At 37.9% G+C, this 144,179-nt stretch overlaps 2 protein-coding genes across 2 annotated transcripts; one reads left to right on the top strand and one right to left on the bottom strand.

Moving 5' to 3' along the window:
- The first annotated feature begins 37,848 nt into the window (after positions 1 to 37,848).
- On the top strand, positions 37,849 to 115,786 carry LOC140233948 (uncharacterized). Its single transcript, XM_072314035.1, has 7 exons — positions 37,849 to 38,062; positions 68,736 to 68,885; positions 92,098 to 92,354; positions 100,990 to 101,071; positions 110,639 to 110,806; positions 111,390 to 111,486; positions 114,554 to 115,786. Exons 1-7 carry the CDS (start codon positions 37,849 to 37,851, stop codon positions 115,401 to 115,403), a joined length of 1,818 nt encoding a protein of 605 aa, XP_072170136.1. The 3' UTR covers positions 115,404 to 115,786.
- A 12,704-nt stretch (positions 115,787 to 128,490) lies between these two features.
- LOC140233949 (cytochrome P450 2U1-like) lies at positions 128,491 to 133,733 on the bottom strand. The gene is made up of 3 exons (XM_072314036.1): positions 133,361 to 133,733; positions 129,677 to 130,642; positions 128,491 to 128,696 (listed from the first exon to the last, which is right to left on the bottom strand). Exons 1-3 carry the CDS (start codon positions 133,731 to 133,733, stop codon positions 128,491 to 128,493), a joined length of 1,545 nt encoding a protein of 514 aa, XP_072170137.1.
- Positions 133,734 to 144,179: the final 10,446 nt, after the last annotated feature.

Genomic DNA, 144,179 nt, shown 5'->3' on the forward strand with positions numbered 1-144,179 from the left:
TTATTTTGGCTTTTGCTTAAGTCTAATTTGGTTGGTTTAAACTGCAGAGTCTGGAACGTAAAGCACAACTTCAATTCTATTTTAAAGCGATTGTAAGCTTTACTGCAACTATAGAGCTATACCTGACTACCCCCTCACACAGGGGGACCTTGATTCCCCCATGTCTGGAGAAATACGGGATCCTGTCATTTTGAGAGCGCAGAGAGGTTAAGCCGCAGTTGTTCTTTTTTGACCATTCGATTCAAATCCTATTTCCTTCCTCCGCTGGGGTGTATGCCAAACGTCGTGTCACGAAGTTATTCTTAGCTCGGCCTTCGCTAGCCATCGAGCGGGACAACTTCAACTGTCGCACCATCACTTCCCATCGCTACTTGGAGAGTATAAGAGAGAGAAGAGAGAGGGAGAGTTGTCCTCTATTTTACCCAGGAGCCTTCACAAGATTTCCCCTTTCTGCGAGACAAATCAAATAGATTTAAGTGGAGCAAAAAAGATGACACGCATATAGCACGAACTAATAATTGAGGTATTGGATTTAAAGAGTACAGCGAAACATTCATTCAAAGGAATGCATCTTGTAGCTAGAGTTGTATACGTAAATGCGTACACCCACAAACATGTATAGGCCTACATTGGATTATATTGGTAATATTTTTAACTCTTTGATAAAGTAGGGCCTTTTGTGTTAACAAGGATGAATGACTGTGACTATGTATACTGATTGTGTTTACACATCGGCTATGGATTGATGCACAGACTCACTCTATACACAACCCATGGTTATCAATCTCAGCGATTTATATACGTTTAACTTTTTTGAATAACTGATACTCGATCTTGCTCGATCATATTATGATCGAGCAAGATCGAGTATCAGTTATTCAAAAAAGTTTATATTATAGAAACACTAACGTCGTATTCCATTTCCGCTATCTCTGAGTGGCCCTTAAAATGTACATCAGTACACCCCCACCTCCTTTGCAATATCCTGTACTGGGGATCTGTCGCCTACTGTACAAGGGTCCTTCGCGCCACCCACTCGTTTGAAATAAGGATGGCATCCAAGTTGTTACGTCATCAAAAGTGACGCATGGAGCGCATAGAATTGAGGTGACATCTAGATGACAAAATGTGAACCGAGTCATTCCCCTTCTCTTCCTTGCTACAGCAACATGAAAGAGTTGACCAGAGCAAACAACCATACAATTCTTATCATACAGACTCACACAAAACAACCCAATGATAATCGCAACAGCCCCATATCTTGGAAAATCTGTTCCAAAGTCAAGGTTTTTATGAATTCCCTAAAAAAACCCTGATTAACAAAGTTTCAAAATTTGGATGGTCTTCCGTGATGACCTAGCAATGAGCTTTACGATCTCAAATTATTAGTCTCATATTCTCAGAATGCACCGTGCATTATATGCATACATTTGCTATATCGGGTAAACCTCGGATATAATTATACTTTCTGATGGCCAGTAATGACTTTTGCTGTAAATTTACCGCATCACATTGTTGAAATAATAATGGATACACGGGTCTAGGTTAAAGGTCCTGTTTACCTTTTGGGAGCAGTGACTTTAAAAATGTTCAAGATATCACATTTGATACATAGTGTAGGTCTGCTGTATCACAAAACATCTTACCATATAAGATTTTTACAATAAAGCCTACAATATGAGGAGATATCAGTTTTTTCTCAATAAACCATAACTGTAGACAGTTTAGTCTGGAAACATTTTTATTATAATTATTGTTCGCATTTTGTATATTTAACAATACTTAGCATCGATTACATGGATTTAATTTTTGACAGCGGTTGTTTCTATCCCTAACTCGCATTTTAGAACTATTTTCAAGCACTAATGCTGGGTTTTTGTTTCATCTGCAAATGGTAAATTATGCCTGCCTTTAACACACATTATTTTTTTCACTGACACTTCTGCACAGCACGCCTTCAAATCTTTAAATCTTCAAATCCTCTTTTGTCCCCTATTATCTTATGTTTGTATGTATGTTTGTTTGTTTTAGCTGGGGGCCACAAATATGATCTCAAAACCATTCTACATCCATCATTTTTCAACCTTGGCTTCAATCTACACCGTTTATGCACACCAAGAAAAGAGCTTTACGAAGAGATAGCCGTCTTAGATGGGTTATTTTTGTTTGTTTGTCTGCGTGTTTGTTTATTTGTTTGTTGAGGGGAGATTTAATGACGAATGGAAGATCAATGAAAATGACACAAAATGCCGTCTTTCACAATCAATGATGAAAAATCTTCCTTTTTTTTGTCAGCTTTTGACAGAAAATTTGAGTGGCAATTTTGGGGGTCACCTTGTCAGAAGCTGAAGGCCCAGATCTGTGTACGTGTGTGGATGGACAAATGAGTATAAGAAAGAAGAAGAAGAAAATAAAAAATGAGAACGAGAAAGAGAGAGGGAGGTTCAGAACAATTGACAATACAAAAAATTCGAAACAATCACCTGTCATATGATTCACCAACTGTCATATCCCTGCCTCTTGAAACAATCCCCCTTTGGACGTTTTTGGCCTCCTTCTGATTTTACCGCACTCTCATATTTAGGCCAATCTTATGACAGCGATTTGAAATAAGTGGGACATCGCACAGGGACGTTTTATCAGTCTAGAAACAGATTTTCGACGAAATGGCGTCGGAGCGTTTCTATTCTGCACTAACACATCTCCCGCATAATTTCCAGAGTAAATATTTGCCGCAGACGATGGGTATAATAATCGGAATCAATTGTCCTTCAGGTCATTTTAAATGGCTCGGGTCGTATAGTTAAATGGGATTGACTGCATGAAGTGCAGGTGCAGGCAGGAGGCTCAGGGTTTATAACAGGTGGCTACGCCCTGGATTTTAACGGTGCCCAGTATTAAGCCTGGATTGACATTATTAGTTTAGCCGTTGTAATCGAGCGAGATCACGTGACACTATTAAGTCACACTGTAAAAAAAACCACACAAAAACACAAAACAACAACAACAACAACATTGGTGTTTAATTTAACAACATGGGTCAAGTGTCAATAGAGGACCACACCCACAGGTGTAGAAAGTATGTTGTGTTTGTGTTGGAAAGTGTTCACCTGACACTTCGTGGTGTTAATTTGACACTGTAGCTGGTGATATTTTTGACACTGCGCTGGTGTTACTTCAACAATGACAGCGCATGGTGTTGTTTTGATATTGCTTTCGTTAATGTCAAAGGCATAACACCCGCCCAGTGTCAATAGAAGACCACATCAACAAGTGTTACTGTGGTGTAAATGTGTCTACTTCTTTTTCAAAAATTAAGTACTTTATCGAAAAGTTTTTGATCGTCTTGTTGAAGTTCAAAATCAACAGTAACTAGGTAACTATTCTAAAACACTTTTGTATTTTGAAGTTACATCCTGAGGTGTTAATCTAACACCACACATGAGCACCAGAAATTTAACACCAGCTCTGTGTTTCATATTTAACACCGGACTTTTCGCAGTGCAGGCATGTTGTTATGTAGCAGCTGTGAAACATAATGACTCAAGATAGAGCATATTACATTACGTCAGGTAATGATTCTGAATGTTAATCAGAGCTCGAAAATATAAAGCTTACGAACTGTCATTTTAGAATCTAAGTGAAAAAGTAAAATTCTTTGAGGATGTACGTGTGCAAGAGTATGAGGAGTAACATTTAGCGTACACATCCAATCAATGATTTCTTGTGCACGCAAGCTAGCATTGAATGTAAATCCATTAAAATGCACCGTGCGTTCATATTCGATTCATTTCAAACAAACGCGATTCCCTTTTCATGAATATTGAAAAGGTTTATAGACGCGCGTTCAGCCAAACCTTCTGCTAGTTTTCATTTTGCACTATTTCAAAATGGATATTCTCTTTCCCTCCAGATTTCATTACCTTTCTGTGATTCCGTGAGTGGGTATTTGTTGCTGAATAGATTCATTGTTTTCCATGGTAACATATTTGCATAAAAATATGTTTGTAACTCTCATGGATAGCACATACGCGACTGAAATCATCAAAATGTTGAAGCATATTATAATCATTATCGGATTTGAGCCAGGAGAATAGTCTTCGAAGCCATCAGAAGACAGACAGCGAGAGAGAGAGAGAGAGAGAGAGGGGGGGGGGGTGATAGAGGGGGCTGGGGAAAACAGTTATTACAATAATTCACTGCGAAGGGTACATTTGATTCCTTTCGATTCCATCAATTGGGAAAGGGAAACAAAATTATACGGAAAAGTAAATGGGTGAAATTGAAAAACAACAACAACAACAACAACAACAACTTGCCAAACTTGTTTCAATGTAAGTTTAACATTGGTAAATCGTTATCCGTTATGTCTAGTCGATTTTGCCTATTTATTACAGTCAATTTAAGCACGAAGTGGACTTTCTCAATGAAGGCGAATAAAAATGACCTTGTACCTTGCGTGAAAGGAAACACCAGATTACAATCACAATCTTAACACTTTCACCGGGATTAAATTTGGCTGCTCCTAGCGACAGGAAGGGCCGACCGTAAACTAAACCATGCGGATTACACTACGATGATCACAGGGGTGCCAGCGAACAATCACAGGACCCTACAATCATTTTGCGAGAATGTTGTTATTAATGATCACGATTCTGTGCAATAAACAAGTGGACGTATTAAATTAGTAACGGGGTCTCAACGATATAGAGCAAAAGTTCGGCGCGAAGGAAATGGATTCCTATAGCGTACGTAGATATGCACATTTATAGCGCCGGGTCTCAATAGGCAGGAAATCTTCGTAAGATGTTAAACCGAATGACATTTGGCAAAACGGAAGTCTTGACAAGTGGATGCTTATGTCATTTAATGTTTTCTGGAAGGATGGTGGCATAATCGAATTATTCCCCATTACCGGTCGACAGGGCGGAATTGTTATCTTGTTCGACAATACAGCGAGGATTGGTTACCATCCTCTTAAAGTACGCCTGCTTAATCTTGGACTTCCACTGTAAGAGCTGGGTTATTTCTCAGACAAAACTTATTTGAAAAAAGCATTTTGTCTTTAAAAGCCCTTCATACCTTCCATGAACGCGATTAGGTAACAAATAAATACAAAAACAAACCATTACTCATTCGATTCCATAATATTGTTCAGTTATTTTTCCCCTGTCGATTGATGTGCTTATTCATTATCATTTCTATCACTGACATGTTATCAGGCAGACATGATTAATATTCGCCTTACCGAAAATCGGTTTGTAGACTTTGAATATGATACAGACCTTTGGATTTTAGAGAAGTTGCCGCTACCGCTTGAAAAAAGAAAAAAGAAAAAAAGAAACGTGTCACGACCCCTCCCCCCTCCAAAAAAAAAAAAAATGTATATATATATATATATATATATATATATATATATATATATATAAAATATAAAAAAAAAGACATGAGAAATAAACTGTTCTTATGTATTAAAATTATTCTTTTATATTGTCTATATGGCGGAACGCGAATGTCTAATTGAAATATTATGATAGAAAGCATGGTATTATACGAATGAATAGTTGATATTGAATGTTCTATAGAAAGCACTGTTGAAGTGTTCTAGTGTAAAATGGGCCACAACGGAGACGGTCTTATCAGTCATTATACCTGTTCGTAGATTTTGATAGCATTACAATAATTTCAAACTGTTTTCAAAGAGTTCCTTTACTCTTTTAACATTAAAGGATCAGTATATACGCATAGCTCAACCAACAAACTTCGAACACGTCTGCAGAGCCGCTGTACAATGTTAAACCCCTAGCTGTCACAGAAAGAGATAACAGTGTGTTCCTGTGAGCGGTAAAATGTTTTGTAAAATAGCGTCTGTATGGGTGCAGGTGCGAAAATTCATCTATAATACTAAAAATAGTATTCCAAGACCACCAAAGACGACAGGAAAATGCGAGCTAATGTGAATTTGTTGACGCAAAGCAACCACCAACACTCTCTGCTTTCTTGGCTTTATACACATGTAACCGTTCGAATGTGAGCAGAGTTGAGTTGCTTTGATTTGTTATGACGCCAATCATATCAATACTAAGGATTAAAGAAGGTCCATTAGTTAACCGTTACAACCTTCAAAACCTAGCAGAGTCGAAATACTATATTCTGAACATGGAAGAACCATACATTTGAGAGAATTCTGATATACATCTTGCATTTGCAGGGAGAGCATTCTTTCTTGAGAGGTGAATTAGAAGAGGTTGAATGCTAAGATTCAAAGATAGATTACGTCTATTATTAACAATTCCCTCGTTCGGAAAGTGGCAAAGTGACCCGTTTTACCGGGTCATAATTGGAAAACCTCCTCCGTATATAATAAGTGAAGGATTAAAGGATGGGGGTGCTAGTTGTTGTTCTTGCCCTGGTTTGTTTTAAGAAGAGAATGGTACAGTATGCATCTTGTTCACTGCAGAGAGGGGGAAGGTGGAATGAATCACGTAGGCAGGAACAAGACGGGAGCGGGTACGGGTTGATCTAGGGAGAACGGGAAACGAGCGCGGGAAACGCAATTATAGTATAGAGCGAGGGAAGGGGAGAAACTACACAGCTCAAAGAAGCAAAAAAGAAAGAAAGAAATAAAATAAAATAAAAGGGAATAAAACAAAAACAAAACAAAAACAAAACAAACCGAGATGGAAATGTTTGAGAGCTTTAAATAGACATTCAAGACTTAAAAAAACAAGACAGTACAGAAATCAATAGTTTCATGTATATATTTTCGGAAATTATTGTGGTCTTACAACAGATAAACCCATAATCTGAAAAAAACCATATAGGATTTATTTACACCGAGCAAAGGTGATGCCATAGGAGGATTACATATTTCAGCATAATGAGTAATGTAGCAGTGTATATTCATTCAAATACCCCTTGCTGTACAATTTCATCCGTGTAGAATTTATGCTTTCTTTCTTCTTCTTTTCTTCTGCTTCCTTGAGCACACAACCACGCATTCTTATGCGAATGTTATGTCATCAACCTTGTTCATTGTGATTAGAAATAAAGTTTGAAAACATTCTCATTTTTCATCTCAATCACTATAAACTCTGGAACTCTGTATCAAGTATAACCAATTTATAGATGTTCAAATGCTAAAGTTTGAAAATCATTCAGAAGTCTCCTTTAACCCCATCCATACGACATGTAGGTGCTGATGCACACGATGTCAACGGCGTCCATAAGGAGCCGTCTTGCAGAGGGTTATAATAGTGAGGTACAGCGAGCAAGAGACTTCCACTTGTCAAAAATGTGTGAAATTACTAGAGGAGAGAATCGACGAGGGAGAAAGGTGAAAATGGAGAGAAAGAAAAAGAGACAGAATAGGTTTGTGTGTGTATGTTTGTGTGTGTCTGTGTGTTAACCTTTCTCTCATCCCTCTGTGTGTGGGCTTGTGTGTCTCTCCCTCTCCCTTTGTATGTATTTCTGTCTGTCTCATGTGTATGTGTAGAGGTGCGTTTGTCTCTCCATGTCTGTCCTGTTTCTCTTCCTGTGTGTGCGTGTGCGTGGGTGCGTTTGTGCGTGTGTGTGACAAAAGGGGATAAGAGCGAACGGATTGAGATGGTTGACCTTGCCCTTTGTACACACAAATATGCCACAGTAAAAATGGACATAGTTCAACAAACCCGATTCACCAAACACCATCTACTTAAGATGGCCTTTCTAATGACAGAATTTTCGCCCCGGTACAGTATTCCTTTTTTTTCTTTTTCTTTTTTTTTTTCATATCTGGGGAGTATACTCGAAGGTAGTGCTTCGAGATATGTTACTTACCGAGCTCCTTTGAGAAGTTAAAACAAAACCCATGAAATTTCAACTAACGAATTGATTACTCTGTAAAAAAAGAAAAAAAGTATAAAACCACATTCAAGAATGTAAAAATTCAATTTGAGTTGCTGGGAAAACAACGCATGCTAAATTACGTAAAACCGCAAAACACGCGAACTTGTGACCAAGAATTTTAAAGCACAAATCGATAACCAATGCACATTACGTGTAGATGAAAGATAATGAATGGATTAATAACTCAAATCTTATGATCTTGAGACAAATCTTCCAAAGTATTTAAAATCTTCAGCACACTTGAATAATCCAGTCGGTTCTATAATTCAAAACTTATTGCCTTTGATATTAACGCCTCTTTCATGTTTTTGGCGTTAAAAGCAGGGGTGTCATTGCATTAAGAAAATCGATAAGGAAAACCGCGCCTTTTAATGATAATTCTATTGTGGTTTGCATATTAAGGACGTACTCTTATTCTGTGGTTGTTATGAATTACTTTGACTATGCGCGTATTAGACATAATCGAGACCCAATGATAGAAGGACGTGCAGAAAATGCGTGAAAGAAAGATACGATGCACTGAAGATACGAGACTTGGCTTCTCCGTTACCCTGAATAGCTGTCAGGAAGGACTGCAATCCAAAGCAATATACCCCCCCCCCCCCTTCCCCCTTGCCCCTCTCCCTCTCTGACTCGCGTTCCCTCTTCTTTACCGCAGTCTTGCCCTAGAGAGGGTACGAGTATCTAACACCGAAGCGACGAGCCGCGGCCCAGCTCAGCAGCCGCTAGGAGATTCCTGGAACGTGGGTGTCGGTACGTCACTCCGCCGGGTCGAACACCGTAGGCTGGGGATTGACAGATCGGAAGGTTGGTGTTTGCAGCACGTTGCAGCCAGCCGTCAGCCTTGCACAAGACCTCACGGTCGCTGAAGCAAGGAAATCACTTACGGCTATACGCGGGAGCGGGGAGCCCCCCACCAGATATTGTATTGTTTCGAGCTGACAACACAGTCATCATTCTGTATAACGCGTGTGTGTATAGAGAAACTATACTATCATACTTGTATGGCTAGGTGCTCTATTGAGAGAGGCCCTCCATTTTTATCATCTTTGTTTTTAAAAATATTCCTTTCTACAGCATCATGACGAAGATCTTGCGACAAAATTCCTAGAGATTCCAAACGCTCATCATCAATCAAACATCTTAATAAAGATCTGTTTGCTTCTGCGTTGTTTGATGTAAAAACGGCTGTATTTATACAGGCACGTCCAACGGACTGACATTCCTAAGATGTACTGAAAACACTCTTCTCTACGCCTAATCAGGACGAAAGCTGGCGATAACCACTCGTTATCGCTTCACGTCGTACGCGGATGTTCGCTACAGCCACTGCACATTGGTGTAGGATCCCAGCGTTTCTTCTGATCTCATACGACTACTGCAATCTTGTCCAGGGGCTTCCTTGTGCACACCATTTGGCGCTTGTCGCTCCCCGCGAAACGTGTTGCGGTACCCCCCGGTCCTCCTTCTAAGACCATTTTGGATCCATGGTGCTGTCTTCTTCGGCAATTCTTCGCTGACCCTGTCTGAACACGGTAAACTTGTTCGAAAGTTGAGCTGCCGATCGCTGCTGTTGGTTGGCACTGTGGAAGCAGCCATGAAGGGGTCCCTGCGGCGGCTTATCATGTGGATAATACCCTGGATTTTACCTTTCATAAAGGCAACTATACAGGATAAACGTAAGTCTGTTTGATTGTATAGCTATTCTCATTTCTTAATAGATTACTATTTGGTACGTGATTTTTTTTTCTTTCATGGTGTGTAGAGCATTTTGCCTCTTAAGAGTACACATGTGACTATTATTTTAAGGTTCATCTTTGTGACATTTTTGTAAAAGATGAAGAGCCATCAGGGAGAATTATATTGTTTTATGAAAGGATATCACAATTCACCGGGTAAATATTGCATTTCAGTCATATTCAAACTGTTCAGTATTACTAGCATACTGGTAGAGCTACACGTTACGTTAATGGAACAACATAAAAAAAAAATAGGTGACATCAATGAAACGAATGTTTATAGACTCTAGTTGTTGTCTTGGGTAGGGGGCTGTAAACTTGATGAAATAACCTGGCTCGATCAAAAGCCTCCACTATACAATATTATACATATGATATGAAATGATTCTATTGACTCTGTCACGTAGACAGCTGTTTCAGTGATGGCATTTGGACAGTGGATATAACACCAACAATATGTCGGTACTGAGAATATTAATCAATTGATTACAGCCAGAGACAGTGTTGATTGAATTTGTCTGGTGATAATATCCATTTTGCCTTCAGACAGAGCAGTGTGCCGAAAATAGAACATGAGAATTAAGTCGCGTCTGCGGGTAATATCTAGCTTTGTCAACGGCTAATCTTGTATGTATTATTTTATTACTCATATATGGCACAGAATAAATGATTCTAACTCCAAGGAGAGATACCATCGAAAAACAAAGAGGTGGCAAAACAACCATTAATCGCCTTGAAAAAGTTAGAAAATCTAATCAAGTACATGTAAAATCGGCCATATCTGTGCCCTTCTGAACTGGTCAGTCCAGGGCAATTCTGATTAATGACGCACTCAGTATACGTGTTCTTTTTTTTTATTTGTTTGTGTTGAGGTTTGTTTTAGAAAGAGGAGACACCGAAAGACTGAGATAGAGATGGAGATAGTGACATGAGAGGGAAAAGGAATATAAACGCTAAGTCATATATGAGTTGCCAAAATTGCCAGCAAAGACATGCCAATCTTTCCATAAATATGCTAATTCACGATCCCTTAAAGCAGTCATATTCTCAAGTAAAATCAGATTAGGGCATTTGCGATTTCTCGCAAACCCTGCACTTGGACCTCCTCCTTTTCATTTTCCAAAATCCTTTAATAAGAATATGTTTTTAGTGGGTTTTCTCACAAGCAAATGGCTGTCATCTTATCAAGCATCATTACGTATGTTTATTATGTCGGTCATTGCAACGTGGAACATGTCATTGAAGAGAAAACGCAACAATCTATTTTACATCTGAATGATTTATTGAATGTGGTAGGAAAATACAGTGTCCCCCAGAAAATCCTATTTAACCATTCTCCTTAAGTTATTGCTGTATTTTCAATTGTGCATTGTATTCTTGGAGAAAGTACAAACATAATTCATCGAAAATGACATAAAAATGAGATGGAAAATGTCTACATTAATTTGTTCTTGTAGAAAGAGCAACATCAGTTAAGACAATAGCTGCAACAAAGTAGATAGATCCTTCTGGAGTAGTTCATTAAGATACCACTGCAGTTCTCAGAACCCCATTCGTCGGCGTATTTCTGTCCGGAACTTTGGGGGTGTCTTCCGCCGAATCCACAGTGCAGTTGAAACACGGAGGCGTTGAAATCGATAAGCCGCGAAGCTCTGACAGCGTTACTACAGTGCAAGTCGTACACGCTGCATAACACCGTTATGATGCTGCCAATAATGTTTGGAAAATGCTGAGTTTTCTTATCTTTTCCCTGTAATTTTTGTGGGCAGGACGTGAGCCCGAATTTCGGCAAAGAAATCACTTCGTGTGGTCGGGACCACGAGAAAGAAGAACTTAGTCAGAATGCATCTAAGCGTTGGTGACAAAATCTCGTGGGTTTACGGAAATTGGATTTAGCCGATTTATAGGGGCGAGCTATTAAAAATGATTGATTCATACACTAACTGACATGTATCTAGAGTTGCTTAGGCAGCCTACGGAGAAACAACACTTCTGGAAAGGTTGAAGACCTCTCCCGATAGGTCCGCAGAATTTTCGTCACCTATGCGAGCCTGATGACATTTTCGTATCGAAATGGCATGAGTCAAATTTCAGGTACGAACCATTTCAACCCATTTCATAACGTTGCAAAAGCATGCATTGCCTTCCGTTTCATTTCTTTCATCTTCTTACTTGAGGCAGTTTTTACTACATCAGACATAAGTATGGCACATTTACTGTATGGTATCATTTTTCTCTTTAATTGCCTGCTTTTTTCCCTACCTGTTCGTATATTTCTTTTTTTTTTTCTTCTTCTTCTGGCTACAACAATTTATGCTGAGAAAAATATGCCTGTTGTTTGGGATAGTTTTCCTCATTTTTTTACACAATATGTCTCAACTACAGTGTAGATAGATGTACCAATTCCTGCTTTGTTTTATCATCTATAGCGATGTTCTTGTTGTGGTGGTGGTGGTTGTTGTTATTGTTGTTGTCTTGTCTTTTTTTTTTTGGGGGGGGGTGGAGTGGAAAGAATGTAATATGTATCCTCGTTGTCAGTTTTCTTTGTCATCCAAAAGGAGCCATCACCTTGTATTTGACACCTTGGTGGTAAAGATCACGCCTTGACATTATCCACGAATGTTTGGCTATTTTTGTAGTTTCTTTTCTTGTTGTTGGTTTTTGTTTTCTGAAAGCGGGTAAGACTGATTTTGATTGTAGCCGACTGCGGTCAGATGGCCTGGACGGCCGCTGAACACACGTCTAGTTTAGAGCACCACGAATGTAGGGCACGGTTATCCAGTAGAACCGGGTGCACGTCACGAGACCGACACCCACGAGTCATACAGCCCACAAGTTATACAGCTCACAAGTCATACAGCCCACGAGTCATACAGCCCACAAGTCATACAGTCCATCAGTTATACAGCCCACGAGTTCGACACTGAGTAAATAAAGCCCACGAGTTCGACATCAAGTGAAATAAGCCCAGGAGTTATACGGCTCACGAGACCGACACTACGCACAAAAGGCTCATGAGACCGACACTAGGCAAACAAAGCCCACGAGACCGACACTACACTTTAAAGGCCCACGAGACCGACGCTACGCATACAAGGCTCACGAGACCGACATTACGCAAAAGAGGTTCACGAGACCGACACTAAGCAAAGAAGGCCCACGAGACCGACAGGATGAACAGCGCCACCTATAGACCAATAAATTGTATAGGGTGTCCTGATAATAGCATAGGAAGAGAGATGGGAAAGAAGAGTTGTCATCTCCGGCAGGGTGTTACCCCATCAGTTGCCCCCCCCCCCCCCCGAAATAATCAGGATCTTTAATTGTATTTGAATGGGTGTGTGTTTGTGGAAAAAAATGAACAAAGTACAGTAAAAGTGTGTAACAGATCTTTCTATATTAAACCTGCGAGGGTGTTGATTTAGTATCAATTAAAAATCAAAAAATAACGTAATCGTCCATTAAGGTAGCGTTAGAGATTCGGAAAAAAACCAGATGCATCCATGAAAACAGCTGTTGTATTTCACGATAAAATGTACTGTTCGGAGGAGAATAACACAAGCCACAAAACTGAGGTGAATCCCTGCGACATAAAACGTTTTAATCAGTAGAATTACATCATAGTTACAGAGAAAATTTCAAGTAGATCTTACTGCAAAACGTCAAAGCAGGAGGGTAGAATATCTAAAATAGAATAAGTAACTAGTGAATCGGGAAAGAGAAGAGGCAAAATTTATGTCTTTTCCATTTTCTACCTAAAAACTGGGAAAGCCTATTAAGAATAGCACGATGGCATTATCAATGCCCTAAAATCAATTCATACATCGTTATAGTCCTCTGTTAAATTCATTCGTGTTTTTGTCTCTTTTTGGGGGGGATGAAGAATACTAATTCTTCTATTTTTTTTTTTGGGGGGGGGGAGCGGGGGCATGAAGAATACAATTCAAATACATATTTGATGACGTTCATAATTATGTAGATGGTCACCATCTTTCAATTGATAGCGTTACGAAATTACACCCGCCAGTATGTTATTTTTCCGTTCATGGAACACCCTGTACAGGTGATTGACATGTAGATGGCGCTGTTTATCCTGTCGGTCTCGTGGGCCTTCGTTGCCTACTGTCGGTCTCGTGGGCTTTCTTTGCTTAGTGTCGGTCTCGTGAGCCTTTTTAGCTTATTGTCGGTCTCGTGGGCCTTTTTTGCCTACTGTCGGTCTCGTGGGCTTTCTTTGCTTAGTGTCGGTCTCATGAGCCTTTATTGCTTAGTGTCGGTCTCGTGGGCTATGTTTGCTTAGTGTCGGTCTCATGAGCCTTTTGTGCGTAGTGTCGAACTCATGGGCTGTATGACTCCTGAGCCGTATAACTCGTGGGCTGTATGACTCATGGACCTATTATTGATGTCGGTCTCGTGGACCGTATGACTCGTGGGTGTCGGTCTCGTGGGATGCCCCCGTAGAACCAACCCCCCCCCCCCTCCCTGTAAACGGGATTCATGTTAAGCACATTATTGCTTCATATTTCCTACTTCCATTGTTGTTATATTGTGTGAAATGACATAGAACACTCATCATGTGGTCTCTGACCCCAGCGCCGTAATACAATAACTCTGCAATGTGTATCAGTATGGTGTTCTCTTATAAAATGGGAAGAAATGCAACCATGGATGCAAAGATCTACATTTCGTAAATGCCTTGCAGATTTCCTACTCTAATAGATATTATACTGTATCAAGTATTATTAGTTTTCTATGTTAGAAAATGAATGATGTATAAATGTTCACAGACATTTCAACTAACCATGTAATAATTTTTCTTTGTATTTAGCTTTTAGTATGACGATCAAGGTGACCAATCTCGACTAGCACTTGTGCTAACTTTTGATTTCCTTGTTAACAACAGCAACTTTGTAAATTATGCTACATGTATCATAATGTAACTCTCAAATATCATTTAATCATGTTATTGTAAAGGAGTGACAGATAAGTATTTTTTTTCACATATGTATGTAGATACAATTGTGTTATGATTCTTATATATACATGTTCAAAATGTTGTTGCTAATAAACTTCAAACTTGATTTTTCAAAGATAATATATTATCATCATTTTTTTTTTCAAAAAGGAAGACCAAAAAACAGGTATCCTGTGGTAATAGGTCTACCTTTTATTGTAGCACTTACGAAGATACCAGTATTTGTTTGTTCAGTATTCCATGGATTCAGTAGCTTCAAATAAAAAAATAAACAGTTTACTTTATTGTGGGGTATCGTTTCGAAATGAAAAAAAAAAGTACAGTACAGGTAAAAGTAGAACTAACGATGAGCGTAATAATGGTAAAAGTGAATTAAAGTAAAAAAACAAAACAAAACAAAACAAAACAAAACAAAACAAAGAAGAAAAAAAAAACACACACAACTATTCTCACTAAACCGATTTTCATAATGCCGACAAGCGTCAACGTTGTTTCCGGTGCACTGTACGTAGAACACGGTTTTGAAAAAAAAAAAGAAAGAGGAAAAGAAAAAGAAAAAGAAAAAGAAAAAGAAGAAGAAGAAGAAGAAGAAGAAGAAGAAGAAGAAGAAGAAGAAGAAGAAGAAGAAGAAGAAGAAAAGAACTTTAAAAAATCCATGGCCGGTCACTGTTCAACACCGTGGCTGGCGATGAAAAATACAGCTTTGTGAAAACGAACTTTCCTGCAACTATAACGGAGAGCTAGACACATAATAATTATTCATGCTGGTAAACCAGTAAACTACATGATTCTCGGGAAAAGGGAAGACTCCTTTTCTGGGTTTTTTTTTTTTTCTTTCGGTGTCATTTCTTAAAAACTTATTCGCCTTCTTAATTTTTCTTTTCACCATCGTCTTCATTTTCAATAATCTGGAAATAGAGCCTAATTCTATTCACTGAAAGCCGCGACACGTTGAAGGGATGGTATAGTGTTGGTGGAGATGAGGATTGGGCGTTTAACTTTTTGCGAGATACCAAGAAACCACTTTTGAAATAATACAGAGCCTACCATTCCAAGAGGAATTTAAAGTTTATTAGATAAAAGTCGGATTTTGAATGGCTGAGACTTCCAAAAACAAAGTAAAACAAAGCGATCTTAATAAAAAAGAATGTGGGTCCCTCCTTTTATTAGGATTGCTATATTTTGGATATCTCAGGCACTTCAAAGCCAATTTTCATCAAATAAAAGTTAAATCCCTTTTGGAATGACATGTTCTTTCATATTTCATAGGAGATTTCTCATTGTCTCACAAAAAAAAAAGTTAAAAACCTGAAGTTAGGTCTCAACCAAAACTATACGATCCTTTTAAGCAAGAGCAAACAATAAAAAAAAAAGTGATCGTAAAAGCGCAAAAAGCAGCTGATACTGTAAAAACATTACCATCAACAACAACGATAGTTAATGGCAACAACCTATCCTGCCATGTTGCACCTGGGAACCACAAACATACGTGACAGGTACAATAAATACGCGCCGAGGGCTCGATTGATTCACAGCTACCACCTGTTCTCATGTATTCTAATCGATGATGGTGCCAACATGACATGGGAGTGTTTACCCTGGAAAAATACAGCCCGCGCTTGAATCACGACCATTTCTCCTGATACTTTGAAAACCGCTGCCGAACGAAGGGGGGGGGGGGGTTGTTGAAAAAAGTTGATCATTTCGACTGTACATTTAGCATTTTCAAAGCTTTTAGACATTGATTTTAATGTCCATTAAAAAAAAAGCATATGAATGTAATATGCACTGTTCGTCATTCATGTACTCTACAAGTAGTGCTTTAGTGTAATCATGTTTATATTTAATTATATCGCATGTACATTTGTTTGCACCTAAATTTTATGGGATATTGCCTCAAAACTGTGATTATAACATTATGGTGAGCATTGTCTTTGACATGTTGGTGGAGCCAAATTCGGGAGAAATTAGATGAGATTCTGAGCTAATGCTGAAATCAAAAGAAATATTCTTCCACTTTTTTCGGATTTCGTACATGGGTCCTAGTGTTTATTAAACGATAAACTATCATACGTTCGGTCGACAGAGGGCTTCCTCTTTCACAACCCGTACGTCATCATCGGAAGATATCGAACTACTGTAATACGTTTTTGTATAACTGCATTCCTTTCTATTCTTTATACCATGTCCTGCCATCTGATTCTAATTTAGGATAGCATGCCGCAATGCATTTAGATTAATGTGCATCACAGATTCTGAAGTGTTCACGTTGTTCAAAACATCGACTTCAAATTAACGTGGATTTCGGTATCAGGCTTATTTTGACGTTATTTCTGGAAAAAATGAAAATGGTTGATAGGTCCGTGATCTGGATTGACCTCAAACCTACAAAGACGGTCCATGTCTGGTGATAATCCTCGTCTTATTCTGCAGCATTTTAGCAAGTTAGGGACTCGTAATTGGAAGAACTGGGGCAAGCAATTTTAAAATCCAAGAGAATAATTGCCATTGACTTCTAGATGAGCAATGGTCGGTCTAAGTCCCCCAAATCCACAAAATTGACGAGAAAGTAAGTTCGGTAATTTCCCGATGAGCACAGGTCGGCGAGTCATCTAAACCCGATTTACATCGCTAATCCCTCCTTGTTGAATCCTGTCTTGTGCCGAACGAAGAGAAACCAGCTTCCCCGATTATCGTTTGCGGATATTCGGTCAGAGTGGCCGTAATCAAAGTTCTTTCTTATCGCATTCACACCTAATTCACCCAATTAGGCTGATAATATATCAAATCAGTCTTCCTTTTATGTTTGACTTGGTGTCTGTGGCAGACAAATGTCTTATAGCCGTTTGTGAATCATTCATTCTTTTCTTTTCTTTTGAGGAAAAAAAAATCTGTCGGAAGGTTTTCACATTCAATTCAATTCAATTCAATTCAAATGGTTATATTGGTCTTAGCATTCTCTAAAATTTCCCCTTTCCGGCCCTTGAACGATTGTGACATTTGGATGTTTGTCTCAACAATGTTAATGAAAGTTGCAGGCGAAGGATGTCGAAATGGCATACACTTCATGAAGACTTCTGTTAAATTTGATATCTAGCGTTTTAACAGCCTTTTGAATTTCCAGCTGGGCAATAACAAATGTCGATCGATAATGACATAAATGCATTAGAGTATAAGTATGTCTGATTAAGAAATAGGACACCCAACGAAACAAATAAGAACGTTCAAAAAGACACTGTCTTAGGGAATAAATGGGAAATCTATAAGAAATATGATTAAAAACAATACTCTAGAAAAAAAAACAATGAAGATAGCATTTTGATCTTTTCGGAGTATCAGGCAGAGTGCGTTATAATGATAAACTTTTTTATCTGTCTTCAGAGCGTAGGCCATTTGCCATCATAACAGACATGGTTCCACCTTGGAAACGAATAACTCATCATTAGACTTCGTTGATATTTGGACTCCCAAACAAGCAATGCCTGACAGGAATTAACATGCGGGTCATGGGACCACGGTGACGTTTTGGAGTTCCCAAGAAGCGGCAGATCTCTTTAAATGAGCCCAGAACATTAAATAGGTCAAAAACGATAATCCATGTTATGTTGATCCATTACTGTTTCCCCCACGGACATTCACTCTTACGCCCTTCCCAATTTATACACTTTCTGCTTTTGAAATTCCATATATCATCTCCTCCGAGTTTATTACTCTTTGTATAAAAAAAATGATAATGAAAATTACAAATTCATCTTTTAGGATTAGGTATTGACGCATCGTATGCTCTTCATGAAAAAAGTTTTTTGAAGTCTGTTTTTAAACGATGTAATCTTCATCCAGCTGTCATCCGTGCCCATTTCCTGTCTGCATAAAGGACGTGTTTTCAACATTGCTACCATTGTAGTTGAATTTCATTCATTTATATTATTATAACAAAGAATGTCCCGACCTCCAGGTAAGAAAGCATCAGTCTGGGGATTAGCCCTGCCCGACATGGTAACAACTAGGCAGTTTTCTGGATTTCAAGAAGTGTAATATAATAGACAGTATTGACGCTATTTGTTATCTAATGTCATTTAATAAAACGGGTGACAAAATGACATTGCATGTGTTTTCATTAGTAACCTACCCCATTAGCGAAAAGGAGAGAGAGAGAGAGAGAGAGAGAGAGAATCAGGCTCCAAGGAGCTGCAGCTACTCGTCTACGCAATACCCGTATCAGTGGGGGAAAAACGAAAAAAAGAAAAGAAAAAGGGAACGATGCGTCATATTGAATTAAACAATGGCATCCAATTTCAAGTTGTCAACACCTGGCTGTATAGTGAATTCCTTTGCACCTGACTGCCTAGATACGTTCTACATTCCTAAATAAGTAATTTAATCGTGGGGTAGGTCGCGTGAGTCACCTACACGTAGGCGTGATTAAGGAGAAAAAAAATGTAATGTAATCACGATTCCATTCCATGTGTGTGTAATTGATCTGGACTACCTTCACACCTCGCGATTCTAATGGATTTCTGAGCCTGTCAATAATACGCCTGCAGCATACCTGTTGATGTTTTGGCTTGTGTACCAAGTACACCTACCTGTTGATGCTTTGGCTTAAACACATCATACACGCACATAAATTTAGAAGCATGTGTATCCTTAGTCAAGGAGCATCATAAACAAAATACTGTCAGATACCAGAACGAGTGCGGAGAGGATGATCTCATAAAGAAATACAATAAATGATTTAAGTGTCGCAACGAGTATGAAAGCACTGTGCGAGAGTGAGTAAGATTGCATTCTAAAACGATTATTACTGGGTTGCAGTCACTCATAACATGCACAACCCTGTAGTATATTACTATTTGAAACAGGCCACATGCCTGGGCGATATTTGTTGTTCCGTTCCGAGTGTTCGTTGATACGAAAATGAAAATTAAAAAAAAAAAATTGTTTATTAAAATCTGAAATGGAAAGAGAGCTGTATGATAACGAACCTTCGGAATTACGCACTTTAGTTCGTTTTCGGATTAACGCATTGCCGGAACATTAAATCTTATTTCATTTTCGGATTAACGAACCTTCGGGGAAAAAAAAAAAAAAAAAAAAACCTTTTTATAATACACTCAGAAAAAAAAAAGATTTTTTTTTCCAAGTTTATATTTCTAACAGAATCATTGGCTATATTTTAATTGATCATATACCATACGAAAGGTAATTCCATTGTCCAGCAACTTCTTAAGTTAATAAAGAAAGGAAACTTTACGCATGAGTAAACACCTTTTTTTTTCTCTCTTCCAAGGCACAAAAGCAAAAATTGCACGATGAACAGGTTGTCATTCATGCGTAAATGCTATTCCATGTAACAATAAGAACTAAAGACAAATTTGACGAATTCAGTTGCAAAAATACACCCATAATCTCTTTAACATCTTTGAAGCCCGAAATATCAATAAAGACTAAATTAATGGAGGAAAATAAAGAACTTTCTGTCAAATCCTAATTCAAATGATTTTTTAAAGGGTAGGATTTTTAATTGATTTCTCCAATTAGGACAATATTGTAAATTGTATTTGGTTCCTGAAAATGTCTCATGAATTCTTAAATGACTAAATTGAATGAATGAAATAAAGATACTCTGTTCATTTAATCATCTCTGTGCCCTTACTCCCTATCTCATTTGAAGTTTGATTTGACATATTTTTTCCCCCTTAAGTTTCCCACTTTTATCTTGATTGAGATTATAAAAAGATTGCAATTTAATTCATGTCTCTTATTGTGTTAAACTGGTCTTTTGTTCTCATCGTTATCTTAAAGGGCATTTGGAAATAAAAAGAATGTCAATTTTGCAATTTTTACTTTTTTTGCCTTGGAGGACAAAGACAAATGTGTTTACTCATGCGTAAAGTTTCGTTTTATAATGACCTGCTAGGTTGGTAGTCAATGAAATTGATTTTCATCAAAATCTTCCATGAAAATTATGAATTCGAAAAAAGTGTTTACAATATTATGGTATTATTATGATACGTTGATTTTCATCAAAATCTTCTATGAAAATTATGAACTCGAAAAAGTATTGACTTTCTTTTTTCTCTTTTTCTTTTTTTTCATTTTTTGCTGAATGTATATCATATTCGGATTAACGAACCTTTGGAAGAACGAACCCCTTCGGAATAACGGAACTTAGAAATAGTTGTGTCTGTAACTGGTGACATCGCTAGGATAGTAATGTTAGCAGCCCTTATTGTTAGGGTCCTCTGAAAGCAGGCATGGAAACAAAAACACTTTGGTGAAGAAGACCTTATAGTCATTTGACAACAAACAAACAAACAAATGTAACAAAATATACAGATAACAAACCAGATTTCCATTTTGTTGTTTCATCAAAACTGCAACCGTTATGTGAAAGTTCTCGGACAAAGACTTGCGCACTTCACTTGGCAGCACCCCAGCAAGTTCTAAAGAGCAGGTGTCCAGCTTTTGACCTCAAGGTAAAAAAAAAAAAAGAGAGAGAGAGAGAGAGAGAAAATGATCAAACAAATTCGTGAAACGGAAGATTCGTCTGAAAATTGGCCACGAGGGAAATCTTCAACGTATCGGGTCGCGCATGTACCCATCCCCTTTGAGAACACCGGAGTTTCCTGGCTATTTTGACCATTACAGAGACAAGATATTAATAGCCATGCAGGCCCCCAAAACAGTTGGCAGCGTGTTTTACTAATCACTCGGACAAGCCATCGATAGTTACAGAGTAATACAGCGCTATATGGTTATGTTCATAACGCTATTAAATCAAAATCCTCGTTCACTTACTTTCTTATCGATGATAATTCTCCATTGTTTGTATTAATGAAAAAAAATTACTTTAAATTTGTAACAATTTAATTTGTTTTTGTAAAAAAAACAAAAAACAAAACAAAAAACATTATGGTCTTTCTACCCATCTAGGGAATAACAATGTAACAAATATCATGATAATTCATTTTAAAGTTGGGGTATGAACCAAATAGGCAGACAACTCGTACTATATTTGATAACGAAAATTCGACTGAAGCCTGATCGATTATTTTGTTCGTAATCTGTGTCCTTTTTTTTTCTCTCTCTCTTTCTCTCTGTAGCTCAAGAACAATGCAAAAATTTTATCAACTAGATTTATGTAAACCAAGGGCAGCGTAGAAGATGCGACGAGGGATTAAGGGTAGGAGGCCTCTCTGCTGTGAATGGCTCGTGTAGGTCATGGTAACAGGTTTCCATGGAAACCATTGTACTTGTTTGGCTAACCATCACAGGCTGAAGACATACACTGCACAGTGGACGGGGAAAGCGTGACTCATCAGTTATAGACTATGATAAACTGCGCCAAACACGAAAGAAGTATGATGAAAAAAACAACAACAACAAACAAGTAAACCAAACATACTCCGACACTCTCCAATGTGGCGTATCAAAGGGATGTATCTTTTTTTTCTTTTTTTTTTGGGACCCCAACAGGGTACTTATTGCCTCCATAATTCAACATTTTATATCACATTATACAAAAAGTGGAAAAAGAAAATACACTGAGCTTCAAAAGACATTCTTGAGAGTAAAAAAAAAAATCAACAACCACGTACTATTTACACAATATACTTCATTTGCTTTGGTAAATTATAATGTGTTTTCTTACTATTCAAATCTTCCTCTATTCTTTTACAAATTTCTCTTTCAAACAAATGTTGCAAATTAGTTTCACGACATTCTATATACTTATAAATACACCAAAAGGCAATTGTCAAAAACAAATCTAATTCAGTCTCCTTATTCCGGGATTTTAACAGATGCATTCCTGTTATCTCAAAATCAACATTATATATAATTTTGATTATAACTGTTAGATATTAAGAGAAAATCGTATTTAATTTACACTCAATAAACGCATGCAGATTATCTTCATCTACACCGTAATGCTCACATTTTCCATCTCTTTTGATATGCCATCTGTACAATTTTTTTTTTTTTTTACTGGTAGTAAACTATACAAAATCTTAAAATCAAATTCTTTCAATTTGTTTTCTTTACAGTAACACAAGTTTCTTTTGAATATATTCATCAGTCAAATGATGAGTCGAATATCTTTTCCCAGTATATACAACATCTGTTACTACCGGGACAATGTGTACACAACAGTTTGTAAAACTGTTTGGTTGAAACATCTTGAATACTTCTTTTCTGTTTTCTTATTCCTATTCTTATTTTAGGAATTTCTAATGACCTATTATGAAACTTTACACATGATTCCGTACAATTGCTTACCCATGCTTTTGGGATAGCCTGGCGTAATGAGATAATTATAATAAAAAATCAAATTGCTTACTTTTCTGTCGTTTAAGTTGAGACAGAATTTCTGGAATGGATATAACATTACCATTCTTGTAAATGTCTTTAAAAATACAATTCCACTTTGATACCAACCATCATAAAATAAAGTATTTTTTATGAAAAGTTACATTTGTATTATGTCATAAAATTTCATATTGTAATCCATGTACCTTGAGTTGATATTTTATACAAATATTATTCTTTATCATTAACCAAGCTTCTAATATTTCAATATAAAACATTGGGAGTTTATCTTTACTTATCATTTTCATATTCAAACAATCCCAATTCGAATTTAGTAACAATTCTAATCTACCAAAAAAATTATACCAATAAAAACACATTTTACTCCATGTTCCTTTCGTTGCACCTATAGTGCGTCCAAGCCATCTCAAACGGAAGCTGAGCTTTTGCTTGGAAAGTTCGATCATGATAACACCTCCTTTTTCAAAGTCTTTAATCATAATAGTTCGTTTGACTTTATCATTTTTTTGCTTGCCAAATAAAAGTGTATAACAAATTATTCAATCGTTTCAATATTTTTGAACTATTCTGACTTAAAGCTAAGGTTTTTACAATAATCAATCTACCAAAAAGAGTAAGTTTTCTTTTTCTCCAATTGTCCAAAAGTCTTTGCAATTTCGTGAGTTTGTTTTCCCAATTCAGAAAGAAATAAAGAAGAAAACTAGACAGAAAGAGGCTCCTTAATCTTGCGATACCCCAATCTTCGGAATTTCATGTAAATCTGACGTCCAATAGCAGGTGCCATGTTTTATGTCTATAATGCTGCCGACGGATTGAATTATGATACTTTGGAATATTGATGTTATTTATTATTAATTTTTTTTTTTTTACATGTATATGTGTTGGTTTCTTTTCTGTTGCCTAAACATGATGGACTTCCGAGGAGGTACATTAATCTAAACAGTATCAGCCCCTCCCAAAATCAGCATTTACATACAGTACAGGTAGAAGTTATGACACAGCGCGCGTTCGCAGACGACGAATGATATTGAATATACTCACTCAGTCGAAAAGCGCCATATTTCGTGTGACTCTGGACGGCGCCAAACGAGTGAATGCGTGCCGGTTTTCGGCTTTTAGAAACCAGATCAAAATGTCGCCCTATAGGTTACTCATAGGAAGCATTGATGCAGGTTTCGTTATTTTTTGTATAATACCTGCTAGAGAGCAACATGCTAAAAAGTCAGGGAATCACACTGCAGAAAGAAATAGGCCTGTCGCTCTAATTTATGAATTTCAGTTGATTTGTGTGTTATTTACCAACGTCGGAATATGGACCTGATATATCATCAAATGGGTTAAGAATAGCATTACTGTCACTGTACACATCAGTGACGTTGGCATTGTGTTGTATTTTTATTTCACGGGGGCGTTAACGAGCATTCAATAAAAAAGATTGAAAAATAAAAAAATAAAAGCAGTAAAAGATGTGCGATTTGGGCACCAACTTCCAGATCCCTCTGCGTCTTTTTGTCTTGTTAAACTAATGTTCGTTCGCTCGCCATTCTTGTAAAAAAATCCCTTTAAACGTGCAACATTGATGCCCCTCTATCAATTAGGAGAGTGAAGACTTGACTCCACTTATTTCAACGATTGCCCGGCAGCCCCTATGCACGTTGCCAAGTCCTAGCGTTGATCAGCGTTTGTTGCGCACCGGCTGCGTTAAAACACCCACGCAAACGCTCTTTTCGAAAACCTCTTTTCGAGTACTTTGCCAAGCAATAATATCGCTATTGTAGGCGCTTTACATTTTCATTTTGCATAACCAGTGATAACAATCACTTTTGCTGACATTGTGACCTACAGTCATTACTCATTTTGATCAATTCTAGAGGCACAGGTGTTACAGCTCCAAAGCCTATCGTATAGTCATAAAAGAGTTTAAAACACTATAGAAGGGTCACGCACTTTCCACCACCAATTAGTCAATTAGTGAATTGTTGGGCAGCCTATTTGCTAGCATATTGCTGGTTTCATAATGTGCACTTTAATCAAACAGATTATCTCTTGATAATCTTAAGATATGCCTGATGTTTGACTCAGTCAATCTTAAAGGAACGCTAAAAGTCTACATTTGGACGGAGTCTGAGAAACATAAACAGGTCATTGTTTTGTCATTGTTTTTCATCGCAGCTGGCCATGCACATTCAAAGTCAGTCGACCAATTAGTATAACAATAATGTCATTCGAGATTAGTTGGACATCATCTACGAATTCATTATCACCATGCGTTTATCTATTGACGATTTTGATCAAAATACCGAGCACTCTGTTATTATAGTTACCAATGCATGTACCCCGTCCTTATCTTAAAGCTTTATATGTTGTGTGCAATCATTCACAATGGTAAAATACTGAATTTCTGTAGAAGTTCAGTATTCTACCAAAAATAGCAGTTGATACTTGCCTTCGTCAACAATTTCTTGGAATTGGAGTTTTAATCTTGAAAGAGAACGATAAATCCGCGGGGAAAAAAAAAAGTCGTGTGTGACTCACCCGTATGACTAATAGCTCTTGGAATCACGAGGTTCATTTGTCTGCAACATTGACTAATTATTGGCATACGTGTTTAACCTTTGCGTCTTGAAAGAGACTAGCGCTGCTCAACGCTGACAGACTACCCTGAACCTACGATATGGCATTATTAGTGATTTTTAAAGAATTTCTAATCTCTGTCTTGGTGATGTAATGTTCTTCTAAAATGCAATGCATATCGACTGTTCTTTCTCAATACATCACTATCGCTATTGATTTACAAACGAATGCTGTATCTTTTCCCATTTCATCTATTTGTTCAATACAAAAAAAAAAAACAAACAAAAAAACTGTACCTGTCCTACACTGTGGAGTACAGCAATACGCATTGACCGCAATTCAGTAGTAGTCTTCGTGTGTGCACACTTCTATTTTTGGTCAATAATGGAAAAAGAAACGCTGTCACAAGACAAGCAGTGCCTGTAAGTTAAAAGTGTCCGTTCGTTCTATGATGACCTGATAATGGATAAGCTCAATGTTATGCCGTGGTCATCACAGCGATCTTTGATATTTTTTTTTCTCTCTCTTCACTTTCTTTGAACGATCTCTGAAGATGAAAGCGATTAACTTAAAGACATCATCCATGTCATCGGGTTAAACATGCACCCCATGGCATGTTGCCATGGCCAAAACAGCTTCCGGAATGACGCTCATCTGCTAAAAGAGCGAAATGTTACCAGCCATGTCACCGCTTACATTTTTAGCCTTGTCACGTCGATACAACATTGCTTGTTTTCGCAAGGAAATTAGGAAGAACCGTTTTTGGTTAGAGCCTGGGACGGGTGTCGCTCTCAACCGTCCATGTGAGAAATCATCTTGTCCTATAAAGAGGGAGAAGTTGTAGCTCGTCATGCTGCGTACGACATCACTCTGATCATACGGCACACCCGCCGAGCATATAAAAGTGGTATAGGATCCTAAAAAAAAGAGCTTTTGAGTCTTAAGGACAAGTTCACCTTCATATACATGTGGATTGAATGAATGCAGTCATATTAGTAACACACACCTGGGAAAGTATGAGGAAAATCTGACAATCCGTTCAAAACTTATGAATTAATATTTTATTTTTATTTCTGGACAGTCACTGCTGTATTAAAGACAAAACTAATACAGTTGATGATGCCACATGCGTAGAACGACATAAGGAAAGTACAAAGAGAATTTCACTTTTTTTGGGGGGGGGGGGGAAGTACACATTCCCTTGATTTGTCACTTACGAATGTTACGAGTATAACTATTCCCTCCTGTTTTCTGAAAGAGGCAAGTCAAGTGTTCTTTTATCATGTAAGAAAAGTAAAAATATGTTGAATTTCATTCATGTTTTCACTATGTCGTTCTACACATACGACATCACAAGCTGAACTAGTCTTCTCATCCGGCAATGGCAACACTGAAATGTCAAAAATTAATAACATTTTAACGGGTTGTCTGATTTACCTCAATCTTTCACTGATGCGTTCAATAAATATTGGTGTATTCTCTCGCTCCACATGTATATGAAGGTGAACTTGTCCTTTAAGAGCAACCAAAAGTCCTAAAAATATCACTTCCTCTCTATATGCCAGTTGGGAATGAATGCATTAAAAGATTACTGACATAAGCAAGTTTTGTGAACTATATGGGCAGAGTTCACGGGATTACATACGAAAAGTTTGTGTTATATGATATTTCCGTAATCTTTATTATTCCAGTAATTTCATTGTCACTTAATTTAACAGCGTTCCTCCCAACCAGTCGCGGTTAATTCCTGTGACATTAACATTCCGACGATAAGGCTGTTGGTGTCACTTGCCATTTAGTTTGATAGTTGTCCATGTAGAACAGTTCATGCAAGATCTTTATAAGGTAGTGACAATCACGAACGATTTCTTGTTTTGGCCTAGTACAAACATCCACTACTACACGTGTCAAGGTGATGACACTGTACTGCTCCGGTTGTCCAGCTTTTACGTTGTCGATATCAAAGTTTGTGAAAGCCGAGGGTTACTAGTAGGTACGGGGTAATCCAGTTGCTTTAGAAGCGTTATCGTTGTCGTTATTTCGAAATATTTGGAAAACAATTTAATAGCATAAGATAATGAGATATGATAGCAGACCATTTCAATGTTGTCTAAAATAAATGTAGTAAAAAGAAAAAAAAAAGGTAGTAGAATTCTAATCAAAATTGGACATAGAATTATAACAGGTTATGAATTATTATGAAAGTCAGTAATGGAAACTCTTGATGGAATGTCACATTTAACGACACGTTAATATAACTGCTTCAGTGGAATGATAGACAGATTATCATTATGATATCAATTTGTGACTTTATGTTAAGCACGCATTGAAACAACTCGTCCTCAGTTTTTCGTTCTCCTCCTATGCACATGCACCAGTCACACATTGTAATGATGCCCTTGAACCTAAGTTAATGAACATCGAAATGAAACAAAAATAGCTCCTTACTAAAAGTCCGTTCCCTTGGCTTTCATAATCTGTAAGAAAAAAAGAAAAAAAAAAGAGAGAATTAATTTGCCAGGAAGATCGAAACAGGAACACCCAGAGGCGTTAGATTTACAGAGCGACAGAGAGAGAGAGAGAGAGAGAGAGGGAGGGAGAGAATATTATACTTACCATCACACCATGATTTTATTTTAAAAGCTGACTCTTCATTCAAGAGCAAAACTCCAAACATAATTTATGTTGAAAAAGTGCGACTCAGGGAAGTGGTTTTCTGATTTTTTTTTAACGGATTTTTCAATTATCATGTTGAACGACTCTGCTTGATCCAGTTGAAGTTTGGTTGCATAATCAAATGTCAGTATACGATTATGATGATGACAACTGTTGTAATACGATTTATAATAATTATATATTATTATAACAGCTTTAATAGTAAAGGCCAAAAGTTTGTTTTATTAAGATTTATATAACCAGAATATTTTTTTTTTTGATCCTTGGAGAGTTTACAATCGTGCCTGACATTTTTTTTTTTTTTTGACTATAGGCAGCTGATAGGAAATAGTCTCGCCGAATGATATCATATCATTTACTGTTAGGAACTGACCAATTACAAACCATTATTTCTATGCATATGATGAATATAGACAATACAACTACTGACTGAATATACTGCTGCTACTAATAATCACCGATACTACCACTGCTACTATACTACCACCACACAAATAATGATGACATTCGTCGTAGTAACAATTTAGGAACTATCAATCTAACATTGAAATATTTTGCATCAATTAACACACTTTTGCAACATAAACAGTGAGTTCTGCCTTGAGAATATAAAACAAAATCAGTAATAGAAATGGATAGAATTGGTATTCATTGCATTGATAGCCACAAAATCCAGTGTTCTACAATATGATTTTTAAGAGCCCTCGTATATAGAGAACGAAACAACGATATCGAAATCTATGGAAACGGACGAGTATTTTTTTTTTGAAAGATTTATTTTGTTTGATGTGCGCTCCTTATTTTTTGTTCTTTTTCATTACATTGATTGACTATATGCACAATCCTTCTCTCATATCCATTTTTGCCGGGACTTTGGTTATCAAAATTCAACAATATTTTTGCAAAGAAATGAATAAACGTCATACACAGGTATCATGTAGAAGTAGAACGTAACGTGTATGGCAGTGATACTATGGTGGATATGTTTGGAAAGTGCTTATAATTTGATTAGCAATTTCAATAATAGGATGTAAGAGTAACTTCAAACATCGCGTTACACCATGAAGCATACTTTATGTATTTTCTATTTTCATAATTATCCCACAGACTTCATATAGAGGGTGTTTGCGTGCCACAAGCTGTGTTGTCAGGATATAAACAGGGGTGATAATTAAAGAGGGGAATTAGCACATTATGGGCCCTGCGCTACCTGTTGCTAGCGCTGATAACTTGATTCCTCCGAAACAATATCATTGTTTGTTCGGCTGAATTATGGAGATAATCATAATCCAATCGCTACGTAGGGTTTCTAAATTGATTTGGTAAACAACCAGATAGCGTATGCCGCCATGGTGTAACTTGCCTTACCTCCGCCTATTTGTACCTCGTGTACTCAGTCTCACTTTCTTACACCATCGTCGTCCATAAAAAACAAAACAAAGAAAGTAGATAGATAGATAGATAAATAACTAAATAAGTGAATAAATACTACTACAACTAAAAATAAAAAGAAGATAATATGCGTTACGTCTTCTACCAAGAGCACATGTATGTTACTCTGTCGTCATTCACATTAATCATCATCGCAATTGTTACATCACTGGTATCATCGCTGCTGTCAGTATTATTATTTTCATTTTTAATCCTCGCAATACAAGAACTCCCGGTTTCCATTATCGTTGCAGAGAGAGAGAGAGAGAGAGAGAGGGGGGGGGGGGGGGAACGAGGTCCCAAGGTAACGTATCTTCCTTTCTTATCTTACTATCACACCCTAGCAAAATTATAGTTATCTATTATACTCATCTAAAAAAGTGTTTGTACTTGAATGCATTTTATGTATAGTTGTTGTAGTATCAAATACATGTGTACCAAGTATTTCCACTGTGGGCAGTAAAGTAAACCAATCAAAAAATCAACACATAACGGCTTACAGTCAGTCAAGGAAGAAAGATTCTGCAGATCACTATACACTGTTTTTCATATATATAATTTCATTTGTGTTCATGTATTAGTTTGTTTCTTATTTGTTTGCTTTGCATTTTTTTTTTCTTGTACGTGTGTTAATTTGTCTTGCCCACGGTGAATATCTATGTAAAGGCGCGGTCCAAGTTCACATGGTAAGGTCAAAGGTCATCTAAAGTCGGATGTCAAAGTGTTATAGCATAATGCCACGATTCTCTTGTGAGAAGCAACTTCATCTTGTGTCGCATAATCTTATGGATTTTGGTGGATTTTCTTGTGGAGTTGTTGGCCTGGGTCACATGCTAAGGTCAAAGATCATGTTAGGTAACACATCAAAGGTTTAATGCAGGGCTTTCTTGTGTCAAGTTACAATGGTATTATTGTGATGACAATCTGTGTAGGAATTCTAAACAGATAATCCATGACTTCAACTATGATTCTATACACGCTTTGTCTTCAATACCTCTAACATACATGTAAATATCGGGTATTACTCGAATTTGGCGGAGACACATTCTTCTTTTCAATTTCTTTCTTTCTTAATTTTGTTTTTGTGTTTATTTTTACGTAATCATGCCGTGTTATTCACAGCTTGCATTGCCTTGCCTGCCTGTGACGCCGGCTGTTGTTGTTGTTGTTGTTGTTGTTGCTGCTTTTTGGTTACGGTTCATTATTTAAAACATTCGTTAAACCGAAATTGAAATAAGGTTCGTTATTCAGAAGTTTCGTTAATCCAAAAATGACCCCCCCCCCCGAAAAAAAAGAAAGAAAGAAAGAAAGAAAAAAAAATCGTCACTTTGAAGGTTCGGTAATCCGAAAACACATTAAGGGTCGTAATTCCGAAGGTATTCGTCAGTAAAGTACGCACTTCTGTTCATATTCGGATTAACGAACCTTCAGAATAATGAACTCCGCCCGTTTTCTAAGACGTGGAGTATTGTTGCGGCTTGATTAGCCACCATACTGGTATGAAGGGGAGTGATAGGTTGAAGGTTTCTCCCTAAACGTATTTATCCAGTTCACTGTGAGGACTAGAGAACTAAGCTGGAGATTATAACGTTCGCAAATTGAAACAAAACAATTAAGGCCATTTCCAATACACTCGATCAACCATTATAATTTTGTGTGACAGATTTCAACACCTGAATTTTTCGTCTTTGTCTTTGTTTTTGTATATTGTTTAACTCATCTCTGACGTTTTTTGGGTCATAACAAATCATTAGCCTCATCCTGTCTGCTGTAAGCATGACAACAGGTTGGTATATGACAGTGGGAGTTTTATGCACCGACCATGACCCATATCTGAGTAACTGTCTGATAAACCTTAATAACTCGTCTTACCTAAGGTCTTTTTTCAATAATGCGGTTTCTTGGCTGAAAACATAGGTAGGCACTCGTCTAAAGGGAGATGATTATTGACGGCATGTGCATGGGTGTTATAACCTTTCTTCATGTACATCTACCTTTTATTTAATGCAAATTAACGAGAGATCTCCTATGGCTGAAACATAATTGTGTTAAAGTAAAAAAAAAAATGATTACAATGGTTTAGCACTGAATTATCACCTCCAAATTTCCTCATATTTCTTTGTATTTTTTTTTCATGAAAACCATACATAATGGTGCATGTAGAGTGTAATAACTTATTCTGAACAAAAATGTACATACTAGATTCGTAGTATACTAATCACAATAATCTTCATTCCTACATGTACTAATCATATTAGGTTGATTGTGTAGATGGTCAAGGCATCAATGAGAAGCTGCGGTAGCTCAGAGAATAAAAGACAGAACTGTTTATGCGAGGTCCGCGGTTCGAATCCCACGGCTGATTGAGGCGGCTGTACCCCTTGGCAAGACATTTTATCCCCAACACGTAAGCCTTCGGAAAGGGCTTACATCGGTCTCGCGTGGTTACTTACTGATGACCATAAGTGTTCTCTAGTAGCAGGGGCGAAAGATTACATAAGGATGAAAATGAAATAAGTATACAACCATACTAATGCACTATCATAAAAGTCATAATACAATAAAGCAAGAAATGACTATAAAGTATTTTTTTTTTAGTTGTTTAGAGCACTGTGTCCTGGTGGATGAGAGTCTAAATTTCGGGGATTATTTAGTTTGAATCCAGTCCATCGCTTGTATCACAGTTACCAGACAAACTATAGACGTTATACGACGTTCCTCTTCACCAATGTTTATTAAATGTATACTTAGCAACCCAAACGGGAAACAATGAGGGCAGGGGCCAATAGGAGGACAGGGCCCAGAAAGAGGGCAGGGACTAATGGGAGAGACAGGAGGGCCCAATAGGAGGGATGGATCGATGAGAGAGCAGGGGCAAATAGAAGGGCAGGGTGCAGAAAGAGGACAGGGATCAATTATAGGAGAAGAGGGGACCAAATAGGAGGATTGGATCAATAGGAGGGTGGGAACGACACGGGGGCAGGACCCACTAGGAGGGCAGGAGCCAATAGGGGGGCAGGGCCCAGAAGGAGGACAGGGACTAATAGGAGATTCAGGGCCCAATAGGAGGGATGGGTCGATGAGAGAGCAGGGGCCAATAGAAAGGCAAGGCCCAGAAAGAGGACAGGGACCAGTAGGAGAGCCATGGGACCAAATATGAGGATTGGATCAATAGGAGGGTGGGAACGACACGGGGGGCAGGACCCATTAGGAGGGCAGGGGCCAATGGGGAGGGGGGGGGTAGGGCCCAGAAGGAGGACAGGGACTGATAGGAGAGCCAGGGCGCAATAGGAGGGATGGACCAATGAGAAAGCAGGGACCATTAGAAAGGCTAAGCCCAGAAAGAGGACAGGGACCAACAGGAGAACAGGGGACCAAATAGGAGGGTTTGAACGATAAGAGGATAGGGACCAACAGGAGGAAAGGGCCCAGAAGGAGAGCAGGGAATAAAAGAGCTAGGACCCACTAGGAGGGTTAGAACTATAAGACGGCAGGGACTAATAGGAAAGCTTGGTCACTAGGAATGCATCGACCATTAAGAGAGCTAGGACCCGCTAGGGTGGTTAGAACTGTAAGACAGCAGGGACCAATAGGAGGGCTGCATCAATAGGAGGGCAGGGACCATGGGGAGGACTGGGGCATAAACATTGGCCTATTAAAGCGAGAGCAAAATTGATCAGGTAACATCTTTAGGTAGGAAAGCACATTAACAACATCGACGTTTTGTTTGCTCTTATTTCTATGTGTCTAATCCAGACCACCGATTGGCTGATTTGGATTAGGGCGGATCTTCTTAGATGGTATACCCTGAACATTGACCCAGGGCCTCTTATGACATGCGGCTGTTTGATTTTGTTGCCCATGGTTAAAGACAAGCTCCAGATAAAGTATTGTATGCCGATATACAAGGGCAAGGCCATTAGAACAATAAATTTGGATTAGCATATAAGCCGGTGACTTTGACTTCGCCCGTGCGGCCGTGTGTGAAGGAGAAGTCAATTCGGGCGGTGGCATGCAATGACATGCGAACACATTGTTGGGATAACAACTCACTGCAACGTCCCACGCAATTGCCTTCGGCATCGAAGAGGCAGCCGTTGATATTGGTGTCGTTGACGTCTCTCGTCGTCGCTCTTGTTGTTGCACCTAAGTTGTAGCTGTGTTGTCACTATTCCACTTACTATAATAGGGCGGTGATTTGGCTCAGTTTGCTTCCAGATCCAAAGGACTCGGGTTCGATTCCCCGAGTCTAATAAGCAATGTTGTGAGTAGTCATACCGTCCCCTAAGAGGCAAAACACTCTGTCCCTCGGATAAGACATAAAGTGGAAGTGCCATGTGTTAGAGAGTCACATCTCGTTCACGTAAATTCATTTATCGCAAGGAGCACGATGCATGACCCGGTGAAGGGATCCCTCCTCACATCCAATTGGACCCCATGGAAGACCAGCTTAACGTAGCTGAATAATAAAATGGACTATCCAGCCATCCTCTCGGATGGAAAAAAAAAATGAAACAAACAAACACACACACAAACAAACAAACAAGCAAAGTATAAATATTGGTGGTAATGTGGTATCGTGAATAAGACTCTTTCAAACAAAGACCCCGAGTTCGTGTACTGCCAAGTGCTTCGGTCCTTGAACGAGATGTTTTACCTATCGTATCCCTCTCGACCCAGGTGTATGAATAGGTACCTGCTATCAACACTATATAGGGTAATAGAAATGGCAGGGCCCTCTAGAAAAGGAGTGTTAACACTGATGGGGCTTCCCTGGGTAAAGAAGACCGTCATCAATACCGGTTGTTGTCATCCCATTGACTGTTTATGCCTACGTCTATACCTGTTTGCTATTCCTTGGATCATGATGGGTCCATGCTTGGATCTAATCCTCTCTCCATCCCTCCACTCCCCCACCCTATTTCCTCTGTCCCAGAAATTGATGACAGCATGTTTCGATCGTGATGTCGAATTGCGTCTTTCGACTTTTAACCTCGACCCATCCACAGAAAACTGCAGCTGTCTGAGGTGACCTATGGAATATCAAATATAGGTAATCAATTCGTGCTGTAATGGCTAGAAAAAAAAAAGAAGAAAAAGAACAAACCTGGTTCAGATGCCTGCTAAGATGCAGCGTGCTCCATCGGGCAGTGAAGTCCGCGGACCAACTGACGAGCAAGTATCATAATGTCGTTTCAAATTGAGTTAAATAGGTCATTCAATTTAGGTTGGTCGATTTTCAAAGACTATTTATAGGTCTGGAGGCAAAATTCAAACGAAATACTGCGTCTTATGTTTGCGTTGTTGATCTATTTTGTTGCTGTTGTTGTTATGACAAACTGAACAGAATGACGCCAAAACGCCTGCAAAAGGTAAAGTTAGAAAGTAATAGGGGAAGAGGGGCGGGTAGAGAGGGATAGAGGAAGAGAGAGAGAGTGTGGGGGGGGGGGGATCTGGTAAGTCCACTTCGGTCTATTAGAGTAGAGAAAGCTGCTGCCTGTATAGATGCTCTATTTGTGGCGAATTGAAACATGTGCTATAATAAGTAAGATTTAAATAACGACATTCCGGATGAGACTGAAGCAGGTTATGTCAGAATTCAGTTTATTACGCTCCATTTTCTCAAAATGAAATTCACCGTTTAGACTAAGTCCTTATAATTTACAGGTGTATATGTACCATATCTAAGCTTGACCTAGGAACGGCAAACACGTAAAGGTAAAGATGAAAGTTCTTTAAAAGTCACGAAGTAGGTAAAACGATTTCATTACGAGCTGCAGCCATGATTCGTGAGTCAGACACGGGCCCTGGAAGCCGACCGACTCGGGGGGATTCCTGAGATCCTAGATACGGGGATGAAGTTACCAACAACACCAGGTTATTGTATTCCGATCGGGGCCCCCTTCCCTTTTCTCCTACACCTCCAGCGGCATCCAAATTCGACGCCCCCGAAGGATTTGGGAATTCACGGCGGGGTAAGGCCAAAAAGGGAAAGAGGGGAGCATTGCTCGCATAATGAGGTACAGTAGGCAGAGCTGTGACTTTACAAACTCCCCACAGATTCGAACTCCACCCTATCTTCGATAACTTGTCACCATTTTTCCCTTCCTCTTTCAGTGCGGCAGAAAACGATAAAGGACTAATGTATATAGGAACATGTATTCCGGAGTGCATGGAGAAAGGATGCTTAAGTTTGTAATAAACTTTTTTTTTCTTTTTAGGGGGTTCTTCGCAGATATAATTAAAACGCATGATTCCATGAAATCTAAATCGGAGAAAACACTGCTATGTACACAGACAATTATGTATAAGTGTAGTAAATAGAGCAATTATTTGTTTTTACTAGTAAATTTTCTACTAGTAAATAGAGGGATAATGGAGTGTATAACATCCACAATATTACCAACATCAAATGACTATTAGACAAATTTTCTTTTGCCACAGTGATAAACGTTATTTCAAACATTAATCATGATTATGAGCAAGTAATAAGATATCGATCCATGAAAATGATATGTTATGGTTTTACCTTACAACAAACTTTTGAGGTATTTAAAATCGTAATGTTTTTCCCCATTCTAATATCCAGAGACGATGATAACGGCGAGGATTATAACGAAAATGCAAACATGTCTTTCGAAAGAATATGATTAGTTGTCCATTCATCCACAGCCTGGTAATCTATAGGAATAAACGCAAATACTGACAATGATTTGAAAATCCCCTCTTCCTAGTATGGAAAAAAAAATAAAACTGTCATTATAAACGGAGCTTATCAGCTCATCCAAGTTTGTCAGTTTGTCGACTCAAAAATCCTTTTCAAGAACTTTTTTTTTTATATAGCAAACACATGAAATATGATCCTGAATACAAAATTATAACGCAGATTCACTAAATTCACAAACAAACCACTCCTAAAAGCACATATATATATAGAACATCGAACACGCTGTATGAAATACTTTTTTTGGGGGGGGGGGGGGGTGGGGATTTTGACGCGATATACCTGTAGCAGAGTCCGGGCCCCTATAGGCACATAGGCGACATCGCTTTAATCTGAACGCGCGACAGAAGACTTGTAGTTGGCAAGAGCTACGTTAAGCAAGAAATCTGCTGCTTTCCACTCCAATAATTTTGGCCTATCGCATATCCGAGAAGTCCTTTGTTGTAATCGTCGTATAAAGCCTCTTTGAATGTCCGCAATCTGCTCAAATTTGGCATCTGCCTCGATTCAATTATTTTACATCATGCTGCCAGATTTCACAGACACTTTGGGAAATGCCTAATTATGGTCAAGTGTAGTTATGTCATGTTGTATATAAGGAGATTCTAGTCGTGTGATCAGATCAACATTATGGTAGAGTTTGGAAGCTATGCTGATGGTGAAAATAGTGGTGAGGATAACAGTAGACAAAATAATAAAATATAACATTCTCGATCCATCAATTGATCGAATGAACGATCAATCGATCGATCAATCGATCGAGGATGGGACTGAGAAAGAAAAAAGATTTGGTAAGTCCATGGAAGCTGAGAGAGAAGCAAATGACACTGGATGTTTCTGTCATAATTAACAGCTCTCTTTCACCCCCTGTTCTTCCATGATGTTATTTAGAATTCTTTCTATGGCTTCCAGTTATTCCCAAAACTAGATCTGCGGTTGCCACATTGCAAAGCAGTATGAATACGAGATTATTATGCTGTGTTCAACTGTGCATGTCGTCGTGATGTGGTATTACATGGATATATTGCTTATAAAAGTGATTTGCGAGGGCCCTGACGTTGCTGTGCACGAATGTGAAGGACCTACAATGATGAACTCTATAGGGCTGTTTGCATGACATGTGCACTGAATTGTCCCCCATGATGCTGCCTTTTTGGCAGTGCACCAGAAATCACATCTTCGCCCGTGCCTTTGCTTGCCTCGGCATCTGAGCATCGCTCCTGTCGTCGACTTCTGAAAGATCTCTGGCCGTTATAAAGTTCCGTTCGTTTGCTGTGAGCCATGTACAGCCCTTAAACGTCATGCTTTCTGTAGTTGGCGAGAGTACAGTGGCAAACTTTCATAGATCGCCATCATGGCTTCGGCATTGTTGTTTCGGTGTGGCGAAGTGCCAACCGGCGCAAATCTTAACCCCTTGATTTTTAGGGATAGCGTCTCCCCTGCATTCGGCACAATTATGTACTTGGTTTCAGCAGAAGCGATTGGTTAACTTTCGAAACCGATTCCATCGAATCATGCCCAGCGTGAATGCACCGCCCACTGCAGGAAGGGCGATAAGAATGAGCTCCTTTGACAGGAGTTATGACCTCTTAGGCGCCACGCCACTGACAGTGCGCTACAGAATCAAAGCTGGACCGTCGTCTCTGACAAGAGCGATGCTATCCGTCAGCCGGTCTGGAGGTGAAGACGCGTTTCTTGAGGTTGTGGTTGACGATCCTGACAGGAAATGTAATATCATAGAAACCAAAGGCAAAATAATGAACATCCTCTTGTTTCTTTCTTTATTGCCCCCCCCCCCGTATTTTCCTCCTCATTCTCTTTAACCAGAACACGTTAATGAAAACGTAGGGCACTTAATGCAATTGAGCTACAGTGTTAATGGAACTAACTTGTTACATTCAGGCAAGCGCCATGTGTAACTTGTATCATGTAGGCAATAGTAAACAGCCGTTATACTATGCTCACCCACATACATGTAAGTCAGCACATCGTCCTGTGCATTACTTGTGTTTTGATGCTTGGATTTCACTTGTACATGTCATTACTGCGTACATTTTATGGTAACTACCCTAGTCTCAGACTGTGTGCATTTCGCGGTACACATAGGCTTGTTGAGCAGGATAACAAGTGTGGAAATGAAAGGAATCTGATGACGGTTTAACAAGGAGACGTTTTTATTATGATTCACGATGACATACACATCTCTGAGGGAGAGCTGAAATGTGTGTCTGTGTCCATTATCTAATTGACTGTTTTGTATATAGAGGCAGTAGGAGTATCCGGAATGATATCGGAATCAGTGGCTGATCTCGGGTGAAAGTTTGGAAGCTACATGGTTCCATTTTTTTTTTGTGTGTGTGTGTGTGTGTGTGTGTGTGAACTACGAATTGATTGCTAGTGGATGAAAATACCAAGTGACTGTGTGAGAGGTTAAAGTCTGGGGCTAACATGACCAAGAGATAGGTGAATTTTTATAAGGACTCGCCTGACAACACGTGTATTGTTAGGTTTACCGGTAAGCAGGTGTACTTTAACAGGAGAGTAAAAAGACTGTGCTCTTGAAATTGAGATGACCATTGGCTTACTAGAACTGAAGTTTTGTATTCTAACAAAAAGTGAGTTTAATTCAATTTGTTTTGCATTGCTTCAATTCTGTTCCAGTTGGTATATGGGTATGAGCAGGTGACTGCATGTGTCTAGAACTGAGTCAGTCATGCTCAGAAGACATGCGGCCTATAAGTGACCCATCCTCACGCTACAATGATAAACTTACTTATATTAAAGCCCACCAGACTTAGAGCAGAAGACACATTGACGGACGAAATGAGCCATCTGATATCTTTACTGCCCCTCACCCAAATGCAAAGAACTTTGTCAAAGGTGTTTGACAGCCACAACTTCGGTTTAATCAGGGAAGTGATCTCACGTTTGATCTTACTTTCGCTGTACCTCAGCTTATAAAGCTTGAATATTTATCATCCGCTATTGTTTTGCTTGTAGCTTTCTATGTCTGTTTATATTAATTTTGGTTGCCGAGGTCCTGTCTATTTCTGCTGAAGGTTTGTGGACTTTTAGAGTTGGTCACTTTAAAAGAAGGAGTCTGGAAACTTCTAAATACTAACATTTCCAATTCGATGTGGGACAACTTCAGTCAAGCTTTCGTGGCTCTGGGTTACATTAATGAGAATGGTGGGATTTTGGAGACCACAGTGCAGTACAGGGAGCTCGTGAACATTGTGAAGACTTCACTGGTGGACATGACCTTGTATTGTTCAATACACAACTGATCTCGTTTATTCAAAAGCTCGAGGGGGCCATTTTTATGTGAGTTCGTGGAGTCGAGTCTTTAAGGAACCGCCCCTGGATTACACAGGCTTTTTATCATCAGAGACCACGAATGCGGCGAGTGCCAAGAACCGGAAGGAGTTTGACGTTTGCATGTCTTGCGGGCATGAATGTGCGGGTGACGAAAGACAGAAATCGGCACCACCCGGAAGTCGGCGGCTGAAACCGCGATATCCGTTAGACTGCAAGAATATCGCGCTGTTTAACCCCTCGCTTGCGAGAACCCGGATGTGCCAGGTACGGACACCGTGCGAATACTAACACATTTCGGAGGCAACGGATTAAGTTGTGTGTACGTCTTCAATGACTCTTAGAGAACAACCTCCGTCCTCCTTTGCGTATCGGGGTCGTCACGAGAACAACGTGTGAATGTGGTGCCCTATTCAAGTATAATTTAACGCCACAGTATTGTAAACGAGCTTGCAGTAAAAAGAGCAGCTAGAATTTTTATTGGTACTGGTACCAAGGAGGTGTCCACCTGTTCTGAATATACCAGAACAGGTTTTAATTGTTACTTTCCCGCCATGGAATGTTTAGTTTTTATGTTTGGTTTCATGCTTCTTCCGTGACAATAATTGAAAGTGTTACAGATGTATAGGTGCAACTTTTATTTCTACGAATGATAGGCTTATAAGGAACAGAAGAATGGTCACTATTATTTTTCTTTTAGAAAAAAAGTGAGCATCTAAGATACTATTATACCAAAACAGTTGTGTTACCCAAACCAGTGCATCTTACTTATCAAAACAAGGACATAACTGCTTGAACATCAAGAAAGCTCCGAAATCACCCTTATATAAGACTTGTGGTTGAAAGCGCTCATCTGTATTAGTAAGCAAGCATCAGATTGGAAATTTCAACCAAAGATAGCAACTACAAACTTCAGTCCATTATAACAGCATGATACGTATCGGTTTAGCATTTACCATATACAACTAGACTTGGAATTTGTCAACACTGACAAATTAGGTGATCCGATCTGTTCGTAAATCAACGATTTGAGTTTCCTGATCCCAATAGGCATGACCATACCGGTTTCATCTGTGTTTAGTGGACATTGGCCGTGTGATGTTTGGATTCTCATTTAGAAAAGGTAGTCAGACCTGACATCTATGGTACACAATTCCGTATACACTAACGAAAATACAGAATGAAGTATATTTGACCTTTGAACCCAATTTGCACAGACAAGATGGCATCTGAGCAAAAAGTGGTTATCTTGTGAAATGATCCTTGTAACATGGTCTTTACGTGTGCAAAATATGGGAAAGGTAGGACATGTATTCACCAAGATACAGGATGATACATTTATGACCTTTGACCCTAATTTACATACCCAAGATGACGTCTGAGCAAGTAGTTGTTATTTTATGAAATAATGTACGTGACATGAACTAAACATGTGCAAAATATGGGGGTGAGAAGGTCTGTTTTTCTTCAGTTATTGCAAAGAAAGTTGCAGAAAGAAAGAAGTATCTCAATACATCGAAGATAAGCTTTAATTTCAACCACGTTTTTTGACGTGATCCCGACATCGTATGAAAAATGAAGGGCACACTTTCGATAGCCCAAAGTCTCAGCTACAACATATTAAAATCTGGGAGAAATTCACCGAAGCATAAGTGAGCTAGTGCTCGATAAAGACAATCATGTCAATTTTCACATCTACAAAAATTCCCTCCCATAGAGATAACACGTCATAACGAAGATAAAGAAAGAAGTACATATGACCTTTGACCCCACTTTGCACAGCCAAGATGGCATCTGAGCAAAAAGTGGTTATTTTGTGAAATGATCCTTGTAACATGGTCTTTACGTGTGCAAAATATGGAAAAGATAAGACATGTATTCACCAAGATACAAGATGATACATTTATGACTTTTGACCCTAATTTACATACCCAAGATGACGTCTGATCAAGTAGTTGTTATTTTATGAAATAATGTACGTGACATGAACTAAACATGTGCAAAATATGGGGATGATTGGGGGTGTTTTTCTTGAGTTATTGCAGAGAAAGTTGCAGAAAGAAAGAAATATCTCAATACATCGAAGATAAGTTTGATTTCAACCAAGTTTTTTGACGTGATCTCGGCGTCGTATGAAAAAATAGAGCGAACCTTGACGACAGCTCAAAGTCTCAGCTACAACATACTAAAATCTGGGAGAATTTCACCGAAGAGTAAGTGAGCTAGTGCTCGATAAAGACCGTCATGTCAATTTTCATTTCCAGAAAAATTCCCTCCCATAGAGATAACACGTAAACTGGTTAAATTTGACAAGGTTACATTATATCCATTTTCACGAGGTGAAGACATCATCCGATTAAATTTTTGATAAATAGAACTTAAAGAGTATTAAATTGGCTACAACATACTAAAATCTGGAAGAAATTCACCGAAGGGTAAATGAGCTAGTCGTAGATAAAGACAATCATGTCAATTTTCACATCTAGAAAAATTCCCTCCCATAGAGATAACACGTGATAATGAAGATAAAGAAAGAAGTACATATGACCTTTGACCCTACTTTGCACAGACAAGATGGCGTCTGAGCAAAAAGTGGTTATTTTGTGAAATGATTCTTGTAACATGTTCTTTACGTATGCAAAATATGGGAAAGATAAGACATGTATTCACCAAGATACAGGATGAAACATTTTTGACCTTTGACCCTAATTTACATACCCAAGAAGGTGTCCGATCAAGTAGTTGTTATTTTATGAAATAATGTACGTGACATAAACTAAACATGTGCAAAATATTGGGCTGATAGAGCTTGTTTTTCTTGAGTTATTGCAAAGAAAGTTGCAGAAAGAAAGGAATATGAAAATACATGGAAGATAAGCTTTAATTTCAACCAAGTTTTTGGGCATGATGCCGACTAAGTATGAAAAAACGAAGGGCACACTTACGATAGCCCAAAGTCTCAGCTACAACATACTAAAATATGGGAGAAATTCACGGAAGCATAAGTGAGCTAGTGCTCGATAAAGATAGTCATGTCAGTTTTCATTTCCAGAAAAACTGCACTCCCATAGAGATAACACGTAAACTGGTCAAATTTAACAATGTTACTTTTAATCCATTTTTACGAGATGATGCCGTCATCCAATCAAAATGTTGTTATTATATTACCGAAAGAGCATTTAATAAGCTACAACATACTGAAATCTAGGTGAAAATTGGCAAAGGATTAGTGAGATACGCTCGAATGAACTTAAAATTTGATGACGTCATTTTGAAAATTTACTTTTTTTACTTTATTAAGAAATTTGATATCTTTTAATCATTTTTTCAGCATCGTCAACCCATGAAATGACATGTACAACTCATCAGCTTTCAGAATATGTAAAGAAAATGGGGGGTCACCGTCCATCCTGACGAGTAAAATCGGATTTGAAATTGGCGGTTTTTTGGCATTGTTGGACTGTATATCGCCATTGACGCGCGCGCGGAATTTCAACTTTGACGGGTCTGTATGACGTCATATTGAGTCGGATTGACTTGAAACTTGGTAGAAATATTCCTTGACATTTCAGGCATCCGATAAGTGTGAAAAAACGGGAAATTTCTATTGCATATGAGCTGTGCGTGCGTATATATGCGCGCGCGTACGCGTCCGTCCAATTTTTTCAATTTTTCAAAAAATGCTCCAAATGGTCTGAAACGTGTGCAAAAAAATTTTGAGCTCGATTTGAGCATACAAATATTTCTACGCGCGCGTACGCGCACGTTTTAAGAGAAAATATGAATTTTGAGAATATGAGTAGAATCCGCATAACTTGAAATATATGTGACGTAAATTTCATTGAAAAACTCCATTCCATTAATGAGATATGAATGAAAATGTGTTTTCATATAATGACGTCATAGTGACGTCACGGTCGACTGATCACTATGATTTTATTTGACCCGTCGTCTTTGGGACATGATACATATATGGTATAATTTTGACATTGATAGGAAGAACACTTTCTGAGCTAATCGATACACAAATTTTGTCCAGAAATAAAGAAAGAAGAAGAAGACTAGACTTGGAATTTGTCAACACTGACAAATTAGGTGATCCGATTTGTTTTTAATCGATGATTCGAGTCCTGATCGCAATAGGCATGACCATACAGGTTTCATCTGTGTTTAATGACATTGACCGTGTGATGTTTTAATTCTCATTTAGAAAAGAGAGTCAGGTCTGCCATCTTTGGTGCCAAATTCAGTATACACTATAACGAAGATACAGAATGAAACATTTATGACCTTTGACCCTAATTTACCTACCCAAGATGGTGTTCGATCAAGTAGTTGTTATCTTATAATAATGTACGTGACATGAACTAAACATGTGCAAAATATGGGGGTAATAGGGAATGTCTTTCTTGAGTTATTGCAAAGAAAGTTGCAGAAAGAAAGTAACATGAAAATACATCGAAGCTAAGCTTTAATTTTTGCGAAGTTTTTCGACGTGATTTCGATGTCGCATGAAAAAGAGTGGGCAAAGAAACGATAGCGCAAAGTCTCAGCTACAACATATTAAAATCTGGGAGAAATTCACAGAAGAGTAAGTGAGCTAGTGTTCGATAAAGACCGTCATGTCAATTTTCATTTCCAGAAAAATTCCCTGCTATAGAGATAACACGTAAACTGGTTAAATTTGACAAGGTTACATTATATCTATTTTCAGGAGGTGAAGACATCATCCGATTAAAACTTTGATTGAAGAAAACTTAAAGAGTATTACATTGGCTACAACATACTAAAATCTGGAAGAAATTCACTGAAGGGTAATTGAGCTAGTCGTCGATAAAGACAATCATGTCAATTTTCACATCTAGAAAAATTCCCTCCCATAGAGATAACACGTCATAATGAAGATAAAGAAAGAAGTACATATGACCTTTGACCCTACTTTGCACTGACAAGATGGCGTCTGAGCAAAAAGTGGTTATTTTGTGAAATGATTCTTGTAACATGGTCTTTACGTATGCAAAATATGGGAAAGATAAGACATCTATTCACCAAGATACAGGATGAAACATTTTTGACCTTTGACCCTAATTTACATACCCAGGAAGGTGTCCGATCAAGTAGTTTTATTTTATGAAATAATGTACCTGACATAAACTAAACATGTGCAAAATATTGGGCTGATAGAGCTTGTTTTTCTTGAGTTATTGCAAAGAAATTTGCAGAAAGAAAGGAATATGAAAATACATGGAAGATAAGCTTTAATTTCAACCACGTTTTGGGGCATGATGCCGACTCCGTATGAAAAACGAAGGGCCACTTACGATAGCCCAAAGTCTCAGCTACAACATACTAAAATATGGGAGAAATTCACCGAAGCATAAGTGAGCTAGTGCTCGATAAAGACAGTCATGTCAGTTTTCATTTCCAGAAAAACTGCACTCCCATAGAGATAACACGTAAACTGGTCAAATTTAACAATGTTACTTTTAATCCCTTTTTACGAGGTGATGCCGTCATCCAATCAAATTGTTGTTATTATATATCTGAAAGACCATTTAATAAGCTACAACATATTGAAATTTGGACGAAAATCAACTAAATAATAAGTGAGATATGCTTGAATGAACTTGAAATTTGATGACGTCATTTTGAAAATTTACTTTTTTAACTTTATTAAGAAATTTGATATATTTTAATCATTTTTCCAGCATTGCCAGCCCATGAAATGACATGTACAACTCATCAGCTTTCAGAATATGTAAAGAAAATGGGGGGTCACCGTCCATCCTGACGAGTAAAATCGGATTTAAAATTGGCAGTTTTTTGGCATTGTTGCACTGTATATCGCCATTGACGCGCGCGCGGAATTTCAACTTTGACGGACCCGTATGACGTCATTTTGAGTGGGATTGACTTGAAACTTGGTAGAAATATTCCTTGACATTTCAGACATCCGATCAAAGTGAAAAAACGGGAAATTTTCATTGCATATGAGCTGTGCGTGCGTATATATGCGCGCGCGTACGCGTCCGTCCGATTTTTTCAATTTTTCAAAAAATGCTCCAAATGGTCTGAAACGTGTGCAAAAAAAATTTGAGCTCGATTTGAGCATACAAATATTTCAACGCGCGCGTACGCGCACGTTTTAAGGGAAAATATGAATTCTGGAAATATGAGTAGAATGCGCATAATTTGAAATATATGTGACGTAAATTTCATTGAAAAATTCCATTCCATTAATGACATATGAATGAGAATGTGTTTTCATATAATGACGTCATAGTGACGTCACGGTCGACTGATCACAATGATTTTACTTGATGGGTCGTCTTTGGGACACGATACATATATGGTATGATTTTGACATTGATAGGAAGAGGACATTCTGAGCTAACCGATACACAAATTTTGTCCAGAAATAAAGAAGAAGAAGAAGAAAAACAAAGAATCAGTACAGATACAGAAGGTGATCCGAGAGGATACTCGGATCACCTAAAGAAGAAGACCCAACAAAGAATCCGTACAGATACAGAAGGTGATCCGAGAGGATACTCGGATCACCTAACTAGACTTGGAATTTGTCAAGACTGACAAATTAGGTGATCCGATTTTTTTTTAATCAATGATTCGAGTCCTGATCGCAATAGGCATGACCATATAGGTTTCATCTGTGTTTAGAGACATTGGACGTGTGATATTTGGATTCTCATTTAGAAAAGAGAGTCAGGTCTGCTATCTTTGTTACCAAATTCGGTATACACTATAACGAAGATACAGAATGAAGTATAATTGACCATTGACCCAACTTTGCACAGCCAAGATAGCATCTGAGCAAAAAGTGGTTATTTTGTGAAATGATTCTTGTAACATGGCCTTTGCGTGTGCAAAATATGGGAAAGATAGGACATGTATTCACCAAGATACAGGTTAAAACATTTATGACCTTTGACCCTAATTTACATACCCAAGATGACGTCTGAGCAAGTAGTTGTTATTTTATGAAATAATGTACGTGACATGAACTAAACATGTGCAAAATATGGGGGTGAGAAGGTCTGTTTTTCTTCAGTTATTGCAAAGAAAGTTGCAGAAAGAAAGAAGTATCTCAATACATCGAAGATAAGCTTTAATTTCAACCACGTTTTTTGACGTGATCCCGACATCGTATGAAAAATGAAGGGCACACTTTCGATAGCCCAAAGTCTCAGCTACAACATATTAAAATCTGGGAGAAATTCACCGAAGCATAAGTGAGCTAGTGCTCGATAAAGACAATCATGTCAATTTTCACATCTACAAAAATTCCCTCCCATAGAGATAACACGTCATAACGAAGATAAAGAAAGAAGTACATATGACCTTTGACCCCACTTTGCACAGCCAAGATGGCATCTGAGCAAAAAGTGGTTATTTTGTGAAATGATCCTTGTAACATGGTCTTTACGTGTGCAAAATATGGAAAAGATAAGACATGTATTCACCAAGATACAAGATGATACATTTATGACTTTTGACCCTAATTTACATACCCAAGATGACGTCTGATCAAGTAGTTGTTATTTTATGAAATAATGTACGTGACATGAACTAAACATGTGCAAAATATGGGGATGATTGGGGGTGTTTTTCTTGAGTTATTGCAGAGAAAGTTGCAGAAAGAAAGAAATATCTCAATACATCGAAGATAAGTTTGATTTCAACCAAGTTTTTTGACGTGATCTCGGCGTCGTATGAAAAAATAGAGCGAACCTTGACGACAGCTCAAAGTCTCAGCTACAACATACTAAAATCTGGGAGAATTTCACCGAAGAGTAAGTGAGCTAGTGCTCGATAAAGACCGTCATGTCAATTTTCATTTCCAGAAAAATTCCCTCCCATAGAGATAACACGTAAACTGGTTAAATTTGACAAGGTTACATTATATCCATTTTCACGAGGTGAAGACATCATCCGATTAAATTTTTGATAAATAGAACTTAAAGAGTATTAAATTGGCTACAACATACTAAAATCTGGAAGAAATTCACCGAAGGGTAAATGAGCTAGTCGTAGATAAAGACAATCATGTCAATTTTCACATCTAACAAAATTCCCTCCCATAGAGATAACACGTGATAATGAAGATAAAGAAAGAAGTACATATGACCTTTGACCCTACTTTGCACAGACAAGATGGCGTCTGAGCAAAAAGTGGTTATTTTGTGAAATGATTCTTGTAACATGTTCTTTACGTATGCAAAATATGGGAAAGATAAGACATGTATTCACCAAGATACAGGATGAAACATTTTTGACCTTTGACCCTAATTTACATACCCAAGAAGGTGTCCGATCAAGTAGTTGTTATTTTATGAAATAATGTACGTGACATAAACTAAACATGTGCAAAATATTGGGCTGATAGAGCTTGTTTTTCTTGAGTTATTGCAAAGAAAGTTGCAGAAAGAAAGGAATATGAAAATACATGGAAGATAAGCTTTAATTTCAACCAAGTTTTTGGGCATGATGCCGACTAAGTATGAAAAAACGAAGGGCACAATTACGATAGCCCAAAGTCTCAGCTACAACATACTAAAATATGGGAGAAATTCACGGAAGCATAAGTGAGCTAGTGCTCGATAAAGATAGTCATGTCAGTTTTCATTTCCAGAAAAACTGCACTCCCATAGAGATAACACGTAAACTGGTCAAATTTAACAATGTTACTTTTAATCCATTTTTACGAGATGATGCCGTCATCCAATCAAAATGTTGTTATTATATTACCGAAAGAGCATTTAATAAGCTACAACATACTGAAATCTAGGTGAAAATTGGCAAAGGATTAGTGAGATACGCTCGAATGAACTTAAAATTTGATGACGTCATTTTGAAAATTTACTTTTTTTACTTTATTAAGAAATTTGATATCTTTTAATCATTTTTTCAGCATCGTCAACCCATGAAATGACATGTACAACTCATCAGCTTTCAGAATATGTAAAGAAAATGGGGGGTCACCGTCCATCCTGACGAGTAAAATCGGATTTGAAATTGGCGGTTTTTTGGCATTGTTGGACTGTATATCGCCATTGACGCGCGCGCGGAATTTCAACTTTGACGGGTCTGTATGACGTCATATTGAGTCGGATTGACTTGAAACTTGGTAGAAATATTCCTTGACATTTCAGGCATCCGATAAGTGTGAAAAAACGGGAAATTTCTATTGCATATGAGCTGTGCGTGCGTATATATGCGCGCGCGTACGCGTCCGTCCAATTTTTTCAATTTTTCAAAAAATGCTCCAAATGGTCTGAAACGTGTGCAAAAAAATTTTGAGCTCGATTTGAGCATACAAATATTTCTACGCGCGCGTACGCGCACGTTTTAAGAGAAAATATGAATTTTGAGAATATGAGTAGAATCCGCATAACTTGAAATATATGTGACGTAAATTTCATTGAAAAACTCCATTCCATTAATGAGATATGAATGAAAATGTGTTTTCATATAATGACGTCATAGTGACGTCACGGTCGACTGATCACTATGATTTTATTTGACCCGTCGTCTTTGGGACATGATACATATATGGTATAATTTTGACATTGATAGGAAGAACACTTTCTGAGCTAATCGATACACAAATTTTGTCCAGAAATAAAGAAAGAAGAAGAAGACTAGACTCGGAATTTGTCAAGACTGACAAATTAGGTGATCCGATTTTTTTTTAATCAATGATTCCAGTCCTGATCGCAATAGGCATGACCATATAGGTTTCATCTGTGTTTAGAGACATTGGCCGTGTGATATTTGGATTCTCATTTAGAAAAGGGAGTCAGACCTGCCATCTTGGGTACCGAATTACACTATCGAAGATACAGAATGAAGTATATTTGACCTTTGACCCCACTTTGCACCCCCAAGATGGCATCTGAGCAAAAAGTAGTTGTTTTGTGAAATGATTCTTGTAACATGGTCTTTGCGTGTGCAAAATATGGGAAAGATAAGACATGTATTCACCAAGATACAGGATGAAACATTTATGACCTTTGACCCTAATTTACATACACAAGATGGTGTCTGATCAAGTAGTTGTTATTTTATAAAATAATGTACGTAACATGAACTAAATATGTGCAAAATATGGGGGTCATAGGGGCTGTTTTTCTTGAGTTATTGCAAAGAAATACGTGATCCCGACACCATTTGAAGACAAAGGGCACGCGTACGATAGCGCAAAGTTTCAGCTACAACAAATTAAAATCTGGAAGGAATTCACCGAAGGGTAAGTGAGTTAGTGCTCGATAAAGACAATCATGTCAATTTTCACATCTAGAGAAATCCCCTCCCATAGACATAGCACGTCACAACGAAGATAAAGAAAGAAGTATATATGACCTTTGACCCCACTTTGCACAGAGAAGATGGCATCTGAGCAAAACGTGGTTATTTTGTGAAATGATCCTTGTAACATGGTCTTTACGTGTGCAAAATATGGGAAAGATAGGACATGTATTTACCAAGATACAGGATGAAACATTTATGACCTTTGACCCTAATTTACATACCCAAGATGGCGTCTGATAAAGTAGTTGTTATTTTATGAAATAATGTACGTGACATGAACTAAACATGTGCAAAATATGGTGGTGATAGGGTATGTTTTTCTTGAGTTATTGCAAAAAAAGTTGCAGAAAGGAAGAAATATTTCAATACATCGAAGATAAGCTTTAATTTCAACCAAGTTTTTGGACGTGATGCCGACTCCGTATGAAAAAACAGAGGGCGCAGTAGCGATAGCCCAAAGTCTCAGCTACAACATACTAAAATATGGGAGAAATTCACCGAAGCATAAGTGAGCTAGTGCTCGATAAAGATAGTCATGTCAGTTTTCATTTCCAGAAAAAATGCACTCCCATAGAGATAACACGTAAACTGGTCAAATTTGACAATGTTACTTTCAATCCCTTTTTACGAGGTGATGAAGTCATCCAATCAAAATGTTGTTATTATATGAATGAAAGAACATTTAATAAGCTACAACATATTGAAATTTGGATGAAAATCAACAAAAGAATAAGTGAGATACGCTTGACTAAACTTGAAATTTGATGACGTCATTTTGAAAATTTACTTTTTTTACTTTATTAAGAAATTTGATATCTTTTAATCATTTTTTCAGCATTGCCAACCCATGAAATGACATATTCAACTCATCAGCTTTCAAAATATGTCAAAAAAATGGGGGGTCACCGTTCATCCTGACGAGTAAAATCGGATTGAAAATTGGCGGTTTTTTGGCATAGTTGCACTGTATATCGCCATTGACGCGCGCGCGGAATTTCGACTTTGACGGGCCCGTATGACGTCATATTGAGTCGGATTGACTTGAAACTTGGTAGACGTATTCCCTGACATTTCAGGCATCCGATAAATGTGAAAAAGCGGGAAATTTCTATTACATATGAGCTGTGCGTGCGTATATGTGCGTGCGCGTACGCGTCCGTCCAAATTTTTCAATTTTTCAAAAAATGCTCCAAATGGTCTGAAACGTGTGCAAAAAAATTTTGAGCTCGATCTGAGCATACAAATATTTCAACGCGCGCGTACGCGCGCGTTTTAAGATAAATATGAATTCTGAGAATATGAGTAAAATGCGCATAATTTGAAATGTATTTGATGTAAATTTCATTGCAAAATTCTATTCCATTAATGAGATATGAATGAAAATGTGTTTTCATATAATGACGTCATAGTGACGTCACGGTCGACTGATCACTATGATTTTATAAAATTTGTCGTCTTTGGGACATGATACATATATGGTATAAATTTGAAATTGATAGGAAGAGCACTTTCTGAGCTAATCGATACACAACTTTTGAGGAGAAATAAAGAAGAAGAAAAAGAAGAAGAACACCCAAAGAATCCGTACAGATACAGAAGGTGATCCGAGAGGATACTCGGATCACCTAACTAGACTCGGAATTTGTCAACACTGACAAATTAGGTGATCCGATCTCTTTGAAAATCAATGATTTGAGTCCTGATCCAAATATTCGTGACCATAGAGGTTTCATCTGTGTTGACGGGACATTGGCCGTGTGATGTTTGGATTCTCATTTAGAAAAGGGAGTGAGACCTGCCATCTTTGGTACCGAATTCCGTATACACTAACGGAAATACAGAATGAAGTATATTTGACCTTTGACCTCACTTTGCACACCCAAGATGGCGTCTAAGCAAAAAGTGATTATTTTATAAAATGATTCTTGTAACATGGTCTTTGCGTGTGCAAAATATGGGAAAGATAGGACATGTATTCACCAAGATACAGGATGAAACATTTATGACCTTTGACCCTAATTTACATACCCAAGATGGTGTCTGATCAAGTAGTTGTTATTTTATGAAATAATGTACGTGACATGTACTAAACATGTGCAAAATATGGGACTGATAGCCATTGTTGTTGTTCATCTATTGCACAGAAAGTAGTAGAAAGAAAGAAAAATAAAGAAAAAATTATGTTATTTTATAGAAATTTGAAGGAGAAGCATAAAAAAATCAGAAAAAGATAAAGTAAGGAAAGGGAGATTAAGATTAACTAAAGAAAAAGAAGAAAAAAGGTGTTTAAAAAAATTAAAAAAAAATATTGGCAGGGGTGAGCCTCGAACCAGGGACCTTAGGGTTACGGGTCGGATGCGCTACGCAATGACCTATTTCATTCTCCATAGGCCCTGTGTATTAAGCAAAATGACGCTGCATCGAAGCCTCGTGCCATTTTCAACCAAGTTTTTTGACGTGATGCCGACGTCGTATGAAAAAATGGAGGGCACACTTACGATAGCCCAAAGTCTCAGCTACAACATACTAAAATCTGGGAGAAATTCACCGAAGCATAAGTGAGCTACTGCTCGAAAAAGAGAGTCATGTCAATTTTCACTGCCAGAAAAAACTGCTCTCCCATAGAGATTACACGTAAACTGGTCAAATTTGACAATATTACATTCAATCCATTTTTACGAGGTGATGCCGCCATCCAATCAAAATGTTGTTATTATATTAATGAAAGATCATTTAATAAGCTACAACATACTGAAATCTGGGTGTAAATTGGCAAAGGATAAGTGAGATACGCTCGAGTAAACTTGAAATTTGATGACGTCATTTTGAAAATTTACTTTTTTTACTTTATTAAGAAATTTGATATCTTTTAATCATTTTGCCAGCATCGCCAACCCATGAAATAACATGTCCAACTCATCAGCTTTCAGAATATGTACAGAAAATGGGGGGTTACCGTCCATCCTGACGAGTAAAATCGGATTTAAAATTGGCGTTTTTTTGGCATCATTGCACTGTATATCGCCATTGACGCGCGCGCGGAATTTCAACTTTGACGGACCCGTATGACGTCATATTGAGTTGGATTGACTTGAAACTTGGTAGAAATATTCTTTGACATTTTAGGCATCCGATAAGTGTAAAAAAACGGGAAATTTCCATTGCATATGAGCTGTGTGGGCGAATATGTGCGCGCGCGTACGCGTCCGTCCAATTTTTTCAATTTTTCAAAAGATGCTCCAAATGGTCTGAAACGTGTGCAAAAAAAATTTGAGCTCGATTTGAGCATACAAATATTTAAACGCGCGCGTACGCGCACGTTTTAAATGAAAATATGAATTTTGAGAATATGAGTAAAATGCGCATAACTTGAAATGTATGTGACGTAAATTTCATTGAAGAATTCTATTCCATTAATGAGATATGATTGAAAATGTGTTTTCATATAATGACGTCATAGTGACGTCACGGTCGACTGATCACTATGATTTTACTTGATCTGTCGTCTTTGGGACATCATACATATATGGTATAAGTTTGACATTGAAAGGTAATGCACTTTCTGAGCTAACCGCTGCACAAATTTTGCCCAGAAATAAAGAAGAATAAAAAAAACTAGAGATTGTAATTTGTCATCACTGACAAATTAAGGTGATCCGATTTTTTTTAATCAATGATTCGAGTCCTGATCGCAATAGGCATGACCATACAAGTTTCATCTGTGTTTAGAGACATTGGCCGTGTGATGTTTGCATTGTCATTTAGAAAAGGGAGTCATATCTGCCATCTTTGGTACCAAATTCTGTATACACTGAATAACGAAGATACAGCAATGAATACATATGACCTTTGACCCACCTTTGCACTCCCAGATTGCATCTGATGAAATAGTGGTTATTTTGTGAAATGATTCTCGCGACATCGTCTATACGTGTGAAAAATAAGGGAAATATAGGACAGGTATTCACTCAGATACAAGATGAAACATTTATGACCTTTGACCCTAATTTACATACCCAAGATGTTGTCCGATCTAGTAGTTGTTATTTTATGAAATAATGTACGAGACATGAACTAAACATGTGCAAAATATGGGGGTGATAGGGCGTGTTTTTCTTGAGTTATTGCAAAGAAAGTTGCAGAAAGAAAGAAATATCTCAATGCATAGAAGATAAGCTTTAAATTCAACCAATTTTTTATCGTAATCCCGACATCGTATGAAAAAACGAAGGCAACAAAACGATAGCGCAAAGTCTCAGCTACAACATATTAAAATCTGGGAGAAATTCACGGAAGGGTAAGTGAGCTAGTGCTCGATAAAGACAATCATGTCAATTTTCATATTAAAGAAAATTCCCTCCCATAGAGATAACACGTCATCACGAAGATACAAAAAGAAGTACATATAACCTTTGACCTCAATTTGCACAGACAAGATGGCATCTGAGTAAAAAGTAGTTATTTTGTGAAATGATCCTTGTAACATGGTCTTTGCATGTGCAAAATATGGGCCAGATAGGACATGTATTTACTAAGATACAGGATGAAACACTTATGACCTTTGACCCTAATTTACATACCCAAGATGGTGTCTGATCAAGTAGTTGTTATTTTATGAAATAATTCACGTGACATGAACTAAACATGTGCAAAATATAGAAGTGATAGAGGCTGTTTTTCTTGAGTTATTGCAAAGAAAGTTGCAGAAAGAAAGAAATATCTCAATACATCGAAGATAAGCCTGAATTTCAACCCAATTTTTTGACGTGATTCTGACATCGTATGAAAAAACAAAGGGCACACTTACGGTAGCGTAAAGTCTCAGCTACAACATATTAAAATCTGGGAGAAATTTACCGAAGCTTCAGTGAGCTAGTGCTCGATAAAGATAGTCATGTCAATTTTCATTTCCAGAAAAACTGCACTCCCATAGAGATAACACGTAAACTGGTCAAATTTGACAAGATTACTTTCAATCCATTTTTACGAGGTGATACCGTTATCCAATCAAATTATTGTAATTTCATGTTTCAAAGAACATTAAATAAGCTACATCATACTGAAATCTGGGTGAAAATTGACAAAGGACTAGTGAGATACGCTCGAATAAACTTGAAATTTGATGACGTCATTTTGAAAATTTACTTTTTTTATTTTATTAAGAAATTTGATATCTTTTAATCATTTTGTCAGCATTGCCACCCCATGAAATGACATGTACAACTCATCAGCTTTCAAAATATGTACACAAAATGGGGGGTCACCGTCCATCCTGACGAGTAAAATCGGATTTAAAATTGTCATTTTTTTGGCATAGTTGCACTGTATATCGCCATTGACGCGCGCGCGGAATTTCAACTTTGACGGGCCCGTATGACGTCATATTGAGTCGGATTGACTTGAAACTTGGTAGACATATTCCTTGACATTTCAGGCAGCCGATAAGTGTGAAAAAACGGGAAATTTCTATTGCATATGAGCTGTGCGTGCGTATATGAGCGCGCGCGTACGCGTCCGTCCAAATTTTTCAATTTTTCAAAAAATGCTCCAAATGGTCTGAAACGTGTGCAAAAAAAATTTGAGCTCGATTTGAACATACAAATATTTCAACGCGCGCGTACGCGCACGTTTTAAGGTATAGATGAATTTTGAGAATATGAGTAGAATGCACTTGACCTGAAATATATGTGACGTAAATTTCATTGAAAAACTCTTTTCCATTAATGAGATATGATTGAGAATGTGTTTTCATATAATGACGTCATAGTGACGTCACGGTCGACTGATCACCATGATTTTAGTTCGATTGCCGTCTTTGGGAGACGATACATATATGGTATAAGTTTGACATTGAAAGGCAATGCACTTTCTGAGCTAACCTCTGCACAAATTTTGTCCAGAAACAAAGAAAGAAAGATTCCGTACAGATACAGAAGGTGATCCGAGAGGATACTCGGATCACCTAAATATATGAAGAACAAAGAATCAGTACAGATACAGAAGGTGATCCGAGAGGATACTCGGATCACCTAACAAAGAATCCGTACAGATACAGAAGGTGATCCGAGAGGATTCTCGGATCACCTAACAAAGAATCCGTACAGATACAGAAGGTGATCCGAGAGGATACTCGGATCACCTAATGAAGCTAAGCTTTGATTACTTAAGCCGAGTTTTTCGACGTGCTTTTGACGTCGTATGAAAAAACGGAGGACACATTACGATAGCGCAAAGTCTCAGCTACAACATATTAAAAACTGGGAGAAATTCATCGAAGGGTGAGTGAGCTAGTGCTCGATAAAGACAATCATGTCAATTTTCACATCTAGAAAAATTCCCTCCCATAGAGATAACACGTCATAATGACGATAAAGAAAGAAGTACATATGACCTTTGACCCCACTTTGCAAAGACAAGATGTCATCTGAGCAAAAAGTGGTTATTTTGTGATATGATCCTTGTCACATGGTCTTTACGTGTGCAAAATATGGGAAAGATAGGACATGTATTCACCAAGATACAGGATGAAACATTTATGACCTTTGACCCTACTTTACATAACCAAGATGGCATCTGATCAAGTAGTTGTTATTTTATGAAATAATGAACGTGACATGAACTAAGCATGTACAAAATATGGTGTTGATAGGGTATGTTTTTCTTGAGTTATTGCAAAGAAAGTTGCAGAAAGAAAGAAATATTTCAATACAACGAATATAAGCTTTAATTTCAACCACGTTTATTGACGTGATCCCGACATCGTATGAAAAAACAAAATGCACATTCACGATAGCCCAAAGTCTCAGCTACAACATATTAAAATCTGGGAGAAATTCACCGAAGCATAAGTGAGCTAGTGCTCGAAAAAGACAGTCATGTCAATTTTCATTTCCAGAAAAACTGCACTCCCATAGAGATAACACGTAAACTGGTCAAATTCGACAAGGTTACTTTCAATTCATTTTTATGAGGTCATGCTGTCATTCAATCAAAATTGTGTTATTACATAACTGATAGAGTATTAAATAAGCTACAGCATACTGAAATCTGGGTGAAAATTGACTAAGGATAAGTGAGATACGCTCGAGTAAACTTGAAATTTGATGACGTCATTTTGAAAATTTACTTGTTTTGATTTATTAAGAAATTTGATATCTTTTCATCATTTTTCCAGCATTGCCAACCGATGAAATGACATGTACAACTCATCAGCTTTCAGAATATGTAAAGAAAATTGGGGGTCACCGTCCATCCTGACGAGTAAAATCGGATTTAAAATTGGCGGTTTTTTGGCATTGTTGTACTGTATATCGCCATTGACGCGCGCGCGGAATTTCAACTTTGACGGGCCCGTATGACGTCATTTTGAGTCGGATTGACTTGAAACTTGGTAGAAATATTCCTTGACATTTCAGACATCCCATCAAAGTGAAAAAACGGGAAATTGTTATTGCATATGAGCTGTGTGTGCGTATATGCGCGCGCGCGTACGCGTCCGTCCGATTTTTTCAATTTTTCAAAAAATGCTCCAAATGGTCTGAAACGTGTGCAAAAAAAATTTGAGCTCGATTTGAGCATACAAACATTTCAACGCGCGCGTACGCGCACGTTTTAAGAGAAAATATGAATTTTTAGAATATGAGTAGAATGCGCATAACTTGAAATATAGTTGACGTAAATTTCATTGAAAAACTCCATTCCATTAATGAGATATGATTGAGAATGTGTTTTCATATAATGACGTCATAGTGACGTCACGGTCGACTGATCACTATGATTTTATTAGACCCGTCGTCTTTGGGACATGATACATATATGGTATAAATTTGAAATTGATAGGAAGAACACTTTCTGAGCTAATCGATACACAAATTTTGTCCAGAAATAAAGAAAGAAGAAGACCCAACAAAGAATCCGTACAGATACAGAAGGTGATCCGAGAGGATACTCGGATCACCTAAAGAAGAAGACCCAACAAAGAATCCGTACAGATACAGAAGGTGATCCGAGAGGATACTCGGATCACCTAACTAGACTTGGAATTTGTCAAGACTGACAAATTAGGTGATCCGATTTTTTTTTAATCAATGATTCGAGTCCTGATCGCAATAGGCATGACCATATAGGTTTCATCTGTGTTTAGAGACATTGGACGTGTGATATTTGGATTCTCATTTAGAAAAGAGAGTCAGGTCTGCTATCTTTGTTACCAAATTCGGTATACACTATAACGAAGATACAGAATGAAGTATAATTGACCATTGACCCAACTTTGCACAGCCAAGATAGCATCTGAGCAAAAAGTGGTTATTTTGTGAAATGATTCTTGTAACATGGCCTTTGCGTGTGCAAAATATGGGAAAGATAGGACATGTATTCACCAAGATACAGGTTAAAACATTTATGACCTTTGACCCTAATTTACATACCCAAGATGGTGTCTGATCAAGTAGTTGTTATTTTATGAAATAATGTACGTGACATAAACTAAACATGTGCAAAATATGGGGATGATAGGGGCTGTTTTTCTTGAGTTATTGCAAAGAAAGTTGCAGAGAGAAAGAAATATCTCAATACATCGAAGATAAGTTTGATGTCAACCAAGTTTTTTGACGTGATCTCGGCGTCGTATGAAAAAATGAAGAATCACTGATGATAGCCCAAAGTCTCAGCTACAACATATTAAAATATGGGAGAAATTTACAGAAGAGTAAGCGAGGTAGTGCTCGATAAAGACCGTCATGTCAATTTTCATTTCCAGAAAAATTCCCTCCCATAGAGATAACACGTAAACTGGTTAAATTTGACAAGGTTACATTATATCCATTTTCACGTGGTGAAGACATCATCCGATTAAAACTTTGATTAACAAAACTTAAAGAGTATTACATTGGCTACAACATACTAAAATCTGGAAGAAATTCACCGAAGGGTAATTGAGCTAGTCGTCGATAAAGACAATCATGTCAATTTTCACATCTAGAAAAATTCCCTCCCATAGAGATAACACGTCATAATGAAGATAAAGAAAGAAGTACATATGACCTTTGACCCTACTTTGCACAGGCAAGATGGCGTCTGAGCAAAAAGTGGTTATTGTGTGAAATGATTCTTGTAACATGGTCTTTACGTATGCAAAATATGGGAAAGATAGGACATGTATTCACCAAGATACAGGATGAAACATTTTTGACCTTTGACCCTAATTTACATACCCAAGAAGGTGCCCGATCAAGTAGTTGTTATTTTATGAAATAATGTACGTGACATAAACTAAACATGTGCAAAATATTGGGCTGATAGAGCTTGTTTTTCTTGAGTTATTGCAAAGAAAGTTGCAGAAAGAAAGGAATATGAAAATACATGGAAGATAAGCTTTAATTTCAACCAAGTTTTTGGGCATGATGCCGACTCCGTATGAAAAAACGAAGGGCACACTAACGATAGCTGAAAGTCTCAGCTACAACATACTAAAATATGGGAGAAATTCACCGAAGCATAAGTGAGCTAGTGCTCGATAAAGATAGTCATGTCAGTTTTCATTTCCAGAAAAACTGCACTCCCATAGAGATAACACGTAAACTGGTCAAATTTAACAATGTTACTTTTAATCCCTTTTTACGAGGTGATGCCGTCATCCAATCAAATTGTTGTTATTATATATCTGAAAGACCATTTAATAAGCTACAACATATTGAAATTTGGACGAAAATCAACTAAAGAATAAGTGAGATATGCTTGAATGAACTTGAAATTTGATGACATGATTTTGAAAATTTACTTTTTTAACTTTCTTAAGAAATTTGATATATTTTAATCATTTTTCCAGCATTGCCAACCCATGAAATGACATGTACAACTCATCAGCTTTCAGAATATGTAAAGAAAATGGGGGGTCACCGTCCATCCTGACGAGTAAAATCGGATTTAAAATTGGCAGTTTTTTGGCATTGTTGCACTGTATATCGCCATTGACGCGCGCGCGGAATTTCAACTTTGACGGACCCGTATGACGTCATTTTGAGTGGGATTGACTTGAAACTTGGTAGAAATATTTCTTGACATTTCAAACATCCGATCAAAGTGAAAAAACGGGAAATTTTCATTGCATATGAGCTGTGCGTGCGTATATGTGCGCGCGCGTACGCGTCCGTCCGATTTTTTCAATTTTTCAAAAAATGCTCCAAATGGTCTGAAACGTGTGCAAAAAAATTTTGAGCTCGATTTGAGCATACAAATATTTCAACGCGCGCGTACGCGCACGTTTTAAGGGAATATATGAATTCTGAAAATATGAGTAGAATGCGCATAATTTGAAATATATGTGACGTAAATTTCATTGAAAAATTCCATTCCATTAATGACATATGAATGAGAATGTGTTTTCATATAATGACGTCATAGTGACGTCACGGTCGACTGATCACAATGATTTTACTTGATGGATCGTCTTTGGGACTCGATACATATATGGTATAATTTTGACATTGATAGGAAGAGGACTTTCTGAGCTAACCGATACACAAATTTTGTCCAGAAATAAAGAAGAACTAGAGATTGTAATTTGTCATCACTGACAAATTAAGGTGATCCGATTTTTTTTAATCAATGACTCGAGTCCTGATAGTGCAAAGTCTCAGCTACAACATATTAAAATCTGAGAAAAATTCACCGAAGGGTAAGTGAGCTAGTGCTCGATAAAGACAATCATTTCAATTTTCACATCTAGAAAAATTCCCTCCCATAGAGATAACACGTCATAACGAAGAAACAAAAAGAAGTACATATGACCTTATGACCCCACTTTGCACAGACAAGGTGGCATCTGAGCAAAGAGTGGTTATTTTGTGAAATGATTCTTGTAACATGATCTTTGCGTGTGCAAAATATGGAAGAGATAGGACATATATTCACTTACATACAGGATGAACCATTTATGACCTTTGACCCTAATTTACATACCCAAGATGGCGTCTGATTAAGTAGTTGTTATTTTATGAAATAATGTTCGTGACATGAACTAAACATGTGCAAAATATGGTGGTGATAGGGTATGTTTTTCTTGAGTTATTGCACATAAAGTTGCAAAAAGAAAGAAATATTTCAATACATCGAAGATAAACTTTAATGTCAACCAAGTTTTTTGACGTGATCCCGACATCGTATGAAAAAACGAAAGGCACATTCACGATAGCCCAAAGTCTCAGCTACAACATATCAAAATCTTGGAGAAATTCACCCGAAGCATAAGTGAGCTAGTGCTCAATAAAGATAGTAATGTCAATTTTCATTTCCAGAAAAACTGCACTGCCATAGAGATAACACGTAAACTGGTCAAATTTGACAAGATTACTTTCAATCCATTTTTACGAGGTGATGTCGTCATCTAATCAAAATACCCTTATTACATTAATGAAAGGGCATTTAATAAGCTACAACATACTGAAATCTGGGTGAAAATTGACAAAGGATTACTGAGATATGCTCGAACAAACTTGAAATTTGATGACGTCATTTTGAAAATTTACTTTTTTATTTTATTAAGAAATTTGATATCTTGCAATCATTTTGCCAGCATTGCCACCCCATGAAATGACATGTACAACTCATGAGCTTTCAAAATATGTAAAGAAAATGGGGGGTCACCGTCCATCCTCACGAGTAAAATCGGATTTAAAATTTGCGGCTTTTTGGCATAGTTGCACTGTATATCGCCATTGACGCGCGCGCGGAATTTCAACTTTGACGGGCCCGTATGACGTCATATTGAGTCGGATTGACTTGAAACTTGGTAGAAATATTCCTTGACATTTCAGACATCCGATCAAAGTGTAAAAACGGAAAATTTCTATTGCATATGAGCTGTGCGTGCGTATATGCGCGCGCGCGTACGCGTCCGTCCAAATTTTTCAATTTTTCAAAAAATGCTCCAAATGGTCTGAAACGTGTGCAAAAAAATGTTGAGCTCGATTGGAGCATACAAATATTTCAACGCGCGCGTACGCGCACGTTTTAAGGGTATATATGAATTTTGAGAATTTGTGTAGAATTCGCTTGACTTGAAATATATGTGACGTAAATTTCATTGAAAAATTCCATTCCATTAATGAGATATGAATGAAAATGTGTTTTCATATAATGACGTCATAGTGACGTCACGGTCGACTGATCACAATGATTTTACTTGATCTGTCGTCTTTGGGAGACGATACATATATGGTATAAGTTTGACATTGATAGGAAGAGCACTTTCTGAGCTAATCGAAACACAACTTTTGTCCAGAAAGAAAGAAAGAAGAACAAAGAATCCGTACAGATACAGAAGGTGATCCGAGAGGATACTCGGATCACCTAATAAAGAATCCGTACAGATACAGAAGGTGATCCGAGAGGATTCTCGGATCACCTAATAATGACGTCTCTTGTGGAATACGTTGATAGTTTGGAAGAATACACTCTGTAGTATAGAACTAAGGCTCAGTAAACACAAGATATATCTTGCATGACCGCCTTTTTTTTTTGGGGGGGGGGGGGAGGGCATGGTGCATCCCTCGCAAGAACTTTCTTTGCTCGGATTAAGGAGGGACACACTTCGCACCATACCTGAAGCCTCTACAAATGATCTTGAACCTCGTGAACACCACGCGACTTCTAAGGTCAGCCAGCTTTGAGAAACTCACCGTGAACGCTAAGCCAGTTATCCACACCACTTTATACAGCTGCGTGTATCGCAGCGCGTCATGCCCAGCGGCGGCCAGCCGTCGACAGGGCCCGGGTATTTCTGGCTTGTGACTAAGCACCTCAAGTCCCCCTTGTCGGATGTTATGGTTGACTCACTCGATCGCCATCGTCTTAAAACAATCATCTTGTCATATGTTTTCTCTTTATTGCTTGTATTGGTATTATGTTATATATTTGCTTGTATATGGTTTTGTGCATGCGGTCGTATCATTTTGTTTGCCTGCGCTCGCAGATGTATTGCCAGTGAGTAAGAAGACGAGTGTGTTTGCGCGCCTGTACACCTTTTGTCGAAAGTACTCCGACCAAGGAGGTCCCTAAACACCCCTTACTCCTACAAAGCGCAGATAACAAAATGGAGGCAGCAAAAGTTGGGCAAAAATTGGGTATGCCAACTTACGAAAGATATGCTTCAAAGTTCCACAGTGCTGTTCTTGTAGTTTATCTGCCGTATATATGCTGGAATTATACCAGATATATAGGGTGCTGCAATGTTAACATATCGTCAATTACGTGTTATAGTACATTTATATCATTTGTTTATCAATCTATCGATGTCATAATTGAATATCGACTGAGATGAAATACTCTCATTCAATCAGTACTGAAATAGAAAAACAGTAAAAATCCATTTCGTCTCGGTCAAACAGCACTTGCTTATATCAAAGCGGCTCACAATTACACTGCAAAAACATCCATGTTAGATTTAAAACCATGGGTTTTAAATCTAACACCGATCATGCTGGATATCATGCTATGATTTCCATTTCGGATGTACAAGAAGTACTCCTAGCATAGAGCATGGTGATCATTATACAAATAATGAATGTTTATGAGTGCAATGGACAGAATATTTCATGAGGTGAAAGATGAAATGATCCATTCAACGAGGCGCAGCCGAGTTGAATGGTTCTACATTTCATCTTTCACCGAATGAAATATTCTGTCCATAGCACGAATGAAAAACATTTATTATTTGTTTTATATAACGCCTAAAATAGATCCTTCTCATTTGATGTTTTATTAATTTAGAAAAAAGAGAGAATCTGAGATCGCGAGAGTGCTCACTGAGCGCTTTACGCTTATACAATACGCCTAGCGCGCTGTCGCATACACACACTGCACACGCGTAGTGTGCCGGGCTCTCAGCGAGCGTGCAATGGAGCAAATCGTATGGATCCAAAATTGCACGGTAGATGGAGCCGCAATTGAACGGGTGATGACATCATAGTGAAATGGGCTGAATGATCAATGTCTAACAACCAATCAAATGACAAGGATCTCTTCAAACGTTATATAATTTATCATAGTTTAATTAATAAATCTAAATGTGACCCTGCATCACAAAATAAAAAAAAGTCGCCAGACATGAAATTTCATTTTCAAGAGCATAATCAATTCTAAAAGAGCAGACTTTAAGCTTTATGATGTTAAAATAAGATGAAATAATCAGTCAACCAGTACTGAAATAGAAAAACAGCAAAAATCCATTTCGTCTCGGTCAAACAGCACTTGCTTATATCAAAGCGGCTCACATTTACACTGCAAAAACATCCATGTTAGATTTAACACCATGGGTTTTAATCAACACCGATCAAGTGCAACTGTCAATAAAGGACCTCACCCACAGGTGTAGAAAGCATGTTGTGATGGTATTGAAAAGCGTTCACCTGGCACTTAGTGGTGTTAATTTGGCACTGTAAATAGCTGGTGATATTTCTGACACTGCGCTGGTGTTAATTCAACAATGACACCGCCTGGTGTTGATATTGCTGGTGTCAATGTCAATGATATAACACCCGTCCAGATTCAAGATGAGACCAAACCTACTGGTGTTACTGTGGTGTGAATGTGTTCACACCTTCTTAAAAAAAAAAAACCAAACAAAAAAGTACTTTTCGAAAAATTCTTGATAGTCTTTTTGACATTCAAAATCAACAAGAACAGTAACTAAGAAACTATTCAAAAGACAATTTGATATTTTGAAATGACACCCGGGGTGTTACAAATGAGCACTAGAAATTTAATACCAGCTCGGTGTTTCATATCTAACACCGGACTTTTCGCAGGGAAGATATGGGAAGGAAATACTTACCTGACATGATAATTTGATCACTCCCCTTATCTCGCTGATACATCACACGATTTCATTTAGGTTCATGAAGACGATTACACCTCCCCTCCCTTTTACGGCATAACATACCCTGATCAAACTAATGCAGTTGATACAATATATTTTGAATAACATACGGCCGTCGCAAAATCGTTTAAGTTCGGTAACTATCATAACGATGCTGGGGCGACAAGACCTCGTATCTACAAAATGTCAAATGTTCAGAAGAGCCAAAAAAGATGGCGGCCGAAGCACTGTGGCGAATGGGATAGCCTTTCCTTTGACATGCCGTGGTGGCTTCATTTTTGGAGTAAGACAGTTGGCATTATTTTGGACAGGACATCACTAATCCATCATTTGACCATTAATCCACAAAAGTCATTTTCACCAAAATTGCAGATACAAGGTCATGTCACCCCAGCGACGATAAACTTTTCTTTCTGCCTCCCTGCTTTCCTACCGTGCACAACACAAAATGAGTGAGGAAATGACATGCTATACTCGGAACTTCATGCTGTGTTTTCCGAGACGCGGTGTTATCGAAATGCACATGCCAACCTGTTCCAATGTGTATGGCGTGTGCTCAAGGACAACGCCAAATTCTGTGGACCACAGAGAGAGAGAGAAAAAAAAAAAAACTATGATTATTTCATCTGTCAATCCATTTCCCACTCCGTCTCTTCCTCACCCCTCCCCCTCTCTCTCATAGCGATCAATTTTAATGCTAATATCACTATTATCATTATCATCGTTATATCATTGTTAGTATTCTTATCATTACCACTATTGTTGCTGTTAGTGTTATCATTGCTATCACCAATATTTTTCTATTATAATCAATAATCTTTTTGTTTTTGTCTTTGCACACAAACTTACACGCACAGAAACACACGCACACACATACACTCCCACGACCACTCTTTTTCCTTAAAGATACTTTCCGGTTTGGTAGAAGCAATGACTACGCATTTTTATCGATAGAACTTACCTATATTTACTACTCCTAATGCCTTCGATTTTTGTTAACGTGTGACAATCTAAAGCGACGGAGAGCTTAAAAACTTGACGCCATTTACGGAAAGTGCGTATTATTTTGTCATCAGTGCGAAAAGCAGGTGATTAGTGTGTTAGCTATATATACAATTCATTGGAAATGTCGACAGGTAGCAGGAAATAAAAATATCAGTAATAATAATGTCACAGGGATATGCAATGTTGCCTCATGCGATAAAAATACATGCGGAACAAGGATGACGGTAGTTTGGCATAATCAACCCCCAAATTGAAACGAATAACCGATGCAGAGTTCAGCCTGCGTGTCGCGTATACCAATAACATCTCGATTACTAATTTGGAGTCACTGACTTTTCCTCCCTTAATATCCCATCTTGTCTGTTCGTTTGCTGATATCCTGCCGTTTCTATCAACACCCATGACTCTTTCTCGGTACATGGGACTAAGAGCAGAAGCCCTAGAAGAAGAAAAAAAAGTGGAAATGACTTCTAACAGCTTAACGAGCACATGGGAGTTTTACCGTACCAGGGGACGGGGCTATTGACATTGAAAAGAGAGTACTCGTCTGCGGCTTGGAGTCCAAGCTGGTTGTCAGGAGTTAAGGGTACGGCAACGTCTGCCTGGCAGGTGTGCTAGGTGTGAAACCATAAGCCTTGGCAACTTTTCCAACCAGCGTCGGTCTTCTTTATAGCGAATGTTTTTGAAGCTTCATGATTTTTAACATTCAACCGTGTGTTGTGTTTATCGTATAACGAAGTTGTCTGTTGCGTCTGTTTCTACGTTATCACTAGTATCATAGACAACCAAAATACCTGAAGTATCTGTATCTTCCTGATTTCAACGGGTTGAAACACATGCCTCTACACATGCCACACTTATCAATAGGAACACAATCATTACGTATCAATGGTACTGCCGACTGTTTTTTAAATTGGTGTGTGGGTCTTGTATCATTCGTACTATTCTTGTGTTGCAGCCAAGAAGGTGAATCGATGCAAATTTCCGGTTGATTTTTTTTTTTTGCCTCCTATCTTGAGATTTTGGTAGTAATATTTTTCTCCTTCAAAAGTGATCAGTCGATATAACATGTATAAAGAATGTATTTTCTGTGTTGAAAAAAAAAAGAAGAAGTTGTTTGGTCGATTCATGGTTGAACGTAAACAATAATAACCACGAAGTGATAATGTTACCCACCATGCGCTATATCATCTCACTGTAATATTAGAAGTATTAAAAACGGGACCTATAATTTGTTGCAAGTTTAATAGCTATCATCGTCACGGTATCGTGACCAAACATTATTATGATATTTGATCAGTTATTAATTCATCTATTTCCTATGAAAACTTATCGTTTTCATCTTTCTGATTTCTTTGATTTTGTGTTGTTTTTTGTAATTAGTTCAAACTAACCATCGGTTGCTATTCTGTGACTTTTTATGAAGTAAAACAAATTTTCACTTCATTTTGTTCTACTTTGCATCTAAACAATCTCTCTCCACGTGTTTTTCCCCCTAGAACATTAGATTATCCCGTTGATAATGTTGTTGAAGGTGAGTTATACATTGCAGACGTAGCACTGTTCGTAACCTCATTGTATTAATCTGAGATAGGTCCATTTGACTATGTATTACGCTATACCACATCCATGGAGTTTGTAAATTGTAGCTTCATGCTGCGTTATTGCATCTTGATATCCTTCTAGGCAATGGCGCTATGTAGGGAACTCTCTTTTATCGACAAAGAAATATTGTTACACATCATGACAAAATAAGATGCATGCTTAAACAGATACAACACCATTAACAAACACACGCACAGAAAAGGAGGGAAATGACGCCATTGCCTCTGTCTGCCTCGCCATTTAATGGGTCTCGATGTCGAAAGAAGATCTAAAGAATATGACAAGAATATAATATTGCTAGAGGGGTGGTCATCCTATACCTGTAAGTGTTGCATTGTCGATGACATGCCGTAGTTTTAGTGCAGAAAGCCCGCATAAAGTTTTATCAAACTAACACCATCGCTCAAGGAATGCGCGTCAAACCAAACACTGCGAATAACCACGATACGCTGATTCCTGCTGTTTATTCAACTCTTTTTTCTTCTACATTCCGCATAAACATATTCAAACCAGGATAAGCCAAATCTTATCGAGCTATAAATAAAGCGCCACTGCCCTTGGACTTCATGAACATGAGCGGTAAAAAGGACCACGCCCCTCTAGGATTAGGGTGTCCCTGCTTGGATCTTGATTCCCCCAGCGGTGGATTGGGGAGAGCCGATAGGGTTATCGGATAGCTCATGCCGACTTGGGAATGAAATCTATCCTAAGATGGAGTATCCACGGAAGAGTTTATTTTAGGGGCCAGAATGGAGGAAGTAGAGAGACAGACTCTAAGAGAAACATGGAGAGGGAGAGAGGGAGAGAGAGAGAGAGAGAGAGAAGGGGGGGGGGATCCAATTCCCTCACCCTTCCTCATGCTTATTGCATAGCTTTCATCTCCTCTTTCTTGAGACAAAAATTACTCTTCCTCATGGCTACTTGCAGACAGATATGGATGTCCTATTTCTTGTGTTTCATTTCATTGAACATAAGAGGTTGAGGAACAATGAAAATATAGGATAATCGATGTTGTCTGACTTGATTTTTTCTTTTTCGTTTTCGTGATGTTGGTATGATAAGCATAAAATTAAATTATGGTCATTAATCCTTACCTCATGGTGTTTGATTATTACTACAAGATAAATAGGTGTTCACGTCGGGTATACATGTAATTGAATGGGTTAGCTGGGTTAGTAATGGGTCAATGGCATTTTAATATCTGTACGGTAGGGTGCTCAGGAATCCTCCTCATCACTGCATATGTTTTCTCTCCTCTGTTTATTCCAGACATTATCCGTTGCAACTTCGAACAGCTGGAACTATGCCCGTTTGAACAGGACCCAAACGACGAGCTAGACTGGGACCTCTACCACTCGCCTCCCGTCTCGGCGCTACTCCGCGGACCCTACTCTGACCACACCTACGGGAAGGTAATAGGTGAGTACCTAATAGTAAAGAGCTTCGAAGCTGTCGATCGACACTCGATTATTCGTCACCCCATGACAATCAAATTGGACATCCAGTGTTTCTGACGGAAGCACTCTGGAACTTTATTTCGCGTGAAATTGACACAATTTCGAGGACTTTTCTTGATCATTCAGAAATGTCCATATTTGTTCTCATCTTAACGCCGGGGTGTTGATTCCCACCTGTTTGTGGGCAAACCTGTGTTTTTAAAACGCTTACTAGCCTATAAATTATTCTATCAAAAGAAAGTTTGGTACTAAGTTGAGACATGAATCCAGAAGAATATGGCTGACTTTTAAGTTATGCTGCCGTTATGATTTATATCATGTCATTTTGTTATCAGGCAAGGTGTATGATTATCGATCAATGTAGACATGCATGTTGGGAATGAGCTGCAGTGATAACGACGATACATCGATCGACACTGAACGATAGTGGAATGGAGTTTACATCTACTATACTAAAGCTGCTCATCTGTCCGTCAATCTGCATCTAACTATCATATCGATTTTAATGTTTTCACTTTCATATTCCATTTGCTACAATGGCATGGCTGCAACTCTTTTAAAGACAAATGCACCTGTTCGTAGAACGCACCTGTTTAGCAGTCTATGCTGCATTTTCAAAATTCCACCTGTCTGCATCCTTGTAAAATTGCCTATCACTCACGCATTAGAAAAAAAAAAACAATTAAGCAATTAAACATTCTTCATAACAGGGATAAAAAAAAATAAATATATACTATCCTCAATAAGATAACTTTTCTTTCAGTACCTGTTACAGGTTGTTTACCTTAAATTCGCAAGATTACATTAAATTTATTCTGATAATGTAACGTATTCATACTGTAGTCCATTGTAATTTGAATAAAATATAGTTGAGTTGAGTTAACCGTCCAATGACGTGTTGCCAGTGAAGAAAGGCTCACTAACAATGACAACATTTAGGTTTAGTTATATAAGTAATAATCATAGTGATAGTTATAGCCAGTATGCAAATTGTTACGTCTTCATGAGAAGTGGACATACTGTAAGAGGCGGGTAACGTGTTACATGTCGTAGATAATAAGGACTATAAAGATAATTTGCATGAGGGAGCTATTCTTTTCAGCCGGTTTCCATGGTCACCATGTTATCATCATCGCATTCTTGTGTCTCTCCATACTCTCCTTTTCTCGTCTTTCCTATATTTTTTTTACGGTTTTTTTTTTTTCGCCAGGCTTCCGCGAAGGTCACGTGGTTGCAGACCTCTTAACTCGTCGATCAAGTTGAGTGATGTTCCCCTTTAAATATTTCGCTTCAAACGTAGTGCACTTGCATTGAATGTATAGCGCTTTACCCTTCTTACCGATTTTTTTTTTCTCTTCAAAAAGCACACCTATTATGGCCTGGCTTCCGCTTTTGTAGTAACCCTTCCCAATCCCAAGTGCATCTTTGCTAGATTTGCTCTTTTGCATGACCACGGCACACTGGACAACTTTGTGTTTCCTGTTTTTTAGACTTTGCGAGTATTCGGAGGATTAGGAACCAGTGCCGTACTATGTTCTTTAAAGTTTGCACGCTACGAGAGAAATTTCACATTGCCTTTAAAATACGGGAACCAAAAATGGCCACGTATTCCGTCATCATGAATTTTGCTGTAGCTCAGAGACGCGTGCAGATCGAATCAAATTGTGTATAGTGTGCCGTGGTATTATGATGAGAATTAAAAGCAAAAAAAAAAAAAAAAATCAAAAAGCTGCTTATTATTTTATCCTGGCTGCAACCTATCCCATTAATCTGCAACCTTTTCTTTATCAAGCTACTCTCAAAGAGGGAACATCACAACTTTCTCACTTTGAAGGCTTGCTTTCCTTACTGCTTTTCCTGTCTTGTTCCCCACACCACCACGTACGACAACAATTCCATCATCTATCCATTTCACATCTTCATTGATTGTAAACATAACTTATATAATATAGGAGGACTAATCAGTTAGTGCATGTAATATACGAATGTTCATTTGGCGGTTATTCAATTTCGTGTCATAGCATAGCAGGTCTTTTTCTTTTCTTTTTTTTTTAGTGTGGACAGTTATTTTATTGCTATTATTATTGTTGTTATTATGATTAATAAAAGGGGACGGGCTAGCGATGAACACACTGAAACAGTGCAACCATTTCACAATTCAGTTTGTTAAGCATGCATGCTTGAGTGGTGATTGCCGAGACTTCATAGCAGTAGGCCTACGTGAATTATAGTCGATGCATACTTGCTTCTATGTCTTCTTAGCTCACCTGAGCCTTTGCTATTGCCATCATTTGTCGTCCATCGCACGTCGTCCGTAGTGCGTCGCGCATCGTGCTGTGCGCGTCGTACGTCGATCGCGCGTATTTTTTTTTTTAAATCACTTTCAGCTTTAACAAAACCACACTGATTTTCAGACGATTAGCAGTTAGTCAGTCAGAACAGGTAGTAGTATATCCCTTTTGCAACCGTTACGAAATTTTGCATGGTTGAAGAATAATGTCTTCCAACATTGTGTAAGACATCTTCCCGTTATAATCCTCAGAAATTTTGACAAAAGAAGTAAAACAAAAATAAATAAATAAACCCATGTATGTCAGTCGAAAATGCGCACCCCTTTTATGCCCAGAATATTTCCCCCCCCCCCCCGGGGTTGGAATAGATTCACTTGTAATCTGTAGTTCTGCTTCCCCCTCCATCATAAAGAAGTTTCCAGTTTGATTATTCTTACAATACACCAGCTTATGAAAAAAAAAAAATTATCAATCTAATTTTCAGGGATGCAAGAGGGATTTTCACCATGCAGATATCCGTTGATGTGACACGTCACCACAAAATACTGGTAAATGGTGCTATCTATGCTGTTGGTATTTTTAATTGTTGCCTTATTTTATGTGATTGCGAGAAAGTGTGCGCACGCGCGATCGGTTTTATCTGACGCACGTGTCTCGCGGCGTTCTGGGCACACTGGCATGGTGATGATCCAGGGGCGTTAGGTCTGAATAGGATACTGGACGTATAGTCGGTGAGAGCGATGTGCGCGCGCAATCCTCCCCCCCCCCCCCCCCCGCCCCTGCACTAATGCATAGTTATGTATGTATCTCTCTTTCCTTTGAAAGCTCGGCTGTGATTCTTGCGTCAATTTGGTGTTGGTTAGAAGTTGATCGAGCGATTATCACGCAATCAAGGATATAATGTTAACATAAGAAAAACAAAAACAAAACTAACAGGAAAAACGGCAGAGAGAGAAAACAACAACAACAACATCACTTTAAAAAGAGTTAGAAGGAGGAAGATGAGAAGACAGATTGATGAGTACGTTAGGGAGAGAGAGAGTGAGAGAGAGAGAGAGAGAGAGAGAGAGAGAGGGAGACAGAGAAGGGGGGGGGGGGTGGGAGAAAGAATCTTCAGTTCCGAGGGTCCGGAGATCGTATTATCGATTACAGGTTGGAAAGGGTATTTTGAGGTTCAATCGTTCAAAGCTACTTATCACGAATGGTTATCTTTCAATTTCACGAAATGCTGAACTCAATTTCCTTGATTGATTCTCTGCTTCCATGGAATAACGACCACGTTTCACCTCCTTCCCCCTTCTTCCAATTTGCAAATAATCATTATGTGCTCACTTCTATTATGTTCGCCGGGAGAGGGATTATCTGAGCCTCAAGTCCTCGGCATTTTGGAAATGATGCATTCGAGATAAAGATGTGACCGGTAGCAGGGTACAGTCGACTGATAAAGTCGCTGAATTTCGGTGCTTGTTTTGTGTTGTTTTTCTCCAAATTCTAGGCTTTCTTTTATGAGATGTGAGTAATTATGTCCCGCTTTATCACTCAAACAATAACTTTATAACAAACAAGGTAAGAATAGTACTCGCAAACACATATCCCTAAACTGGTATGAAAGCAACCAACCAGATACACACGTTTTATTGTTTCTTTTTTTTTCTGTCAAAAAGTGTAGTGCCAAATGTATACGACATGGGAAAAGTATCCCTTTTTTTGAGCCAGGGATTTTAGATTGTTTTTTTTTTCAGTGGTGTAGGGTCTTCTGTGCATTCAAAGCACTCGAAGAGTTTAACATATTACAACTGGGTTTTTTTTTCACCCGTAATGTTAAATTAAAACAAACAAAAAGCGGAAAATACAAAATAACTTCGAAACTGGTCGTGTTTAATGTTGATAAGCTATCAAACTTGTGGTATGCTGCTATATTTCGTAACGTATTCACACGTGGACAGTTATTCTTAATGGCTCTATCTGCAAGTAAGGTAATTTGCATTTGTACAAAAAGTGAAAGTGGGTGATATTTGGATAGTCCGTCAGACTCACTATAATACCAACAAATTCCAAGATTCAAGCCGGTATAAATACTCTGACGCTTCTTATAAAAGAAACTGGTTTGTAAACTTTAATGACCATTTCTCTAATAATGGAAGTGATGATGTCAATGTTACAATGTTACAACTCACATTAATAATGATGATTACTCAACATCTCCAGATAGCAAACAACTCTCATCATTGTCATCAAGATTATGAAAATGGTAACAGTGAGTTCTATGGCAGATTCCTCTTATTTACGACTGTTGTTTGAAATGGAGAAACAATTTTTATGTCTATAATGAACCAGGTATCATTATGTATAGTTCATATTGCAGAACAGCCACAACTTACTTGGATTCTTACTGCATAACCATACCGAATACACTTTAACAGGAGTCTATAGGACAGTGCAAAATCTATACATACCGTATGTCAAAAAAAAAAAAAAAATTACAACGGGAACCTTTGTAATGGTTACTTTAAAAACTGTGAATCAATCCACGTACAATTTCAGGGTAAGAAACTGTAACTTATTACCCACATCTTACAGAAAACCCCATCCGATTTGCTTCAGTGGTCAAAGAGAAATGCAGAATTTTGTAGAGCATGTCAGGAATCCCTTCTCTCCAAGTTCTGTCCATTGTGTCACACATTATGCAGTTCCAAGAGCATCCAAGTGCTATACTTGGAAGAATTAGACCCATGACATGTTTTACAAACAAATTGAATGGGGTTTTCTGCAAAATATAGCTAAGATGTTATATTTTAAAACCCTGAAGTAACATTTAGACAGCTTAATCATATTGGTAGTTTTCAATGCGAAAATCCGATTTTTAATTTTTTTTTTTTTTTTTTTTTTTTTGGGGGGGGGGACAGACTGTACTATCTAGTCCTTACCCATATGTGTATCTGACACTTACCAGTATTGGAATCCTCTCTTTCTTTGCATAAATAAATGTAATTAGGATCAGGGAGGCACTTTTTAGGTCAGAGTGTAATATATGCAAAGATCTCTTTGATAAATGTATGGTCTTCAATTTCATTAGTCGGAGCGGTTTTCATTTTTTTGTTGTTGTTTAATATAAGATGGGAGATTCGCCATACCCCAGTCTTAATTAGATGTATCCTATAGTCATGGCTGAAAGTTATCGGTTAATGAAAAAAACAAAACAAAACAAAACAAACAAAACTGAATAATATATTGAAGTTTGGAGCATAATATAATATAATTGGTATTGCATAGCACATGACGATACAATTTGCAAAAAGGCAACTTAAAATTACAAAAACGAGCAAATGACAATCCCTAATTCAAACAGTCTTAAAACGCGTATAATTTATGACGTTCAATATTGTACTGCAATTCACAATATCTTCATTTATTACGATGTCAGTTGTGCTGATTTTGACGTGTATACTTAGCTGTTTGATCTTCTTACATTCACTGTACGCATGCAAGTCGACTGCATCCAACAGCTTTTTGCCTCAACGCCTTAGTCACATAACCGTGCATGCATGCCTGCAGCGGGACGGCAACCTCTATTTGCCGCGTTCGTTGCGCTGTTGCTATGGATTTTCCACATATTCCCCAAATTAAAAGGGGGGCCATCCTGCGCCAATTAGGCGACTTTCCGATGCACTTCGCGGCAATTAACGATTTTCCCCGCATCCCTAGCTAGACTACGTTCATTTGGTTAGGAAGCAGGGGTTTATACATCACCCCCTACGTACCCGCAAAAGGAGGTGGGTGGGAAACATTTTTTTTTCTTTTCTCTCTCTCCTTTTTCACATAAAACACATAAAGAAATAAAATGTTGATACATAAAACATATAGAACATGGAAAATACATATCCCTCCATGCTTTCCATCTTGATCTGACCGGACTTTTGCTCTTCATTTGAACTTTGGAAACGTCTCATGTAATTTGTGTGAGGAATATCTCGTGTCCACACCATGTGGTGGAGAGTAAACCGGCGTAATTTAAAGAGCCTGTAGTACAGACGCAGATAGAGCGGCGACTCGCAAACACTTGGTGGCGCACTGCGCTTTTGAGCTTTATACCAAAATTACTTATCATGACATCCAGGCTTTCGTCAAGGCAGTTACTTGCAACCTTCAATGGTGCATTCACTCACTGGATGAAGAGTTGGTTTGGGAAAATTTAGAAAAAAAAAATCAGAGAAACAAACAAACGAATGTAAGCTGAATTGCGATCAAGTTATGTTGACATAACATCAATTGATTTGATTTGATTTTGATTTGATTTATTTCTGCTTAATTCCGTTACATCAGATAGGATCATGTACATGTCATTTATGACAAACAGTATATCGACACATAGTTTTTAGTACAATTATACAAGACAAATACAAACATACAAGCTCATGGAACTTAAACAGAAGGGTCTCCAAAATAAGCCGAGGCTTGACGGTATGGAGACTATATGCTTACCTACTCTGAATAGAATAGGGAATAGAGAAAGAGAGAAATAGGGAAGGGTAGGGGGAATAGGGAAAGTTACAGAGTGTATGGGTACCACTCCAACTACTTTACAATAATAGTAATGATGATAAGTACAATATGATAATGATATTAAAGTTAACACGTTCAGTTGCCTTTGCCGGAGTAATGACCGAATATGCACTATGAAAATAATAGTATGTGAATAAAAGATATCTTATACGTATTGTTATCTGACATTGAATAACATATATCGTGCTTGTTTTATGTACGCATTAATGGTAAGGCACATCGTACACATGCATGCTCATAATATATACATGATGTATCCTATACATACATATACATACTCATATTCATAATATGGATAGATAAATAAATCGATATATGTATGCACACATCCATGCATTATGTATCACGTACATATTTATATACATTTGATCATAATACAATAAAGAAATCAGATTGTTATCCTGGGGAATACTGCTTAAGGAGGTGAAGTTTTACAGCCTTTTTAAATGAATACATAGTGGTCATGTTTTTAATTTCAATGGGAAGGGAATTCCAAGTGTCAGGGCCGGAGTGTCTGATAGAATGATGCGCGAGTGCGGTTTTGGGGTTAAATAAATGTAAATTTGTGGATTGTCTGGTTGGATAAGAGTGAATCTCTGAATTTGACCGAAATATTATGTTAAATATTGGAGGCAAGAGGTTTGACTTGAGACAAAACATAAATACAGCTTTTTGGAGAAAATTTATATCATTTATCTTAAGGGATTTAAGCTGGAAAAACAATGGGTCGGTGTGATCTCGTGAGCGTGCTCGACTGCACACTCGTATTGCTTTTTTCTGTAGGAGAAGTATACGGTCTGTGTTACATTTGTGGGTTGCCCAGATAATGTTGCAATGCGATATATATGGTAAGATTAAGGCATTATACAGGGTAAACAATACACGAGTTGGTAAAAAATACTGAAGCTTAGTTAACAGGCCAACGTTTCGGGATATAGGCAAAATGATGTGTTTTACATGATCATCCCATTTTAGGTTTTCATTTACATACACACCAAGAAATTTATTAAATATTTTCCTTTCAAGAGATATACCATCAATATACAATTCATATTCTGGTAGATCAGCTTTTTTACATTTAAAATGAATGAAATTAGTTTTGCTTAAATTAAGTGCCAGTATATTACTTTTAAACCATGTAGATAATTTCGGTAATTCATTATTCAAAATAGCAACTAAGTGGTTTAGGTCAGCATGTGAGTAAAACACATTTGTATCATCGGCAAATAATATATACTGTAACATAGATGATGCGTTTGAAATATCATTAATGTAAATTAAAAACAATAACGGCCCTAAGATCGAACCCTGGGGAACTCCACATGTTACAGGTAGTGTATTGGAGGATACTGAGTCAAAGGAAACAAATTGTTTTCTACATAACAAATAGTTGTCAAACCATGTAAGTGCAGTACCCCGAACCCCGTAATGTCGTAGCTTATATAATAATATTTTGTGGTCAAGAGTATCGAATGCCTTGCTCAGATCCATAAATATACCAATTACATGTTTGCGATCTGCCAAGGCACTCGATACTCTATCAAATAACTGCATTAGCGCGTGATCAGTGGTTCGGAAACCGAATTGATCAGGATTGAAGAAATCATTCTGACACAAAAATCCATACAACCTATTATACACAATTCTCTCGAGTATTTTGGAGAAACTAGAGAGAATAGAAATGGGACGGTAATTAGTTACACACGTGGGATCATCTTTTTTATAAATCGGTATTACTTTAGCAATTTTGAAGGAACTTGGTAAAATACCAGAAGAAAGAGATAGATTAAAGATATGGACTAAGGGAGACAAAATACTACCTATAATCTGCTTAAGTAAATTGGTGCTGATTTCATCATGACTGACAGAATAACTATTTTTAAAAGCACAAACAATTCTTAATATTTCAATAAAATCAGTTGGGTGTAAAAATAAAGATGAATCTATTGGTTGTGGCAGAAAATCTGCGAAATCACAATTACTCTTATCGATTTTAGAGCCCTGTTGTGGACCAATATGCACAAAATATTCATTAAACATATTACTTATATCTACCGGATTACTTACAGTATTGCCATCTTTATAAAATACTTGAGAATCAGATGATGATTTACTCTTATTGAGAATTTCATTGATTATTTTTCATATAGTTGAACTTTTACCTTGAGCATTATTTATCTTTTTAGAAAAATACATTTGTTTGGACTGTTTAATAATGCTTGTTAATCTATTTCGATATGTCTTGTAATTAGAAACATTTTCAGGGCTAGCTTGATAAAGACTTTTTTTGTACAAAATATTTCTTTTATTTATAGAATTCAAAATTCCTCTTGTTATCCAAGGTTTTATAGGTTTATTACGTTTTCTCCCTGCCTTGGTCTTAGGTATACTAATGTTAAAATATATCTCAAATTTAGCCCAGAATAACTGATATGCTCTTTCGGTATCGTCACAGGTTAAAACATCTTCCCAATCTTCATTCTGCAAATTTTCATTTAACCTAGCTACATTTTCAGTGGTGAATTTACGAGCATAAAATGATTGTCCATTTCTACGTGGAGGAGGGGAATCAATCATTACAAAGACAGGGATATGATCTGAGATTTCAGAATTTCAGAATATATTCTCCGAGTATTGCGGTTACCTCTAGTATATTATAATACCACTGTTTCATGAACATGATATAAATAATTGTATGCTATCCCAGCCAATGTGAACATAGTGTGGAAAGGAACACATTGAAGTCTACATGAATTCAATAAAAATGTACCTGTCCTGCATTTCAACAAAAACATATTTTGTTAGAGTTTTTCAAATGTTTGCTATAAGGTGAAATTAATTGACACCAAACTACAATATCTTAAATGAAAATGCCACATTTGCATGAAATAAAATCATATATGACATTCACTTAAATTTGAATGTTCATGCAGTAATGGTCAAGAGACATGTTAGTAATTATTTCATTGGTCATTCAACCATTAAAGATAAAAAGAAAGAAAATATTATGATACACCGTTTTATTTCGGTATAGGCCTTTTAGATGTAGATTTTATTTAGAAGTGTCGACATAATTATATTGCAATTCAAAAGAAAAAGGAAAGAACACTGCATCAAACGAATATCCGTCCATGGAGTAAGGATGACAGGTAAAACAGTAAGTAAAGTTATCTATTTATGCTCTCCCCTTTTCATGATAAGAAAACAAAATACAACCACCGCTTCAACACAAAGTTGTTTCCATAAACGTCGCCATCTCGTGTCATGTTTACGCTGCAACTGTATAATCAATGCAAGACACCGAGTTATCCATTTATTTCATAAATGAATGAAAGTCATAGTTTGTGCTTGGTAATAGGGTTGCGTTTAATCTTAAAATTCCTGATATTGGGGTCAATTTTAACTTCCATTGAAGATGCTAGAATACGAGGCAGGGAACAACTTGGGATCCATTACAAGTATGTCAGTCCCTGGTAAAGCCAGCATATAACAGTGAAGCAGAGAACACTGCACAGGGTAAGACGGTTTGGGAAATTTGAAAAGTTATCTGAAAAGTCGACAATAATCACTGATATCTCTATACGCACACTTCATCACTTTTGTCATCATCGATTTTTTTTTTAACCATGTCATTATGTTACTTTGATTAATCTAATGTGTTTAATGTAAAATATTTTTGCAAGCCTCACTTCATAAAAATCAGAAACAGCTTGTTTTCTGGAAACTTTATCAAGTGGATCACTTTCTTACATTACTATTTCCTTGGTCTTTACAAACCTAATAGGCTCTTCAGAAGACAATGGTATCCAACAGGATTTCGTTGTGACGGATCACATTTTAACGCTGTGTGTGCTTTGAGTGCTGATTAGCACAGATATCTCATAGCATTGTGCACTCTCCAAAGCCCCTGGCAAAGAAAGGGTTATACAGTGTAAGGTGTTGTAAACGGACTCGCTGGCCAATAACCTCTCATCTTGCTGGACAATGGCAGACGTTTTACTCTAAAGCACCACCGAGCATTGCCGAGTCTATGCTGTCCGCAGACTAATAATATTGCCACTTTCAGAACGTCTCCCAGAAGGACACTTCCATCTCTCTCTTTTTTTAAAGGTTTTTTTTCTACTCTTTTAATCTTTTAGTTTCGCTTATTTCATTCTATGATTGAGTATGTGACATTCCGCCTGGAAGGCGCGCTCTTCCGCCGTGCTCCCCGCTGTGGCATGCTGGTATGGGGAGCCAAGTGTTGCATGGCCCTTTTCGTTATGAAATCGGTCATTTCGTTGACGAAATGTTCCTTTCGTCGACGAAATGTTCATTTCGTTGAATGACATGGAAATGAAAATTTCTTCGACGAAATAATGTTCATTTCGTTACGAAATGAACATTTTCGTCGACGACATGGTCATACCGTTCAAAGAAAGTGACCATGCGACACTTGGCGCCCCATATTCTAGCGTTATTCCTGGCTGTGAGCTGGGGATGATGAACATGATGAGAAACACACACTGACACACGACTAGAGAGAAACATTGGCACCTATCCATACATAGGCAAGTGAAAGCTTCATATACAATGCGTAAATCACACACAGAGGCGAGACACAGACATACTGACAGGCACCGTGGTGCATATTAGGATATAATGGTACACATTATTATCATAAACAAAGGGAAAATGACTTAGAGAGAGGGGGGAAAATATTCACACAAATAATTCAAAGAATTGTTTAGAATAATTACTCACAAAGGCATGTGAAACAACAAGCAATTCAAAACGCAAAAAAGGAGCTGTTTCACACTACAGACATTGGCAAGTGAAAGCTCCATAAAATACATCATATCAAACACACAAAGAAGACATAGACATACAGGCACCTTGATAGGATTTACTGATAACGCACGCACACACACACACACACACACACATACACACAGAGAGAAAAGGAATGAGAAAGAACCAAAAGTTAAAACGATTTTTTTTTTAAGGATTATAAAATAATTACTTTTGATGGCATGTGCAATTCGAAGTGCCTTAACCTCAAAAGTGTCGACCGTTTCAACATGGGCGTCCAGACAGGATGATATCTGAACCAACGATCTTGTAGCTCCACGCTTGAACGTTAATTTTGCCAGTATCATCAAAGCATGTGTGTTAGGGTCTCAAAAGTACTTCCAGATATGTGTGGCCGTGAGGAATATATTAGGCGAAGTCTTAAACCTATATGTATACAGTTCGTAGTGAACATCCCAACGCAACAACAAGAAATTAACTTGACAAAATTTCTTTTATCTGTCTTCGCTTTCTCTCTTGTTGTATGTGTGTTTAGGTATACTTACATAGGCCTATATGTTTAATTACCAGACGTGTGTGTATGCAACGTATAACGCACATTAAATGATAAAATCTGAATTATAATTCCTTGTAAATTTTGAGTGTCTCCACAACTAAACATTTCAATACTATTGCAATATTTAGTTGTGGAGTAATTGATTGTTATTATCAATATGCTCAAATCTAACTGGAAATTCCAACCTGATATGATGTTACTTTGTATGGCAAAAAAAAAAAAAAAAAAAAAAAGATAAGTAGGTCAGTGAAAATTTGATGAAAGAAAATCTGACACACAAAAAGAGTTATGAACATCTAGATTTTAGAGAGTAAAATAAAATTCAGTTGCTGTGTGTGACAAACATTATGTGTTGAGCAGCTCAGTGTCCCTTAAGTTTGTAGGACCTACACACACACAAAAAAAAAAAAATCGTCAATTTTCATTCATCTCCCAACAAAAATGTTCTTTGATCTGTTCTATATAGCAAGAGTAAAATGACTTGGCGCGTCCTCTTCAGCGGATAAGTTCTGTCTGTGCTGAAATTTTGAGAAAAATGAAAATGAGTGAGATTTCATGTACAAAACAAATGGAGAACTGCTCAACACCTACATCACAAAGAGATGCCATGCAATTTGACTTACTTTTTGATTATTTCTAAATGTTCAGTGATTAACTTCTCTGATTTTTCTATTTTCATATGACGCAACATGATGCCAGGACGTTTATTCCTCTGTTGATAAAGAGGTCCAAGTAGTATAACAAAAATATAGAAGGATTTCTGAATGCACGTTTTTCGGACAAGTATCAAGTATTTAAAGGTTTTATGACATACAAATGCATGTTGATTTGTGTTGACTCGACATGATACCGTCAACATCACTTGTGCGGTGAAACGAATTACTGGAAAATTCCATATATTTTTAAACATTTTGTCTTCTATTTTTCTTTAGATTACTTGGATACGCCAACAACAAAAAAGACCTTCCAAACCAAGATTCTAGTTGTGACGTTATCTGTCAATCATTGCTAAAGTACTAATATGATTAACAAAAGACATTGAGACCGAGCATAGCTTGCATGTTCCCTCGCCATGTCTTTTATTAGTCACGTGATATCACAGAAACAAGGAAGTTATGCTGAGTCGAGAGGAAGGTGCATTCCAATGTCTTTTGTTAAACATATCAGTACTTTAGCAATGATTGACAGATGAGGTCACAATAAGAATCTTGGTTTGGAAGGGTTAAGTAATCTGAAGAAAATAGAAGAAATTATTCAAAAATACATGAATTGTTTCTAAATATTCGTTTCACCGCAAAAGTGATGTTGAGGGTACCATGAATCAGCACAAACCAAAATGCATTTCTATGTCATAAAACCTTTAAAGCGTGTGTATGGAGGGGAAGGAGGGGGGGGGGTGGAGTGCGAGGGAGGGTTGTGTGGGGTTAACCAGGGAAAACAGAATCCAGGAACCTTTCTGGGGCGGTTTGCATGGTGGTGGTAATATAGTGTGTGTGTGTGTGTGCGTGGGGTGTGAATAATATATGACCAGGGTTATCACGCTCTATCGTGGGCAGCCCTTGGAGAGACTAGACTTTGAAATAGCAAAAACTCTCGGTCTGGCTAAAAATATACTCGATCTGTCTGGACGGAGGGGAAATTCTAACAAATTGCAGTCGTTGCCATGGAAACTTGAACGTGTCTTTAGAAAACATGAGGGTACCGAGAAACAGCGATCACAATAAATCAAGATAAAGTGATTTTGGTTAGGTATTGATCTTTATATTTTCATTCACACATAAATTTTCAGAGGGAGAGAGAGAGAGCATTATAAAAGAATGAGCAAGTAATCAGGAAAGAAATTCAAAACACAAAACATGCTTTCCATAAATCCTAAATATTTCAATACAATCTTCCAGCACTGCACAGATGGGACTTCAAATTTAACTTTGAAATGTTACAACTATTATCTCACTGGGATGAAAAAAAAAAATCTATCCATAAAGGCGTGTGCAGTTCTTTAATACTCATTCCTGCGCCGACGATACGGATTATGCCATAATCCCAAGACAATTAAGCAGAATAACTAATGCATGATGAAGCATCAATTTTTTAGATAAGATAACTCAACTCTCCAATTTTCCCCGAGTACTTCGGTTAATCCTTAATTGCCTATTTCTAATCCCGAGAAGCTCTTGTTGAGATTTTACCAGTCTAGAGTAAGATTCTGACTAATTCTTACTGGAGGAGTTCCCATGGAATCATTCCATTATGGGATTAGCTCCAAATCCAGCTCTATGGATCCCGCCAGAGCTCGTAAACATGCCAGATGCCGAAATATCCCAAGCAACAGGTGAAATTAGCGAGGGGTTAATTCAAATGTAGTGAATCACCCGCATTTATACGTATGAAGAAATACAACACATAGGACGTATAGAGAGAATGATAGAAAACTCCAAAACAACATCTGGCAACTCTACAAGCTTTTCTTACTTATCTTTGAGTCCCTTTTCGTGCTTGGCCCTTTCATGGATATACTTTAGGGAAAACTAACCAGAAAACAGATCTGGAGAATCAGTGAAAGCAAAATAAATCAACAAACAAATTCATTGCCGATTTTGAAAACACCTGTATCTAATTAGTCTATAGAAAATATTCATGAATACTATTTCACATAAATATTGATACTGCTACAAGGATATAGGAATGCAAATGAATGAGTTCTGTTTATGTCTGTGCGTGAACGTAAACTGTAATATGAGACGAATTCTCTATTCAGAGTTAATATTAAACTTTGCAGTTGATCATAATTATCTCACGTATCCAAGCAAACAGACATTATTAGTATAGAATGTCGATGTTATCATTATACAAGTGTATTCTCAACATAACCTTTATAACACACTTCTCGATTTTAACCAGTCATGGTATTTCATATCTACCCATATCCTCGCAAATAGGGATTTATATTTGAAGGGAATAGAAATATGAATGAAGGTTGTCGGCCATTTATTAGCTAAATAACAACTGAGCAATGAATACATGTCATATATATGGCAAGTGATCGGATTGTGTTTCTGACTGTCTTATGTCATGATGTTAGAGTACATTTATTATTTTCTCTATGAAATGAATATATGAATATCACTTATTTCAGTTTGTTTGTTATTTCTGATCTTAATATAAGTCTATAGGATGCGAGTTATAATCCTTCATTGCCCTGACTGTGTTTAACGCATTTTCCCTATGTGTTATTTTGCGTTGTCACACGTGAATGATATACAATCATAAGGGAGCAAGTTAAACAGTCAATCGGGAACGATGACAAGCGGCCAACTACGCCCCTTACGTCCGTTTTGAAGATGCGGTCGACATGGTAATTTGTCATATAGGTTAGAGGTTACTCGGTGGCACAGTACTAGCATTCACCGTATTATGAACCCCTATGGGAAAGCAGCTTTTCTGATCTAGGGTGTTCTACCCCATGAAGTGGAAATAAATCCAGTTACATTCAATATTTGCACTGACAATGATTTTTTTTTTTTTTTCAATGCAACCACACATGCAGCAGTATTTCGTTTTCGCACGGATCTGTTTAAGTAGAATCATGCAATAACGGATGCGGTAATTAATGGTCATAACATTTGTGACAGAAATTTCACTGAGAACATCAAAATACATGTAGATATTACATTCTTATACACATTACCCGTGATATAAAAACTGAAATTCAATAGCTGTATACATGACAATGTATTCAATCGTTGAAAGCTTCGCCACAACCCCTCGTCCTAGAATCCATGTATCTTTACGGTGTTTTAAGGTCAACCGCTTTTCCTCCTATATGACTGTTGCTGTATAATGGAAGACGCAGTTTAAAATTATCTCACCTCGATGCAAAGTCAACTCGCCATAGGTTAAACAAGGCTCGTCTATACAGGAAGGGATGGTGGCTTTAGGGGTCAAAAAGAAAGTATAAGAACGCTCCACCCTACACCCTTCAGGGAATTAGGTGTCTGATGCAACACAGATATCCAGAACTTTATTAGAGGGATCAAATGAACTTGTAGCCAGATTACTCTTTCTTCTTTTGTTGTTTTTGTTGCTGTTGTTGAGATGTTTGACACCTGTTTCACGAATGTACTTAGCTTACTTGTCTGTTTAGTTGTTGTTGTTTTTTTTACTTGCTTGTTTGCTTGTCTGTTTGTCTTTTATTTGTTTGTTTTTTAATGACAATCATGCAAATTACCAGTGCATAGATAGCTCACAGTGCACTCACTCAGTTTTTGAGCATTTGATTTCAGGCTTTGCACATGTGGTTGCCATATCTTTTAAATGAGCAGGACACATTTTTGATCAATATTGAGCAGTGCGTTGCCATGGTGGCGGCTTTGGTTTTATTTTGTTTTGTTTTATAGTAGGAAACAAGACAATGATGTGGATTGAACTTGCTCCCGCAGTTTTAAGACATATTTAAGACACCATTTTTTTATTTTTATTATTTTGTTGTTGTTAAAATGATTTGTTCAATGTGTTTGGCCAGATAATTATGTAGGCCTAGCCACCATGGTATTATCTATTTTGTGACTAGTATGTTTGTAAAATGTCATTGATTCTATATTGTGTATTGTGTGATTGTATGTATTCAGGACCTCAGGAAGAGCAGTACCTGCCTACTGATGGGGCTTCCCTGTTGAAATGAAACTGAATGAATAGATAAATGAAAACAAAAAATGTCCGAAGGTCTAAAACATACAACTGGGGTTTCTCCTAATACATTGTGTAAGTATATGGTGTGCATATAAATATAACGTGATTGATTTACCACAACCTTATTGTTAACTTGAAGTAGAAGCTCCCTTAAACATGCCGAGTGATAAGAAAAACTTTTAACAAAGTATGCCTCGCTCTTATCACGAGCAGCTGAAAACAAACATTTTTTTAAACAAATAATAATGTAACAAGTTTTTGTTGTTTTGTTCTGATTTGTTTGCTTTTTTTTTTTACATGAATCTTTAAGGAACGATATAACCCGGGCATCCTCACAAAGCCTCAAGAAGAGAGAGAGAGAGAGAGAGAGAGAGAGAGAGAGAGAGGAGGGGAGAGGAAGAGAGATGGGAAAAGGAAAAAACATTGAAACAAAGATAATAAAAAAAAAAATCAGTATCACCATTTTCGATCACATTATCGTGGTACATAAGATTGCAAAATACTTTGATCTTTATGTTCTTTTGTATTGATATATCTCAGCATCCACATGCGTAGGTAACAGCATAGGATAAACTAGTTTGTATTTTCCTGGCAGCCTGTGCTTACGCGACCACTGAATCTTGGCAAAATACTTAATGAGAACGGCGAAAATAGACAGATATTTGACCATCGTATTGTATGATATCCATTGTTCGTTTTTAGCTTAAAAAAGAAAAAAAAAATGTCTTGAATCTTGAAGTTGGCACGAAGCTAAGTTACCCCGGTCCATCACTGCTGATTGAGCAGGAAGTCGGGAAGACGGAATCCCTGGCTTCAATTACCGGGCAAGCACTCCGAGAGATGCACTGGGTTATTTACTCTCCTTGCTGCTGACCATTAGATAGGCATGCTACAGTGCATCTAACTTTATCCGTACGGTATCCTTTAGCCTGCTGTGTTTCATACATGTTATGTTCTGTGTTTCGCATTTAATCATCTTGCATGGCTTGTAAGTTTGCAAGGTTATATGTACACTCTAAAGACGTTTATACATTTTACTTCATTATACATTTATCCTATTTATGAAGTCATTCATCATGTTTGAAATGTAATGAACGTAAAAACAACATAATCAAACAAAAAAGAACAAGACTTACAACGAGTAACGATGATTTCGCGTCCGAAATATGGACAAAGTGTCGTTTTAAAGACAACATTGCGTCACCCTATAAGGAAAATATTACTGCGCTAATTCTCCCGCGCATAGGTTTCATTATATTCAAGTTGAGAAGAACGAAAATGATGATTATAGAATGTCCCCATTGTAACACATTAACATGATAACATTAGTTTGAACTTGCTCTACATACTCACGATAAAAACAGAAACAAATAAGGCAACCAATCAGAGAGTCGAACAGCAACAAATTCCAGTGACCAAATTTGAGAGCTGAAATACCTAAAGAACACTTACACAATGTCAAGAATGCGTCGCACCACATTGAAGTACTAAAGATTAAGACGTTGTCTCTCCCCGGTGGCCCCGAAATACACATGAATTCCTTTGACAGGTGCAATACCTGAGCTTTGACTACATTCGTATTTGAGTCATCCACCTGGCACGCCCACGGCATCACCTTGACAACGGCTTTGTAAACGATCATAGATATGCATAATAGGCCTTGCAACGTCTATGATGGGCGAAAAAACAACAACAACAGCAACAAACAAGGTTCAGCATGGAATTCAAAGATTATACTACGCGCCAATACTTAAGCTTTAAAGCTTTATTTATTTAAAGCTTTATCAATCTCGCAAAATTCTTCCTATGTTCATTTTTAATCGACTGACTTCATACTGCTTAGTCTCCTCCACCATTCAATCTGTGATGATAAACTCAAATATAACACTGCAGTTGAATCATAATTATCGTCAAAATTTGATATCATAGTAGGAAACCTATTTCTCATGCAACATCACAATAACATGTTTAAAAAAACAACAAATAAAATAAAACCTCATCACTGCACTATCAAACATGTTTTTCCCTCTGCTGTATATGTTACGAGTATATATGTTTGAACTTTTCGTGTGACCTACATTATCTTTTTTTTTTTTTGTCATGTTGCTTCCGACTTTCAAGGATATGTGCATATCGTCCTAATTGATTTTTCCGCTTGTTCCATTCGTTCGTGTAACGTACCTATTCTGGTCTCATTTCAGTTGTTGTTCCTCGTTTTTTTTTTTTTTTTTTTTTCTTGTTCTGTATTCCTCATTATCTAATATTAAATAAAGAGCAGGTGCCCTTCGAATGACATGGCATTGGGCAGATCAAAATGGCAATAAAAGTAAATGTAAGTACCAGCATCACTATTTAATATGTCGGGTATATTCGTTGGGACCTGCGGATATACAGCCTTGTACAGGAATACGTTTGTGCTTTTTTTTTTGTTCTTTTCTGTTCTTCTTTTTCTTGTATCAACCTTCAACAGGATTAGATATGTAAGCGTTCAGTAATAATTTCATTTAAAGTGTTATTAAAAAAAAATATCGGAGAATGTCTTGTCAGGTACTTTGAACATAACGTTTAAATTTATGTAACGTCTATGAAAAATAACAACAAAAAACGAAAAACAAATGCGTGACCAATAAAAAACAGAGTAGCCTATGTTTCATGATTTCCAGGGAATGACCATTGTAAATGCTGATGTACGGTCACGATGATAAGGGTAATAAACCTACCCCTTCTTTGAATTCAATAACACCCGTATAGTGGTCTGAAGCCCTGTCCTGTTGACCTTTGGGAACAGTGATTTACAAAAAAAAAAAAAATTCAAGATACGACATTTAATTAATATAGAAAGGTCTGTTGTACTACAGAACATCCTATCATATGTGCAATTTTCGCGATAGAGCTTATAATATAAGGAGATATCTGCATTTTCTTCAATAAACCGTAACTGTAGATGCTTTTTTTATTTCTATTTTTTCACATTTTTTTTTTAATATTTAACAATACTTTTAACATTGATCTTACCGATTCAGATTTTTACAGTGGTTGTGTCTATCCCTTACTCACATTTTAGAACTATTTTAAAGCACTAACGCTTGGTTTTTGTTTCATCTGCAAATGGTAAACTATGCCTATAATAAAAATGAAGTTCCTTGGTGAAACAACAACTGCAATAATAATGATAATGATAATAATGATGATGATGATGATGATAATGATAATAATGATAGTAGCTATAATAACAATAACAATGATAATAATAATAATAATAATAATAATAATAATAATAATAATAATAATAATAATAATAATAATAATAATAATAATAATAATAACGTACAAAAAACAACAAACACAACAACAACAATAACAACAACAAACGATATCCGCCTTACTCAGCGACCAGCTTGATTTATAGTTTTGATGTTGTCAGTGACACACACTCCTCTGACGTCAACAGACGTCCATGGATTAAACTGAGTGGATACACTATACCTTAAAGAGTCTCCGGCAAGGTAGATTACTTTTAAAGCTGAATCTAGTTTTTGTTTTTGTTTTTGTTCTTGTTTTTGTTTTGTTTTTAGAATCGACCGGGAAACAGACATCAGATACACACACACACACATACACACACAATAGTACTGATTGTCAATACACACATACAAACACACACACACACACACACACACACACAAACAACAACAACACCGAAATAAAGAATTAAGAACCAATCAAAAAGGAGCCTCCGACGGTAAACAATGATAAACAAGCATTGCAAACTTCGCCTTTCTTTCACACTGATATCATTTACGTTGTTAAATGTATGTTTTCCCGGCCATTTTGGCACTTTTGTCAGTCCATTTGATAGAAGGTTCATTCAACTTAGCCAAAACCCTCGTTATCACATAGTCTGTCTTTCAAAATTGCAACTTGTGCGTTCAATCTAGCATTTCGATCAATAAAATTTGCACATGTGGCTTTCGAATTCGTAAAAAGGGCATTCAAATTGGCCGGAACTCTACGTTCATTCAAATTCGCCATCACTCGCCGAAAGGGTTTTTGAGTTATTCAGTTTCGCGAATGGGCAATCAAATTCCGAAGTTTTTCATTCAAATTTACGTCATGTTATTTCTTTTTTAGAAAAGCTACTATTTCTATGTAACTTTCTGTTTCATCCACATAGGCTACTATTAAGCAGTAAAATTATCATATTTTTGACCCTACATATCTCGAGTTTGTTGTTCTGTAAAGCCCCTTTCTGTCATATACATGCCATTATATGCCTACAGGTACCAGTACTGCAGAATAACTTCATCTTCTTACAGTCATGACAGAGCAAGTTAGATACAAGCGTATATCTCAAGAAGACAGAGAAAGAATTATTATAGAAACATTTGAGGATCATAACCTTGACTTCCTAGAACTGGCCGACACACTCGGAATAAAGCGCTCAACGGCCAGATAACTTGTGGGCACATGCACTATCCACATCTTCGGACTAGGAGACTCAATAAGCACATTGAAAAAAAAAAAGACTGTCGCCAAAATCTCTAAAATGAATACGAAGATATGGAATGTAATGATGCCTAAAAAACTATGATGAAAGAAACTAAAGAGAGAACCAAAGCTTGAACATGTCTGCTAAGTTGACTGCAGAAGATATTAAATTAGATGCCCACTGCGGCAAAATTGAATTCGAATGAATGACTATATCATTCTAAATTGAATGAAAAAATAACGAAATGGTGCTTGTCTTACGAATTTCAGTTGAAAAGTGTTAATTAGAAGGAGGTTATAAAGGTAATTCGAATGCTCCAAAATGAATTTGAATGAAGAGATCATAAAATTGAAATACCTGAACATGTCATCTAGGTTGAATTTTGCTAAATTGAATGCAGCAATAAGATGTTGGACTGACAAAAGCGCAGAATTGGCCGGGGAAAACCTATAGTAATGATGCCTCTGAGAGAAAATTTGCTTCGATATCAACAACTAATGCGAGAGTCAGTAGATTCATTTTCCCATTTACATACATAAAACAAAAATGAGGAGAAATTGATTTGATTGTTCTTTATATTATCATATAGGCCTATACAATACAGTATATGTATCAGGGAGGTGGATGCGTGTGTATGTATAATTTTTCCTGCGATCTCATAGTATCTCTCCTGTTTTTTATTTGTCCAATTGTGCCTATAGCCGAGGATATTCAAACGTGTGGGAATTAGAGAGATCAAGCGTTCAGAGGGAACAATTTTGGCTTTGCTTGAAATATAGTCGTTTTACCATGACAATACAGGAGCTTTAAGAGACATTGACAAGAGCCCACAGTTAATATAGGCTGCATGTTGCTGTGATGAAGTCTGTTACCCGCCTATACGGAGCCCGCTCTCCGAGGATGCGTGACTTATTGGGCGGTTTCCTGAACTTGTCCTCTGTTTATCCCGCTCCCTAGAAGACATGCGCTCTAAACCTGGCTGGATTAACGCGGACTAACATTTCTGACATTCCACAGTTTGTATGTTGCGCTGGAAAAAAAAAGTAATGTCACTCTGAAAATAATTCGTTTATATCATCGAGTCACGAAAAAAACAACAACAACAACATGTATTAGTTGAATGTTTTGATGATGATCCTCCCGCTTGTAGTTAATGACTGACGCATGCATCATCCCCACCCAAAATATATATATAAAAATGACTTTAAGCCCTGATTTATGTCACTTTTTTGTTTTGTTTTGTTTTAATATCTGGAGAGAAAAAACTAGTGATAAAAGTAAACATCATCACGATCATCATTAAAAAAGCGCCAAGCGTGATTATGTACTAATGCTAAGGATTAGAGTTACAGAGTAACGATTGTGATAATCTACTACAGGTCTTCTGGTTAGAATAAAGCGAAGAAGCTAGCAAATAACAACAGAGGAACAGGTACACCACTCGTCGGTTAGTTGAAGCAAAATAATTGGGCTAAATAAGGAAGAACAAACACAACGTTATAGCCACACTTCCAAGGCATAATGCCATTGTACTGGAATTAGGAGCAACTGGAGGTTTATCTACACAGACGTTTTTGTTTTCATAAGACAACCGTCTATGACGTGGAGAGAGGGAGGGGGAAAAAGGAACTACTATTGGAAAGGTATTTGAATTATTTCAGTATTGTTTTAACGTATAAACTATAAGGATATTTTGAACAATGATAGCCATCGGTGTAGATTAAGAGAACTCTGAAGGTCTATAAAAAGAGACGCAATATTTTGTCTCCAACTCTTGGCATTTCCCCCTATCCAGGACACTACGCGAGGCTGGCCACGCCTCCCAACACCACGGGGGGACTGGCTCGCATCATGACCCCTCCCTTGCAGCTCACCGCGGGAAACGCCGAGGTGACGTTCTTCTATCACATGTTTGACCCGGTCCCCAGCGACTTCAAGGGCACCATCAACGTCTACGGCTGCAACCGGGACCTGGTCTGGAGCAGGTCCATCAACCTAGGGAACTTTTGGGTCAAAGCGACCATCAAGATCTCTTGCGATGAGCCATTTAGGGTAAGTTGTGATACCCCCCCCCCCCCAAAAAAAAAAAGTCCTTGTGTACCCCAACCCCCGCTTCCTCTCCACTTTTAAACATATTCGAAAATGAGGAAGATCGTTTTAGTCAAATATACCTTCCCATGTGATGCATACTTGATTTATGAAATAATTTAGATTTCAACCATGATACAATGACCACCATTCTTTATGTTACGAGTACCTTATTGTACGTCCAAAATGGAAATCATAGCATGATATCCAGCATGATATAAAATGACATATAGTATGATTTCATTTTGGTCATATTTCATGATTTTTTTCCATTTAGAAATACGAAAATGAATTGAAATTGAGATTGAAATTTATGCACTTCGAAAAAGCGTGTGTAAATTTGTTTAAAGGGGATGGCTAGTAACTGATCAGTGGGAATCAGTAGAATGCCGGGGGATGATTGTTCCAATCCTTGTGGGATTCATTTAAGAGTACATCACATTTTATATCTATTGTTGTGTGAAAATTATTAAACTTTGCTTTACCGAACGCCCCGTCACTGTACAGGCATGCTAACCAGGAAACATTAAACTGCACACTACTTGAATATGAGACCATTCTGAAGCAAATGATTTTCACTCAGCAATAGATATATAATGTATACTCTTAAATGAATCCACAAGGATTGGAACAATCATCCCCAGCATTCTACTGATTCCCACTGATCAGTTACTAACCATCCCCTTTAATGCGAGACTATGTATGCATGTTTTACGATAAATTGTAATGAAAACAAAACGAAAAAAATATCATTAACGAAACACAAAAATACACAATAAACAGATAATTATGTAAACTTTGGTAGTTATGATACAGAGCGTCAAATCCTGTAGCCAAGAGGCAACAAAAGAAAAATTAGAAATGAATTTAATCTTACAAAACTGTATAATATAGTTATCGATATAGATCGGCAGTTATTACAGGCTTCACGATAGAACGTACTGTGACAAAGAGCACTATACGTCTATTATATTCGATACAGTGTATCAAATTGAGGCCTACTGATGATTTTCCCTAACACCACACTCTCATGAAATTACATTTAACATAAAAATCATGGAATTACCTGTTTCTATCTTTATGTATTATAGAATAATTTTGCCGTGAGAAAAATAAGTAGTTTGGCCGAATTTGGCCGTATAATAAATTGAGTTTGCCCGTGCATGCCAGTGGCGATGTGGCAACCCTGATCGCAGCAGCGAGATGCATGCATGCAAAAAAAAAAAATAAAAAAAAAAAAATAATACATATATATATATATATATATATATATATATATATATTAAGCACCGAGCTGGAGTTATTCTCTTCTTTTATGGATGAGGAAAGCACACACACACACACACAAAAACAACACCAAACAACCCCAAAACAAAACAAAGTTACATACTCGCAAATTTTGGTGACCTGACATTCTTTTTTTCTAACGGCCAGAGGGCCACCGGGCCAGTGATATGTAAAGCCTTGTTGTGTATAATGAATTATACTCTGAACTGTCTTGCTTTGATTTGTTTTGATTTGTTTGTGAATCTTTTTTTTTTCTCTGAGATCTCATATCCATCTATTTCTTCATCATTACCATTGTAGTTTCCTTTACGCATCTCTTTCTTTCATCTCATTACTGTATATGTGCATTTAAGTATCACATAATAATTCTCGTGCATTTTCATTCCCCTGTTCCGCAAAAGAATACAAGACATAATGCATAATAATGATTTGTGAGTGATGACATAATTGTACATGAAAGCAAGTGGTATTGAGCAAAAGGGTGAAGATAGAGGTACGAGTTTTCTTAAGTTTTTCTGTCCTCATAATTTTACATATTAATTTAACTAAAAAAAAAACCAAAACAAAATAGAGAATGGTGGGGTCTGCTTCCTTGTACGTATGTGTTTGCTTATCTATCTATGTAATATTCGGTCATGTTTACTGTTTGTAAGTGTGGAAGACGTGACACATATCTTGTTAATGTATAAACGTTTTGCGCCCACGCATATTTGTAACGAGCCGCCTGTCATCGACAAGCGATAGATAAGTCTCGAACATGCTAAGCCCCTGATTAGCACACTTACCTTGTATCAATCAACACAAACTTGTCATACTATTTTGTATTTTCTACAGAAAATGATTAAGCGTAAAAAAGTATAAAGTACAGGCAAAATAACGACTCGATGGTCATCTTTGCCCCATTGCCTGTTCGTGACGTCATCAGTGCTCCGTTTGACAACATAATCTAGACTTTCCCTGTATAAATTCATATAATAGTTGGCAATAACGCTCGACATATTGCCAGCAAAGAGCGAGCGGTGATAGGAAAAGTTTTGAAAACGAGGCTAAGATAGGACGCGTTGCTATTTTTAGAATCGCTCTTCGGAAGATGAAAATAGAATTGATTATTGACCATCTGCAGGTAAAGGAGTGGTTAGCGATATTCATAGAATCCGTTTCTGTTCGCTGGGGGTCTCTCTACCTTTCAACCTCTCCCAGCGGGGTTGAAGTTCATCGTGTTGGCCATTCGCTGACAGTTGATCATGTAACACGTCCCACTTAGAAAAGAAAAAAAAAGTCCTTGCCCGGATCTTCCGCTAGACAGCGCATGTAGAGTTTACCTGGACAGCAAAGGGAGGTTCTTTGATGGACAGGTACATTTTACGGATTTGTCATACATGCCCTGCCAGCTAAAGCCGGCCCTTAGAATTCACTCGCTCAGTTTGACGGTGAAACACACCAGGGTTTAGTCGCTTTCAGAAGTTTGTTGAAGAAAAGGGATTCCTAAAGGATTACACACACGGTGAGTCTAGCATCTTAGGAGTGCAGGTTTGTTCGCTGCTGATGAGGTATCTTGTGTGATCGAGTAATGCACCGTTTCGAATGCATTACACCATAGATTATATGCCGGTTACGAGGGGAGATATCAGAATCATCAAAGTTTCAGTTTCGCCGAGACTGAAACGTTGGTGAATTATGACGCCTCGTTGGAACATACTTGCATGAGGGTTATAGTTCGGCAGTTCGGAGTGCATAATTGGTCTGTATGGTAGGGTTTGACATGATAATAGCGTCTATCATTAATTCGTGCAGTAAAGCTGAGCGTATCATTTATCCCCTTTAAAAGAGTGCTTCGTTTATAGAACACGACCATGCACTATTATATGCCAACATCAAGCGATTGTTCTTTGCACGTTCAACCAATAGCAATAGCATGACGAATACATCATTTGTTACAGGCATACTGTGTTTTCGCAAGCCATTGGCCTATTCCTCCTGCATGCAATGTTAGGGAAACTCGACTTCTATGCGGCAGGGAGATGAGGTATGCGGTAAGCGCGTGGGAAATAATAAAGTATATACCTCCGCTTCGAAAAGAAAACGATAGAGAAATCTGTGGAGGGATCAAATGCGGAAATTAGCTATTTTGATATACAAAACACATCCTCCATCAGTTAACATCGACCAACATTCACTGCAATGTGATTTATAAGATGAAATCCATTAGATATGATTAATTTCTTAGATTGATAGGATGTATATAATGATGGTTACAATAGTTTATTTTACAATCTGAACTTAATTACGCTTGTAATAATCAGTGCGGATTACATGGTTCAAATAATATTCTAAATGACAATTTACGCTTTAATGCTCTCTAGATTCTATTTTTCAAAATTTAAAATATCCCTCCATACATTTTTTAAGTGCCTTCGAATTTCTCGATTGTGTGTGGAGAATAGACTGTTAGAGGCGACCACACGTATACGAACATCGACACACTCATAATTATACTGTGGCATATGGTGATTTCAAAAAAGGCATTAGATTTTCTATTTCTCCTTCCTCGAGAAATTATTAGTAAATGGGTATCAATAGGATTACTAGATTACTATAGAGTTGGTTTAGTTACGGGTGTCTGTTTTTTTTTTTACTTTGTCTTAGAGCAATATTTACTCTTAATCAGTACCACTTTCTATCCTACCTAAAGCTACGGTCACAAAGGTTCGTACGAACGATGCGTTCGTACGAATGTCACTGTTCGTGTATACGAATTCTGGAGTTCGTAGAGATTCGTAGATGGGGCACAGATTCTTACGGGTTCTTACGAATTTCGTACGAACTCTGTTTAATTCGCAAGAACAACTTAAGACCTCTTAGAGAAATGAAATGATTTTCAGTCATACAACGGCCCTAGAATTCGTACGTTTTTCGTAAGAATGCCTTGAGTTATTCTGTCATCAGACGTACGGCCATCTTACGATTTCATTTTGTCGTAAGATGGTCGTACGTGCAACTCATGGCACTCTCAAGCCATTCGTGAGAAGATTTTACGTGTTTTCTTTTTGTATATTTGTCGGGTTGTTATTCTCCTTTTTGGGATTTTCCCGTTATCTCATCTTCATCACTATCACTCTGCCGTCTGGATGGTTCTCCCTCCTCCTCCTCCTCCTCTTCCTCGTAATCTTCCACCGCCTCCTTCCTGTCACTTCGGATGTCCATCTCTTGAGGTTGTTGCTCTAACTCTCCCCCTCTCACTCCTTTCTCCTCATCTCCCTCCTTTCTTCCCCCTTTTCCCTTTGATTGCCTTCCATTTTGGTCCCATATTTAACACAGATACTTTCTGGTTGAACACCTAGAACAGAGTGAGGATTTGAACTTCGCACGTTTGGCTTTATACCCCCTAAAACTCAACAGTTGCACAAAGTGTGTACATAAGCCTTACGAGTCCCGTACGAACGCCTTACAAACTCGAAGAGTTGTTCGTTAGAACGCCGTACGAATCTCCGTTCGTAAGGCATTCTTACGAAAGACTCAAGAGCCCTCTATGAATGACTTAAGGTGTTCTTACAATCATCGTAAGAATTTAAGGCTTCTAGAATTGTCTCTCGACCCTACAAAATCTTGCGTAGTTCTTACGATGTTCGTACGACGTTCGTACGGCTGCCTAACGAAGAGAGGGTTTCGTACGAAGTTAAAAAAAAAAAAAAAAATCTTGGACAAGACCATCGACCAGGCTACGAACTTACGAACGGTCTACGAACGGTCTACGAACGCTGGTTTCGTGCCTTCTTCTTATGAAGATCTTATGAAATTGTCTAAAAATCGTTCGTACGGGGGTCGTAGCAGTTCTTAATGGTATTTGTGATCGAGCCATTAAATCGATTTCCGACTTGAAAGCTTCGTCAGACACTAAAGTACTTAGAAGGATTATATTACTCATGAAGGCTAGTCGTGCGCATCCTCCTCAATCCCACCCCTCACCCTCCCCCTTCCTCCCTCCCGTAATTATGTGCAAGACAGTTTTCCCAAAGGGAGTATTAATGTCAATGAAGAGGGATCCTAGACTCCTAATCACACAAGCCACCTGTTAAGATGATACCGCGTTCCACTGCGTTAAATACATTCTTATTCTACACTTGACCGTGTTCTTACTGAGATAGAATAGATGGTAGCAAGTCGATCGAATGTGAAATCATTTTTGTTCATTTTTGTTATTTTTTTTCTGATGTATTGTTTTCTGGTGTTTTCTTGTTTGTAGTGTGAACAGGGCCCACTGAAAGAACAGTGCTCAGATCAGTGACATAACTGCCATGTCTACATTTAGATAAGGCTGAATAACAATAATAATTGTATTATTCATGGTTTTATTGCTGGTACGCTTTGCTGACAGTATAATAATAGTGTAAAGGCAATGAAGACAAAACTATTTTATTAACAACTTTATATATTCATGTATATGTATGACACCAACAATGTGCATGTACCATGATGATACATGGACCAATACATCAAATCAAATGAAATCAATTCAAATGATAATTATAATAATGATAATGATGATGATTATCTACGTTTATCTACCCTATTGTTCTTCATGTGTTGGAAAGAAATGGGATTCCTTTGATGATTAGACTCATATTACATAAGATGTAAGGAACATGGATTGAAAATACATGGTACATGGGATAATAAAAATATTTCGTATAAAGTCTTTTGTAAAAAAAAAAAGAAAAAAGAAAAAAAAAAGAAAGGAAACGGAAAGAAATATACAGCACACACTAAGTATGAGACAGTGCATTTCCTGCCTGAAATCCCCGTGTAGTTCGTATAGGCCCCCTATCAACGCAGTATAAACCTGTTCTAGGATTGTACTTATGATATCACAGGCAATTGTTCGGACGTTTTGTCATAATTTGTCCTTTTATTACAATTTGCTTTCCTCGACAGACAGTGTGACAGCCTGTCGCTCTCATACCGATCAGATTCTATTTTTTGCTCAGATGACGTTTGAATCAAAGTGAATCACTATAATGGATGTATGAAAAATGTGTTATTCAGATTTCTCCCTAACGAGACTGAGACACAGACAGAAACAGAGGTAGACAGACAGACAGGCAGACAGAGAGAGAGACATACAGACCGACAAAGAACGTTGTAAGGTCAAGTGTGAAAAAAAAATCTTCTCTCTGACTAACTCATGCATGACTCTGACGCGCTGACGGTGACTAAGACAAGTTTTCCCGCTGACTGGGGGAGGCAAATCGCTCGGATGAAAGATCCCTGAGTTCGGTATTTGAATTCGGGGCTGCAACCCTCGCCGAGATTCCCTCATAAAACAGTTTACGTACTATCTACACAAATTCGTGGATAATATTCGTTATTCCAAAGTTCCGATATTGGTCAATCCGAAAAATGGATCAGGTTTGTTAAAGGAAGTTATACTTGGATGTTTGTTAATCCGAACTTTTTGAGGCGTTATTCTCAAGGTTCGTTATTCCGAAGATTCATTCCACTTAAAGGGGATGGCTAGTAACTGATCAGTGGGAATCAGTAGGAATGCTGGGGGATGATTGTTCCCATCCTTGTGGGATTCATTTAAGAGTACATTATATATCTATTGTTGTGTGAAAATTATTTGCTTCAGAATGGTCTCATATTCAAGAAATGTGCAGTTTAATGTTTCCAGGTTACCATGACTGTACAGTGACAGGGCATTAAACTGCACATTACTTGAATATGAGACTGTTCTGAAGCAAGCAATTTTCACACAACAATAGATATATACTGTAATTTACTCTTAAATGAATCCCACAAGGATTGGAGCAATCATCCCCCAGCATTCCCACCGATTCCCTCTGATCAGACTAGCCACCCCCTTTAATTGAGATTATCTTTCTCCCTTTCATCTTTTATTTTACATAATCTTTAGAAATTATTAATACCAGAATATGATTCATGGCTATCAGACAACCTGACTACCTAAAAGCTTACCCGAGACTTGCCAAGTATGGTGATGATTGTTGCATACAAAGTGCATTTCAGGTATTGACATGCGTTGCGTATGTGAGGCGGATGGAATATAGAGTTTGCCAATTGTTACAGTTAGATGGTCCTAAGGTTCATTAATCCGAAAATGATTTAAGGTTGTCTATTCCAGAGGCTCATTATTACGATGACTCGTTAAATTTGAAAATTTGAAAATGAAAAAAAAAAAGGATGATTAGCACTTCCGAAGGTTCGTTTATCCGAAAACGAAATAAGTTTCGTCATTCCGAGGGCCCATTGATACAATACACACATTCTTTCCATTTTCGGATGAACAAACCTTCGACATAACGAACATTATTTCATTTTCAGAGTAACGAATCTCCCGAATGACAAACTTCATTCTTTGCTATACTAGATTCCTCTTTGACACTCACCCCGAAATTTGACTGCACTGGGGAACTTTGGCTATTGAGATGTGTCGTGATATATTTAGTATATACAGTGGGAGAGGAAAAAGAATGATTCAAACGATAATTACTAATAGCTTGTGGGAAGAAACCAATTGTGTCATCAAAACATCCAAACATTCCAATACCCGTCCTGTAGGCGCTCTTTTTGCATGGTGACGGCTGTGAAAATGTCATTAAGCACGGAAGGGGATGTGGAGAGTCCTGGAAATTATCCCGATCCATTGCTAAAAATAATGGGAGGATTTATGCCAAAAAAAAGAGAAAAAATGCCCCTGTCTTTCCCAAAGCTTACAGTGTGAAACAAGAAAAAAATGAAAGTTACTCACGAGCAGACTCCAACACCTCCCTTGTAACTGCCATGTAACCAGTCTGTTCTAATGATGTTACTACATACTTCATGGCTGAATCATCGTCTCAAGCCAGCTACAGTGATCAAAAAGTCGTTCACCCGTCTATGCCCGGGAGTAACCCCCATGATGTTCGCCCAGGTGTTGTGAAACCTACACGTGTCCTTGGATATTTTGGAAGAGTCACTCGACAAACAGACCTGGACACAAAAGGGGTCGTCCTTCCTGTCCACCTGTTCTTAAAGACGCAACACCTGTTTGCGTTCGATTCCATTATACTCACATTTATCAGAGACTAGAGTTGCCCTGAATGTACAGAGCAGTAAACGGTTGTAGCATTTTACTTTTTCTCAATGAATATGCACACCATATTCATATATCCAATGAATATTCAGTTCGAATATCACGATCTCATTTGGAGGACAACACGGTTTCAATTACATTTTATCGTTGTATTCTAAATCATTACGGTGATATAGCGTCATTTGTTTTTGTCTTCATGTTTCTTCGTCAATGCTCTAGGTAATCTTTGAAGGCATCATTGGGGCAAAGGACAGTGATTTGGCCATCGATGACGTGGATGTCACTGACCGATTCAATATCAGTGAGTAATATGCATCTAACATTGAAATGGTACATAATTATTTTTATTTTTCATTTTTTTTTTTTTTTTTTTTTTTTTAAGGTTGCTTGCCTGATAAACTTGTGCTAAATATCGAGTTACTTTTGACCTGCATGCTGGTGGCCACAATGACAAACTGGATCTTCTTTTCGTTTGATAATTAGCAGTGGCAGTGTTATTGTTTCTTTGTTGAGCTGTGAATTGATAAGCGATGCCATCAAAAACTCATACTTTTTATCATAAAACTACGTGAACCATCATATTCGATAGTGGATGCCCCATCAATCTTAGGCAGAATACTTGGGTTTCAAGTTAATTGTGAGCGTCCTCTAGACAACCTTGACCACTACCGCAGATTTATATCCTCCGATTCCTTTCGTAAGGATAAAAGTTAAAACAAGCGACAGATGACCGGTGAACCATGCGAGTTTTTCTTTTCTTTTCTGTCATTTGCGTCATTGTGCATCCTTTCGGTCATTATTCTTTGATTTTGTTCGTCTTTCTTTTTTTTTTTTTTTTTTTTGAATGGCCACTTATAGGAATGGCGTCACCATCTGTTTACATTATGCTGATTTATTTCAACGAAACGTGACCCTGTAGTGCTTACATCGGAAAGTCGCAAATCCGGTTTTAACTGAATTTTTCTGTTCAAAAGCACGACAAGGGAAAAGAGAAAATCGTGTTCAAAATCTTGTGTCTCGCCCTTATACGCACTCATGCAAATGTTAGAAGCTGAGCGCTATATTAAACAATATTTCTATATTTCTACAATATTTCTATTTTGCAAGCAATTTGTTTGTTTGCTTTTTTCCACAACGGGGACAAAATGCACAACTGCATTCAATTCAAATTTAATTCAAAATTGTTTGATTTCCACATAAAGTAATACAAAATAATATGCATAACGCTAACATGAGTACATAATATTGAAAGGAACTTTGAATCACGTAAGTTTCAACAAAGCAGGAATATAATTATAATGATATCAACTTTGGTTTGGATAAATACACAAGTAAGGAATACAATCTTAATTCATAACTCTACATGGAAAAGATGAATTCACAAGAAAAGCATAGCTTGTAAAATTTGAAGAAAGGCGTTTGCATGGTGGTGCATACATAGCATATGCTCGGTTTTCGGTTCACCATGTGAGAGTCCTCAAAGGGACTTTACAGTACTGGTTGAGGTGGGGATTCAGGCTTATAACATTCCTAAGTGAGATAATGAGAAGCCTCTTATGAAATGTGAAATAGCATTTAATTTGAAGAAGGATTCAACGTTTATTTGATGAAAATTGGTTTCCAAATTGCTGAGATATCCAAAAAAGTGATAATAATGAAAGGCCACAGGCCACGCCTTTTATTAGGATCTCTTTGTTTCACGTTGTTTTTGGTTATCTCAGCCATTTCAAAACTGATTTTCATCAAATAAACTAATAAACTTTTAATACCCCTTGGAATTGGATGCTCTTTGACATCTCATATATCGTCATAGAGTGGTTTCTGAATATCTCGCAAAACGTTAAAAGCTAAATCCTCACCTCAACCAGAACTGCATAGTCCCTTTAAAAGGACTGTTAGAATGACAGGAGGAATGAGAAGGTAGGATAAGAAGCAAGAAAATCTTTCTGGAATGTGTTTAGTCCTGAAAAGGACTGTGAACCGAAGAGGGATAGAGGAGCTCCTAGCTCCTGAGGACGGACAGTCAACTGTCCGAAACGTCGAGTCCTTTTCCTAGCTCTTCTATCCCTCTTCGGTTCCCAGTCCTTTTCAGGACTACACACACTCCAGAAAGATGAGGTATACTCTCGCTCAATTTTCTTGCTTCTTATCCTACCTTCTCATTCCTCCTGTCATTCTAACAGTCCTTTTAAGGACTCACACATGGTGAACCAAAAACCGAGCAAATGCTTGTAAAATTTGTGAATTACTCTAGAAGGTGAGGGCATCTCAGGATCCGTCAAGGACTCCATGTATGAAAATGTTGATATCCTGATGCCAGGCGAAATAACCACAAAAGAATTTGGACGGAACAGACAGAAAATAAAACTAAAGTTAGGCATGACAAAAAAAAAGGAGAGAAACAAAACAAGACAATATCAGTCTACTTTCAGTTACCTGGAAAGGTCACCTAGGCATGAGGAAGAACTTAAAATTCTATACAAATTTGGCTTAGAACACAAACACTTAATAGTTTTTAAAAAAATACTTATCATTAACTCACTTATTTATTTTTATAGAAATATCAAAAAAAAACAATTTTTTATCTCTTTGTTTGTTTTCGTGAGGATTATTTTTTGCTTCAGAATCGTCTCATATTCAAGTAATGTGCAGTTTAATGTTTCTAGGTTAGCATGCCTGTACAGTGACGGGCGATCGTTAACGGGCCACTAATATGAGACCATTTTGAAGCAAATAATTTTCACACAACAATAGATTTATAATATACTCTTAAATGAATCCCACAAGGATTGGAACAATCATCCCCCAGCATTCCCACTGATTCCCTCTGATCAGTTACTAGCCATCCCCTTTAAACTGGAGTAAAGCATAGTTGATATGGAACATTCTATCAATTATACCTATATTTCGTGAAATTGTTTTACAAAGAACATTGACATGATTCAATTCAATTCAATTCAATTCAATTCAATTCAAACTTTATTTCATTTTTCGAAAAGAACATAAACATTTCACTTTCATTGGTAACAGAGAATAAGGTTACATAATCAAAACAAAGTAAAATTGAAAAGAGAACATAATTGTGGAACCTTGGGGTAACAAATAATGTTGTAATGAAAATTGACTGAAGTGATATAGACGATATAACATTACACAAAATATCGAAAAATGGAGGGACCCACTAAAAAGGCAGTGCTTGTAGAATGTGGGCCCCTCAGGTACAGAATGCCAATAGAAAATGAACTGATGCAAAAAGGGGAAAAAATCGGGAATAAAGTCAGATTTAAAAAAAAGGTCTGGAAGCCCAATAAGAAGACAGAGTAACGGACAGACACACATACACAGGCGAATAAACATTAAACGAGACTGAGACGACAAAACTTATGAAAGGGGACTTCAATACAAGACAGAAAGAGACAAGGTTGACATAATAGGAAGACAATACAGCGGACAGAAAGGAAAAACAGATCCAGCGATCCTCGACAGAACTATGTCGAAAAAATATTGGGATGCGAGGAAGGGATAAATAAATATGGAAAAATAGAGAGAAATAGATGCGGAGGTACTACAAGTAGAATTGAATCTAGCCTCAGGACAACAGGGACGAGAAAATGAGTGATGAATGTGAGAGTATATTATTGGTAATCAAAATTCTTCGGAAAAAAAATTAAAATGAGCCATCAGGCTGATTCACTTCTGTAGGAACATAACATTGCAATAGAAACAACTTTAATCTCCTTTTAAATGAAAATATAGAAGATGAATTTCTTATGTCATTATTTAGAAAATTCCAATACGTTGGGCCAGTATAAATAAGTGTGTTCTTAGCAAGAATCGTTCGTAAGAGAGGTAAGTGAAATTCATTGGAACGTCGAGTGGGATAGTCATGGAATGATTGATTTCTTTGAAACATAGAATCGAAAATGGAGGGGAGTGAGTTGTTGCTGTACGTATACATAAATTGCCCCGAATTAAATAAATACAAATCTTTTACTTTTAGCAGCTTATTTGCGGCAAATAACATATTTGAGTGGGAGGGTATGAAAGGATAACTGATGACACGGAGAGCTTTCTTTTGTAGAAGGAACACTTTATCCAGTAGGTTCTGGTGAGTGTTGCCCCAAACTAAAACACCAAAGTTAAGATATGGCAATATCAGTGACGAATATAACATTAGTAATGATTTTTGTGGGATATACAATTTCATTCTATTTATAACACCTATATTACGTGAGATTATGTTGGATATATAATCAATATGTAACTTCTAGGAAAGTTTGTCGTCAACAATAATTCAAGGATCCAAGGATCTTTCCAAGACCTTCCCACGAATTCCATAATGATATAATTTGCTGAGTACTAAGTAGTATTTCATGATTGATAGTGCCGAAGGCCTTGAAGAATTCCAGGAAGATGCTTACCATAATATAAATGACAAAACCTATGTAATGCCTGTGTCTCTTTCTACAAACGAAAGTAGAGCATGTGATGTGCTATGGTTTTCACGAAAACCAAATTGTGAATCAGTAAATATATCGTTTGCTTGGCAAAATCTAGATGTTCTAACATACAGGGAGGGTCTCTTTCCACAGGTGACACGACATTAATTTGCTCCTGCGACAATACAACTCCAGTCTTACTTTCTCCAAGACCTTTCGGTTAGGGCGAGGGTTGTGACAGGGTCGTGGGTTTAGTTTGGCGTTAGGTTTAGGATTAGGGTTGAGGTTAGGATTGTGGGTACAGTTAATGTTTGGCTTAGCTTGCGGATATGACATGGGAGCAATTGTCGCAAGAGCAAATGTCATGGAACAATATCCACCTCCCTGGTCTTTCTATACGCTATACCTTCAGTGATCCGTCAAAACAATATCCTTAATTAGCTTAATTTCGTCGTGGTGGGATCCTCCCTTTTTTTCAAAGGGGCCAACAAAACAAGTTTGAAATCCAGAACTCTAAAGTGTGTGGTTAACACCCAGACAATGGTCTTGAACTATGTCCAGGGTTTGAATGCTGTATTACATATTCATGAGAAATTCCACCATAACAGCTAGTCTTTTATTCATCCTGAAATGTAGTGTATGCAAGCACATGAAAACATGTGCTTATTTTTTTTTTTCCATGTGCATGCATTTTACCCTTTAACATGAATTCAGACTAGCAGTGCCCGGGGCAACCCATCATGAATTATTAATAAAACAGTCATGTGCCTTGAAGCAAGAGACCAGAAGCCTCGTCAGCAGAGCTCTGAAAAGGTGGTATTCGTGGTATTCATGTCTATTGTTCAGGTGTAGAGTTCAATTTTGAAGAGGGTTCAAATTTGACCAAAATGTGGAACTTAACTTTGAAATTAGTCATGGAATTAATGAAACTGATTTATGCGCTCATATTCAAATAATATGTGTGTTTACACACTATATAAAAAGTATTATGAAAGATACTTTTATCATACATAGAGAGAGACAGAGCGAAGGAAATAGAGAGATACATTCAAGGCATTGCAACAGTATTATTATACACAATTGTTCATTAATAATATTTAGCTTTTATAGCATTATTTTTGTACTTATTTTTCTTCTGAATACTTTAAATGGGAATTCCAGACGATTTTCATAATTTCACATCATGTTGTACAAAAATCGACAGGTACATGTATAGATGTGTTTATTTTATCGTGGTCCTTGAGCAGAGAAACCAGTACTCTGAGAAACCCCGAACAAATTACACTGAACATATATGACATAATATGAGCCTCACATATTTCAGAAATGTAGCAATGTAATTCCATGACAATACCGCTTGCTTAACAATTTCATCTGTGAATGATTTATGCATGCTTCTTTTGTTCTGCTTCCTTTAGCCCCGAGTCATGCATTCTTTGTGACCCTGCACCACAAAACACACAAAAAGTCGCCAGGTATGGATTTTTAGTTAAGGGCAGAATCTGAAAGAGCAGACTCTTAGCTTTAAAATGATGTATAACCCAATTCAAATGGATTCTTCTAACCTATATAAATATTGGAAAGAAAGCGCACATTCTGGAAAAGTTTGAACTGAGAAAAGAGGCTGTGAAGTACAGGGTCTATTCAGGTGCCTAATCTTTACTAAGCCGTGCTACCCGTGCCATGAATGGGACAAAAATCTTGATGAAAACCATTGTAGCAAAAAAACAATGAAGGGATAATCAAATTAAGTTGAAATTGAGCATGCTTCATTAACACATTCTGTTAATAGTAAATGTCAACTTTCAAAAAAAGCAGTAGCATCATCACTTCAAAAGTTATTAGAGTCGAAAGTGAAGAGTGTGCAAAGGATTTTCAAGAAATTTAAAGGGGCCTCTAAGAAAAACCTGATCACACTACTTTACCAAAAACGGGGTTGTAGAAAAACTGCTGAAAACCCACTTTCCCATTCAGTTTATGATCCCAAACTTAGGGATAATGTAGAAGAAGAATAGCTCTTTCAGAAAATATTGATAACTCAAAACTACTCTGTTAACCACTTTCACCTTTCTCGAGTCCTCACATAAGATCAAGGGGTGCGACTTTTTGTTTGTTTTGTGATGCATGGTCACATATGGTGAGGCTACTATGTCATCATTCTAATTGTTGGTTGTGATTTGTTACATAGAGATCTTATATACATATATATTATATAGATCTTATTAATGGTCCAAATCATTATAAATTTTTAAACTCTGTATCCAGTATTACCACTTTATATTCGTTGAAATGTAAAAGTCTGAAAATCATCCAGAGTTCTCCTTTATTGTTAATGTATTTTGTTGTGTAGTTATTTTCCGCTCTTTGCACTTGAATAGGCCTACATTCTGTTGTTAAGTGTCTATTTGTGCCTGCAATCTATCAAAATAATTTATGCATGCATTTCATGGCTGTTGCTATGTCGAGCAAAGAGGAAAAAAGGTCTCTCTTCAGGAACAACCTGAAAAAAAAATAAAAGTATGCATGAGATTTGAATTTCTGCATGATAGAATAAGGAGACTCCACGTATACCACCTTGGTTAGAAAATGATAATGCGGTCTAGTTATACGTATACAGTGATAAGCGGGAGGGGTCTTCACAGGAATGGCGACAGCATAACAAATAAAAATATTCCTAAATTAGGTGTGTTTTTATTTCTGTATCTTAAAAAAAACCCCTCAAATAATGTGTAATTACTACTTTAAAGGGAAGGTAAACCCAAAGAGCAATGTGGATTGAGTAAAAGCAGCAACATTAGTAGAACACATCAGTGAAAGTTTGAGGAAAATCGGACAATCGATGCAAAAGTTATGAATTTTTAAAGTTTTGGTGTTGGAACCGCTGGATGAGGAGACTACTAGAGGATATGACGTATGAGTGGACAACAATACAAAGAAAATATAAAGGAAATTCAACAAAAATTCACTTTTCTAGAATTATGAAAGAGCAGTGGAACAACCGCTTTCAGAAAGCAGGGGGAATAATTGCTACCCTTAACATTATGTCAATATCAAGTTGATGGAATTTGTAATTTTCATGAAAAATGGATTTTTGTATTATTTTCTTTATATTTTCGTGGTATTGTTGTCCACTCATACGTCATAACCTCTAGTAGTCTCCTCATCCAGCGGTTCCAACACCAAAACGTTAAAAATTCATAACTTTTGCATCGATTGTCCGATTTTCTTCAAACTTTCACTGATGTGTTCTACTAATGTTGCTGCTTTCACTCAATCCACATTGTTCCTGGGGTTTATCTTCCCTTTAATGGATTTATAAAAGTCCTAAAACTGATTAGAACGGCTCGGAGAAAAGAATTTCACTCTAAGCACCTCTTAAATCCCAATGTAGGTCAGGCGGGCGTAGCCATGAATGTATTACGGTAGTTCAAGGCAAGGTGAGGCCCATTAACGATGGGTAAAAAGGGTGAACCATAATGAGAATCCATCTACAAAATAAAAACATGGAATACACGTGGGTATTTATCCACCCACCGTGGGGAATAAGCACATACGCAGCTGCCTACCCGTAAGACATGACTCACGAACTCACACTTAACCTCGATCCCGCCGCTCGCTTCATGGGGCATCGCTTTGGCACGTGCAAAAGTGTGCGTGGTTACAGAGCTCACCATTTCGGACGATCGAAAGTTCGCTCAAACTTGTCATAAGTGTTTATTTCAGTCTGTGTCAACTACATCACGTACTGACCGTAACACTCGTGATAACGTGACACCTTGGACTATATTCAGGCGGATATGAATTAGTTGGTTGAATAGAAAGCTGCTCTAATATAATTATCATGCACCTGCCTTCTCCCGGTAAAGTAACAGGTTGCACATTTTAATTGCTTGTTCGCATCGATATCCATTGTGGACGGGGCTGCGTTGTTTGTTATCCACAAGAGTCAGTGACCCTACGGAAAGTTGGCGGGAATGTTCTCAATATTTGTTTTCTGAATTGATTGTACATGAATGCAGCAGCGACATGTCTGATTCGAGTTACATGGTGGAATGGTGTGCATTTATATGGTGCTTTCTGTTCATCACCACACTTATTCGAACTGTGAGACACTGATTGGATCATCGCAAGCTGTGTAGCTTGTGCAACAGCTAACGACTGGTGAACAGTGTAGCGACATTCAATGCAGACGCTGTAATTATGGCTGTTTACGATCGTTCGATTCGTTGTTACCAAGGTATCGCATTTGAAATAAACCCTTGTGCCCCTGGAATCCTTGTTTGGGAGCCATCCAAATCGATCTCTGTTTGTGAGGGATGGAGGGGTTGTCCTTTTGGGTTTTTTTTTTTCTTCATCCTTTTTTTCTAGTTTAATTCCCTTTTCCTTATGCTATATTTTGCACATCATGGACTTTTTTTGGCAATGCATTTATTGCCCATGATAATCTTTCTTGTTGGAGTACATTCTGACAAGCTAATCTGACAGTGAAAGTGTGTGTGTGTGTGTGTGTATGTGTGTGTGATATAAACCGTTCTTTGTTGTTGCTTAGCACTACTTTCATTAGTTAGGATTTTTTAATTCATCTATTTCTTGACTTCTATACTTCTATACTTCTATACTCGAAGTATACATGCATTGTTCCTCGTAATTATTGTATATATGTTGTTGTATATAACTTATTTCGTATACTACATGAATCTTTTGTAAACGTTTGGACAATATCATTCATGACATGTATATTTTGTATTATGTATTATGTTTTGATTTTCGTTGATTGGAAATAAACTATGATTGAATTGAATTGAATTGAGTATCTCCTTGAGGAATAGATACAGGAACATACGGTAATAATCACGAGAACAATACTGACATTAGCATTATCATCTGTTATATCCATAATATTTTGATTCTTATTCCTCTCTCATTGACTTTCTTTTTTGATTTCATTTGCTGCAATGAATAATGATAATAATGGTATTCAGTTCTTAGAACGCGCAATACCGTAGGATAAGATAAGATAAGTCTCTATACAAGTCTCTGTAAAAAAAAAAAAAAAATAATGAAAACAAAATCTATCACATATTTCTCTATTCAAACATGGAATCAACAATTATCAAAAAGGTGAGTTTTTAACACAGATTTGAATTTATCAAAATCTGTAATGCATCTAACACTGAAAGGGAGATTATTCCATGATGAGGGTGCCATTTTTCCAAAGACCCTATCACCAAATGTCTTAGATTTGACACTTATTTCAGAGAGGAGATTTTTTTTTTTTGATTTTGAGCACAGATTATACGACGAGGATGATGTGGCTTGATGAGTTCACGGAGAATAAGAAAAAAATGTAGAGATTAATGAAAGCAAGTAATATCAAATCAATTTACCTCATGTTTCATCCACAATGATGGTATTTTGTGTTCATCCAGCACCGTCGCCGAACCCGTCCATGGATCCAGACGGAACTAAATCGCCTAGGGAAGTTACTCCGCGAGGAGCCAACGGGGAACCGACAATCGGAATTACGCTCTACCCCAATGGAGAAGGTCCACCCGTAGGACCTGGAACCAACGATGACGTGGACCCGGATATTGCACGTATGTTGTACCTGGGCCCCGTTTCATAAAGCTGTTCGTAAAGTTACGAACAACTTACGAGCGACTGGTGATCAGTTCTTGTGCTGAATTATGGAAATTCTGATAAGTATAGCACATCAGAACGCCCCCCTGGACAGTAGTAATGCCTTACTTTCGTCACGAACAGAACTCTTTTACAATGTATCATAACAACCTCAAAACTTTGACATACAATAGTTCATAGCATCGATGGATTCGTCGTCTTTTAAGAAGAATTTGTACGTGCCATGTTTCATTCTAAAATCTCAATGATTGCATTACTGATTTGTAGTGATATTTTGACACAAACATTACATAAGGCGTTGCGATATTTGCATTCTTACCAATCAATAGAGATCACCGGATCCAATTCCCTCAAGTGTTGCATTAACAAACGGGAACGTAGGCCCTATATTCATATCTAATATCTCGGACATACTACATGATCCTTTGTAAGGTCTCAGCGTAAATGTGATGATTCGTGTTTCTGTTCTATATACAACGAAGACAACAACAACAACTTTAATGTATTTCTGTTTGCCTTTTCTGTGACCTCATTCCATAGTAAGCCTTGTGACAGTTGCTGTCGCACTTTTCGCTGCTACCTGTCTCATGCTCTTGGTGACAGTCATCATACATTACAAGGTCTGCAGTCAGCGAAGGTGAGTGACGAAAACGAGTTAAATGTCACGCAGTGGTGTCGACGTCATAAAAAAAAAAAAAAAATGTATTGGTGCCTACACTGAACGTAATGTTTCATATGACTCGATCTCTAACGATGATTTACAGTCGACATGCAAAGTTAGAGAAAGGCAAGAATTATTCACATCTTTATTACTATTTTTTTTTCTATCAGCCTTTTCCCTTTTACCGCAGTGTGTGGCATTTACAGCAAAACGCTAAAGTGTTGTGTTTGCTAGTTGTATTACCTCTAAAAGGGGTTGTCATACAGTTTTTGGTTGTTTTTATCTTTATCTGTGTTCTGTTCTGTTTAATTCTCTCTGTTTGCTTTTTCTGAAGTGGAATAGTCATTGTTATTGTTGTTGTTGTTGTTGTTTGTTTGTTTGTTTTGTTTCGTTTTGGTTTTTTTTTTTTTTTTTTTTTTTTTTTTTCGGGGTGAACATAGGAGGACGAATGCCGTAGATGTTGGGCAAGCCAAACCGCCGGAGATGCAATTCAAAGTGTACTCAAGAATTACCTCCGGAACTGCAATGCTTGAACATTATTTTTGGCTGTCTGTTTTTGTAGAACAAAATTTACTGAAAATGAAAGCAAATCGCGTAACTACCACGGAACTACCATCGAAGTTGGGTGATACCTCCTTGGTACAACATGTTCATGATGATTATTGCTAATTACACAGGCCTACTTCCCTGGTTATTCCGTAACTGCACCAACAGAGCCGAGCATAATCAATGTGTGCGTTGTGAAGAAAGCATTTCGCCCAAGAACTTAAACACTTCATTTAATTGTAGAAACCTGCGTAGTGTCCTATATTATCCATGTCGATACTTTGGCAGGTCTAATCACACAACTAAAAACATCCAAAGTTATACAGACAGAAAAGAAACTTTTAGGTCAGGGATAACACTGCTAAGTAGGAGGAAACGTGTATAGTTATGATAGTTACGTCTCACGAAAGCAGTCATAGACGTAATCGTTGGTTCCCGTATGAAGAGGACTCGGTGATAGTACCCCGAGTTAAAATTTGAACGCTTGGATTTCGACCCCTCCTCTACATTCTTTTTTACTCGTTGCTGTCTTTGCCCCACTGCTAGTACTCTTATATCTGTCTCATGTAAAACTGTTGAGGTTTAGAACAGAGAAGAGAAAAGGAGTTCAGTTAAGAATGTTTTCTCTTATGTCTTGTGATAGGATGTTTGGGGGAGGATGCAAGGGGGGGGGGGTGGTTGGGTGGAATGACCCTTCCCACCGTCTCTCAACCACCCCACCACTCTCCCCATTTTTTGGCGTTGTTCACTGTACGTCGACTTTTGTTTTTACTCTGAGATGGTCTGCTAACCATTGTTTTGATCAATTCATTCCAGCGACCAAAAAATAATGTTTGACTTGTCTCCTGACCATCCGTCACTCATTCCACGGGTGAAATGTAGGCCTATAAACAAGACTTTTACCCTTATCCTCTCTCTTTCTCTCTCTCTCAGGGGGGGGGGGGGGCTGAGGGAGAAATAGAGAATCTAGAAAGTCTTCACTTTGTGGGCATGTGTGTCAAGTACGTTTTATGGAATAATTATGTTTTAATGTGCTTTCTGGTCGTGTAGCGGGCGGATGCTATTCAAAGCGGGTGACCGCCCACATGGTGTATATATTTTCAATTAACATCCGATCTCCCCATCGGTAGACGGTGCTACATTTCCGACACAAGTATTTTAGCGGAATTACTCATCTCAAAATTAAAGTGAGAGAGAAAGGGGGTTGGAGGGGAGAGAAAATGAAAATCCTCATTTCCTGCTGCAGAGTCACTTAAAGAAATGATAATCGTTTTCCTTCTTAGAAACGTTCGACAATTTGAATACTACGCAAGTGATGTCGCATTGTTTCACATATAACTGTCATGCACTTGTGCGTCAAGAAAATGATCAATCCGCTAAGAAAACACAGCTAGGGGCATTATCTGGGTTAAGAAAGCATTCGCGATGTTTAAAAAGAGGGTTCATGTCAAGTTGAAAGGACCCCCCCCCCCTTTTTTTTATCTCCATCCGTACTTCCTCGAACAGGATACGTGACCGAGCGCTGCTTTGAACCCCACGGGGACGAGCCACTACCCCGTGACATGATATGGCATTTTAGTATCCTGTTCAACGCGCCGAAACAGGAGGTGACAAACCGCGTTTGCAATAGGGTGGGACCAAGGCATAAAAAGCGCTAGGAATAGGACTGATGGGTGCCTGTGATCTTAGGACCCTTTATCGCTGCTAGAAAAGGCAGATGACCCGTTTTTCTGTAGCTCAACGTTCTTTCCGAGATTCTCTACCACAATGATGTATTTTCCCCGATGGTGAAGATATTTAGCGCAACAAATAGGAGCAATTCTTATGCAGTTGGTGATTTCCTACCATTTCACAAGTCACTTTTGTTTTTGTGGGTGTCTGTATGTATATATGTGAGGCGAATTATATATATATATATATATATATATATATATATATATATATATATAAATGTGATACTGTTTAATGTACTTATCTGTATCAAATGTACACTGCACGTAATAAAGGTGATCGTTTGATGTAATTTGCCAATAGTGTTTGGCTGCATATATTATAAATGAGTTAGACTGAAGGAAGATAACGCACGCGCACACCAAACACAAAGAAAAGTTAAAGAGCAAATAAAAAAGGAGGATGAACACAAGGTTAACAGGAGACGATTGGAAAAAAAAAAGCAGGAGAAAAGAAGATTGTCTGTTGTGTCACTTACAGAAGCTAACAACAAAGCAAAGGCACTTTCTTAGCTGAACTGAGCAGTGTAGATTCATAATTATGACAGTATTGGTAATAAGTATGACGTAAGAGCGGAATTTACTGTCATGTTTTCAACTATTACTTCTTAAGAATTAGGAAATTTGCATCATCAAACGAAAGTCAAACAAAACGCCATGAGAGATTATGTAAATGGAAAAAATACAGAAATTATGTTTGTTGATTTTTAGATATATTTGTATGTGGTACATCATGACTTTGCTTCTATTTTGCTTATATTTTGCAGGAAGAATCATTATCCATCCCACATCGTGTACCATGGTCCGTCGTACTACAACCGAGACGTTGAGAGACATAGCCACGAGGGGGCGGGCTACATGACTCTAAATTTCGATGGAAGTCGGGCTTCCTCATCGGGGACGGCCACGGAGTTTCTGACGATGTCCGACCGCCACGACACGACGCGGTCCAAGAACGGTGACAGGATATCCCTGGGAAGTTTCACTCGAGCGAGCTCCTTTTCGGAACCAAGGCCCAGACTCCCCACAAGGCGTGAGAGCCGCACGTTTCCGATCGTGCGCGAACTCAAGAATCTCCTCCACGCGGTGCACATGAGAAGAATCCGAACCTTAAGCCAACACCTATCAGTGGCGGAAATAGAAATGCTACGTCATCAGTTGAGCAGTAGGTCAACAGCAACGACTCAACCAGAAGTGTCTCACGATCGCACCATGTCAACAATTCTTCTTGATACCAGCGCATCTACTATACGTCCCATGAGCGAAATAAGTGAACATTTTTACTATAGTCTCTTCCCTGATCCAAATTCCGAAGGGGGTGGGCGCGTAGCTGCGCGTAGGCAGGATGCGCGCACTCCGTTGGTGTCCAGCCGACCCGCGCACACATCTTCGGTAGCGCAAAGTAGTCCTTTGGTTGATACGTCGGGTCGAACTGTTGGCGAGAGCCATGCGTCGTCTGCGGGGGAAGAAGCGACGCACTCCGCGATTTTCCCCGTTTCGGAAGGGAGTACCGCGCACGAAGACATTACCGCCACGACGGTAGCTGCTGGTGACGTTATGGAAATGGTGGACAATGAAATCTACGAATCCTACACAGAGAACGAAGTGTCCTGTTGATGTCATGTTCTTGAGGACACGCTAGGATGTATGATATATAAAGTAATAATAATAAAAAAAACAAGGAAGAGGACTCAAATGATTTTCAGTAGCTAGGAAAGTAGTGACACCAGTGTCCGGCAGTTGATGCAGAGAATGGAAATGAAAAAGAGTCAAAGTGGAAGAACAACAAAGCAAACAAAAAAAAAGCTATTACTGCATGCCACATTCGGATCCAACTAGATTACACCCTGCAATAGAATCAGTGGGTTAACAGGTTGACAATACGTCCATCAAATCTTAAGATTTTCAACCAGAAGCATGTGAAATCATTAATCATCGCTTCAGATACAGACATTCTCATTGTTCAACATACCCCAGTTGACGAATTTGTGACATTTATGATAAACCATCATGACAAGTAACAAAAAAAAAATCAAAGACAAGTTTCTGCGAGATGAGTACTTATTATTGGTAATCTGCTTGAGAAGAACACCAAAGCAACACTAGTGAGATTTGTCCAAACTATCCTCCTATTAAAGCCGAATTATTGTCTTTTGAAGATAAAATCCATTCGGTATTTTGAGTACTCAAAGGATGTGGTAACAGGTGGGCGGAATTCAAAGGTGTCATAAATATTGCTCTCGGTTTTATCCAATAATAATATACGAAGTTACTGGGACAACCTGTTTTAAAAAACGTTTTCGTTTTATCTTTGTTTTAATGTTGTTGCTTATTTATATCCGTCTTTATGTAGTTAGTCATGTGATCGTGTAGTGATTTAGTTATTCATTTATGCATTCATTTATTTGTTCATATATTCATTTATTCATTGATATATTTGTTCAATATAATACAGTCGTTTAAGATATTAAAGAGCACTACAACCAACTCATCATTCTGTCGCGCTCTCCCACAAAAGAGGATGTGGTTTTTAAACGTGTTATTCCCAACCTTTTCAATGAAATGACACTTGGGTGGTCTACCCACCTTAACATCCATTATTCATTCCTTATCTGCGTCATCCTTCACATTGGAGGTTTCTACTAAAACATAATGCTACCGGCTGTAATGCACCTGTTCATATAATGGGTCTTTCCGGATGTTTTCACTCATTCATTACAAACCTTCATCTCTTTGGGATCAATGAGAACGCATGGGCCAATCGTGGACATTAGATTAAAGGAACAAGACCAGTTTGATATTGCGTTACGTAATCATCAAGAACGTAGATAACTTTATATTGAACCCGAAGTTGATTACCCTAGACTCAGGACAACTTTAAAGAACATATTTGAAACATTAAAGAAACGAATCGAAATTGGAGCAAAGACAAAATGAGTTGAACATTTAATGAGAAAAGAGTAAAGATATTGGGAGTTACTTAAAATCAAGATAATATATGTTTTTGGGTTGTAAAAATAAATGTTTGAGTGGGTTCAATAAAATCGCCCATGGTGGGTAACTGACTGCTGCCTATCAGATAAAAAAAGTTGAAACACATGAGTGCATAACCCACTCAGAGAGCAAAGAGCATTCTATAAACCAGGTTTTGCTTTAGTACTCCTTCATTTGAACAGGCCTGAACAGGCCAAAGCATTTCTGTTTTCCCCCTCTCAAAAACGACAACAAAAAAAATACTTTACTCGTTTGTTGTACCGTCTTTGTTGAGCAATGTATTTTTGAAGAGTTTGCCGTGTATCTTAAGAGATAATCTCAAAAAAATGTTTGTTTTTTTTCCGACAAGAATTAATGTTGATTGAAATCGACTCATTGTCCGAGCATTTGATATATGTGAGTGAACTCCGAGGCTATTGACGTCACAGGTCACATGTCTGAGATATTTGTCGGTGGTGAATGATATTATGATACCATTTTAGGTAACTTTAATCACCCGGTTGATATCTCTCTTTTACTGAAGTGTATGCGACTTCAACGTCGTGTAAAGAATGCCTTTACATTTTCCGTCAATGATGCCGTATTCTATTGCTGGGCGGAGATCCAACATGTGATGTTATTGTGATATGTATATAATTATGACAAAGATTATTTGAAATAAAAAGAAACAAAACGACCAAAGACGTTGATATCTGCGTGCTTTTTTTTTCTTGATAAATTAAAAATCAGTCCAGATATTATATCATGATAGTCATAATTGATGATAAATAATCTTTATTGTAGTCATAATGGTTCTCAAAAGACACGATGCACATAATTTTATCTCAGTGAGAGCAAATGAAATTGATAACTTACTTTATCAGTTTGCCAAAATAAGTTCAGGTTAGATGTGAGCGCCTTGTGTCTGTCTACATTTCATTTCAAAACGATTTTTTTTTTAATTCTTATAATAATATTGTGTCAAACATATCATTTTTTTTTTATACGTTGACGATATAACCATTACTGCATTGGAATGTAAACTAAATAAGAACAAAACCAAGTAATTTAACATGTTTGACAAGTTCAATTAAAAAAAAGAGGGACATACAGAAAAATTGTTTGTACGTCGACCAGGCTTTTTATATACATAAAAATGTTAGTTTCTATTTGTCTACAAATTGTTCCTTGACAGAGGCGTAAGCGTTTTACTAAAAGATTCATGCCTTATTATAACCCCGTCCTTCCTTTCTTTACCTGAAAACCATTCTCCATTCTTTTTTTTTAACCATATGCATGCCACATTTATCTCCTGTCCATATTTCTGTGTGTGAAATTTCTACATATTTGACTATATTTTGCACAGAAAAAGGGTTAAAGGGATGGTACAGTATTGGTGGAGATGAAAATTGGGCTTTTAACTTTTTACGAGATACCAAGAAAACACTTATGATACAGTACAGAGCATACCATTTTTAAGAGGAATTCAAAGTTTATTTGATGAAAATCGGATTGGGAATGACTGAAACATCAAAACAAAGTAAAACAAAACGATTGAAACAAAGTGTGGGTCCCACACTTTTATTAGAATCGCTCTCTTTGGATATCCCAGCCATTTCAAAACCAATTTTCATCAAATAAACGTTGAATTCCTCATAGAATTACATGATCTTTCATATTTTATAAGAGGTTTCTCATTATCTCACCAAAAAATGTTAGAAATCTGAAATTCGGTCTCAACCAAACCTGTACGATCCCTTTAATCAATGAAAGTTCTTCTTCTGAGCAAAACGGCTATCTATGGGAGATGTTAAGTTGTGGATCATTACTAGCTGTTTAGATATAGGTTACAAATGTTCCATTGCAAACACAAAGCACGTGAATATAACCTATTTTTTATACACAATAATGTCTCAAAGGTGGCGTCTGCTGCGTGACAGGGATACATCCTTGTCCATGATTATCTGAACTTGCACTTTTCTATTATTCATTTCCAGTCGATAGTAATACTCATCGTATCCACTCTTGGACACTTTTTACAATATATTCCAGTTTTCTGTCGGTACAACTTTAAATGATTTTTGATTGGCAGCATTGCAATTATAACGACATTCACACGTGAAAAGGGACATTACAATTATTGTCATAGATACATGGCGTTATTTTACTTGCGTCCGTCATTGAATAATAGGATACGCCCGTTCGTGTACATGCACACACACACAAACCTTATAATGTTATTAGAGATGACCTTTTGTCCTGTAGTGTTCGTGGTGTGATGCTGAAATCGAATTCATCCGACCACTGTAGACTGCAATGAAACTTCACCTCCTCAGCATGGTCATTTAAAGGCCAAGTAAAGTATAGCGGTGACATGAAGTATGATGAACGAAGTTACTATTGTATGTTATGTATTGCTGCTGCTTTTGTACAGAGTGCTTGCTCCAAATACGAGCCCTCGCGCACGCACACATAATCATTCACAAAGACACAGACAGGGAAAGACTGAGGACAGGAAATGTTATTTTTGCATTGAATAAAGCAATCCAGATCTAACCATGCATGGATCTCCATGATAAAAAAAAAAAAAAAAAATCATAAATGTCAGCTTCAGAATTAAAAATAACCGCATTTACAATAATAATCATCCCTATCATGATGTTCAAACTTTCCATATAATTTTGTGTGTTTGTCTAGTTATTTTCAAGTTCCCCTATGTACATCTTTGATATAATCTTACGACTCTCGAAATTGGGTCAAAAGGAAACCAACACCCAAAGAGCAATGTGGATTGGGTGAAAGCAGCAACATTAGTAAAACACATCAGTGAAAGTCTGAAGAAAATAAAAAAGTAGATGCAAAAGTTATGAATTCTTAAAATTTTGGTGTTGCAATGACTGGATAAGGAGACTACTAGAGTTTATGACGTCATGTGTGGACAATAAAGAAAATAAAAGAATTCCAAAAAAATTCATATTTCATGAAATTATACATTATATGAACTTAGTGCTGACGTATCATTCACCCTACTTTCTGAAAGAGGTAAATCAAGTGGTCTTTCATTGAGGTAGAAAAGTGAAAATATGTTAAATTTTCTTTGTTTTTGTCCACAAATAATGTCATAAACTGGAGTATTCTCCTTATCCAGTCATTACAAAACCAAAGCTTAAAAAAAAATATCATAACTTTTGAATCGATTGTCCGATTTTCCTCAAACTCCCTGATGTGTTCTTATCTGTAATATTGCTGCTTTCATTCAATCTACATTCTTGCTCTTTGGGTTTTGATTTCCTTAAAGTCCCCTCCCCCCCCCCCCCCTACCCTCATGGACCACGCCATGTGAGGAATGTCATATGTATAACGTACACGAATCTTTTGCTTATGAAAAAAAAAAACACACCAACATCAACAGCAAGGTAGTTTCGTACCAAAAACCGTTAAGAAGCCAACATATTTCCATTTATATCATTCCATGGGATTGCGCGGACGTGATATTCGAATGGAGCGAGTGTTGTGTGGGACCTGGCCTTCGTCGTAGGTGGCAGGCTTCCCTCTGGAAGGCGAAAATGAAAGTGAAGAACAAGTACAGGAAAAGTTCGACTTTCACGAGCTGCTCGCCGATACACTTCCGACGCCATACAGAATTCAAACAAAGGGATTCGATAAAGTACGTTACTGCATCGCACACACATACACGCACACACACCCATACATACACTCACACTGGGTCGAATGCATAAACGCTAGCAATTGCTTGTGCTAGCCTTTTACTCGAATCCGTATGCATAAAAAAACAAGCAATATTGCTTGCGAGCAGAAGCTTTTGCTAGCAAGCACAAGCAATTGCTTGCTGCCCGCAAGCAATTGCTTAGAGACCAAGCATTTGCTTAAAAACGTATGCATAAAACATACCTTTTGTTAGTTCTTGCTAGCAATTGCTTGCGATTTTCCAAGCTCTGTAAAATGAGCTTGAGCTTTTGCTTAACCGGAACGTACCCTTTTAAGTATCCTTTTCATATTTATGAAAGAAAGACCACACTTGTGAAGGAGTGGTATAAATCTACAAGAAATTACTCATAAGTAGTGTAAGAAACTTTTTCATTTCAACAACAGGAATTTCCAGTGGTTAGCACGCAAAATGTGATGAAAAACAGGTAGGATGTCTGACTTCGGTGGAGAGCAAGGAGACCTCTCTCCGCGTGCGATCTGGCAGATCCGGGGTACTGTAAGCTGCAGTGATGGGAATCAGCCAGTAATACGTGTGTGTGTATATAGATGTGTGTGTATGTGTCTGTGTGTGCATTCATACCTCTTCTGCTATGTCAGGAAATGTTTCCATACAGACATTAGTCCATGGGCCAAGAGGCGAAAAATTGGTTATTGGTACCATCTCAGGTGGCAATACCTTTTTGGTGTCATGTTGTTTGTTGGGCATAGATATGCTTATCAAGCTATGATAGCATTTCCAAATGAGTAGCTTAGTCCTAATAAATGAATTTTTAACCAATTTGGTCTCGTTTTTATATCCCTATATTTCTGAATCGAGGCTAACCGCTATAGAAACAAGAGCACGGTCTTCTGTATGTCCATGGAGCTCATGGTATGTCCACAGGTGCTCTGTTGTAAACGCGGTGCGCTTAGTATTTATTCAAGGCGGCGAAGGGAATATCCAAATAGTGATGCTGTCCAGAGCTAAACGCGGTGCGTTTAGTCTTTATTCAAGACGGCGAAAGGAATATCCAAAGCCTATGATACAGTGTATATCCCTTTATCTAAAAAACAAAAAAAAAAAGCAATTCCTCGTGGATTTTGCCGTATTTTTGATTATTCATCATTTTCCGGTGAAAACGCTGAGGTGAAAACACTAATGCCACGCCAATGTAGCTTTATTTCCATCAAACAATGAACCGGTACACTACAATACGTAATAATAAATACTATTGTAAATGAGCAGAGTGATTTTGTTTAAAACTGATGTATTTGTTGAGAGGATAGTATAAAAACAGTATAGATAATTCCTTTTATTAGTAACTTTAGATATGATAACGGTACATTGTTTTTTTTTTTTTTGCAGTGTTTACCAGAACTGATATTGTTGTTAATCAGACAAACACACACACACACACACACACACACACACACAGACACGGAAACAATACTCCCTATCGCATATAGCTCTCCGAATCTGAACGCCTGTGGCGCTCTAATTTTCTTACCTTAATTCTTGGGACAGTAACTTCCGGTTTCATGCGTGCGAGCTAGCTGATCGATGCGCTACCGGCACCCATGTTTTTTTCCGTGCATGGAAACGCTATGGGACATTATTCATCGTGCATCGTGATTGTCAGCCAAGGCAGCCGGCGCCGCGGCATGGCGAGCATGGTTCGAAGAAAATGCAGTCAACTGTGGAGAGCAGGTACACGCGCAGAGAGCAGGCCCATAGCGTTTCCATGTACGGAAAAAATATTCGCGGCCTGTGCATGTGGTGCACCTCTACTGCTCGGAGCACGGATATTTGTCCACTTTTTTTCCTTTTAGCATCATCAGAAGTACACTCTGCTGCCTCACAGAAAAATCCCATGGTGTAATGGATAGTTATATTCGGGAAATAAACAAACTAAAGTCAAAACAAATATATTTCTTTGGATCCAAAACAAAGCTTGTAAGTTCGCCTATAGAAAAGCACACACGCAAATCAATAACCGGAAGTTACTGTCCCAACCTGAGAGGTTCGATATCGGAGGTATCGAACGATATCACTTGATATCGCCTTGATATCGGCTATATGCGATATGGAGAATTGTCACATAAGTAGTCCATGGGCCAAGACCCGAAAAATGGGTTACTGGTACCACCTGAGGTGGCAAGTTCTAGATGTGCATTTTGAAATGGCATTCTATATCCAAGGAATATTATTTTGCCATAAAAGTATAATAGCATTTCCAGAGTATTAGCTTAGTCATAGATTTCAGCCATCAACCCGACCAGTGCCAAATATTTTTGACGCTCTTTGACCAAAGACAGGCAGAGTGTGACCTTTGAAAATTTCCACTAGGAATTGTTTTTTGATTGCTTTTTAGATAAAGGGATATACACTGTATCATTAGCTTTGGATATTCCCTTCGCCGTCTTGAATAAAGACTAAGCGCTGTGGACATCATTACCCTTGGATATTCCCTTCGCTGCCTTGAAAAAGGCTAAGCGCACCACGTTTACAACAGAACACCTGTGGACATACAGAAGACAGTGCTCTTCTTTCTATAGCGTTTAGTTTCTATTCAGAAGTAAAGGGATATAACAGCGAAACCAAACGGGTTAAAAATTCATTTATTAGGACTAAGCTACTCATTTGGAAATGCTATCATAGCTTGATAAGCATATCTATGCCCGACAAACAAAATGACACTAAAAAGGTTTTGCCACCTCAGATGGTACCAATATCTGGCCTGGCCCATGGACTACATGCCCTTTCAAATACATGCTGCCACACTCGCCTTTGTTCTTGTGTTCGCACAGGCGTGACGTCCCTTTTGTTAAAAACGCAAGCAATTGCTTGTGCGGGACAAGCAAAAGGTATTAGCATAAGCACAAGGTTATGCTTAAGCAATTACTTGAACTAGACCTTTTGCTAGACGAGCTTGTGCTTTTGCTTGAAGCAATTGCTTACAAGCAATTGCTCGTTTTATGCATTCGGCCCACTGTCATGACTGTTCTCTTTAACCTCCTTTTCCCTTTCTGTTAGCTATATCAAATACGTTGAAAATAAATATCATTATCTCTTGACGATAAATGCACAATTTAAAGAAAAAAAACAAACAAAAAACAAACAATAGCCTTCTTACGGTTGGTTTCATGAATTTGCAAATGTATTATTGCCACTGGCTAGTAATATTATAGTCTCAAGTACAAGTTGCGTTGGAGATGTGTTCAACTTCTCATCAACAATGCAAGAGTTGAAACAATTACATTTTTTTCGGTTTATCGTTTTTATTCCATCTTGTTTTGGTTTTGGATAAAAAACAATGTTTGGCCTCGTGAATTATAGTTGTTATCAATAATATAATTGTAATCTGCTTAATTTCTTTCTCTAGATATCAATAATCATGTTATGTGTCTAGCTGTTTCTAAAAATCACAAGCAGCTGTGCTTATTATGCACCATATTAATATGATATTAATAACAATTATAATAATTTCATAAATATATATATATATATATATATATATATATATATATATATATATATTAATAATAATAATTAACCTGATTATTCTCCTTGTATAGGAATCTCTATGGATTAAATTGGTCAGGGTTCTCCCATAGACTTGGGTTGTCATGGACGGCCCATATGATGTTGGGAATAATTACCTTACCCTTTGGAATGTCGTAGCCTCCAAGAACAGCATCTTTGATGGCGCCTGTGGTACTCCCAAGGAAGTGATGGATGTTATCCACTGGATCTCGCGAAGCGTCGCTTCTGTATGCGGTAACATTTTCCTGTCTAGAAGACTAGACATCCGGTCTCGCCCAACCTGCTCACCTAGCTCCATCTGAACCCTTTTCTGCACTTCTAAATTATTCAGCATGTAAAGGAGACTCCATTTAAGCGTATGAGGTGATCTCGGTACCAGCGACAAAAAGATCTCCCACGGCCTTAAGAAGGTTCTCTTCACTGAAGAAATGTTTACACGGCTTTTCATTCTCCGCCTCCTTCATCAAGGAGGTTGAAGAGATGGAGTAACAACAGAGTTATTCCTTTTGATCTATGTTCAAAGCCGTCGCTCAAAAATATTTGAAGCATGTGCCAAACAGGATCTGCCGCGCCGACACGAAGACAATTGACTTGTGTCTCATAATAATCACCAGCCACTTTCAAAGGAAGATGTGATGGTAATTACTTTTCGCTATCCTTTCTTATAAAAGGTAGGTGGTACAGACACGAGGATGCGCGAACAGAAATTGAGGAAAAATGCTGAAATGAAGATGAAAATTACTCGACTGGGCATATGCGGGCACTAATCTGATATATCTATCAATAAAGAATTATACTTGAAGATTATTCCATATTACTTTTAATTGGGGAAATTAAGCTGAAAAGTGATAAAACCGGCTTTCCCAGGATGTACAGTTTTAAACAATTTCACATGATACAGCTCTGATTTACACTTTTGTGCAAATTTCTGGACGGAATTGACTTTTGTTTTACATGCTTTATGATTAAGCGAAATTTTATTTCATTTAATAAATAAATAATCAAAATATGGCCAACATTATGATAACGTTCAAAATAAATATTCAGATTGCTCAGCAAGACGGCTGCTTGGAACATCGATCATCAAAGGCACAAGTGCACCGGTGGAATTCTTTTGTACATCAATAGAAATCTGACAACTGTTTGAATGATTACAGCCAGTTGGAACTCCATGTATAAAACCTCCTTGCTTTCATCAGGTCGACGTACATATTGTGTAATATGAACAAAACATGACGCAATTATACGAGACGTGTATTCGCTGTTTATTTTTCTCACCAACGAATGGACGTACTAGGTGTTACAATAAACATTTCCCACTTTTGATCCTTAATATTTCAAAAAACTATATCAGATGGCACTGACATTGATGTGAGCAATGGCTGAATAGTATACAATTTTGTTGGCGGCAATTTCAGTTTCAGTTTTATTAAATTAAACATTAATTTTTCAGTTAGATTTCAGATTTTGCTCTATTTTTAACCCTCTGTACAAAACTTTAACTTTGCACAGAACTCAATTGGTGTGTATGGGAGTGCGTAGTTGACACCCAGACAATGGCCCTGAACAATGACCAAGATTTGAATGCTCTATTGTTTATTCATGATAAATTCCACTATCACAGCTAGTCTTTATTCATTTTGAAATGTGGTGTATGCAAGCACATGGACGCATGCGCTTACTTTTTTCATGTGCATGCATTTCACCCTTTGCTAGGAATTCAGACTAGCAGTGCCCAGTGGGCAATCCATCATGAATAATTAATAAAGCATTCATGTGCCTTGGAGCAGCGCTCTGAACAGGTGGTATCCAGGTATATTGTTCAGGGTCATTGTAAGTACACACTCACATACACATCATTAGTTCCTGTGTTAAAGTTCTGGTTTCGTACAGAGGGTTAAGATGTGACCAAAAACTGAAATTAATCATGGATTTCATGAAACTGATCTAGGTTTTCATATTCAAATCACCTCCAAGTAAATTATACACGATTCAGCTATTACTCATATCAATGACAGTTTTGTCTGATATAGAGTTCTAGTTTTCGAGCTATTAAGCATCAAAAGTAGGGAATGTTTTTTGGTAACTTTTGCTAAACTAACAGTACTCCGACACATAGAATGAAAGGCCAATAAGGGAGTTCACGGTTGCGATTTGCGCATGTGCAAAATAAAGGTCAAATGAGAATGTTTGTGTATTTGCCATTGACTTTCAAACGAAAAGAATCCTCAGGCAAGTCACCTTGTTAGAACGCACAGGTGAAAGGGATTCATCAATAATGTTTAACAAAAGCTGCACACCCATTTCACTGACATTGATTACAAAGGTGGCATGCTTCAACAAGAAAATGCTCTGTCACAGGTCCTTTCCATGTTATTTGAAAGTCTGTGGTGTAGGGGTCAAAATTTAATGAGACATGCGCTAACCATGAACTCCCTTATTGACGAAAGAGAGAGAGAGAGAGAAAGGGAGATTGCCAGATTTGGCGGGACAATCATAATTCTTTAGATTACATTCACTAGACCGTATTCATAACAATCCTGTACAATATCAAAGCCTGCTGATTAATTATACCAAAAATATATTATTATTACGTTATTTTTATATCAGGGATATTTCTCAAAGTACTGTATCTCCAAACATCTCAACATTGGAAACATTGAAAAACTAAAAAAAAAAAATACACACACACTCATGTCGCATCAAAAAGTTAATATTAAAAAGAATATGTATATATATATTACATATATAAATATATATATATATATATATATACATATATATATAAGTGTTGTCAACAGCATCACCTTCATACCTTTACAATACCATAACTAAAATTACATTATTGTATAACGCTCTACGAACTATGTGGTTGTTTCACAGCGCTTAACATCACATTTAAATTTGAATTCGAATTCGAATTTGAATTTGAATTCATTTTCCACTGCCATGACATCATGAACAATGAACATGATACATAACATTAACAAACAAATAAAAATGCAAATTACATAAACGGTTGAAAATGAAATGACATTATGAATGGCAAATGGTGGATCTCCAGAAAGTAACGATCTTTTATATATCGCAACTGTTATACAAACACTCAAACACTGTTTTGATTTAGGTTTTATTTCAAACAATATATTACAAGTGTACCACAATTTCTCCTTACATTTCCTATCATTACTTTTATTTCAGATTAAGTTTTCTACTACAGCCTCAAAAAAATGTTCCCCTTTTTTTGTTATCAACTGTAAACATCTATTAACGTCAATAAGTCTGGATGATTCTTTATCAACTTGTCCCCGCTTTGAAAGTTAGCATACAATAATGTAAACATATTACCTCGCTAGCACCCATAGTACAGAAGCTTAAGTGCAATACAACTACAATTCCATTTCAAATTTACTTTATTGAACTAAAAAAAAAAAGAATGAGTGAAATGAAATTATTTTGGGAAACTTTACATATTACAATCATGTCCAGGTTTTGCACTATTATGACGTCAAGGACACACAATTTTCCCTTTAATATTGTGCATCATAGTATTCATTTTCTGACTCGGTCGATGACTACAAACAGAAAATAATGACAATGATTATCATGACTACATTAGCAAATAAATGTATGAATATAACTATAGAGCAGCGCTTAGTTATTGCAGAACAATAACAGTGGTGAGAGGGATACAAGCTTTTTCTTTGTTATTTCATATCGAATGAGAAACCTTTATTGAAAATCATTTCATGTACACTAGTGAGGACAAAATCACCTAATTTGATTTGCATGCATCGTGCATGTGTTACGCCGCAGCGGCCTTTAATATTATTTTGGTAACGTGCGTAATTCCTGTGACTCCAGTGTTTCAATTAAAATCATCTGCGCTACCTAACAAACTGGACTTCCAAGGCGACAAATCAGTAAAATTTAAGTTTGTCATATGCTTTCAAATTGGACTCCTAATTACCTTTTACTTCAAATACCAAGTTTTCAGCATACATAAAAAAAGAAAAGAAAACTCAAGATGTTATAAAAACAGCACACCGATGTCAATGGATATCAAATGGCAGATGCATACTTGTTTTTTGCAGATGTGACCGCGCATCACGAAACCAACAAAAAGTCGCACCCCCTAATTTAACATGAGAATTCAAAATAGGTGAATCTGGTCAACCTTGTCAATCTTGATAAATCGCTGGAATCAACCCTATACTTCAGAGCCTTTTTTTTTTTATCAGTATACACACTTTTGCAGAGTGTGTGCTTTCTTTCCAAGATTTAGATAGGTTGAGAACGTTCATTTCAATAGACGTATACAATTTTTAAAGCTTGCAGTCTGCTCTTTCAGAATCTGCTGTGAACTAAAAAATCTATGTCTGGCGACTATTTTGCTGGCTTTTGTGATGCAGGAGCGCATATTTTTAAAGGAAGGAATAAGAGAACACCTTATCGCTTCCTTCCTATTGACCAATAATGTTACTTGGCAAAATTCTTATTATCATCTTCGCGAGGGATTGCACACATGGAATACTCGACTGGCGAGAGGGTGGCGTTGCATTTTGCCTTCATCGTTGGTGGCGTGCTTCCTTCGGGTATCCTCAGGTGAAATTGATGTAAGATGTGTGTCAGAAAGAGGAAGAGTTCGACTCTGGCTAATTGCTCACCGATACACTTTCGACGTCCTGCAATGTTTGGAAAATGGGATATTTGAATGAAAAAAAAAAAAAACAAGTGAAACGATACAATCATTACTTTTTAAAAAAAAAACAAAATAGTGTGCTGTTGTTATTTTAAAATTTGAATGAGAGCGAAGGCACGGACACAGTCTCAAGAATAATCATGATGTATAGACACAACTGGGAATATTTTTATACTTTTGTTTCCTTCATGAATGAAAGAAATGCCAATTATATTCACATACTCATTTGCATTTTTCCATCAACATTTCTGGTTCGAAGTCTGGATTACTATCCAGTGTTGTTGTTGTTGTTTTTTTTTATTCAAATTCATGAAAATTCTTCCGTCGAGGTGTTTTCATTGCAACTGATTGACAAATTGCCCTACATCGACGTAAATAAGCACTGAATTGATCAGTGTTTTAGTAGTAGCCATGATAAAAAATCATGGGCGTACATACTCGAGCAGGATTCGAACCTACGACCTCCTGATCACCGGACAGGCGTCATCTCCACTAGACCACCGAGCTTTCGCCCGACAGCAAGTGTTGGTTCTAATCCTTATAGCATGCAGCGGGTACTGCTTTTGTTATTCAAATTCATGAAAATTCTTCCGTCGAGGTGTTTTTTTTTGGTTTGTTTTTTTTTTCTTTCTTTTCTTCTAACTTTGAGTTTATGACACCTTTGATATAGTTTTTCTTTCTTTTCTTCTAACTTTGAGTTTATGACACCTTTGATATAGTGGTTTAACTTCGCTGTGGTTTCAGAGGTTGTTTTTTTTTTCTTTTTTTTTTGTTTCTTTTATTTTGCTAGTTAGCACATGTTAGTGTTTCTGTGTGCGTGTGTTTGTTTTGTGTCTGTTGCACTCTTGTTTTTATGCTATTTTCCTTTCTTCATAACGTAACCTTCACCACTTTGTCTTAATAGCAGCCTTCATTAAAAATTTCCCCCTACCTCGTAATGATAATGTAGAACACAATGCTCACCTGTACTAAAGGGTATGAGTTCGTCCCTCTGCCGAGCCAGATTAGTCTCTTTGTCCAGGAACCTCTCTGGGTTAAACTGGTCAGGGTTCTCCCATAGATCCGGGTCGTGGTGGACAGCCCACAGATTAGGAAGCACGACCGTACCCTTTGGGATGTCGTAGCCTCCTAGAACAGTATCTTTGATGGGAGCGTGCGGAACCCCAAGGGGAACAATAGACGCCATCCGTTGAATCTCGAGGAGAGTTGCTTCTGTGTAAGGTAACTTAGGTCTGTCCAGGAGACTAGGCATTCGATCGCGCCCAACTTGCTCGTCCAACTCCATTTGTACTCTTCTCTGCACGTCTAAGTTGTTCAACATAAAGAGCAGACACCATTTGAGCGAGGTAGCCGTAGTCTCGGTGCCAGCAACAAACAAGTCGGCGACGGCTAGCAGTAGGTTCTCTTCGTTGAAGAAATGTTCACCGGGGTTCTCTCTCTCCGCCTCTCTCATCTGATCTGCGTACATGTGAATGAAACACGACGCATTCTCCGATGTGTATTCAGCTTTGACTTGCCGAATTAATGGGTAGATGTACTTGTCGAAAGTGTTTTTGTGTTGGAAACATTTCTTCAACCCGCTTCCGGGAAAAAATCTGAGGAAAGGGAGAAAGTTGAAGGCACCACTGATTTCGGTGATTTCGACAATGCCATAGAGCGCTTCGAGAACCCGTTTGAAATCCTCGTCGTCGTAGTCGAATCGCTTTCCGAAGTTTAGCCAGCAGATGACATTGGAGACCGACACGGAGATGTCGTGAAAGGGGACGAACGCTTGCGACTTGCGACTGGCAAAACTCGCCGCGAGGTGGCGTGCTTCCTCAGCAATTGTTTCCTCCATCCTAAACTTGCCCATTCCCAAGGACCGCAGGGCAGAGAGGGAAAAGCGGCGCTGTTCCGTTTGTTTAGCACCAAAGTAACCAGCGATTAGACCTACAGATATTATGATAAGAAATAATAGAAAGGGAAAATAAACAAGCAAAAGCACAAGAAGTTAAACTGAGACGGTGTATAATAACCTTGGCTACAAGAACATAGTCTGGAATCGAATCGCCAGCAACGGCTCCAGCCCCAACCGCATTTGGTTAATAAATAACCAGCCAAAACCGCTGGTTATCTTGGTTATCGATTCTCTTCTTCAACTTCTTCTTCCTCTTCTTCTTCTTCTTCTTCTTCATCATCTTCTTCTTCTTTTTCCTCCTCCTTCTTTATACAGTTTCTACACCATTATTATTATTATTATTATTATTATTATTATTATTATTATTATTATTATTATCATTATTATTATTACTATTATTATTATTATTATTATTATCATTATTAGTAGTAGTGGTTGCTGTTGTTGTTGTCGTATTAGTAGTAGTAGTAGTAGTGATAGCAGCATTGAAGTAGCAGCAGTAGCGATAGCATTATTATAATCAGTACAAGTGCCACTTTTTGCAATGTCAGTGACTGTTGTGAAGTTTAATACGAGCAACAACAATACCAATATGGGCTGTTTATAACAGTATATACATGTAACACCAACTATAAGAAAAAAAAAAGACAACAACACAGCCACCAAGAGAATCGATTCTCGTGCTTCAGTGAATGAAAGGGAGAGGGAGAGGGGAAAATCAATCGGGGTAACTATTCTGTGTAATCACGTGATACCTCGCTTGTTTGCTTTTGCGTCTCAGCGCCCTGTCAGTACAATTATTCTTGACGTTAAAAAGACAGCCATGCCGAAATCGTGTTTGCGTAAACCTAAGGATTTCTTCGCCCTGTGCACTCCTAATCCATCATGCTTTGTCCCCTGCTCAAATTTTATACCCCTTTCCCGCTGCCCCTCTCGGTGAACCACCGTTGGATTCCCCGGTGAATTCACTGGGGAACCTCCGGTGAAATTTTCAGCGCCGTCGTTTGACACCTAGACAATGCATCCCGGTGAATTTTGTTTGCAACTTTCCCCTAGATGTGTTTTCTGCTTGCACCGCGGCCGATCCCACCGGAAGTGTGTAATAATGGCGCGATATTTCGCGCGCTAATTTGAACGTGGTCTGGTATATACTGTACTACAGTGCGTAGTGGTTCGTACTCGTAACTTCCTACCTCTATCGATCGTAATTCGCATTTTCGGAGGGCCTTCCTTTCATTGTTCAAAGTGTTGAAATTTGCGATATTTGCAGCTCATTATTGTGTACAAAAAAAAAAAAGGAAGAAAAGAATGGAATTTGCTATCATTGTGTCACTGATGCCTCTGAATCAACTCGGACTGTTCAGAAGCCGAGTAATGTTGCAATCGCAGCAGTATAGTCGAGTACGAAGACGGATGAGACTGTACCAGACTGAAAGAGGAAAAAGAAGAAGACACGGCAACTCGAGTACACTCTTAACTAATCAGCTCAGTTTATTTGTATACGGCATGCGTACAATTAAACAATACAACACGATGCAATACCACAATGCTGTCGCGGCTGTGAACGTCACATGAACGACATAATACTGTAGTCGCGTGTATGTTTACATGGGTATACACGAATTACGTGTGGATTTGGGAGCGAGCGCTAGCTAGCGAAAAACGTGTGCATGACCAGAAACAAAACACGACCTTTGACATAATCTGCATATTTCGCCCGGTGTTTCACCGAGACGACCTTTCACGCTGGGCGTTCCTCGGTGAACCACCGGTGGTTTCCCGTTGAACTATCGGTGTTTACCAGGACGCTTCTAGGGTATAAAATGCCCAACATTTAATATTAACATTAACATCGGTGTTTCACCTAGGCTTCCCCATTAAAATTTCAATGGAGGTTCCCCGGTGAATTCACCGGGGAATCCAACGGCGGTTCACCGAGAGTGGCAGCGGGACGCGGGAGGGAAAGGGGTATTAGTTTGTTGGTACCCCCTCTACGGTGTACTGAGATTTGTAGGGAACACTAGAGAATTTAGTATCGTGGCATTAAATGCCACGGTAATTTGGACGCGGCCTGTTCTCACGAAATGTCATGAATATTACGTTTAATTCATTTGCCATGGCGCATACGCATTCATTTATTACTATCTCCATGTTCAAATGACCTGAAAAACAATGTGTGTTCACATTATTCACTAAGAGCATAATCTTATAAAAGCATGCAAGTGTGTTATATCTGTTATTATGTATTTGGATTGTTTGTTTCTTAGCTTGTTTGTTTTGCCAACTTTACAAACTACGACTGTGACAATAGATATAAAGCAAAATATTGCTGCAGTGGAAACGTGCTAGGGAAACACACACCTAAAGGCATTTACTCGTATTTACCATCCCGGGTTAACCATTTACCGATGCCATTTTTTAATGCTTCAAAATTGTAAAAATGTGAGCTAGAAATAGAAACAGTCAATGTAAAATGTTAATCGTATAATCAACGCTTATAGTATATGTATTGTTGAATACACACAATGTGAACAATAGTTATGACAAAATTATTCGTATAAACCGTTTACAGTTATGGTTTAGTGACAAAAAAAATAGTGACATTTCCTTATATTGTAAGCTTCATTGTGAAATTTTTGTAAGGTTGGATGTTTTGTGATACAACTGACCTACACGTCATATGCATCTAGAATGTGCTCCCAATGGTAAACAGTACCTTTAATTATTACATACTAGGTTGTAGGTCCTACCTTTTCCTTGTGAAAGATACTCTATCATGGCAATTTTCGGTCGGTCGCTGAAGTCGTCGCCGGATTTCGAAAACGCCTGTCGGATAAGGTCTAAGTCGCTGATCACCACCGTGTAGAAGTATCCGAACTTCATGCTGAAGATAGGGCCGTATTTCTTGGCCATGTTGGCCAAGATAACGTGCGGTTCTTCGTCGCCCGCCAGGCTGGGAAGGCTACCAATCACGGGCCACTCACGGGGGCCACGAGGGGGCAAGTTGGCGTAGGTCTTGGTACTCATCGACTGTACGAGTACCAGAGCAACGAGGAAAGACAGTGCGGCTAGCAGAAAAGGAGTTGCGCCGGTTTGGGTTACCAGTCCTACGAAGTCAGCCATGTTTCACGTAGTCTCTTGTTTGCGGAAACAATGAATGAGCACTGATCTCTATAGAGATCATTGTGAAAGGGGGGGGGGGGATGCAGTTTGTTATACTTGCACAACGACATACGGCTCGGTAATGCGCCGGGTGTACTGCCCGTGACCCCATACCCTCGAAGTGTGACGCGCTCTCTGTCCGACGAGCATGCTGTCGTAGTCTGGTTTCCAGACCCCTTGCCAACTTTAGCAGGCCCGGGGACATGAAACGCCACATTCTTGCCGAGCAGCTCAACCTGCTACTACTTTCATTACAAGAGAGCGTTAATATCCTTGGCAGCAAGGTAGTGTACAGTTCGCAGTTGGTCTGTAAGCTCTAGACTAGACTAGATTTGACAAGTGATACACATTGCACGCAAGTTGTTGTTGTTGTTGTTGTTGTTGTTGTTGTTGTTGTTGTTGTTGTTGCTGCTGTTGTTGATGATGATGCTGTTAATAGAGCTCTGCCGTGAGGGCAGTTTGCTTCAATAACACATTTTATTTATTAATTCAATAACTTTAATTCAAATACGAAACCCTACCATACAGCTAATATTCATTATACATGTATTTACAATTTGATATTTATACATCAAATTAATGATTACAGGAAATAAAGTGGATAGGTTTCAGGAAAATACAAACGTCGCCAGGCCCTGTCTATCTACTGTACCGGAGTGCAAGGTTACCTCGTTCCCGTCAGCGGGCGCCGGTTGAGGTCCAAGGACCCACGGCCGCACTCTGACGCCGGTGGAGTCTTGTCCTTTCCCGCGGGGACAGGCGCGCCTATAGGTATAGGGTTAGATTTTAGCCTAAAAGGCAGAGACACCGTCGAAGCAGGAAGGTGATTTCTTCTCATCTCCCTGGTCGAAGAAATGGGGATGGTAGAGAATAGCGGAAAGGATGAAGATAGTACAGAGAAACAGACAGCAAGGGAGATAGAGGGTGTGAAATATTATCAATTTTAGTTTTTATAATCATGTGAGCTAACGAATGGGCGATGAATGCACTACACAATTGTTATGTCTGAAAGATAGAATGCCGGTGCCACGTAAAAGTATCCTCAATTCCTATAATGGTTCAAATTAAAGTAATTGGTCTTTTGAGTATCTAACTATATGGGAACCTCTGTCAAAGGAAGCATAAAAAGAGAGAAAACTTAGTTCACGGAACAAATGAAAGCAATCGGTACTAAGACAATGTGCTTAATCAATTGATCATGTTCTTCACAATACAAAATAATGTTTGTCGAGCTTTAATGAGTTAAAGCAAGAACTGGCTACATCGTCGATTACATGGGGCATTCCAGGCGATTTTCATAATCTAACGTCATGGAGTACATAAATCAACAGCACCATTTACAGATTTGTGGAATTTATTGTGGTCCTTGGGCAGAGAAATTAATATTCTGAAAAACCCAAAACAAATTACACTGAACAGGGATGATGACATAAGAGCCTAAAATATTTCAGAAATGTAGCAATATAATACCGTTACAATACCACGCATTTAACAAGTTCATCTGTGTAGAATTTATGCATACTTTCTTCTTTAGTTCTGCCTCCTTGAGCCCCAACTCAAGTATTCTTGTAGTGAGACTGCCATGTCATCATTCTTGTTCCTTTTGATTTGTTTTAAATTTTGAAAACATTCTTATTCATCATCCCAATCACCAGCTGATCACTATCGATTCTGAAACTTTGTACCCAGTATAATCGATTTATGGTTGTTCTCGTGTAAAAGTCTGAAAATCATCCGGAAATCGCCCTCCTTCCTACATTACCTATCACTGGCCAACATTAATCATGCACGACTGCAATGGCATCCTCTTCCTGTGTGCAGGTAAAACAATTCTTGGCAGGAATTCTGTCAATTTCATCTTGCAGGTGAGTTCAACGAACTGTCTTTCCGGCTTTCAAATAGTTCATTGACTCGACGACAAAAGTGCACGTGTAGATGACATGGCTCGACATCTTGGTTGAATATTAACGAAAGAAGAGATAAGAAAGACAGACAGTATACCTACTAGAAGTCGGCGAATTTTATCATTGTTCATTAGAAGCACCGGTCCAAAAGACTGTGTTGAATTATCATCATCTAGTACACGTATCACGTCTGCTATAAATGCAGTTACTTACCTGTTGAGGACGGGCTGATTTTGCTACAACACGCATTTCCCATAGACACCTGCCCGAGTATCCTGGGGACTCGTCCTCAACGGGTTAAATCTTGTCTTCTTTTCTTTTCCGTGTAGGTTGAAAGAGGCTAGAACAAATGACTTCCCGTTTCATTTTTCTCTTTTTTTTTTCTTCTTTCCACCAACTGGACAGGTCCTGCTCTACAGAGTATAATATGTGAGACGTGCTTATTGCCTTCCCCTACTTCGCTTACCCCGAACTTGTCCTATAAATAGCATAACATCCTGTTTCATCTTTCCTGTCCTAAATGACGTATACATTTTCATTTGCTTCGTCATCATTAAAAGTTGATAATAGAAGAAGTATTTACCTAACAATATTTCAATTCTCTCGCATGAGCAATGAGGATGAGTTTGAAAATCATTTCGCTGTAAAGGTTAGGCAAAAAAGTAAAAGTATTAATTACATTCTTACATGTTGAGTATTTCGATAGTTTTAATAATAATTTAGATATTTAAACAGTTTCAAATATTTCTTGTTTAACTTTGTTCGTTATTGTTGTCTTCAAGATTCAGAGTGGTGTTTTTGTCTAACGAATTTCTAAAACGAGCAGTTCCCCGATGAAGCTCGTATTTCTTTTTAATTTTCATATTTCTTGTTGTTGTTGTTGTTGTATAGGGAGATTCAAATAGCTCTCTGAATCCTTTTAAAGGTACTAGCCCACATTTGTAAACCTGCAGCAATTGGTCTCATAGTTAGCATGGAGTTTGGGTATGATTGCAGTAACACCTGTGCAAAATTTCGTTCCAATTAGTCCATCACTTTCACAAAAATAAATGAAAATGCACCGTATGCATGCGTATAACGCTCGCTAGCTCCGGTCCACGTACGTACTACTTGCATGCGATACATGTGTAAGTTACATATACGTACTAGTAGCTAGCCCTGGTCCTGGCGGCTACCTCGCAGCTGAGCGGGAGCAAAAATCACTGCCACATTCACGGCGACTTCACAAATAAAGCACGGCTAAATTTCTATCATAAACACAGTGACAATTAATACATTACCTTTTCGACTTGGTTTTTCTCACCGATTTATCTAGAAACTGCAAAATTTTCTACATCTTTTTTTTTTTAGGAGTAATAAGCGGCCTGCCCTAGTGCAACAGTGGAGAGACTTGCTGCTATATCCATTAGCACGCATTACGCATGCTCTCAATGCACTGCACTGCATGCATGCTGTGCGCCTGTGCAAGTGATTGTGAGTTTTAGTGAACATCGGTGAGCTGAAGATATTCGCGTTTAGACAACATATTCTGCATCATAAGCAATGAAATGCATCAAACAGTCGCCGAAATTAATCATTTAGGTTTAATCGACCCATGTAAGTATTCCTAGTAGTTTTTGTTGAAAAATTAAGGAAATATAGCGCCAACACGGCATCCGTTTTGTACAACTCCTCGATCTGAATGCGAAAACGGCACCGCCCCAACGCTGCACGTTGGGGCTGGTCGCAGTTAGTACGTAGCTAGCCCGCGCTCGTAATTCGATTTTGGGTCGGGTTGACCCGGTTTGAAAATTGAATTTAAAACGATGATTTTCTCTCTTTTTTCGAATGGTATAGACAAAGAAAAACAGGTGAGGTATGTTACTGTTATAACTTGTACTTGAAGTCATCTTGGACCTGTTTTATGCAGTTTTGATTTTCGTGGGTTTGCAAATGTGGGCTATTACCTTTAAAGGGTGTGTACAGTTCTGGTCGAGGTGAGGATTTAGCTTTTAACGTTTTGCGAGATATTCAGAAACCACTCTATGAGATATCAAAGAGCATGCAGTTCTAAGGGCACTGGCGTAGCCGGGGGGGGGGGGGGGGGGGGCGATGGGGGCGGTCGCCCCCCCCCCCCCCCTAAGATTTGGACCGGGGATTTGGGAGGCGGAAAAAAAAATGCGTGTATACTATATGCATGCACATGAAGCGGGTCTCCTTTGCAACCTTTCATCAAATAAGATATTTTTGTGAATATTTCACTCAAAGTGTGCACCAGATCGTGTACTTTCAATTCAAAATATGCAAAATCTCTCGTGCTTCGGAGGGGGTATCCCCCTCCCAAACCCTCCCCCTCTGTGCCTCTTTCCCTAGCTTAGTACACTTTTTAGATTTACAAAAAAAAAAAAATATATGAATAATTCTGAGTGCACAAGACTTATCACTTATATTCCGAAAACTGAAGGTTCCCTCATGTATAAGGGGAATTTCCCCTTTTAATCGACCCTTTCCTCCCTCAGTACCCCTCCCCATCAGTAGTTGTTGTTTTTGTGTGTGTGTGTGTGTGTGTGTGTGTGTGTGTGTGTGTGTGTGATTTCCCAAATGTTGATTCCATCAAGTGAATATGCGTATACGAGATATCTCAACTTCAACCTTATAAAGGCAAAAGCTCCATCGGAAGGGAAGGGTGGAGATAACACTCGCCCACGCCTTCTCCCTGCTCGCCCGCCCTTACCCCCCCCCCCCCTTCCGCCATGGATAGAAGTAGACTGTGGCTATACCCAGATCGCTTTATTTCAATTCTAAAAACGGGGGAATCCTCCTTCCCCTAAGCTCTACCTCACTAGACTTTATACATACACACAGATGGTGCACATTCGGAATAAGAGCTAAATTCCGTGATTTTAACACTTCGATGAAAAAGTATTGCTCCAAAAAATTGCACCAGATAGCTGAATTTCAGGTCTGAAAACGCAAAATCACCTTCGTGTGGGAGGGGATATGCCCCTTTCTACACCCTCGTGTGCATGCTTTTTCTGTTTGATTACTGAACAGACAGCGTTCATGACATTCAGTGTAAGAATAAATACAAGAAGATTATTTAAATGATACCATTTTAAGGCAAATTGTTCAATAATCTACACTAAAATATTCTGCAACCTCAAACAAGTGGGACTGTTTCAACTCGTTAAAACACGCAAAAACATGCATCAAATTGCACCATTTGCAACATCAAAATGCAAAAAGTTCTCACCGTCAGAGGGGGGACACCCCCCTCCCACACCCTCCCCTCCCCCTTCGCTCGCTCCGCTGGCTCGGGTTCAGTCGCGTTCATGATATTCAGTGAAAAGAATTAATACAAGAAGATTATTTAAATGATACCATTTTATAGGCAAATTGTTCAATGATAATCTACATCAAAATATACTGCTACCTTTTAACAAGTGTTACTGTTTTACGTCGATAAAACGCACAAAAACATGCATCAAATTGCACCATTTGCAACATCAAAATGCAAAAAGTTCCTACCGTGGGAGGGGGGACACCCCCCTCCCACACCCTCCTCTCCCCCCTCGCTCGCTCCGCTGGCTCGGGTTCAGTCGCGTTCATGATATTCAGTGAAAAGAATTAATACAAGAAGATTATTTAAATGATACCATTTTATAGGCAAATTGTTCAATGATAATCTACATCAAAATATACTGCAACCTTAAACAAGTGGGACTGTTTCAACTCGTTAAAACACGCAAAAACATGCATCAAATTGCACCATTTCCAACATGAAAATGCAAAAAGTTCTCACCGTGGGAGGGCGGACACCCCCTCCCACATCCTCCCCTCCCCCTTCGCTCGCTCCGCTCTCTCGGGTTCAGTCGCGTTCATGATATTCAGTGAAAAGAATTAATACAAGAAGTGTATTTAAATTATACCATTTTATAGGCAGATTGTTCAATAATAATCTACACTAAAATATACTGCTACCTTGAACAAGTGTTACTGTTTCACGTCGATAAAACGCGCAAAAACATGCATCAAATTGCACCATTTGCAACATCAAAATGCAAAAAGTTCTCACCGTGGGAGGGGGGACACCCCCCTCCCACACCCTCCCCTCCCCCTTCGCTCGCTCCGCTGGCTCGGGTTCAGTCGCGTTCATGATATTCAGTGAAAAGAATTAATACAAGAAGATTATTTAAATGATACCATTTTATAGGCAAATTGTTCAATGATAATCTACATCAAAATATACTGCTACCTTAAACAAGTGTTACTGTTTTACGTCGATAAAACGCACAAAAACATGCATCAAATTGCACCATTTGCAACTGCAAAATGCAAAAAGTTCTTACCGTGGGAGGGGGGACACCCCCCTCCCACACCCTCCACTCCCCCCCCCCCCCCCCCCCCTCGCTCGCTCCGCTTGCTCGGGTTCAGTCGCGTTCATGATATTCAGTGAAAAGAATCAATACAAGAAGTGTATTTAAAGGGAAGATAAACCCCAAGAACAATGTGGATTGAGTGAAAGCAGCAACATTAGTAGAACACACCAGTGAAAGTTTGAAGAAAATCAGACAATCGATGCAAAAGTTATGAATTTTTAAAGTTTTGATGTTGGAACCGCTGGATGAGGAGACTACTAGAGGTTATGACGTATGAGTGGACAACAATACCAAGAAAATATAAAGAAAATTCTGCAAAAATCCATTTTTCATGAAAATTACAAATTCCATCAACTTGATATTGATATATGTTAAGGGTAGCAATTATTCCCCCTGCTTTCTGAAAGCGGTTGGTCCATTGTTTTTTCATAATTCTAGAAAAGTGAATTTTTGTTGAATTTCCTTTATATTTTCTTTGTATTGTTGTCCACTCATACGTCATATCCTCTAGTAGTCTCCTCATCCAGCGGTTCCAACACCAAAACTTTAAAAATTCATAACTTTTGCATCGATTGTCCGATTTTCCTCAAACTTTCACTGATGTGTTCTACTAATGTTGCTGCTTTCACTCAATCCACATTGTTCTTTGGGTTTACCTTCCCTTTAAATTATACCATTTTATAGGCAAATTATTGTTCAATAATAATCTACATCAAAATAAACTGCTACCTTAAACAAGTGGGACTGTTTCACGTCCATGAAACGCGCAAAAACATGCATCAAGTTGCACCATTTACAACATCAAAATGCAAAAAGTTCTCACCGTGGGAAACCCCCCTCCCACACCCTCCCCCCCCCCCCTCGCTCGCTCCGCTCGCTCGGACTCGGTCGCTTCGCTCCCTCGCAGACTATAAACCCCCCCCCCCCCCCCAAGATGAGATCCTGGCTACGCCGTTGTCTAAGGGGTATCAAAAGTTTATTCGATGGAAATCGGTTTTGAAATGGCTATCCAAAAACAAGGTGAAACAAAGAGATCCTAATAAAGTTGTGGCACGTCGCCTTTTATTATTAGCCCTTTTTTGATATCTCAGCCATTTGAAAACCAATCTTCATAAAATAAACATTGAATCCTTCTCAAAATTACATGTTCTTTCATATTTCATAAGAGGATTTTTAATTTTCTCACTTAGGAATGTTCAAAACATGAATCCCCACCTCAACCAGTACTGTACAGTCCCTTTAAAGTTTGCAAAATAAAACCTCTCATCTTATTTTTCCAGTAATTCACAGGATGACCAGAATTTTAACAGTGCCTGCAAGATGCCTTCTTCATAGGGTATACGTGCGTGGCAACAACGCGATCCGAGATTAAACCTTGCGTGCGGATGCCACAAACCCTTTTCACCATATTACTTGTTTAAAGGAAAAGTCTACCCAGATATTTATGCGGATGAAATGAATGCAGCAACAGTAGCCAGGGGCGTCGCCAGCTATTTTTTCAAGGAGGTGCGTTTTGACACTAAATGTAACCTGCGACATTTTTTTTAAAAATTTGATGTAGTGTTTCCTGTGTCACATACATTGTTAGTGGTACGTATTCATAAGCATTAAGTTTAACATAGTGGAAAAATCAATGTAAACGACTATGATTATAACATACGGGGGGTAGCGACGGTGTGAGATACTCGAGCGGGGAAGGGTGTGGGAGGGGGATACTCCCTCCCACGGTAGGGACTTTTTGTAAAAACAGAGTATATGAAAGTCGCGTTTACAGGGCATTTTAAATCAAATTTTTAGGGATCTGAACATCGTGAAAAATTGACTGTAAAGGACTATGATTATAACATACGGGGGTACATTATGTGACGGTGTGAGATCCTCGGCGAGGGAACGACGCGACCGAGCGGGGGGGGGGGGGGGTGTGGGAGGGGGATACCCCCTCCCACTGTAGGGACTTTTTGTAAAAGCTGGATACAAAGTTCGCGTTTGTAAGGCATTTTAGATCAAATTTGTAAGGATGTAAACATAGCGGAAAATTAACTGTATTAAAAGGACTATGATTATAACATACGGAGGTACATTATGTGACGGTGTGAGATCTTTGGCGAGGGAGCGAAGCGACCGAGCGGGGGAGGGTGTGGGAGGGGGAAACCCCCTCGCACTGTAGGGACTTTTTGTAACAACAGGGTACAAAAGTCGCATTTATTGGGCATTTTAAATCAAATTTCAAGGGATCTGAACATAGTGATAGTGGAAAATGTAAAGGACTATTATAACATACGGGGGTACATTATATGACGGTGTGAGATCCTCGGCGAGGACGTGGGAGGGGGATACCCCCTCCCACTGTAGGGATTTTTTTTTCCTAAAAGCAGAGTACACAAGTCGCGTTTGCAGAGCATCTAAAAGCAAATTTCTGGGAATCAAACATAGTGGAAAATTCACTGCAAAGGACCATGATTATAACATACGGGGGTACATTTTGTGACGGTGTGAGCCCAGAGGGTATTGGAGGGGGATACCCCATACGATTGTACTGACTTTTGTGAAGGCAGTATATAAAAGTCGCGTTTAAAGAGCATTCTAAAAGCAAATTTCTAGGTTATCAAGCATAGTAAAAAAAACACTGCGAAGGACTGTGATCATAACTTATGAAAACTATTCATTTTACTATAAGTACGGGCACTTTCAACGTACCATTCGTCTGAAATGTATTCATTAAAAGCTTAAACGTGACCGCATTGTTCGCGCAATATAATTTGTTCTTATATTAGCATAAAAGCATAGAAGAAAAAGGAAAAATATAAGGTTTACTAAATGCATGTGTCAGGGTGCACACTCGAGAACGCGAAGCTACCATCTATACACTAAGTTTACTCATAAGTAAATATTATTGTCTAGATATGATAAAGTAACATAGTGTATTATTCGCCCAGTTATGGGCGAAAAATTAGCATTTTCAGTTATGAAATTGACAACTTTTAGACGAGAAAAGTGCCTTTATAGTTTATTGTGCATGTTGGTTTTTCAATAATTGATCAATTATTTGTTACAGGGGGCACTGCATGGGGGGAGGGGGAGGGGGCAAAAACTCGTTTTGGCCCCTGATGCACACTTCTGTGAAATAACTCCGAAAATTGTCAGTACCCAAAATGTGTCGAGTCTAATTTGTGGGTAGTAACCGAGCGGGTGAAACATAAATCAAAGAGGATGAAGGAACTTTTGAATATATTTGAATTCAAGTGACAGATATCAAACATGCTTTTTCATGAATTCTTCTGAAATTTGTCAATCCCTCAAGTTTGCTAAGTGTATGGATGGAGACCTTACGGGGAGGGTGTGGGAGGGGATATCAACCTCCGACGCGCGGAGGTTTTTCATTTTCAGAATTGAAATTCAACAATCCGTTGCACAATGAATGAAATATTTGGACAGCTTTCTATTACAAAAAGAAGAGAATTTCCCTCATGTCGAGAACTGTAGGGTGACGTTTGCCCCCTCGTCCTCCGGGATTGATGCTCCTGCATACGAGGAAGCTGTAGCATTTTTAGAATTCAAATGAAAATAGATCATAAAGACATTTGGAATTTGGGAAGCTCTCAATCCCCCAGACTTTTAGTGTGCTAATAATAAGTGAAGGAAACCAAGCGGACTAAGGGTTAATTTAAAGGAGATAATTACCCCCCCCCCCCCCCCCCCACACGGCGGAATTTTGTCCTTTTTTTTAAGTGAAGTGACAGGTCTGGTTCACGCTTGCGGTAAAACTTTTGTAAATCTATCAATCTAAAGGTGCATTAAGTCCATGGAAAATAGACCAAACGGGAGAGGGTGTGGAAAGGGGTATCCCCCTCCCACACGAGAGAGACATTTCATTTTTAGAATTGAAATTCAGCAACTTGGTGCAACCTTTGGGTGAAATATTTGGACAGATTTCTATCAATAAAGTAAGAAAATCTGCTCATCTCAGGAATTATGATTATGTGGGGGGGGGATATGATATGCTAACACTTGGAATATTTTTATGGGGGAACTTTTTTTTCTGTCAAAAAATCAAGAAAATCTTCTCATCTCTGGAAAAAAAAAATCTTCACATCTCGGGAATTATAATGGGGGGGGGGTGCAAAATCATTTATGCTTGTCCCTCC

Source organism: Diadema setosum, chromosome 10 (assembly GCF_964275005.1).
Source record: "Diadema setosum chromosome 10, eeDiaSeto1, whole genome shotgun sequence".
Lineage (NCBI taxonomy): Eukaryota > Metazoa > Echinodermata > Echinoidea > Diadematoida > Diadematidae > Diadema > Diadema setosum.

Bases quoted from the DNA above. Each gene is read 5' to 3' on its own strand.
- LOC140233948 (XM_072314035.1), top strand. From the start codon at position 37,849: ATGCCCAGCGTGAATGCACCGCCCACTGCAGGAAGGGCGATAAGAATG. The intron at 38,063-68,735 runs GTAATATCATAG...TGTTTATTCCAG, and splicing joins TGACGATCCTGACAGGAAAT to ACATTATCCGTTGCAACTTC. The intron at 92,355-100,989 runs GTAAGTTGTGAT...TCAATGCTCTAG, and splicing joins CTTGCGATGAGCCATTTAGG to GTAATCTTTGAAGGCATCAT.
- LOC140233949 (XM_072314036.1), bottom strand. From the start codon at position 133,733: ATGGCTGACTTCGTAGGACTGGTAACCCAAACCGGCGCAACTCCTTTT. The intron at 130,643-133,360 runs GTAGGACCTACA...TAATATCTGTAG, and splicing joins GTATCTTTCACAAGGAAAAG to GTCTAATCGCTGGTTACTTT. The intron at 128,697-129,676 runs GTGAGCATTGTG...CAAACATTGCAG, and splicing joins ACTCATACCCTTTAGTACAG to GACGTCGAAAGTGTATCGGT.